Below are 116454 nucleotides of genomic sequence, written 5' to 3'. Positions count from 1 at the left end.
ACCTACCAAATCCAGGAACGTGCTATGGGATCCATTTTGGTTGGGAGGTATGATATTGGGGGGGGCGGGGTGTAGTAACTGGCTGGTTTTACATTTACAAAAACACTATGCTGAATGGGTCACATATAAGCCACTGGTGTACCACTAATTTCTGCAGGCCACGCTGTTATTATGCAACCTGTGAAAAGCAGTCCCATGCTGAACAGCCATGTCTCCTGCCTGGCATCTGCCCACTTTTCCAGACATTTGCCGTATATGTGGAAGAAATCAGTAGGATACGTTTAAAGCGGGCTGACGTGCTGAACCCAATCTATATGTGACGAATACAGGCTGTTTTACACAGCAGACACCTGCTGATAATGGTTGGGACTGAGTTAGCGGTTTAAACCCTTAGGTACTGGGGTGAATACTGACCGTAGCATCTAAGCAGTTAGACGGCTGGCCCTCTAACCCCATTTGGACACCGCGATTCATTTGCAGAAACCAATGGTCATTTGAAGGCGTGTGGGAAATCTGAATTTGGAACTTATTGTGCCTCTATGTACGCCCCCGATGTTGGTCTACATTGTCTTATAATGGGGTCTAAAGGCTGCTTTACACGCAGCGAGATCGCTTGCGATGTCACTCGTGAAAGCACCCGCCCCCGTCGTTTGTGCGTCACGGGCAAATCGCTGCCCGTGGCGAACAAAATTGATAGGAACCGTCACACGGACTTACCTTCCTAGCGACATTGCTGTGGCCGGCGAACAAACTCTTTTCTAAGGGGGCGGTTCGTGCGGCGTCACAGCAGCGTCACACAGCGGGCCACCAATAGAAGCGAAGGGGCGGAGAGCAGCCGCATGAAAGTCACGCTCACCTCGTTGCCAGAGGACGCAGGTAAGGTGTTGTTCGTCGTTCCCGGGGTGTCACACGTAGCGATGTGTGCTGCCTCAGGAACGACGAACAACCTGCGACCAGCACCAACAACGATTTTTTGAAAATGAACGACGTGTCAACGATCAACGATTAGGTGAATATTTTTGATCGTTAACGGTCGCTCGTACGTGTCACACGCAACGACACCGCTAACTACGCCGGATGTGCGTCACGAAGTCTGTGACCCCGACAACATATCGTTAGCGATATCGTTGCGTGTAAAGCCCCCTTAACTATAATTCGTTGACTAGATGGCAAGAATATTAATGTGCAGCCTCCATTAGCGGTGTGAACAAGAGTGCCACCTAGCTTTTCCAGACTCAGGATTTACATCCCTATTTAACTATAGAAGGAAACCTTACCTCCTCCTGTGATTCAGGCCTCCATGAAAGCTGGGTGCCAACCACTAGAAGACATATCATAGTACATGGAGGTCATAATGATCGTCACCCAGCTTTTCCACAACCACGATATACATCCCTGCCTTGTTATAGAGGGGAATCTTCCCTGCTCCTGTGATTCAGGTCTCCAGGAAAGCTGGGTGATAACCACTAGAAGTCATCATACTACATGGAAGTCATAATAATTGTCACCCAGCTTTTCCAGACTCAGGATATGTATCCCTACCTAGTTATAGTGGGGAACCTTCTCTGCTCCTGTGATTCAGGTCTCCAGGAAAGCTGGGTGGCAACCACTAGAAGTCGTGTAATAGTACATGGAGGTCATAATGGTCGTTTTATATATATATATATATATATATATATATATATATATAAAAATATATATATACATATATATATATATATATTATATATATACATATATATATACACACTTTTATTTATATATATATATATATATATATATATATACACACACACACACACACACTTATATACATACACACGCCCATACACACACAATATATACACACTCATATATATATATATATATATAAATATGCACGTACACATACATATACAGACTCTCTCATGTAAACATGCTCATATGCACTGGTTATGCACTGACACTGCAGTCAGGCTGACAGGTCTCCCCTCCCTTGTAGGCCGCAGCGCCGCGGTTGCCTAGTAACAGACAGCACCGGAAGTGAGCGCGGCGGGGACTTCCGGACACGTTTTGTTGATGGTTGCATCAGATTCTGAGCGGAGCTCGGGATGGCGGCGGCAGTCGGGGATCAGGGTGAGTGTGGGGGGCTGTCACCCGGGAATATGGGGGTGCGGGCGTACTGGGGTATGGAATGGCGGCTATACATGTGTATAGTATGTGACAGCTGAGCGCCCCTACACTGTACCGGCTGTAGGGGGCGCCACTAGCGCAGCAGGCTGTATATAGTATATTGCTGCAGTGCTTTATTTTATAAATACCCCCCAGTCATACTTTTCCATACTTTACCTACCAGCTGCTCTCACTGTTGTTATGAATGGCTGAGCAGATGACAGCAGCCACAATGTATCAGAGCCCTGCTGCCTGCACCAGATATCTGAGGGGTGTGATCTGCCACAAGCTGCTTACTGATGGGGTCCGGCTGCTCCAGGGTTTATATTGGGTGGGAGAGGCCCAGGGGGTTGGTTTCTTTTTCTCCCCCACATTACAGTCGTCTACAACCTGTGGGGAACCATAACTCCCAGCAGACAAGGGTTCATCATGCAGTGTGGTGTCTAGTGATTTTGGGGTTCTGCTGGTAAGATATAGGGTGCTATTAGCCGCCCTGCAGCAATGTGAGCAGCGGTTACTTTCATTTTCCTTTTTAGTATAGGAGATTGTACAGGGATTGGAGCTTTCTGTGCAAACTCTGTGCCAGACGGTGACACCAGGACAGATCTGTGTCCTATTCTGATGGTTTGTTACAATGTATCAGTGCAGGGACATCCCGCAGTCCGGGCTAGTAATCCCACAAACCGTTATAGGGAATGAATACAATGTAACAGGACTTGAGCTGTTTACCTGTCAAATCTACTATAGTGAAACATTCACCACCTACAGGGTCCACAGCGGTGCCCAGCGCTGATCCATTAGTGCATATAGATTTTCTAATAGTTTCCATTTACTGACAGCAAGCGGAGATTGTGAAAAAAAACACGAAAAGTTGTAGATCGCACATTACAAGTTTTTAACTATAGACGACTCCGGCAGATGTGTACGGGGCTCCCTAAATCTAGTTATTTGTTCTCTACTGCATTAGGGGATGTCCACGTCTATTTCAGGTGTGTCCGCTCTGAGACCTGCCTGAAAAAGTGCCCTGATAACAAGAAAAGAATAAAAATCTAAATTTCTATGTATAAAAATAAATAAAATAACTCGCTGGTCACATGTTCAGTCTTTTCAGCAATTTTTAACCACTTCCAAGGACGCCAAGGAATTAAAAAAAAAAAAAAGTGACGGATCCATTCTTCAGGTGTTTTCTGCTTTGAAAGTGTTCCATTCTTTACAATAGAAGGAGATTTGAAAGGCGAAAAAGACGACCAGGAATCTAATTCAGCGTTCTGTCAGTTTTTTGTTTTTTATTTTTAAAAAACCAATTGCGCACACGTCGGTGACTTTTCACTGACCGTGTCTCCGTGCGGCGTACACGCGTGTCCGTGATTGCACACGAAGACAAGTCCGTTTTTTTTCTGGCATCACTGATGTCCCATGGACCACACTATGGTGTGATCCATGGAACACGTGCTAGAAAAACATGGACATTTAAAATAAAAAGAATTTTATACTCACCCAGCTCCAGCGACGCTCTGTGCAGCCTCTGTTAGCAGCTGCTTCTGAGCAGGTTCATTACTATCGCGCATATTCATGACTACACGACACAGCTGACCCGGAAGTAGCTGCAGCGGGGGTCAGTGCCGGCCGGTTGCTGCACAGCGGGACTCTTCAGCACCACGGACAGCAAGAGCGAGCACAGGTGAGTTGATCGCTATGTGCAATCACGGAGAACGGAGCCCGGATTGCACATAGACAACCCACGTGTGCCGTGAATCACGGCACACGGAGGGACATGGGCGTATTTTACACGTCAGTGAAGAACGTCTGTGTTTTTCACTGACGTGTGAAACAGGCCTTAAAGGGAACCTGTCAGGTGCAATATGCACCCAGAGCCACGAGCAGTTTTGAGTACATATTGTTAATCCCTGCCTAACCGTCCCTGTATACACTAGCATAGATAGAGATCTATAGAAAACCTTTTTCTAAAGATCTTTAATGATATGCTAATGAGCGCAGGGACTAGTCGCATGGGCGTTAAGCGGGCTTTACACTCAAGCGATCTCGTTGGGGTTACGGAATTTGTGACGCACATCCGGCCTCTTTAGCGATGTTGTTGCGTGTGACACCTATGAGCGATTTTTCAATCGTCGCAAAAACGGTCAAAATCGCTCATCGGTGACATGCCCCCCTATACTCGACTATCGCTGCTGCTCGGTGTACGAAGTTGTTCATCGCTCCTGCAGCACCACACATCGCTGTGTGTGACACCGCTGGAACGAGGAACCTCACCTTACCTTCGGCCGTCCGCAATGAGGAAGGAAGGAGGTGGGCGGGATGTTACATCCCGCTCATCTTCGCCCCTCCGCTTCTATTGGGCGGCCGCTTAGTGACGTCGCTGTGACGCCGAACGAATCCCCCCCCCTTAGAAAGGAGGCGGTTCGCCGATGACAGCGACGTCGCTAGGCAGGTAAGTAGTGTGACGGGTCTGGGCGATGTTGTGCGCCACGGGCAGCGATTTGCCCATGTCGCACAACCGATGGGGGCGGGAACGCACGCTAGCGATATCGGTACCGATATCACAGTGTGTAAAGCGGCCTTTAGTCTCATCAGAGTTTTCTCCAAGTGACATCAGTTTCCTTTCTAACAGTCCATGATTATCAGATCGCATTCTGTCATCAGAGTTCGGTCCGATTTTTTTTTTTTTTTTTTTTTTTAACCCGCCCATAGACTTGCATTGTTGATTGTGATCCGACACTTGGATCAAAGTCGAACGTGTCATTACAATTTTGCACGGACGTCTTGGGTCATGTGACTGCCCCTATTCACTATTATAGGTATGAGCATTATCCGTGAAAAGCACTCGTACGCCAAAAACGCACGTCTGAACGAGGACTAAGGCACGGAGCAGCAGCCGTCAGTTCTCCCATATAAAATAACGTATTACACCGCAGGATTCCCCGGGCATTGATGGTCACTGGCAGCTGCTCACAGGCAATGGCACGGAGCGGCATCGCCGCCAGCTCATAATGTATAGAACGGTTTTTGGATGTGGCTTCTATGGCTTTCTCCTCCAAGGACTCCGGGTTTTCTTTGCTTGCAGTGCAATATCTTGAGAATATTGCACCATACCCGGCGTGCCTTGTTTATTATCTTAGTGATAATGATAAGGGTGGAGGTTTCGCACACTGGAGAATTGAAACGTATGTTTCCATGTAAGGCTGCTTTCACACATCCGGTTTTTCCTGTGCGGCACAATCCGGCGCTTTGCAATAAAAACGCAACCGGGTTTTTTTGCCGTCGGTTGCGTTTTTTTGCATAGACTTACATTAGTGCCGTATTGTGCCGCATGGGCTTGTGTTCCGTCCGTTTTTTGCCGCATGCGGCAGATTTAGCCGATGCGTCAGCCGGATGGAAAGTTGCCTGGCACGTTTTTTTGTCCGGCAAAAAAAAAAAAGCATCGCGACGCATCCGGCCGATGCGGCGCGATTTGCAATGCATGCCTATGGACGCCGCATGCGTTTTTTTTCCACTGCGCATGCTCAGTAGCCTGCCGCAAGCGGAAAAAAACGGACGGGCCGCATGTAAATAAAGTTATGCAAAGGATGCGGCCCGATGAAACGTTGAAGTGAACGTTTTTGTGTCTGGCAAAAGAAACGATCCGGCGCCGTACGGCATGTTTTATAATGGAAGCCTATTGACGGCGTAATGCGGCAAAAACTGGATCTGGCTGCCAAATCCGTTTTTTGAACTGAGCATGCTCAGTGGTACACCGGATCTGTCAAAAAACTGAAGGAACTGATGGAAAAAACTGATGCAACTGATCCGTTTTTTTGCCGGATAGTGCCTGATGGCAAAAAACTGATGTGTGAACATAGCCTAAGGGGAAAAAAAAAGCAGGCAATGTCATCAGATCTGACCTCGTCCAGTCCGGCAGATACAATGTGCACCTGCCCCCTCTCCCCACCCTGAAAGATAATGGGGAAATGACTGTAAAATCAGCTTCTCCTCTCTTCAGGGTTAGTGTCCCTTTAAAATGACGTTAGTTCCTCCACTGGTATCGCATGGATGGTGTATATATGGGGCACTAATAGCCTGGCCGTGCTGCAATGTCCTCCGCACTGATAAGGCCGGGATCCTTGCAGGAGTTTATGGCTCTCGGTTGGTTAGACTTGTGATCGGCGTCTTGGGTAAGAGCATTGGTGTAGGAGGCAGTGAAGTATCTGCCATGGATACCGCCCGGGAGCCGCACTATTGATCGGTCGCTGTTTGCAGATGGCCGGAGTCCTACAGATGATGGGAATTCCCTGGGAGAACATGTTCCATCAGAGCGATAGAATCTGTCTGCAAATCCCTATACAGACATCCCGATAATCCAGAAAGGCTGATAATCTGACACTGTTCCAGTATGATATAATGTAAATCAGAAGATTTGGACATTTTTCTGAAAGCGCTAGACGCTTTTCTGTGACTATCGTGTAATCTGGCTCCCGTCGTGCCCCTTGGATGCACTTCAGTGGTGCTGAGCTGCAATACCAGACACCACCTATAGACAGGGGTGGTGCTGTTTCTGGAAAAAGCAGCCATGTCTTTGTAAACCTTCTTGTTCCGCTTTTGTCTGAATGTTGTCTTGGTATTAATCTTGGGTTACAAGTTGTATTATGCTCCAGTTACATTTAATTTCGAACTGTCATTTCTTACCTCTACAGTTGCGCCCCCTACTGGTTCACAGTTTGTTGTATCTTAAAAAGTAGGGTACAAACATTATGCCAGCGGCCGGTGTGCAGCCTCATCAGCTCCGTCCTGGCCAGGAGAATTCTCAGTGCTGCTTTTAATATGACTGGAGGGCAATAAATTAGCTTAAGGGGAAACGATCATCAGAAAATAACCTGTTTTAGGCTATGTGCGCACGTGTGCGTAATTCATGCAGTTACGCTGCGCTTTGTAGCGCAGCGTAACTGCATGCGTCCTGCGTCCCCTGCACAGTCTATGGAGATTGTGCAGGGGCCGTGCGCACGTGGCATATTAGAACGCAGCGCTTCGGCTGCTGCCCGAATCGCTGCGTTCTAAGAAGTGACATGTCGCTTTGCCGGCAGCTCCTGCTCTGTCGCGCACCTTTTTGGTGTGGTGCAGAGCGCACACGTGCGCACATAGCCTTAATTAGGTTTTTGTATTACATATATTGATAAATAATTTGCTCATATCGGGATCTTTATTTAAAGTAAAAAAAAAAAAAAGCAAAATTATAAACCTTGCATATGTTGATCACTGGTGCAATTTTTACTCTCATACATCCTGTTCTTTCAGGAAGAGTTTTCAGCAGTCTCAATATAATCAGAGACAGGATTATGATGACAGATAGCAGCTCTATACACAGCTGATAACTCAGGATCCAGTGATCACAATAAGTGATGTCACAGATCGCCTCCTCCTCCTCCTGTGCGATGGCTGATAACACCTCTATAGAGTAGATGACATAGGATCCACTGATCACAATAGGTGATGTCACAGATCACCTATTTTACAATGACAGATAACCTCTATACACAGCTGATAACAGGATACACCGATCACAATAGGTGATGTCACAGCTCACCACCTCCTCCTATACAATGACTGATAACACCTATATACAGTAGATAACACAGGATCCATGGATCACAATAGGTGATGTCACAGCTCACCACCTCCTCCTATACAATGACTGATAACACCTATATACAGTAGATAACACAAGATCCATCTATCACAATAGGTGATCTCACAGCTCACCACCTCCTCTTGTACAATGCCAACCTCTATACATACACAGCTGATAACAGGATCCACCGATCACAATATGTGATGTCACAGCTCACCTCCTCCTCCTTTACAATCGCTGATAACACCTCTTGATATAGTACCGTGTTTTTCCAAAAATAAGACACTGTCTTATATTTTCTTTGTCGCTCCATTGGGAGACCCAGACAATTGGGTGTATAGCTTCTGCCTCTGGAGGCCACACAAAGTATTACACTTTAAAAAGTGTAACCCCTCCCCTCTGCCTATACACCCTCCCGTGGACCACGGGCTCCTCAGTTTTATGCTTTGTGTGGAAGGAGGCACACATCCACTCATAAAAAAAAAAAAAAAGATTTCTCATACATAGTATGACGGATGGAAGAAAAGTGGTCCCCTATGGGGTCCCCGGCATGCTCCCTTCTCACCCCACTATGTCGGCGGTGTTGTTAAGGTTGAGGTACCCATGGCGGGTACAAAGGCTGGAGCCACATGCCGTCTCCTTCACCATCCCTGATGCGGCTCTGGGAGAAGTGGGAGTCTCACCGGTCATTCACCTGCTGAGACCGTGCTCCATCCGCAGCCCCTGGTGGAACCTGCTGGACCGGAGCGTTTTCATCCCCAGGGACCGGGCCCTGCAACCTTGAAGGTACTCTGTGTCCCCAGATGGGGATGGTACGGGGAAGAGAGGCGCCTTATCCACAGTAGCGCCGTCCGTTGTTTTTTCATCGGACTTCCGCGCCGACCGTGCCTGCTTGTCGGGCACGGCCTTAAATTTAGTCCCCGGCTTCATCGCGGCCTAGTCGCGAAAAATCCCGCCCCCGGGCCTGCCTGTCAGGGGTAAGGGCGGGATTACCGACAGAGGGCTGGAGCATCTTTGCATGTTTCCCATCCCCTCACATGGACCACTATGGGGCCTCCAGATTCCCGCCTTTTACCGGCGCTGCCCATGGCTTCACTCCCCCCTTGAGAGCTCCGGCGGCCATGTTTGGCATTCTGCCGGTGTATGCTGCAGCTGCACATCTCTACAGCTCCGGGGGACCCACGACAGGGAATCTGGAGGACACCAGCGGTTGGTAAGCCACATGAGCAGGCTACAGGGACAGAGTCACAGTCATTGGCCTCTTTCGCTGAGAAACTCTCCCAGTCGCTGTCTCAATCCTTTGCACAGTCTATGGACAAATGGTCATCTAAGCTCCTTGAGGCATTGCAGTCCAGACCGGGCTCTTCACAGGCCCCGGCCCCTGTTAGCTTGTCTCCTCCAGGGCCTTCTCGGTCCGTGCCGCAGCGCGCTCCCAATAGCCCCTAGGTCCCAGGCGGAGGACTCCTGCCCGGATCGCAGTCCCAGACCGGCTAAGCGGCCTCGCTGTGACTCTTCCCCGGCCTCCTCATGCTGCTCTGGATCTCAGCTTGAGGACTCTCAGGATGACTAGGCGGACGTGGGAGCTCAGGGCTCTGACCCTGACTTCGCCCTCAACCTTGATACCCCTGAGGGGGACGCCTTGGTAAATGATCTTATCTCGTCCATCAACCAGGTGTTGGATCTCTCTCCCCCGCCTCCACCTGTAGAAGAGTCGGCTTCTCAGCAGGAGAAACACCAATTTCGATTTCCCCAAACGTACGCGCAATACGTTTTTTGATCACTCTAACTTCAGGGACGCTGTCCAGAAGCCCAGAGCGGTCCCGGACAAGCGCTTTGCTAAAAGGCACTCTGACACACGTTATCCCTTTCCACCTGAAGTCGTTAAGGGCTGGGCTCACTCACCCAAGGTGGATCCGCCAGTCTCTAAATTGGCTGCTAGGTCCGTTGTGTCTGTTGCCGATGGCTCATCCCTGAAGGATGCCACTGACAGACAGATAGAGCTCTTGGTGAAGTCTATTTATGAGGCCACGGGCGCATCTTTCGCCCCGGCCTTTGCGGCCGTGTGGGCACTCCTAGCAATCTCGGCATGTCTGACTGAGATTAATGCTGTCACGTGGAATTCTGCTCCGCATGTTTCTTCCTTGACCTCTCAGGCATCAGCATTTTCGTCCTACGCCATGAACGCCATCCTGGACTCCGCTAGCCGTACGGCCGTGGCATCCGCTAACTCCGTGGCTGTCCGCAGGGCCATGTGGCTGCGCGAATGGAAAGCAGACTCTACTTCCAAAAGGTTCTTAACTGGTTTGCCTTTTTCTGGCGAGCGTTTATTTGGCGAACGGCTGGATGAGATTATTAAGGAATCCTCGGGAAAGGACTCCTCCTTACCCTAGTCCAAACCTAAGAGACCTCAGCAGAGGAAAATCCAATCGAGGTTTCGGTCCTTTCGTCCCTCCGCTAAGCCCCAAACCTCTTCGTCCAACCGGCCGGAGAAAGGCCAGAGGAACTCCTATGCGTGGCGGTCCAAGTCACGCCCCCAAAAGGCCGCAGGAGGCACTGCCTCCAAGACGGCCTCCTCATGACTCTCGGCCTCACCTACCCACATCCTCGGTCGGTGGCAGGCTCTCCCGCTTTGGCGACGCCTGTTGGCCACACGTTCAAGACCGTTGGGTGAGAGACATTCTGTCTCATGGTTACAGGATAGAGTTCAGCTCTCGACCTGCGGCTCGTTTCTTCAGAACCTCCCCACCCCCTGCACAGGCCGACGCACTTTTTCAGGCAGTGGACGCTCTGAAGATGGAAGGAGTTGTGATTCCCGTCCCCTTTCAGGAACGTGGTCGCGGATTTTACTCCAACTTGTTCGTGGTGCCAAAAAAGGACGGGTCATTCCGTCCCGTTCTGGACCTCAAGCTGCTCAACAGACATGTGAGAACCAGACGGTTTCGGATGGAATCTCTCCGCTCAGTCATCGCTTCAATGTCACAAGGAGACTTCCTAGCATCGATCGACATCAAGGATGCTTATCTCCATGTGCCGATCGCACCCGAACATCAACGTTTCCTGCGGTTCGCCATAGGGGACGAACACCTCCAGTTCGTCGCATTGCCCTTCGGCCTGGCGACAGCCCCACGGGTTTTCACCAAAGTCATGGCATCCGTCGTGGCGGTCCTGCACTCTCAGGGCCACTCTGTGATCCCCTACTTGGACGATCTCCTAGTCAGGGCCCCTTCTTGGGTGGCGTGTCAACAAAGTCTTACCGTCACTCTGGCGACTCTCCAGCAGTTCGGGTGGATCATCAATTTCCCGAAATCCAAGTGGACGCCGACCCAATCACTGACTTATCTCGGGATGGAGTTTCATACCAGCAAGCGTTAGTCAAGCTGCCGCGCGACAAACAGCTTTCTCTGCAGGCGGGGGTGCAATCACTTCTTCGGAGTCAGTCACACCCCTTACGGCGCCTCATGCACTTCCTGGGGAAGATGGTTGCAGCTATGGAGGCAGTGCCGTTCGCGCAATTCCATCTACGGCCACTCCAATGGGACTTTCTTCGCAAATGGGACAAGAGTGCGGCTTCCCTCGACAAGAACATCTCTCTTTCCCTTGCAACCAAAACATCACTTCAGTGGTGGCTCCTTCCCAATTCTCTATCGCAGGGAAAATCCTTCCTACCCCCAACCTGGGCTGTGGTCACCACGGACGCGAGCCTGTCAGGTTGGGGAGCGGTTTTTCTCCACCACAGGGCTCAAGGAACCTGGACTCCGATAGAATCGTCCCTTCAGATCAATATCCTGGAGATAAGGGCAGTATATCTAGCCCTATTGGCTTTCCATCGGTGGCTGGAGGGCAGGCAGATCCGAATCCAGTCGGACAACGCCACTGCCGTCGCCTACATCAACCACCAAGGCGGCACTCGCAGTCGTCAAGCCTTCCAGGAAGTCAGGCGGATTCTGCAGTGGGTGGATGCCACAGCCTCCACCATCTCCGCAGTTCACATCCCGGGCGTAGAAAACTGGGAAGCAGATTTTCTCAGTCGTCAGGGCATGGACGTGGGGAAATGGTCTCTGCACCCAGACGTGTTTCGAGAGATCTGTCGCCGCTGGGGAACGCCGGACGTCGATCTCATGGCGTCACGACACAACAACAAGGTCCCGGCCTTCATGGCACGGTCTCAGGATCACAGAGCTCTGGCAGCGGACGCTTTAGTCCAGGATTGGTCGCAGTTTCGACTGCCTTATGTGTTTCCCCCTCTGGCGATGCTGCCCAGGGTACTACGCAAGATCAGGTCCGACTGCCGTCGCGCCATTCTCGTCGCTCCAGACTGGCCGAGGCGGTCGTGGTATCCGGATCTGTGGCATCTCACGGTGGGTCAACCGTGGGCACTTCCAGACCGCCCAGACTTGCTGTCACAAGGCCCGTTTTTCCATCTGAATTCTGTGGCCCTCAACCTGACTGTGTGGCCATTGAGTCCTGGCTCCTAGCGTCTTCAGGGTTATCTCAGGATGTCATTGCCACCATGAGTCAAGCCAGGAAGCCAACGTCCGCCAAGATCTATTACAGGTCTTGGCAAATCTTCCTATCCTGGTGCGCTGATAACGGTTTTCCTCCATGGCCATTTGCCTTACCCACATTCCTTTCATTCCTACAATCTGGAATGGACAAGGGTTTGTCCCTCGGCTCTCTCAAGGGCCAAGTATTGGCACTCTCCGTATTTTTTCAAAAGCGTCTAGCCACGCTTCCGCAGGTCCGCACGTTCCTGCAGGGGGTCTGTCACATGGTCCCACCTTACAAACGTCCGTTGGAACCTTGGGATCTTAACAGGGTCCTGACGGCTCTTCAAAAGCCGCATTTTGAGTCGCTGCGGGATGTCTCTCTCTCCCGTCTTTCGCAGAAGGTGGCCTTCCTGGTGGCAGTCACATCACTTCGGAGAGTGTCTGAGCTTGCAGCGCTGTCATGCAAAGCCCCCTTCCTGGTTTTTCACCAGGATAAGGTGGTTCTGCGTCCTGTCCCGGAATTTCTCCCTAAGGTGGTATCCCCTTTTCATCTTAATCAGGATATCTCCTTGCCTTCCTTTTGCCCTAATCCAATTCACCAGTGTGAAAAGGATTTGCACTCTTTGGATCTAGTGAGAGCACTCCGGTTCTACGTCTCTCGCACGGCGCCCCTGCGCCGTTCAGATGCGCTCTTTGTCCTTGTCGCTGGCCAGCGTAAGGGCTCTCAGGCCTCCAGGTCAACCTTGGCTCGGTGGATCAAGGAACCGATTCTCGAGGCCTACCGTTCTTCTGGGCTTCCGCTCCCTTCAGGGCTGAAAGCCCATTCTACCAGAGCCGTGGGTGCGTCCTGGGCATTGCGGCACCGGGCTACGGCTCAGCAGGTGTGTCAGGCAGCTACCTGGTCTAGTCTGCACACTTTCACGAAACACTATCAAGTGCATGCCTATGCTTCGGCAGACGCCAGTTTAGGTAGGCGAGTCCTTCAGGCGGCTGTTGCCCACCCGTAAGAGGGGGCAGTTTTCGGCTCTTTTTATTGAGGTATTCTTTTACCCACCCAGGGACTGCTTTTGGACGTCCCAATTGTCTGGGTCTCCCAATGGAGCGACAAAGAAGAAGGGAATTTTGTTTACTTACCGTAAATTCCTTTTCTTCTAGCTCCTATTGGGAGACCCAGCACCCGCCCCTGTTCCCTTCGGGCTGGTTGTTCTTTTGTGTACACATGTTGTTGAATTGTTCTTTTGGTTCTTGGTCTTCAGTTCTCCGAACATCCTTCGGATTGAATTTACCCTAGACCAATTTATAAGTTTTCTCCTTCCTGCTTTTGCACCAAAACTGAGGAGCCCGTGGTCCACGGGAGGGTGTATAGCAGAGGGGAGGGGTTACACTTTTTAAAGTGTAATACTTTGTGTGGCCTCTAGAGGCAGAAGCTATACACCCAATTGTCTGGGTCTCCCAATAGGAGCTAGAAGAAAAGGAATTTACGGTAAGTAAACAAAATTCCCTTTTTTTTTGCCCCCCAAAAAAGCACTAGGGCTTATTTTTGGAGGAGGTCTTATTCTTGGAGAAACACGGTTGGGGGTAAGTTTACCCCCCCAAAAAAGCAGACCCCCCCCCCACTTCCCGGGGGACTCATACTCACCAGACCAGGACGTCTGCGTGGTTCCCAGGTTCTCCTGTGATCTCCGGTCGGTGCTGCACGCCGTCCTACCCTGCTGCTAGCTGACACACACAGCAGATCGCAGGCACACACAGCAGATCCCACACACAGCAGATCCCACACACAGCAGATCGCAGGCACACACAGCAGATCGCAGGCACACACAGCAGATCGCAGGCACATACAGCAGATCGCAGGCACATACAGCAGATCGCAGGCACATACAGCAGATCGCAGGCACATACAGCAGATCGCAGGCACATACAGCAGATCGCAGGCACATACAGCAGATCGCAGGCACATACAGCAGATCGCAGGCACATACAGCAGATCGCACACACAGCAGATCCCACACACAGCAGATCCCACACACAGCAGATCGCAGGCACACACAGCAGATCGCAGGCACACACAGCCGATCGCAGGCACACACAGCCGATCGCAGGCACACACAGCCGATCGCAGGCACACACAGCCGATCGCAGGCACACACAGCCGATCGCAGGCACACACAGCAGATCGCAGGCACACACAGCAGATCGCAGGCACACACAGCAGATCGCAGGCACACACAGCAGATCGCAGGCACACACAGCAGATCGCAGGCACACACAGCAACACACAGCAGATCGCAGGCACACACAGCAGATCGCAGGCACACACACGCACAGCCGATCGCAGGCACACACACGCACAGCCGATCGCAGGCACACACACGCACAGCCGATCGCAGGCACACACGCACAGCCGATCGCAGGCACACACACACACACAGCCGATCGCAGGCACACACACACACACAGCCGATCGCAGGCACACACACACACACACAGCCGATCGCAGGCACACACAGCCGATCGCAGGCACACACAGCCGATCGCAGGCACACACAGCCGATCGCAGGCACACACAGCCGATCGCAGGCACACACAGCCGATCGCAGGCACACACACAGCCGTTCGCGCGCAGGCACACACACAGCCGTTCGCGCGCACGCACACACACAGCCGTTCGCGCGCACGCACACACACAGCCGTTCGCGCGCACGCACACACACAGCCGTTCGCGCGCACGCACACACACAGCCGTTCGCGCGCACGCACACACACAGCCGTTCGCGCGCACGCACACACACAGCCGTTCGCGCGCACGCACACACACAGCCGTTCGCGCGCACGCACACACACAGCCGTTCGCGCGCACGCACACACACAGCCGTTCGCGCGCACGCACACACACAGCCGTTCGCGCGCACGCACACACACAGCCGTTCGCGCGCACGCACACACACAGCCGTTCGCGCGCACGCACACACACAGCCGTTCGCGCGCACGCACACACACAGCCGTTCGCGCGCACGCACACACACAGCCGTTCGCGCGCACGCACACACACAGCCGTTCGCGCGCACGCACACACACAGCCGTTCGCGCGCACGCACACACACAGCCGTTCGCGCGCACGCACACACACAGCCGTTCGCGCGCACGCACACACACAGCCGTTCGCGCGCACGCACACACACAGCCGTTCGCGCGCACGCACACACACAGCCGTTCGCGCGCACGCACACTCACAGCCGTTCGCGCGCACGCACACTCACAGCCGTTCGCGCGCACGCACACTCACAGCCGTTCGCGCGCACGCACACTCACAGCCGTTCGCGCGCACGCACACACACAGCCGTTCGCGCGCACGCACACACACAGCCGTTCGCGCGCACGCACACACACAGCAGATCCCACGCACGCACGCACACACACAGCAGATCCCACGCACGCACGCACACACAGCAGATCCCACGCACGCACGCACGCACACACAGCAGATCCCACGCACGCACGCACACACAGCAGATCCCACGCACGCACGCACACACAGCAGATCCCACGCACGCACGCACACACAGCAGATCCCACGCACGCACGCACACACAGCAGATCGCACGCACACACAGCAGATCGCGCGCACGCACACACAGCAGATCCCACGCACGCACGCACACACAGCAGATCCCACGCACGCACGCACACACAGCAGATCCCACGCACGCACGCACACACAGCAGATCCCACGCACGCACGCACACACAGCAGATCCCACGCACGCACGCACACACAGCAGATCGCACGCACGCACGCACACACAGCAGATCGCACGCACACACAGCAGATCGCGCGCACGCACACACAGCAGATCGCACACACACTCACATCACATCACATCCAGCACTTATGGCAGCAGGGAATGAAGCAAGTCACGTGTCCGGCCGCAGGTCCTGTTCGTCGCGCTGCACCGCACTGCCTCTCCCGGCGAGAAGAGATCGGTGTTACTGGATGAGGTGAGTGTGTGTGCGATCCGATGTTTGTGTGTGAGATCTGGTGTGTATGTGAGATCTGATTGTGTGGGGGTGCGATCACTGCAGGACCTGCTGCTCGGCATCTAGTGAGTGTAATTGCCGGGTGCCGCTGTGTATAATGAAGTGTCCTGCAGTATCTGTATCCTTTTAAGTTGCACGGACACTTCATTATTACACGGACTAGGGCTTATTTTCGGGGGAGGGCTTATATTTAAGCCTTTCTCCAAAAATGCTGAAAATCCCTGCTAGGGCTTATTTATGGGGGAGGTCTTATTTTTGGAAAAACACGGTAGATAACAGAATTCACCATTCACAATAGCACAATAGGCAATGTCACAGCTCTCCTCCTGCACAGACAGATAACACCTCTATACACAGCTGATAACGCAGGATCCGCCAATCTCAATAGGTTATGTCACAGCTTACCTCCTCTCCCTCTCTTCACAATGACCGCTGCACACGCTCATTAGATGCTCCAATGCAAAAGAGTCAGCTTTTGTTCATTGTGGCTAATGTACATGTGAATTTGCTGAAAACAACAACAATTTGTCTATAAAAGCTGCAGTGACCTGTGAGAAAATGAATGTAATATGTAAAAAAATTAATTTTCAAATTATCTCAAAAAAATTAACACAAAAAACGGATGTAAACACTGGGTTATTTTCTGCTGGCACAATCCAATTAGGATAAATAAAATAGAGAGTCTGCACAGTTCTTCAACCTTTGATGTAATTGGGATCTGTGAGCGGGTTATTGTTGCCTCAGCCGGACCCCATTCATCCCTGTAGCGGGTGGTGGTAGGTTGTGGTCTGGCGCTCCCTGTCTCCCCCCGCTGCATGCCCGCGCCGCACCTCTCGCCCGTCTGACCCCTGTGTGTGATCCTCTCTTGCAGCGGAGAGCTACCTGTCTGTGCTGAGCATTAGTGATGACAAGGCCCGGCTGTCCGCCTTACACGACTTCCTCAGCTCTCGGAGTTACATCCAGGGCTACGCGTTTTCTCAGGCCGATGTTGAGGTGTACAGGCAGCTGGCGGCGCCCCCTCCTGACCATTACTTCCATGTGGTGCGGTGGTACCGGCACATAACGGCAATATCATCAGACCCTGCAATGCAAAGCAGCTCACATACCGCGCAGCCATGTGAGTAGTCCTCTGGGAACGTGCCTGGAAATGCTGTGGTTTTATATTTTTTTTTTTTTTGCATGAAATGCATCCATTGTTTAATGCACAAGTGACATCATCCACATCCACAACACATCACTGCTTGTATTGTACTCCACAGCTGCATTCACATTCCTGCAGGCTTCAGAGCTGAAATCTCCCAGCATCCCCTGCTTGTTCATCATCATCTGGTGATTTGAATTGAGGCGTGAAGTCTTTACGCCCCCATATTGCAAAGTTTGGCTCTACAGCCCTGGCATAGGTCACTGTGCCATCATATTGCTCTATATATTAGGCTGTTTCATTAAGGTCCTGAATGTGGCCAATCAGAGGAAAACCCTGATTAGTGACCTCATGGAGGGTCCTGTGTGATGTCAAAGGTGTGCCCCTAACTATTGCATTGAAAGCATATAGATAAAATAAAATAAATAAATCTTTATTTTTATATAGCGCTAACATATTCCACAGCGCTTTACATACATTGCCAACACTGTCCCCATTGGGGCTCACAATCTAGAGTCCCTATCTGTATGTCTTTGGAGTGTGGGAGGAAACCGGAGAACACGGAGGAAACCCACGCAAACACGGGGAGGACATACAAACTACTTGCAGATGGTGTCCTTCGTGGGATTTGAACCCAGGACCCCAGCGCTGCAAGACTGCATTGCTAACCACTGAGCCACAAGACTGCATTGCTAACCACTGAGCCACAAGACTGCATTGCTAGCCATTGAGCCAGAAGACTTCACTGCTAGCCACTGAGCCAGAAGACTTCATTGCTAGCCACTGAGCCACAAGACTCCATTGCTAGCCACTGAGCCACAAGACTCCAGTGCTAGCCACTGAGCCGCCACAATACTCCAGTGCTAGCCACTGAGCCGCCACAAGACTCCAGTGCTAGCCACTGAGCCGCCACAAGACTCCAGTGCTAGCCACTGAGCCGCCACAAGACTCCAGTGCTAGCCACTGAGCCGCCACAAGACTCCAGTGCTAGCCACTGAGCCGCCACAAGACTCCAGTGCTAGCCACTGAGCCGCCACAAGACTCCAGTGCTAGCCACTGAGCCGCCACAAGACTCCAGTGCTAGCCACTGAGCCACCATGCCGCCTAGGATATTCCATTACTGCATGGTCAGTGAGACCCACACAGTGTTGAAGACTAAAGGGGGCAATCACTGGGATCCCACAAATCCTGAGAATGAAGAGTTTACGTTATGATGAATTCAGCTGTGCAGCCCCCTAGACAGTCGCATGACCCCGGGGGCTGCTGTGCATGGAAAGACACTGAATGAATCAATTAACAGGACCTGGTCTGGTGGCCATATCCGTGAACAGTAGACGTCGGACGAGAGCCCTCCTATATGTCGGCATCGACAGGCGCCTCTTCAGACTTTTCAGCCCGGCCTGAGATCATTCGATCCTGTGAGATAACATGGCACCGTCCTACAGATTAGAAGAAACGCCCGAGACCTTGACAGCTTGTTAAAAGGGCAGCGCCATGTCCACAACATGTGGTCGCTGTGGTCAGTCACTGACCTCAGGGATGCATCGTGCCATAACTGCTCCAGCCAACGATCGGCTGCAGCGGGAACAGTCACATAATTGGAGGTCCCTCGGGGAAGATCCCTGACCCTTCATTCTGCTCATTGTTAGGTCTCGGGGATCAGACCCCCCCCTCCATTGTTTAGGCTTTCAAGTAAAGACCTGGAAAAACTTTTTAAAACTTTTGTTCCATGCATGTTACTTCTGTAGTTGATGTAATCTCCCAATCTTCTAACTATTAATATCTTTCTTTATCACCAGGTAAGGGGAAACGCACGCAACCTCTATGGACGCCCCCGGAAGCAACAGAACAACCCCAACTGCGGCTGTACAACAGTCTGACGCGCAACAAGGTGACGGCAAAAGAGGCGGCAAACAAAACAAAGCGCCCCCCCCCTTTTAAATTATTTTCTTTTATCTTATTATTGTCTTCTCTTATCTTGACCTTTCACTCTTCATTTGCTTGGATGTAACGTAACATCTCGGCCATCTCCATCTGTTCCATACAGAATGAAGGGAGGGTGCATAGTGACTGAAGTGATGGGTGGGGGTCTCAGTGGTCAGACCCTCACTAAATTAGTGTTATCCCCTATCCTGTGGAAAGGTTATACCGTTTTTTTCGGTTTATAAGACGCGCCGGATTATAAGACGCACCCCAAATTTAGAGAAAATAAACAAATGGGGTCCGTCTTACAATCTGGTGGTCTCTTACCGGGGGAGGCTGCGGTGGTGGAACGGGGTCACAGGAGGAAGGGGCGGTGGTAGAGCAGGTCGATGGTGCGGGCGGCGGGTCTCCCAGATGCTGTGAGGTTGGCAACTTCCAGAAACTCAGCGGTGCGGGCTCCAAAGAAATGGTGCCCTGAGGTGGCGCTTGCGCAGCTGAGATCTTGGCTTGTCATTGAGCCGATAGCTCAGTCTGTGCACACACCGACTCCGGGCGCCATCGGCTCAATGACAAGCCGAGAACTCATCTGTGCATGCGCCACCCCCGGGCACCATTTCTTTGAAGCCCGCACCGCTGAGTTTCTGGAAGTTGCCATTTTTCTTAAGTCCGCTGCTGGAAGATCAATGGGCTGGAGGCGGCACCTGTGCAAATGAGATCTTGAGCCTGCGCACGTGCTGTGTCCGGGCGCCATTATTTGAACCCCATACCACCGACATTTTCAGGATGCCCTTGCCACCCAGGCCCCAGCCCGGCAGCCCGCCGTCCAGGCCCCAGCACCGCAGTACAACCCACCTCACAGGTCCCAGCAGAGCGCCTGACTCCTGCAACCCCCTCTCCACTACCTCCCGGTAAGGTGCATTTGGATTATAAGACGCACCCATCATTTCCCTCCCAATTTTTGGGGGCGAAAAGTGCGTCTTATATTCCGAAAAATACAATAACTTTTTCTTGTCAAAACTTTTTTTTTTTTTTTTTAAGGTATCTAAAGGTAATAAATATTCTGAACTCTGTTATATTCACTCTGGTTAAATCCTTTATCATTTGCAATATGTCTGCTTGCTTTCATTGGATGGAAACGAGTCCATGTGCACTTCATCCTATATTCACAGCTGAACATGTGTGTAAAAAAAAAAAAAGAAAAAAAGTCACCGAGAAAAGAACAATCAGCCTGTTTGATTTGTCAGGTTTAGGCCACATATGGCGGAATGTTTTTACCAGTGACTTTGGCACTAAGTCGTTAAGTCGTTTGTTAGGCGTTATCCGCTTTTGTCGTATGAGTTTTTTTTTCCTGTGTGTATCTTAGATGTGTACTGTGAGCCTTTTTTTTTTTTCTGAGTGGAGAGGGGGCATGGATGGTCAAGACGTACACAGAGGCAAAAAATGAATGAAAATTAGATCCGGTGCACGGAGAATGATCCTTTTCTTCGGCGCTCCATTGGGAGACCCAGACGATTGGGTGTATAGCTACTGCCTCCGGAGGCCACACAAAGCATTACACTAAAAAGTGTAAGGCCCCTCCCCTTCTGGCTATACACCCCCCGTGGGATCACGGGCTGCTCAGTTTTCAAGCTTTGTGCGAAGGAGGTCAGACATCCACGCATAGCTCCACTGTTTAGTCAGCAGTAGCTGCTGACTATGTCGGATGGAAGAAAAGAGGGCCCATACTAGGGCCCCCAGCATGCTCCCTTCTCACCCCACTCTTGTCGGGTGTTTGTTAAGGTTGAGGTACCCATTGCGGGTACGGAGGCTGGAGCCCACATGCTGCTTTCCTTCCCCATCCCCCTGAAGGGCTCTGGTGAAGTGGGATCTTACCGGCCTCCAGACTCTGAGGCCGGGCTCCATCCACAGACCCGGAGATCCTGCTGGATACGGAGCTGGGTACCATCAGGGACACGGCCCTGCAACATTCAGGTACTCTGTGTCCCCTACAGACAGGCACAGAACACGCCAGAGTTGCTGGGTGTTCTAGTGCGCCGGGGACAGTAGCGCTGTGCGCTGGGGTTATATGCACTACAGCTTTGCTGAGTGGCATTATTGTGGGGAACTACCGCGCCGACTGCCACTGAAAGCTGCGGCGTGGCTGAGACCTGTGGTGCGCCGGGGACTTCGCGCCGGCCGTGCTTTTACGACGGCAGCGCTCATAAATCTAGTCCCCGGCTTTTGCGGCCTAGTTACGGTTCGTTCCCGCCCCCAACCCTGTCATTCAGGGAAGGGGAGAGACGCGATCCAATGATCAGCGCCGAGGGCTGGAGTCTTATTTACATACTCCAGCCCTCTCACTGGGCACAGTGGGACGCCAGTTTCCCGCTCTTGGTCTGAACACGCCCACGGGCCGTCCCTCTTCACAGGACGCCGGCGGCCATTCCTGCAAGCAGTCTGGCTGGAGAACGGACATAGCCCTGGGAGACCCAGACAGGGGATTCTGGCGACCACACAACCGCTCTTAAGCGGGCGGTAAGCAGCACATATGTGCTGACCCCACTAGTGCCACAGTGTTATTTTGTGTACTTTTTGGAGGTACCTATATATATATATATATATATATTGCACTGTAGGTCGCTTCTTGGCTTTATACCCTAGATTGCTCTGAGGAGACAACAGCATGTCATCCGCAAAAAGCAAGGGTGCCAAGGCACGGGCTTCATATGCTGCCTGTACCGCATGTGGGGCTGATCTACCGACAGGCTCCACTGACCCCCATTGTGTGCAATGTTCGGTCCCTGTGGCACTTCGTCAGCCGGAGTCTATGCTAGTAGTGGCCCAGGCAGAGACGCCTGTGATCCCTGCCCCGGTGACGGGGACAGAGTTTGCTGTTTTTGCTGATAAGATGTCTGTGACTATGACAAAAATTCTGGAATCTTTGCAGTCCAGGCCGGTCACTCAGACCATGGGCACTGTTGATTCATTGGCCCTTGGTCCCCCTCACTTGGAACTTATCCGTGCTTCAAGGGGGTCCCCGACATCACAGGCTGAAGGCTCTGACTCGGACGACAGTCCCAGGCAGCCTAAGCGAGCTCGCTGGGAGAGACCCTCGGCGTCATCACGCTGGTCAGGGTCTCAGCGAGAAGATTCTCTGTATGATGAGACAGAGGCAGGTAATCAGGAGTCTAGCCCTGAGACCGCTTTCAATCCGGATACCCCTGATGGTGACGCCATGGTAAATGACCTTATAGCGGCCATCAACAAACTGTTGGATATTTCTCCCCCGGCTCCTCCAGCGGAGGAGGCAGCTGCAGAGCAGGAGAAATTCCATTTCAGGTATCCTAAGCGTAAATTGAGCACTTTTCTGGACCACTCTGACTTCAGAGAAGCAGTCCAGAAACACAATGCTTATCCAGATAAGCGCTTCTCCAAACGTCTTAAGGATACACGTTATCCCTTTCCCCCTGACGTGGTCAAACGCTGGACCCAGTGTCCAAAGGTGGATCCCCCAATCTCCAAGCTTGCGGCTAGATCCATAGTTGCGGTGGAAGATGGGGCTTCACTTAAAGATGCCAATGACAGGCAGATGGACCTTTGGTTGAAATCTGTCTACGAAGCTATCGGCGCGTCGTTTGCTCCAGCATTCGCAGCCGTGTGGGCGCTCCAAGCTATTTCAGCTGGTCTGGCGCAGGTGGACTCTGTCATACGTCCATCAGTGCCGCAAGTGGCGTCCTTAACTTCACAGATGTCTGCATTTGCAACTTATGCTATCAATGCTGTCCTGGACTCTGCGAGCCGTACATCTATGGCGTCTGCCAACTCTGTGGTGTTACGCAGAGCCTTGTGGCTAAAGGAATGGAAAGCAGATTCTGCTTCCAAAAAATGCTTAACCAGTTTACCATTATCTGGAGACAGACTGTTTGGTGAGCAATTGGCTGAAATCATTAAACAGTCCAAAGGTAAGGATTCCTCCTTACCTCAGCCCAGATCAAACAAGCCTCAACAGAGGAGGGGACAGTCGAGGTTTCGATCCTTTCGAGGCTCGGGCAGGGGCCAATTCTCCTCGTCCAAAGGGACTCAGAAGGAGCAGAGGAACTCAGATTCCTGGCGGGCTCTCTCACGCCCAAAGAAAGCAGCCGGAGGTACCGCTTCCAAAGCGGCGACCTCATGACTTTCGGCCTCCTCCCTCCGCATCCTCGGTCGGTGGCAGGCTCTCCCGCTTTTGCGACATTTGGCTGCCACAGGTCAAAGACCGGTGGGTAACAGACATTTTGTCCCACGGGTACAAGATAGAGTTCTGTTCTCGTCCTCTGTCGCGGTTCTTCAGAACTGTTCCACATCCCGACCGAGCCGATGCTCTTCTGCAGGCGGTGGGCTCTCTAAGGGCAGAAGGAGTGGTGATCCCTGTTCCCCTTCAGGAACAAGGTCAAGGTTTTTACTCCAATCTCTTTGTGGTACCAAAAAAGGACGGCTCTTTCCGTCCTGTTCTGGACCTAAAACTGCTCAACAAGCACGTGAAAACCAGACGGTTCCGGATGGAATCCCTCCGCTCCGTCATTGCCTCAATGTCTCAAGGAGATTTCTTGGCATCAATAGACATCAAAGATGCCTATCTCCACGTGCCGATTGCGCCAGAACACCAGCGTTTTCTACGCTTCGTGATAGAAGACGAACATTTTCAGTTCGTAGCCCTGCCATTCGGTCTGGCGACAGCCCCACGGGTTTTCACCAAGGTCACGGCAGCAGTGGTAGCAGTCCTACACTCGCAGGGACACTCGGTGATCCCTTACCTGGACGATCTACTTGTCAAGGCACCCTCTCAGGAGGCATGCCAACACAGCCTGAACGTTGCGCTGGAGACTCTCCAGACTTTCGGGTGGATCATCAACTTTTCGAAGTCAAATCTGTCACCGACACAATCACTAACGTATCTTGGCATGGAGTTTCATACTCTCTCAGCGATAGTGAAGCTTCCGATGGACAAACAGCGTTCACTACAGACGGGGGTGCATTCTCTCCTTCAAGGCCAGTCGCACCCCTTAAGACGCCTCATGCACTTCCTAGGGAAGATGGTGGCAGCAATGGAGGCAGTCCCGTTTGCGCAGTTTCATCTGCGCCCGCTTCAATGGGACATTCTCCGCCAATGGGACGGGAAGTCGACGTCCTTAGACAAGAAAGTCTCCCTTTCCCAGACGGCCAAGGACTCTCTTCAGTGGTGGCTTCTTCCCACCTCTTTATCACAGGGGAGGTCCTTCCTACCCCCATCCTGGGAGGTGGTCACGACAGATGCGAGTCTGTCAGGGTGGGGAGCAGTTTTTCTCCACCACAGGGCTCAGGGTACCTGGACTCAGCAGGAGTCCACCCTTCAGATCAATGTTCTGGAAATCAGGGCAGTGTATCTAGCCCTATTAGCCTTCCAGCAGTGGCTGGAAGGCAAGCAGATCCGAGTTCAGTCGGACAACTCCACAGCGGTGGCATACATCAACCACCAAGGCGGGACACGCAGCCGGCAAGCCTTCCAGGAAGTCCGGCGGATTCTGATGTGGGTGGAAGCCACGGCCTCCACCATATCCGCAGTTCACATCCCGGGCGTAGACAATTGGGAAGCAGACTTCCTCAGTCGCCAGGGCATGGACGCAGGGGAATGGTCCCTTCACCCGGACGTGTTTCAGGAGATCTGTCGCCGCTGGGGAATGCCGGACGTAGACCTAATGGCGTCTCGGCACAACAACAAGGTCCCAACCTTCATGGCGCGGTCTCGCGATCAAAGAGCTCTGGCGGCAGACGCCTTAGTGCAAGATTGGTCGCAGTTCCAGCTACCCTATGTGTTCCCCCCTCTGGCACTCTTGCCCAGAGTGCTACGCAAGATCAGATCCGATTGCCGCCGCGCCATCCTCGTCGCCCCAGACTGGCTGAGGAGGTCGTGGTACCCGGACCTGTGGCATCTCACGGTCGGCGAACCGTGGGCGCTACCAGACCGGCCAGACTTACTGTCACAAGGGCCGTTTTTCCACCTGAATTCTGCAGCCCTGAACCTGACTGTGTGGCCATTGAGTCCTGGATCCTAGCGTCTTCAGGATTGTCTCAAGGGGTCGTTGCCACCATGAGACAAGCTAGGAAACCCACGTCTGCTAAGATCTATCACAGGACGTGGAAGATTTTCTTATCCTGGTGCTCGGCTCAGGGAGTGTCCCCCTGGCCATTTGCATTGCCTACCTTTCTTTCCTTTCTGCAATCTGGTTTGGAAAAAGGCTTATCGCTCGGCTCCCTTAAAGGGCAAGTCTCAGCGCTATCGGTATTCTTTCAGAAGCGCCTAGCACGACTTCCTCAGGTACGCACGTTCCTGCAGGGGGTTTGTCACATTGTCCCGCCGTACAAACGGCCGTTAGATCCATGGGATCTGAACAGGGTTCTCATAGCTCTACAGAAGCCGCCCTTCGAGCCTCTGAAGGATGTTTCACTTTCTCGACTCTCACAGAAAGTGGCCTTTCTAGTAGCGGTTACGTCTCTTCGGAGGGTGTCCGAACTGGCAGCGCTGTCGTCCAAAGCTCCCTTCCTGGTGTTTCACCAGGACAAGGTGGTGCTGCGCCCGATTCAGGAGTTTCTCCCTAAGGTGGTATCCTCCTTTCACCTCAATCAGGATATCTCCTTACCTTCCTTTTGTCCTCATCCGGTTCATCGGTATGAGAAGGATTTGCATTTGTTAGATCTGGTGAGAGCACTCAGAATCTACATTTCCCGCACGGCGCCACTGCGCCGCTCAGATGCACTCTTTGTCCTTGTCGCTGGAAAGCGCAAAGGGTCGCAGGCTTCCAAATCCACCCTGGCTCGATGGATCAAGGAGCCAATTCTTGAAGCCTACCGTTCTGCTGGGCTTCCGGTTCCATCAGGGCTGAAGGCCCATTCTACCAGAGCCGTGGGTGCGTCCTGGGCGTTACGACACCAGGCTACGGCTCAACAGGTGTGCCAGGCAGCTACCTGGTCGAGTCTGCACACTTTCACCAAACATTATCAGGTGCATACCTACGCGGCGGCGGACGCCAGCCTAGGTAGAAGAGTCCTGCAGGCGGCAGTTGCCTCCTCGTAGAGGAGGGCTGTTTTGCAGCGGTATCTTGAGGTATTAATTTACCCACCCAGGGACTGCTTTTGGACGTCCCAATCGTCTGGGTCTCCCAATGGAGCGCCGAAGAAGAAGGGAATTTTGTTACTTACCGTAAATTCCTTTTCTTCTAGCTCCAATTGGGAGACCCAGCACCCGCCCTGTTTCCTTCGGGATTTTTGTTTTTTTCGGGTATACATGTTGTTCATGTTGAACGGTTTCAGTTCTCCGATGTTCCTTCGGATTGAATTTGTTTAAACCAGTTATTGGCTTTCCTCCTTCTTGCTTTAGCACTAAAACTGAGCAGGCCGTGATCCCACGGGGGGTGTATAGCCAGAAGGGGAGGGGCCTTACACTTTTTAGTGTAATGCTTTGTGTGGCCTCCGGAGGCAGTAGCTATACACCCAATCGTCTGGGTCTCCCAATAGGAGCTAGAAGAAAAGGAATTTACGGTAAGTAACAAAATTCCCTTCTTTTCTCAAATGCACAATGGACATGTAAACGAGGCCTAGCACATTTCTCTGTTTTTGTGAGCAGGATTTTCTATTTGTAAACACTGATTCCATTCAGCAGCAGCAAGCAGAGACCTTGAAAGGGCGCGGATTTAAAGCCCCACACATTACAAAGTTACTGAGCTTTTCATCGTGCATCTGCCATCTTTTAGCCAAACTGGACAAGATTTTTCATTTGCTGCCACCTGAAAAATTAACTTTACGTGAACAGATGTTTCTTTTCGTCTCCCTTCTTTTTAGGAAGTGTTTGTGCCGCAGAATGGTAAGAAAGTCACGTGGTATTGCTGCGGACCGACTGTATACGATGCATCGCACATGGGACACGCCAGGTGTGTATGGGGCACCAAGGGTGAATTAAAAGCCAAATTCTTCCCATTTCCTTCTCACATTTCTCACTTTACCCTTCCCTTTGTTTTTCCCCAGGTCATATATATCCTTTGATATCCTCAGAAGAGTCTTAAAGGACTATTTTAATTATGACGTCTTTTACTGCATGAACATCACAGACATTGATGACAAGGTGCGCGGCCGCTGCCTTTCCTGTATTTTGTGTTATTTCTTCACATAAGTCATTGTTGTTTTCTCACCTTTTCCCCAGATCATAAAGCGGGCCAGACAGAACTATTTGTTTCAGCAATACAAAGACCGCAAACCTGAGGCCACCGCTGTGCTGGACGATGTGAAGACCGCACTGACGGTATGTCCAGCACAGGCGACGGGTGTTACGTGGGTGTAAGGCAGACCTATTAGGGCATTCACTAACTATATAAGCCAGTCCTATAGTCAATCATTCATCAATTACATGTACAGGAAATGTAACCTCAATACCGCAGAGCACTCATCATGTACTGATCCGGAGTTACATCCTGTATTATACTCCAGAGCTGCACTCACTATTCTGCTGGTGCAGTCACTGTGTACATACATTACATGACTGATCCTGTACTGATCCTGAGTTACATGCTGTATTATACCCCAGAGCTACACTCACTATTCTGCTGGTGCAGTCACTGTGTACATACATTACATTACTGATCCTGAGTTACACCCTTTTTTATACCCCAGAGCTGCACTCACTATTCTGCTGGTGCAGTCACTGTGTACATACATTACATTACTGATCCTGAGTTACACCCTGTATTATACTCCAGAGCTGCACTCACTATTCTGCTGGTGCAGTCACTGTGTACATACATTACATTACTGATCTGGAGTTACATCCTGTATTATACTCCGGAGCTGCACTCACTATTCTGCTGGTGCAGTCACTGTGTACATACATTACTGATCCTGAGTTACATCCTGTATTATACTCCAGAGCTGCACTCACTACTCTGCTGGTGCAGTCACTGTGTACATACATTACATTACTTATCCTGTACTGCTCCTGAGTTACATCCTGTATTATACTCCAGAGCTGCACTCACTACTCTGCTGGTGCAGTCACTGTGTACATACATTACATTACTGATCCTGAGTTACCTCCTGTATTATACTCCAGAGCTGCACTCACTATTGTGCTGGTGCAGTCACTGTGTACATACATTACATTACTGATCCTGAGTTACATCATGTATGATACTCCAGAGCTGCACTCACTATTCTGCTGGTGCAGTCACTGTGTACATACATTACTGTACTAAGGATGAGTTACAGAGCTGAATTCAGAATTCTGCAAGCCTCAGAGTGAAAATTCTCCTGTCTTCCCCTTTGTTTGCCGTCATAAATACACTATAGTGACTTGCATTGATTTTACGCCATGAATGGTGCAGACGTCTGATGAAGAATAGCCTGAGCGCCCCTCTGTGTTACATGAGCTCGGCCAAGCAGACATCGGCCAGGCATTCTTCTGATAGGCTACATCACTGCCATGTTTTTTTATTTATTTATTTTCTTCATCGTTCCTTATGGGAGACACAGACCATGGGTGTATAGCTTCTGCCTCCGGAGGACACACAAAGTACTACACTAAAAAGTGTAGCTCCTCCCTCCGAGCATATACACCCCCTGGATGACAATCTAACCAGTTCAATGCTTTGTGTTCAGGAGGTCACACACACACATGCATTCTCTGATTTTTGATTTTTGATTTTTTGATTTCAAAGATATGGAAGAAAAGCGGGTCCAATCTGGACCCCCGGCATGTCCCTTCTCACCCCACTGTGTCGGCAGTGCTGTTAAGGTTGACTTTATAAGGCTGGAGCCTTCACATGCCGCGCTCCTTCACCATCCCCTGGGGCTCTGGCTTGAAGTGGGAGCCATCTCGGTCCTCTCTGCTTTGCAGAAGACCGGTCTCCATCCGCAGCCCTGCAGGTTCCTGCCGGACGGAGCGCTTACCCCTCTCCCAGGGACATGGCCCTGCGTCTCAAAAGCTAAGTATTGAGACGCTTTTCAGGGGTCCCAGGTACATTTATTGTGGGGAGAGTGTGTTTTGTCACTTTGTTGTGATTTCCGGCCGGTTCTCTGGATTTTTCCTGAGAACCGCGCCGAGGGTGCCTGCTCGTCGGCCGCATGTAAAAATCTAGGCCCCGGCTTCAGATGCGGCCTAGTTTTGGTTTCAGCTTCCCCTGCATGTCAGTCATGCAAAGGAACAGTGTGGCGCCGCCCACCGGCCGTTCAGCAGAGGGGAGGACACTCCTCTCTGAGGAGATGTTTCCCTCCCCTGTATATCTCCTTGGCCCTCCGGTTTCCCGCTCTTGGGCTAATCCCCGCCCCCCCTTCTCACTCCAGAGCCATTTTATCAGCGTTCTCTGATCGGCGCTGGCTGCTGCAGCTCTGCATCCTGGAAAGCAGAAGCTTCACTGGGGGTCCGAGCTGTGGAATCTGGATGGCACACACGGTCTGGTAAGCCACAACCTCTGGTTGTGGGCTTTATTATACACTCTTAGGGGGTCATTCTACAGGAGTGTATTCTTTACTGCAGAGTCTCCACCTCAGCAGCATGTCTGTCACTAGGAGCAAGTCTGCTAAGCTGTACGCTATATGCACTGCATGTAAGCTCATTTTGCCAGAACCGAGCACTTATCCACACTGTGATGCCTGCTCTAACATGGTGGTGCCTCAGCCTGGAGCCTCTTCAGGGGTCCCTCCGGCTGCTCCGGCCCCGGTGGCTGAACCCCCGGCTTGGGTAGCATCTTTTTCCAGAGCTATTTCCCAGTCTTTTGCCGACTCCATGGGACAGCTGTCCCGGACTCTGCTGACCATGCATCAGCCCCCTTCTCGGGGCGCCTCTGCTGCTCCGAGCTCTGCAGAGCTCTCAGAGCATGTTTTAGGACCCCGTCCTCCTAAAAGGAGACGCAGGGACCCTTCTCCTTCCTTGTCCCACGGCTCTGATTCACAAGCTGAATTGCAGGGCGAGGAGGATACTTTTACTGTGGGCTCGGACGCTACCTCTATGTACCCCATTGACTTATCTGAGAGTGATGCGGATGTTAGTGACTTGATTGCATCCATTAACTCCGTACTGAACCTCAATCCCCCAGTGTCAGAGGAGCAAGCCTCTCGGGTAGAAATACACCAGTTTACCTCTCCTAAGAGAGCTAGGAGTACGTTTTTTAACCACTCCAGTTTTCAGGCCACTGTTACCAAGCCCAGGACCTGTCCTGACAAACGCTTCCCAAAGCGTAGTTCTGATGACCGTTTTCCCTTTCCACCAGAGGTGGTTAAGGAGTGGGCTCAGTCCCCAAAGGTAGACCCTCCGGTGTCTAGAATCTCAGCCCGGACAGTCGTATCTGTGGCCGATGGCACCTCTCTTAAGGATCCCACTGACCGCCAGGTTGACCTTCTGGCCAAATCTGTATATGAGGCGGCAGGAGCCTCGTTCTCCCCGTCTTTTGCAGCAGTGTGGGCTCTTAAGGCAGTCTCTGCCTCTCTGGCGGAGATACATTCCCTCGCCAGGGACTCTATACCCGAGATGGTTGCCTTAACTTCCCAGGCTTCGGCTTTTTCATCCTACGCCATGTCTGCCATTCTGGAGGCTTCTCACCGCACGGCGGTGGCTTCCGCTAATTCCCTCGCGATCCGCAGGATCTTGTGGCTTAGAGAGTGGAAGGCAGACGCTTCTTCTAAGAAGTACCTTGCTGGGCTCCCCTTTGCTGGGTCCCGGCTGTTCGGTGAACAACTGGATGAAATTATTAAGGAAGCTACTGGCGGGAAGAGTACTTCCATGCCACAAACCAAAACCAGGAAACCTGTCCCCTGTCCAGGACAGGAACCAGTCGAGGTTTCGTTCCTTTCGTTCCTCTAACTGGTCATCCTCTAAGCCCTCAGCCTCGTCCACTAACTCAGCCAAGGATCGTAAACCCAACTGGCGCGCGAAGCCGCGTCCTCAGAAGAACGGAGGAGCAACTGCCACTAAGGCAGCCTCCTCTTGACTATCTGGCTGCGCCAGCAACGTCCTTGGTCGGTGGCAGGCTCTCCCACTTTGGCGACGTGTGGTTTCAGCACGTCTCCGATCAGTGGGTGCGGGATATCATCTCCCACGGCTACAGGATAGAATTTTCTTCCAGCCCGCCAAACAGATTTTTTTCTGTCCATTCCCCCCTGCTCCAAAGCCGCCGCCCTCTCACAGGCCGTGGCATCCTTGCAGGCCAACGGTGTAATTGTTCCGGTTCCCGCCCGGGAACGGTTCAGAGGTTTTTACTCAAACCTCTTCCTAGTCCCCAAGAAGGACGGTTCCTTCCGGCCCATCCTGGATCTCAAGCTTCTCAACAAGCATGTTCAGGTGCGGCGCTTTCGCATGGAATCTCTGAGATCGGTCATTGCCTCAATGACCCAAGGAGATTTCCTGGCATCCATCGACATCAGAGATGCCTATCTGCATGTGCCTATTGCGGTTTCCCACCAATGTTGGCTACGCTTTGCAGTCGGAGAGGAACATTTCCAATTCGTGGCTCTCCCCTTCGGGTTAGCCACGGCCCCTCGTGTTTTCACCAAGGTCATGGCAGCAGTGGTTGCGGTCCTGCATCTCCAGGGGTTGGCAGTAATCCCTTACCTGGACGACCTTCTAGTCAAGGCCTCATCCAGTGCAGACTGCCAGCGGAGCGTCTCGCTCACTCTCGCCACGCTTGTCCAATTCGGGTGGCTTGTCAATCTGCCCAAGTCCACTTTGTCCCCGACCCAGGAACTTACGTACCTAGGGATGAAATTCGAGACCCTGCCGGCACTTGTGAAGCTGCCCTTAGTCAAACAGCAGTCCCTTCATCTGGCGGTGCGCTCTCTGTTGAAGCCCCGCCGTCATTCCATCAGGCACCTAATGCAGGTGCTGGGTCAGATGGTGGCGTCAATGGAAGCGGTTCCCTTTGCCCAGTTCCATCTGCGTTCCCTGCAGTCTCCGCTGTTGGGAAAAGCGGACCTCTTCCTTGCACAGGCTAGTGGCTCTGTCGCCGCAGACCAGGAGCTCTCTTCAGTGGTGGCTTCAGCCCCTCTCTCTGTCTCAGGGACGCTCCTTCCTGACTCCGTCCTGGGTGATCCTCACCACGGATGCCAGCCTCTCCGGCTGGGGAGCAGTATTTCTCCACCACCGAGCACAGGGCACTTGGACTCCGTCCGAATCAGCCCTCTCGATCAATGTGCTGGAAATCAGGGCTGTTCTTCTAGCTCTAGTAGCTTTTCACCACCTGTTGGCGGGCAAGCACATTCGAGTCCAGTCGGACAACGCGACGGCGGTTGCCTACATCAATCACCAGGGCGGAACTCGCAGCCGCCTGGCGATGTTGGAGGTTCAACGAATCCTTCAGTGGACGGAGGACTCAAAGTCCACCATATCCGCAGTCCACATCCCAGGCGTAGAAAACTGGGAGGCCGATTATCTCAGCCGTCAAACCGTGGACAGCGGCGAGTGGGCCCTGCATCCGGCAGTGTTCAAGTCAATCTGCCGCAGGTGGGGCACTCCGGAAGTGGATCTGATGGCATCCCGGCACAACAACAAAGTTCCGGTTTCCGTGGCTCGCTCCCACGATCCTCAGGCCTTCGCAGCGGACGCGCTGGTTCAAGATTGGTCCCAGTTCCGTCTGGCCTATGTATTTCCACCTCTAGCGCTCTTGCCCAGGGTTCTGCGCAAGATCAGAATGGAGGGCCGTCGGGTCATAATCATTGCTCCAGACTGGCCCAGGCGAGCTTGGTACCCAGACCTGCTCCGTCTGTCCGTAGAAATGCCGTGGCATCTCCCGGACCGCCCAGACCTTCTCTCTCAAGGTCCGTTTTTCCGCCAGAATTCTGCGGCTCTCAGATTGACGGCGTGGCTCTTGAGTCCTGGATCCTGACGGCTTCAGGCATTCCTTCTGAGGTCATCTCCACTATGACTCAGGCTCGTAAGTCTTCCTCGGCCAAGATTTACCACAGGACTTGGAAGATTTTCCTGTCCTGGTGTCGCTCTTCCGGCCATGCTCCTTGGCCGTTCTCCTTGCCGACCATCCTGTCCTTTCTACAGTCCGGTCTGCAGCTAGGACTGTCCCTCAATTCCCTCAAGGGACAGGTGTCGGCTCTGTCGGTATTATTCCAGCGGCGTATCGCCCGACTGGCTCAAGTGCGCACCTTCATGCAAGGCGCATCTCACATCATTCCACCTTACCGGCGGCCTTTGGATCCCTGGGACCTTAATCTGGTCCTCACGGCCTTACAGAAACCCCCCTTTGAGCCTCTTAGGGAGGTTCCCTTGTTTAGACTTTCACAGAAAGTGGTTTTTCTAGTAGCCATAACTTCTCTCAGGAGAGTCTCTGATTTGGCTGCGCTGTCTTCGGAGTCGCCTTTTTTGGTGTTTCACCAAGACAAGGTGGTTCTCCGTCCGACTCCGGATTTTCTCCCTAAGGTGGTGTCTTCTTTCCACCTTAACCAGGACATTTCGCTGCCTTCCCTTTGTCCGGCCCCTGTGCATCGCTTTGAGAAGGCGTTGCATACCTTGGATTTGGTGCGGGCGCTCCGAATCTATGTGTCACGCACCGCCGCTTTTAGGCGGTGCACCTCACTTTTTGTGCTAACCACGGGTCAGCGCAAGGGTCTCTCGGCTTCTAAACCGACCCTAGCTCGTTGGATTAGGTCGGCCATCTCCGATGCCTACCAGTGTTCTCAGGTGCCCCCTCCGCCAGGGATTAAGGCGCACTCGACCAGAGCTGTCGGTGCCTCCTGGGCTTTCAGGCACCAGGCTACGGCTCAGCAGGTTTGTCAGGCTGCCACTTGGTCTAGTCTGCACACCTTTTCGAAGCACTACCAAGTGCATGCTCATGCTTCGGCAGATGCGAGCTTGGGCAGACGCATCCTTCAGGCGGCTGTCGCCCATTTGTGAAGTTAGGTTTTGCCTACTTCTCAGTTTGGTTTATTTCCCACCCATGGACTGCTTTGAGACGTCCCATGGTCTGGGTCTCCCATAAGGAACGATGAAGAAAAAGAGAATTTTGTTTACTTACCGTAAATTCTTTTTCTTATAGTTCCGACATGGGAGACCCAGCACCCTCCCTGTTGCCTGTTGGCAGTTCTTGTTCCGTGAGTTTTCACCGGCTGTTGTTGTAGACAGAGGTTCCGGTTATTACGGGTTTTACTCTATCTCTACTTGTGGGTGGATGTCCTCCTTCAGCTTTTGCACTGAACTGGTTAGATTGTCATCCAGGGGGTGTATATAGCCCGGAGGGAGGAGCTACACGTTTGAGTGTAATACTTTGTGTGTCCTCCGGAGGCAGAAGCTATACACCCATGGTCTGGGTCTCCCATGTCGGAACTATAAGAAAAAGAATTTACGGTAAGTAACAAAATTCTCTTTTTTACAGCCATTTTTAATCAAGGTCAGCGAGACAACGGATCCGGATAAGAAGCAGATGCTTCAAAAACTCCAGTCCGCTGTGACGGCCGCCGTCCAGCCCCTCGAAGAATCGATCAATAAGTCTGCAGATGCTGAGGAAGTTGAGCGGCTCGCACAGGTAGGACTAGTCCCGTACCCGTCAGATGATTGCCTTCTATGATACATCGGGGCACGGTGATAATATGAGGTCTTGGCTTTGTCTAGACGTTACTGCAGGAATCTGCGGATCTGCTCTCAGACTGGCTGGACACGAAGAAGGGGGCAGAGGTGACGGACAACTCCATCTTCTCACAGCTGCCCAAATATTGGGAAGGAGAGTATCACAAAGACATGGACGCCCTGAATGTAAGTCATCGTGTTCTCACCTATGGAAGGATCCGGCAGGAGCATGTCTTCTTCATCTGTCACACATGGAGCGCGGGCTTATGAGTAGGAGCATTGCATTGTCAATTCTTCTGCTGGACCCAGAGATGACACGGGGCATCTGCCCAACATAGAGCTGATTGGTCCTAGCAGACCCAGATAAGCTCTGCCATTTTTTTTCCTTTCTCATTGTATTGGGCTTTTTTTTGTCTTTAAATGGGGCTCCTATAGAAAAACCAGTTACAGTGGAAAAAATTGCACAATAAAGGGGGGGAAAAAAATGTTTTCAAGATCATTTCATTCTCTTGGGCACAAATTATGTTAATAAATAAATGGACATCAGGAAAAGTAACAAGGGTCTTTGGACTGCAAAGAAATAGAAATAAACTAAAATTACTGAGTGGTCATGACGTTTTGGCAAACCCCAGTCCCGCTGTGTATAGTTTGTTTTAAAAAAAAAAAAGAACTTACTTTGTCCTCCTCAGGTCCAGCGCTGAGACTCTGCTGCCGCTTCTGGTGTCTTAAGAGGGCTTTACACGCTACGATATTCCTAGCGATATCGAGCGTGAAAGCACCTGCCCCCGTCGTGCATGCGATATCGTGTGATCGCTGCCGCAGCGAACATTATCGTTACGGCAGCGTCACACGCACTTACCTGGTCGTCGCTGGCCAATCAAAGCAGAGGGGCGGAGATGAGCGGGACGTAACATCCCGCCCACCTCCTTCCTTCCGCATTGCCGGTGGACGCAGGTAAGTAGACGGTCCTCGCTCCTGCGGTGTCACACACAGCGATGTGCGCTGCCGCAGGAACGACGAACCACCTCGATAATAAACCATGAACGATTTTTGGTTTTGGGACTACCTCTCCATGGTGAACGATTTTCACCACTTTTGACGTCGGTTAAGGTCGCTGGTCAGTGTCACACGCTGCGATATCGTTAATAACGCCGGATGTGCGTCACTAACAACGTGACCCCGACGATAAAACATTAACGATATCGTAGCGTGTAAAGCCCCCTTTAGTGTCTGCAGCGCTGACGTCATCTCGCCAGCACTGCAGCCAATCAGTGAGCTCAGCGGCTGTACCGTCTATATTGAGCCGAACCACGGAGCTAAGTTATTGGCTGCAGCTCTGTAGACGTGACCGACATCAGGAGCAATAGTGGAAACTGAGCCCTAGACAAGCAAGGGGTGAGTAAAGAGCATTTAGGTTATTTTTTAAAAGCCAGAAAAATCCCTTTAATTGGTGCCTGTTACTAGGTTTTCTTTGTCGCTCCATTGGGAGACCCAGACAATTGGGTGTATAGCTTCTGCCTCCGGAGGCCACACAAAGTATTACACTTTAAAAGTGTAACCCCTCCCCTCTGCCTATACACCCTCCAGTGCATCACGGGCTCCTCAGTTTTATGCTTTGTGTGGAAGGAGGCACACATCCACTCATGCATTCTCAACTTAGTTATGTCGGTTGGAAGAAAAGAGGGCCCCCACGGGGCCCCCGGCATGTTCCCTTCTCACCCCACTATGTCGGCGGTGCTGTTAAGGTTGAGGTACCCATTGCGGGTACAAAGGCCGCAGCCTCATGCCGTTTTCCTTCACTATCCCTTAGTGGCTCTGGGAGAAGTGGGATCCTGACCGGTCATCCATTCACTGGGACCGGGCTCCCTCCGCAGCCCCTGTGGGAATCTGCTGGACAGGAGTCTATTCATCCTCAGGGACCGGGCCCTGCATCTATAAGGTACTCTGTGTCCCCATGGGGATTGTGCATGGAGCGCCTTCTTCCCGGACGCTGCAGCAGCTGCTGATTTGTGAAGACCGGCGGACTTCCGCGCCGACCGCGCCTGCTTGTCGGCCGCGGTCTTAAATTTAGTCCCCGGCTTCATCGCGGCCTAGTAGCAAAAATCCCGCCCCCAGGCCTGCCTGTCGGGGGTAAGGGCGGGACGGCCGGCCTGAAGTCGGCTGTGAGGGCCGGAGCATCCTGTATGTTTCCTCCCCCCTCACTGATCACTGTGGGGACCCCAGATTCCCGCACTTATGCGTGGCGGTCTAAGTCACGCCCCCAAAAGGCCGCCGGAGGCGCTGCCTCCAAGGCGGCCTCCTCATGACTCTCGGCATCCCCGAACCGCATCCTCGGTCGGTGGCAGGCTCTCCCGCTTTTGCGACGCCTGGTGGCCACATGTTCAAGACCGATGGGTGAGAGACATTCTGTCTCACGGTTACAGGATAGAGTTCAGCTCTCGTCCTCAGACTCGTTTCTTCAGAACCTCTCCGCCCCCCGCTCGGGCCGACGCACTTTTTCAGGCAGTGGTCACTCTGAAGACAGAGGGAGTTGTGGTCCCTGTTCCCCCTCAGGAACATGGTCGCGGCTTTTACTCCAACTTCTTCGTGGTGCCAAAGAAGGACGGATCATTCCGTCCCGTTCTGGACCTCAAACTGCTCAACAGACATGTGAGCACCAGACGGTTTCGGATGGAATCTCTCTGCTCGGTCATCGCCTCGATGTCACAAGGAGACTTCCTAGCATAGATCGACATCAAGGATGCTTATCTCCATGTGCCGATCGCACCCGAACATCAACGCTTCTTGCGTTTCGCCATCGGGGACGAACACCTTCAGTTCGTGGCATTGCCTTTCGGCCTGGCGACAGCCCCACGGATGTTCACCAAAGTCATGGCATCCGTTGTGGCGGTCCTACACTCTCAGGGCCACTCGGTGATTCCCTACTTAGACGATCTCCTAGTCAGGGCACCTTCTCGGGTGGCGTGTCAACACAGCCTTACAGTCACTCTGGCGACTCTCCAGCAGTTCGGGTGGATAATCAACTTCCCAAAATCCCAGTTGACACCGACCCAATCACTGACTTACCTCGGGATGGAGTTTCATACACAGTCAGCGGTAGTCAAGCTACCGCTGGACAAACAGCTTTCCCTGCAGGCAGGGGTGCAATCTCTTCTTCGGGGTCAGTCATACCCCTTGAGGCGCCTCATGTACTTCCTGGGGAAGATGGTGGCAGCGATGGAGGCAGTGCCGTTCGCGCAATTCCATCTGCGGCCACTCCAATGGGACATTCTCTGCAAATGGGACAGGAGGTCGACTTCCCTCGACAGGAACGTCTCTCTGTCCCTTGCAACCAAGACGTCACTTCAGTGGTGGCTCCTTCCCAATTCTCTATCGCAAGGGAGATCCTTCCTACCCCCAACCTGGGCTGTGGTCACCACGGACGCGAGCCTGTCAGGGTGGGGAGCGGTTTTCCTCCACCACAGGGCTCAGGGAACCTGGACTCCGGTAGAGTCCTCCCTTCAGATCAATGTTCTGGAGATAAGGGCAGTGTATCTAGCCCTATTGGCCTTCCATCGGTGGCTGGAGGGCAGACAGATCCGTATACAGTCGGACAACGCCACTGCCGTCGCATACATCAACCATCAGGGCGGCACGCGCAGTCGTCAGGCCTTCCAGGAAGTCAGGCGGATTCTGCAGATGGTGGAAGCCACAGCCTCCACGATCTCCGCAGTTTACATCCCGGGCGTAGAAAACTGGGAAGCAGATTTTCTCAGTCGTCAGGGCATGGACGCGGGGGAATGGTCTCTGCACCCAGACGTGTTTCGAGAGATCTGTCGCCGCTGGGGAACGCCGGACGTCGATCTCATGGCGTCACGACACAACAACAAGGTCCCGGCCTTCATGGCACGGTCTCAGGATCACAGAGCTCTGGCGGCGGACGCATTAGTTCAGGATTGGTCGCAGTTTCGACTGCCTTATGTATTTCCTCCTCTGGCGATGCTGCCCAGAGTGTTACGCAAGATCAGGTCCGACTGTCGTCGCGCCATTCTCGTCGCTCCAGATTGGCCGAGGCGATCGTGGTACCCGGATCTGTGGCATCTCACGGTGGGTCAACCGTGGGCGCTTCCAGACCGCCCAGACTTGCTGTCACAAGGGCCGTTTTTCCATCTGAATTCTGTGGCCCTCAACCTGACTGTGTGGCCATTGAGTCCTGGCTCCTAGCGTCTTCAGGATTACATCACTCCGAAGAGTGTCGGAGCTTGCAGTGCGGTCATGCAAAGCCCCCTTCCTGGTTTTTTCACCAGGATAAGGTGGTTCTGCGTCCTGTCCCGGAATTTCTCCCTAAGGTGGTATCCCCTTTTCATCTCAATCAGGATATCTCCTTACCTTCATTTTGCCCTAATCCAATTCACCAATGTGAAAAGGATTTGCACTCGTTAGATCTGGTGAGAGCACTCCGGCTCTACGTGTCTCGCACGGCGCCCCTGCGTCGTTCAGATGCGCTCTTTGTCCTTGTCGCTGGCCAGCGTAAGAGTTCGCAGGCTTCCAAGTCAACCTTGGCTCGGTGGATCAAGGAACCGATTCTTGAAGCCTACCGTTCTTCTGGGCTTCCGCTTCCTTTGGGGCTGAAAGCCCATTCTACCAGAGCCGTGGGTGCGTCCTGGGCATTGCGGCACCAGGCTACGGCTCAGCAGGTGTGTCAGGCAGCTACCTGGTCTAGTCTGCACACTTTCACGAAACACTATCAGGTGCATACTTATGCTTCGGCAGACGCCAGTCTAGGTAGGCGAGTCCTTCAGGCGGCGGTTGCCCACCTGTAAGAGGGGGCCGTTTTGGCTCTTTTTATCGAGGTATTCTTTTACCCACCCAGGGACTGCTTTTGGACGTCCCAATTGTCTGGGTCTCCCAATGGAGCGACAAAGAAGGGAATTTTGTTTACTTACCGTAAATTCCTTTTCTTCTAGCTCCTATTGGGAGACCCAGCACCCGCCCCTGTTCCCTTCGGGCTGTTGTTCTTTTGTGTACACATGTTGTTCATGTTGAATTGTTCTTTTGGTTCATGGTTCAGTTCTCCGAACATCCTTCGGATTGAATTTACCTTAGACCAATTTATAAGTTTTTCCTCCTTCCTGCTTTTGCACCAAAACTGAGGAGCCCGTGATGCACGGGAGGGTGTATAGGCAGAGGGGAGGGGTTACACTTTTAAAGTGTAATACTTTGTGTGGCCTCCGGAGGCAGAAGCTATACACCCAATTGTCTGGGTCTCCCAATAGGAGCTAGAAGAAAAGGAATTTACGGTAAGTAAACAAAATTCCCTTCTTTCACTTTTGAATTGCAGCCACCGCCAGTGAGCTCTTATATACAGCATTCCAGAATATTGTACATAAGACCCCAGGCTGCTCTGTAGAATGCAAAAATCACTTTATAATACTCACCTAGAGGGCGGTCCGGTCCCATGGGTGTCGCTGCTCCCAGGTCCAGCACCCCCACTCTTCTGTGATTGCCGTCCTCTTCTACCCCCCCCCCAGCATGCATGACGCATCCTACGTCATCCACACAGCATTGCAGTCCTGCACAGGTGCACTTTGATCTGTCCGATAAGGGCAGAACAAAGTACTATAATGCGCAGGCGTGGCGAAAGGTCAAAGACCGCCCGCACATGCGCACTACAATACTTTCATCTGCCCGTAGCTGACAGATCAAAATGTGCAGGTGCGCAATGCCAGCCTGTGTGGATGACATAGGACATGTCATCTATGCTGAGCTTGGAAGAAGGAGGATGGCGATCGCACAAGATGGAGGAGGCTCAGGACCAGCGACAGCCATTGGACTGGACCGCTCACTAGCTAAGTATTATAAAGGTGTTTTTTCTTCAGCGCTCTATTGGAAGACCCAGACGATTGGGTGTATAGCACTGCCTCCGGAGGCCACACAAAGCAATTACACTAAAAAGTGTAAGGCCCCTCCCCTTCTGGCTATACACCCCCAGTGGGATCACTGGCTCACCAGTTTTCTGCTTTGTGCGAAGGAGGTCAGACATCCACGCATAGCTCCACTGTTTGTAGTCAGCAGTAGCTGCTGGCTATATCGGATGGAAGAAAAGAGGGCCCATATGGGGCCCCCAGCATGCTCCCTTCTCACCCGCGGTGGTGCTTGTAAGGTTGAGGTACCTATTGCTGGTACAGAGGCTGGAGCCCACATGCTGTTTTCCTTCCACATCCCCTGGTGGGCTCTGTGGAAGTGGGATCTTGCCGGCCCCCAAGCCCTGAGGCCGGGCTCCATCCACAGACCCAGAGAACCTGCTGGATTTGGAGCGGGAGTGCCGTTCAGGGACAAGGCCCTGCAACTTTCAGGTACTCTGTGTCCCCGGCAGGCACGGACACTCTCAAGGCTTGCTGAGCGTTATAGTGCGCCGGGGACAGTAGCGCTGTGCGCTGGGGTTAGGTCACTGCAGCTTTGCTGAGTGACGTTACATGTTGGGAACTACTGCGCCGACCGCTACAGGAGCGGCGGCGCAGCTGCGACTTGTGGTGCGCCGGGGACTTTGCGCCGACCGCGCTTTTACGGCGGCGGCGCTTCTAACTTTAGCCCCCGGCTTCTGCGGCCTAGCGCCGCTTCGTTCCCGCCCCCACCCTGTCAATCAGGGTAGGGGAGAGACGCTGCTCAATTGGCAGCGCCGAGGGCTGGAGCTCTATTTACATGCTCCAGCCCTCTCACTAGGCACAGTGGGAAGCAGGCTTCCCGCTCTTCGTCTGTATACGCCCAGGGCCCGCCCCCCCTCTCCACAAGGACGCCGGCAGCCATTACACATGCGGTCTGGCTGGGGAAAGGCAGCAGGCTCTGGGAGACCCAGACTAAAGGGATTTCGGCGACCACACACCCGCTCCTAAGCGGGCGGTAAGCTGCACTTTAGTGCTGGCCCCACTAGTGCCTCAGTGTTATATTAGTGTACTTTTTTCTTAGTACCATATATATATATATATAGTTGCACTGTAAGGTCGCTTCTTGGCTGGACACCCTGTACTGCTCTGAGGAGGCAGCAACATGTCATCCGCAAAACGCAAGGGTGCCAAGGCACAGGCTGTGTACACTGTTTGTACTGCATGTGGGGCTGATCTACCGGCAGGCTCCAAAGACTCACATTGTATGCAATGTTCAGTCCCAGTGGCACTCCGTCAGCCAGAGCCTATGGTGGTAGTGGCCCAGGCAGAGACGCCTGTGAACCCTGCCCCGGTGACGGGGACAGACTTTGCAGTTTTTGCTGATAAAATGTCTGTGACTATGTCAAAAATCCTGGAGACCTTGCAGTCCAGGCCAGTTACTCAGACCATGGACACTGCTGTGTCTATGCTCTCCGGTCCCCCTCAGTTGGAACTAATCCGTACTTCAAGGGGGTCTCAAGCATCACAGGCTGAAGTCTCTGACTCAGATGACAGTCCCAGGCAGCCTAAGCGAGCTCGCTGGGAAAGACCCTCCACGTCATCACACTGCTCAGGGTCTCAGCGAGAAGAGTCTCTCTGTGATGAGACTGAGGATGGTGATCAGGATTCTAATCCTGAGGCCCCTCTCAATCTGGATGCCCCTGATGGTGACGCCATGGTTAATGACCTTATATCGGCAATTAATAGACTGTTGGATATTTCTCCCCCAGCCCCTTCTGCAGAGGAGGCAGCTGCACAGCAGGAGAAGTTCCATTTCCTGTATCCCAAGCGTAAATTAAGTGCTTTTTTGGACCACTCTGACTTCAGAGAATCGATCCAGAAACACGACGCTCATCCAGACAAGCGTTTCTCTAAACGTTCTAAGGATACCCGTTATCCTTTTCCCTCTGAGGTGGCCAAACGCTGGACCCAGTGTCCAAAGGTGGATCCCCCAATTTCCAAGCTTGCGGCTAGATCCATAGTCGCAGTAGAGGATGGCGCTTCACTTAAAGATGCCAACGACAGACAGATGGACCTTTGGTTGAAATCTGTCTATGAAGCTATCGGCGCGTCGTTTGCTCCAGCATTCGCGGCCGTGTGGGCACTCCAAGCTATTTCAGCTGGTTTAGCACAGGTGGATGCTATCATACATCCAGCAGTGCCGCAAGTGGCGTCCCTAACTTCGCAAATGTCTGCGTTTGCGACCTATGCTATCAATGCGGTCCTAGAATCTACGAGCCGTACCGCTATGGCGTCCGCCAATTCTGTGGTTTTGCGCAGAGCCTTGTGGTTAAAGGACTGGAAGGCAGATGCTGGTTCCAAAAAATGCTTAACCAGCTTGCCATTATCTAGAGACAGACTGTTTGGTGAGCCATTGGCTGAAATCATAAAACAGTCCAAGGGTAAGGACTCTTCCTTACCACAGCCCAGAGCAAGTAAACCTCAACAGAAAAAGTGGCAGTCGAGGTTTCGGTCCTTTCGAGGCTCGGGCAAGGCCCAATTCTCCTCGTCCAAAAGGACTCAGAAAGAACAAGGGAGCTCAGATTCCTGGCGGGCTCACTCACGCCCCAGGAAAGCAAATGGAGGATCCGCTTCCAAAGCGGCTACCTCATGACTTTCGGCCTCCTCCCTCCGCATCCTCGGTCGGTGGCAGGCTCTCCCGCTTTTGCGACATTTGGCTGTCACAGGTCAAAGACCGGTGGGTAACAGACATTTTGTCTCGCGGGTACAGAATCGAGTTCAGTTCTCGGCCTCCACTTCGGTTCTTCAGAACCTCCCCACACCCCAACCGAGCAGATGCCATGCGGCAGGCGGTGGACTCTCTAAGAGCAGAAGGAGTCGTGATCCCTGTCCCCCCTCAGGAACGGGGGCGAGGATTTTACTCCAATCTCTTTGTGGTTCCAAAAAAGGACGGCTCCTTCCGTCCTGTTCTGGACCTAAAACTGCTCAACAAGCATGTGAACGCCAGGCGGTTCCGGATGGAATCCCTCCGCTCAGTCATTGCCTCAATGTCTCAAGGAGATTTCCTAGCATCAATAGACATCAAAGATGCTTATCTCCACGTGCCGATTGCTACAGAGCACCAACGCTTTCTACGCTTCGTGATAGGAGACGACCATCTTCAGTTCGTAGCTCTGCCATTTGGTCTGGCGACAGCCCCTCGGGTGTTCACCAAGATCATGGCGGCAGTGGTAGCAGTCTTGCACTCTCACGGACACTCTGTGATCCCTTACTTGGACGATCTACTGGTCAAGGCACCCTCTCAAGAGGCATGCCAACTCAGCCTAAATGTTGCACTGGAGACTCTCCAGGCGTTCGGGTGGATCATCAACTTCCCAAAGTCAAATCTGTCACCGACCCAATCACTAACGTATCTTGGCATGGAGTTTCATACTCTCTCAGCGATAGTGAAGCTTCCGCTGGACAAGCAGCGGTCTCTACAGACTGGGGTGCAGGCTCTCCTTCAAAGTCAGTCGCACTCCTTAAGACGCCTCATGCACTTCCTCGGGAAGATGGTGGCGGCAATAGAGGCGGTTCCGTTTGCGCAGTTTCATCTGCGTCCACTTCAATGGGACATTCTCCGCCAATGGGACGGGAAGTCAACATCCCTGGACAGGAAAGTCTCCCTTTCCCAGACGGCCAAGGACTCTCTGCAGTGGTGGCTTCTTCCCACCTCATTATCACAGGGAAGATCCTTCCTACCACCGTCTTGGGCGGTGGTCACGACAGACGCGAGTCTGTCAGGGTGGGGAGCAGTCTTTCTCCACCACAGGGCTCAGGGTACGTGGACTCGGCAGGAGTCCACCCTTCAGATCAATGTTCTGGAAATCAGAGCAGTGTATCTTGCCCTACTAGCCTTCCAGCAGTGGCTGGAAGGAAGGCAGATCCGAATTCAGTCGGACAACTCCACAGCGGTGGCATACATCAACCACCAAGGGGGGACACGCAGTCGGCAAGCCTTCCAGGAAGTCCGGCGGATTCTGATGTGGGTGGAAGCCACAGCCTCCACCATATCCGCAGTTCACATCCCCGGCGTAGAAAACTGGGAAGCAGACTTCCTCAGTCGCCAGGGCATGGACGCAGGGGAATGGTCCCTTCACCCAGACGTGTTTCAGGAAATCTGTCGCCGCTGGGGGGTGCCGGACGTCGACCTAATGGCGTCACGGCACAACAACAAGGTCCCAACCTTCATGGCACGGTCTCGCGATCAAAGAGCGCTGGCGGCAGACGCCCTAGTGCAAGATTGGTCGCAGTTCCGGCTCCCTTATGTGTTTCCACCTCTGGCACTCTTGCCCAGAGTGCTACGCAAGATCAGATCCGATTGCAGCCGCGTCATACTTGTCGCCCCAGACTGGCCGAGGAGGGCGTGGTATCCGGATCTGTGGCAGCTCACGGTCGGCCAACCGTGGGCACTCCCAGACCGACCAGACTTACTGTCCCAAGGGCCGTTTTTCCATCGGAATTCTGCGGCCCTGAACCTGACTGTGTGGCCATTGAGTCCTGGATCCTAGCGTCTTCAGGATTGTCCCAAGGGGTCGTTGCCACCATGAGACAGGCTAGGAAGCCCACGTCCGCTAAGATCTACCACAGAACGTGGAGGATATTCTTATCCTGGTCTTCTGCTCAGGGAGTGTCTCCCTGGCCATTTGCATTGCCTACCTTTCTTTCTTTCCTGCAATCTGGGTTAGAAAAAGGTTTGTCGCTCGGCTCCCTTAAAGGTCAGGTCTCGGCGCTATCCGTCTTTTTTCAGAGGCGTTTGGCACGCCTTCCTAAGGTGCGCACGTTCCTACAGGGGGTTTGCCATATCGTACCCCCGTACAAGCGGCCGTTAGATCCATGGGATCTGAACAGGGTACTAGTTGCCCTCCAGAAGCCGCCCTTCGAGCCTCTGAGGGAGGTTTCACTTTCTAGACTATCACAGAAAGTGGCTTTTCTGGTAGCGATCACATCTCTTCGGAGAGTGTCTGAGCTGGCAGCACTATCATCCAAGGCTCCCTTCCTGGTCTTCCACCAGGACAAGGTTGTGCTGCGCCCCATTCAGGAGTTTCTCCCGAAGGTGGTATCCTCTTTTCATCTTAATCAGGATATCTCTTTGCCTTCGTTTTGTCCTCATGCAGTTCATCGGTATGAGAAAGATTTACATTTGTTAGATCTGGTGAGAGCACTCAGAATCTACATTTCCCGCACGGCGCCCTTGCGCCGTTCGGATGCACTCTTTGTCCTTGTCGCTGGTAAACGCAAAGGGTCGCAGGCTTCTAAGGCCACCCTGGCTCGATGGATCAAAGAACCAATTCTTGAAGCCTACCGTTCTGCTGGGCTTCCGGTTCCATCAGGGCTGAAGGCCCATTCTACCAGAGCCGTGGGTGCATCCTGGGCATTACGACACCAGGCTACGGCTCAACAGGTGTGCCAGGCAGCTACCTGGTCGAGTCTGCACACTTTCACCAAACATTATCAGGTGCATACCTATGCTTCGGCGGACGCCAGCCTAGGTAGAAGAGTCCTGCAGGCGGCAGTTGCCTCCCCGTAGGGGAGGGCTGTCTTGCAGCTCTAACATGAGGTATTTCTTTACCCACCCAGGGACAGCTTTTGGACGTCCCAATCTTCTGGGTCTCCCAATAGAGCGCTGAAGAAGAAGGGAATTTTGTTACTTACCGTAAATTCCTTTTCTTCTAGCTCTTATTGGGAGACCCAGCACCCGCCCTGTTGTCCTTCGGGATTATTGGTTTGTTTGCGGGTACACATGTTGTTCATGTTGAACGGTTTTCAGTTCTCCGATGTTACTCGGAGAGAATTTGTTTAAACCAGTTATTGGCTTTCCTCCTTCTTGCTTTTGCACTAAAACTGGTGAGCCAGTGATCCCACTGGGGGTGTATAGCCAGAAGGGGAGGGGCCTTACACTTTTTAGTGTAATTGCTTTGTGTGGCCTCCGGAGGCAGTGCTATACACCCAATCGTCTGGGTCTCCCAATAAGAGCTAGAAGAAAAGGAATTTACGGTAAGTAACAAAATTCCCTTCTTTTTTATGTTCCACACGGCGGCCTGGGCTCTTATATACAGTATTCTATAATCTTGTATATAAGAGCTCTGCAGCTTATAAAGTAAAAATCTGGTGATAGGTTCCCTTTAAATTATTAAAGGAGCACTTCAGACATAAGGTGACCGATGCTGAGCATCAGATCATAATACAGCACTGCTCTGTATGATCTTTGTATTATCCCCCCAGCCTTGTCTGTGCGGGGTTTTGAGCTATAATCTGAGGATTATGCCCCACACACAGTGAAGTATTTTTGCTCGTTCCGCCAGTCGCCACATCTCGCACATAGGTATTGGATCTTTTCTGCACCATTGATCGTAATCATTCCTTGCTCAGTGGACACTTCTCATCGGCAGGTTCTACCTCCAGATGTCCTCACCCGGGTCAGCGAATACGTACCCGAAATCGTAGAGTTTGTGCAGAGGATTGTGGGTAATGGATACGGGTGAGTGCATGTGCTGAATTCGGGTGCTGGCTGCTGCAGTCCCTCCCTCATCTAAATGACCTGGTGAGGTTTTTTTTTTTATGTATTTTTTTTTTTTTTTTTTTGCAGTTATGTGTCCAATGGGTCGGTTTACTTTAACACCGCAAAGTTTCATGCCAATGATAGACATTACTATGCAAAGCTCGTGCCGGAGGCCGTGGGAGATCAAAAAGCTCTGCAGGAAGGAGAAGGTGAGCGGCGCCATCTTGTGTGCATCGCCATTGTCTGACCGGGCCTGTTGGGAGCTGTAACTGTCCTAACACAGTGTTCTGCTATGTGGCTGTGATACTCGGACATTGCTGTTCTTTACCGTGGAGGCTTTTATATCGACCTCCTCTATACAGGTGACCTGAGCATCTCCGCAGATCGGTTAAGTGAAAAGCAGTCCCCCAATGATTTTGCTTTGTGGAAAGCATCTAAGCCTGGAGAGCCATCGTGGGACTCGCCCTGGGGAAAGGTAGGTCTACGCTGTCATAAAAGGTTTGGACATTTTCTTGATAAATTTTTGAAGTCCCCTAAAGTTTTATGTACAGACCATGGTGTGTTTCAAGGGCGTCTGCTGCCTATAGATGTAAGGCGGCAGCCTTTATGACAATGGTGGTCGCATGGGTAATCACATGACCTCTGCCCGCCTCCGGCCTCTTCTCTGCCCGCCTCTGGGCCCCGTCCCTGGCCCGCCTCTGGGCCCCGTCCCTGGCCCGGCTCCGACCTCGCAGGGACGAGCAGCAGAATGTCCTATATTTATGCCTTTTTTCTTTATCGTTCCTTTGGGAGACCCAGACCATGGGTGTTTAGCTTCTGCCTCCGGAGGACACACAAAGTACTACACTTAAAAGTGTAGCTCCTCCCTCTGAGCTTATATACCCCCTGGTGAGCAGACCCAGCCAGTTTATCGCTTTGTGTTCAGGAGGTCATACATCCACACATGCATTCTCATCTGATTGTTTGACTTTTGGAAAGAGTTTGAAGAAAAGCGGGTCCATGTCTTCGATTTCTCTGAGGGTGACTCAGATCTTAGTGATTTGATTGCTTCTATTAATTCTGTGCTGGATCTCAATCCGCCAGTGTCAGAGGAGCAACTCTCTTTGGCAGAAAAACATCAGTTTACCTCGCCTAAGAGAGTGAAGAGTGTGTTCTTTAACCACTCCAGTTTTCAGGCCGCTGTGACCAAACCCAGGGCCTGCCCTGACAAACGCTTTCCAAAGCGCGGTTCTGATGACCGGTTTCCATTTCCACCTGAGGTGGTCAAGGAGTGGTCTCACTCCCCAAAGGTAGACCCTCCGGTGTCTAGGCTATCAGCCCGGACCGTTGTGTCGGTGGCTGATGGCACCTCACTTAAGGATTCCACTGACCGTCAGATTGACCTTCTGGCCAAATCTGTGTATGAAGCTGCGGGGGCCGCGTTTTCCCCGACTTTTGCATCAGTGTGGGCTCTCGAAGCCATCTCTGCTTCTCTAGAGGAGATGCATTCCCTCACCAAGGAATCTATGCCTGAGATGGTTGCCTTAATTTCCCAAGCTTCAGCCTTTTCATCTTATGCCATGTCTGCCATGCTAGAGGCTGCTCACCGCACTGCGGTGGCTTCGGCTAATTCTCTTGTTATCCGCAGGATTTTGTGGCTTCGAGAGTGGAAGGCAGATGCTTCGTCCAAGAAGTTTCTTGCTGGGCTCATTTTGCTGGGCCCCGGCTGTTCAGTGAACAACTGGATGAAATCATTAAAGAAGCTACTGGCGGGAAGAGTACTTCCATGCCACAAACCAAGACCAGGAAACCCGCCCAGGGTAGGAATCAATCGAGGTTTCGTTCCTTTCGTTCCTCCAACTGGTCGTCCTCTAAGGCTATGTGCGCACTGGGAAATGGAATTTTCTTGAGAAAATTCCGCATGCTCTCAAAGATTACCGCACCCACGGTAAAAAACCGCGGGAAACCGCACCCGAAAACCGCATGCGGTTTGCTGCGGTTTTACCGCGGTAATGTTCGCGGTATTGCCGCGGTTTTGCCGCGTGCGGGTTGGGATGTGCTTTATTGCATTCAATGCAATAAAGCACATTGAAGGAAAAAAAAAAAAGTCATTTAATTCTGAGATAGTAGATAGATAGACAGAAGAATAGATAGAGGGATAGATAGATAGATAGACAGATAGAGGGATAGATAGAGGACAGATCGCTGCATTTCCCACGGTCGGCAGTGAGTTCACATTATCGGCCGTGGGAAATGACCGGTAATTACCTCTGCTGTCTGCTGCTTTCATTCAGCGCTGTGTCTGTGACAGTCGCGGCTGGATGTAAGCAGCGCAGGACCTGTGGATTACGCCGGAGCGGTGGATGACGCCGGAGCTTTGGTGCGGGAGGGGTTAATAAAATGGTGAACGAGGCTTGTTTGTTTTATTTAAAATAAAGGATTTTTCTGTGTGTGTTTTATTCACTTTACTTACGGGTTGATCATGTCAGCTGTCACATAGACGCTGCCATGATCAAGCCTGGAGTTAATGGCGGTGATCCACCACCATTAACTCCTTGTATTACCTTGCTGCCACTGCTACACGGCAGCAAGAAGAGCCGGGGACACGCCGGTGCTGCCGCATAATGCATGCGACAGTCCCGGGGCAGCTGCGGCTGATATTCTCGGCTGCGGGAGGGGGAGTGAGGCAGGGGACATTATCCCTGCCCCTCTCCCTCCCCAGCCTGAGAATACCGGGCCGCCGCTGTGTGCTTACCTCGGCTGGAAGGTAAATATGCAGCGGAGCCCACGTTCTTTGTTTTCTATATTTCCGTTTTCTTTCTATGTGTGTTCTATGTGTCTGTGATGTCTATCTGTGTCTGTGATCTGTGTGTGTTTACTCTCTGCTCCGCTTCCTCTTCCTGTAATGACATCACTTCCCTGCAAACCGCAGACAAGCGATGTACATTACCGGAGGTAAACCGTGAAATACCGCAGGGAATAACGCAGGAAAACGCAGTGAACCGCACAGAATTTGCTGCCTGCGTTATTCCCTGCGGGATTTCATGATTAACATTGGAGTCAATGGAGTGAAATCCCGCAGCGATGTGCGGAAAAGAAGTGACATGCACTTGTTTTTGCTGCGGGATTCCCGCTGCAAAACATGCAGCTGTCAAATTCCGCCTAGTGCGCACAGGATTTTTTTTCTCCATAGGATTTCCTGGTGATTCACTGCAGAGATGTTATGAACATTTTCTGCAGCGAAACATGCAGCAAATCCGCGGCAAAATCCGGTAAGTGCGCACATAGCCTAAGCCTTCTGCCTCGTCCGCTAACTCAGCCAAGGATCAGAAATCCAACTGGCGCCCAAAAGCGCGTCCGCAGAAGACCGCAGGAGGTTCTGCCACTAAGGCAGCCTCCTCGTGACTATCTGCCCGCTCCAGCCACGTCCTTAGTCGGTAGCAGGCTCTCCCACTTTGGCGACGCTTGGTTAAAGCAGGTCTCCGATCAGTGGGTGAGAGACATCATATCTCACGGCTACAGGATAGAATTCTCTTCCAGCCCTCCAAACAGATTTTTTTCTCTCTACTCCCCCTTGCTCCAAGGCCGCCACCTTCTCGCAGGCCGTGGCGTCCTTGCAGGCAAACGGAGGGATTGTCCCAGTTCCCGCTCAGGAACGGTTCAGAGGTTTTTACTCAAATCTCTTCCTAGTTCCAAAAAAGGACGGTACCTTCCGGCCCATCCTGGATCTCAAGCTTCTCAACAAGCATGTCTGGGTGCGGCATTTTCGCATGGAGTCTCTGCGATCAGTCATTGCCTCTATGACCCAAGGGGAGTTCCTGGCGTCCATCGACATCAGAGATGCCTATCTACATGTGCCAATCGCAGTGTCACATCAGCGTTGGTTACGTTTTGCGATAGGAGAGGATCATTTCCAATTCGTGGCTCTCCCCTTCGGGTTAGCCACGGCCCCTCGGGTATTCACCAAGGTCATGGCGGCAGTGATTGCGGTCCTACACCTCCAGGGGTTGGCAGTGCTCCCTTACCTGGACGACCTTCTGGTCAAGGGTCCATCCAGCGCAGACTGTCAGCGGAGTGTTTCGCTCACTCTCGCCACCCTAGCCCAATTCGGGTGGATTGTCAATCTTCCCAAATCCACTCTGACTCCGACTCAGAGTCTCACGTACCTAGGGATGCAGTTCGAGACTTTGCCGGCACTTGTGAAGTTGCCCTTAATCAAACAGCAGTCACTCCAGCTAGCGGTGCGCTCTCTGCTGAGGCCCCGCCGTTATACCCTCAGGCGTCTGATGCAGGTGCTGGGTCAAATGGTGGCGTCCATGGAGGCGGTTCCCTTTGCCCAGTTCCATCTGCGTCCTCTGCAGCTGGACATTCTCCGCTGTTGGGACAAGCGGCCTTCCTCCTTACAGAGGTTAGTAGCTCTGTCGCCACGGACCAGGACCTCTCTTCAGTGGTGGCTTCGACCCCTCTCCCTGTCCCAAGGGCGCTCCTTCCTGGCCCCGTCCTGGGTGATTCTCACCACGGATGCCAGTCTATCCGGCTGGGGAGCGGTACATCTCCACCACAGAGCTCAGGGCACTTATACTCTGTCCTAGTCAGCCCTTTCAATCAATGTGCTGGAAACCAGAGCTGTGCTTCTAGCTCTCCTAGCCTTTCACCACCTGTTGGCGGGCAGGCACATTCGAGTCCAGTCAGACAACGCGACAGCGGTTGCCTACATCAATCACCAAGGCGGGACACGCAGCCGCCTGGCAATGTTGGAGGTCCAACACATTCTTCAATGGACGGAGGACTCCAAGTCCACCATATCCGCAGTCCACATCCCTGGCGTAGAAAACTGGGAGGCAGATTATCTCAGCCGTCAATCCGTGGACGGTGGCGAGTGGTCTCTGCACCCGGCAGTGTTTCAGTCAATCTGCCGCAAGTGGGGCACTCCGGACGTGGACCTAATGGCATCCCGTCACAACAACAAGGTTCCGGTTTACGTGGCTCGCTCCCACGATCCTCAGGCCTTCGCCGCGGACGCTCTGGTTCAAGACTGGTCCCAGTTTCGTCTGTCCTATGTGTTTCCCCTTCTAGCTCTCTTGCCCAGAGTCCTGCGCAAGATCAGAATGGAGGGCCGTCGAGTCATCCTCATTGCACCGGACTGGCCCAGGCGAGCTTGGTATCCGGACCTGCTCCAACTGTCCGTGGAGATGCCGTGGCATCTTCCGGACCGTCCAGACCTGCTCTCGCAAGGTCCGTTCTTCCGCCCGAATTCTGCGGCACTCAAATTTACGGCGTGGCTCTTGAGTCCTGGATTTTGACGGCTTCTGGTATTCCTCCTGAAGTCATCTCCACTATGACTCGGGCCCGTAAGTCTTCCTCCGTCAAGATCTATCAGAGGACTTGGAAAATGTTCCTGTCCTGGTGTCGCTCTTCCGGCCATTCTCCTTGGCCATTTTCGTTGCCGACCCTTCTGTCTTTTTTACAGTCCGGTCTGCAGCTAGGTCTGTCCCTCAACTCTCTCAAGGGACAAGTCTCAGCTCTGTCAGTCCTGTTCCAGCGACGTCTCGCTCAGCTGGCTCAGATCCGCACCTTCATGCAAGGTGCGTCTCACATCATTCCGCCTTATCGGCGGCCCTTGGATCCCTGGGACCTTAACTTGGTCCTCACGGTATTGCAGAAACCCCCCTTTGAGCCTCTTAGGGAGGTTTCTTTGTAACGTCTTTCTCAAAAGGTGGCCTTTCTGGTGGCCATAACTTCCCTCAGGAGAGTCTCTGATTTGGCTGCGCTCTCCTCGGATTCACCTTTTTTGTTTTTTCACCAAAACAAGGTAGTTCTCTGTCCGACCCCGGACTTTCTTCCTAAGGTGGTCTCTCCCTTCCACCTTAACCAGGACATTACCTTACCTTCCTTCTGTCCGGCCCCTGTTCATCGCTTTGAAAAAGCGCTGCATACTTTGGATCTGGTGCGTGCTCTCCGGATTTATGTGGCTCGCACCGCTGCGCTTAGGCGGTGCACCTCTCTTTTTGTGCTAACCACAGGGCGGCGCAAGGGTCTCTCTGCTTCTAAGCCGACCTTGGCCCGTTGGATTAGATCGACCATTTCGGACGCCTACCAGAGTACTCAGGTGCCTCCCCCGCCGGGGATCAAAGCACACTCGACCAGAGCTGTCGGTGCCTCTTGGGCTTTTAGGCACCAGGCTACGGCTCAACAAGTCTGTCAGGCTGCCACTTGGACTAGCCTGCATACCTTTTCGAAGCACTACCAGGTGCATGCTCATGCTTCGGCAGATGCGAGCTTGGGCAGACGCATCCTTCAGGCGGCTGTCGCCCATTTGTGAAGTTAGGCTCCGCCTACGTCTTAGTTTTTTCTGTTTATTCCCACCCAGGGACAGCTTTGGAACGTCCCATGGTCTGGGTCTCCCAAAGGAACGATAAAGAAAAAGAGAATTTTGTTACTTACCGTAAATTCTTTTTCTTATAGTTCCGTATTGGGAGACCCAGCACCCTCCCTGTTGCCTGTTGGCAATTTTCTTGTTCCGTGTGTTATCACCGGCTGTTGTCGTGGACAGAGTCTCCGGTTGTTCCGGTTCTTACTCAGTTCTACTTGTGGGTGGCTATTCTCCTTCAGCTTTTGCACTAAACTGGCTAGGACTGGTTACCAGGGGGTGTATAAGCTCAGGGGGAGGAGCTACACTTTTAAGTGTAGTAGTTTGTGTGTCCTCCGGAGGCAGAAGCTAAACACCCATGGTCTGGGTCTCCCAATACGGAACTATAAGAAAAAGAATTTACGGTAAGTAACAAAATTCTCTTTTTCTTTTTTGACAGCGGACTAGGAATTAAAGCTACTGTCTCCCATCCTTCTTGATCTAGCCATGCAGCAGTGTAAAGCATGGTGGTGTTGATGGTCTTATGAGGTCCACTGCCAGCCTTAAATCATATTGTCTCTGACCCCCAATACACAATACAAGCTACAATCTGTGATTATAGCTGTAAGTTAAAGGGGTTTTCTTACAAAGTTAATGTTAATCCTTTGATCTTGGAATAATAATATAATAATTATCTTTTTAAACTCATCCATTCGTGGAAATTATTATTATTATTATTCCAAGACATATTGATTAAAATCAACTTTAAAATTCGCTTTGTTCGTGGGTAAACCCCTTTTCTTCAGCGCTCTATTGGGAGACCCAGACGATTGGGGTATAGCTACTGCCCTCTGGAGGCCACACAAAGCACTACATTAAAAGTGCAAGGCCCCTCCCCCTCTGGCTATACCCCCCCGTGGTATCACGGGTTCTCCAGTTTTAGCTTTGTGTGCGAAGGAGGTCAGACATTCCATGCATAGCTCCACAGATTTTAGTCAGCAGTAGCTGCTGACTGTTTCGGATGGAAGAAAAGAGGACACATATAGTGTCCCCAGCATGCTCCCTTCTCACCCCTGGATGGTGTTGTAAGGTTGAGGTACCTATTGCTGGTACAGGGCTGGAGCCTGACATGCTGTTTTCCTTCCACATCCCCTTGTAGGGCTCTGTGGAAGTGGGATCCTGCCGGCCTCTCAGCTCTGACGCCGGGCTCCATCCACAGACCCATTAGAACCTGATGGAGACGGAGCAGGAGTACGATCAGGGACAGGCCCTGCATCATACAGGTACTCTGTGTCCCCGGCAGGCACAGACACACTCCGGGCTGGCTGGGTGTTGTAGTGCGCCGGGGACCGCAACGTGGAGTTGGTGTCCCTACAGATTACTGGGGGATTGTTTGTGTTTGGGAACGCAGCGCCGACCCCCTCTGGACCGGGCGGCGCTGCTGTGACTTGTGGTGCGCCGGGGATCCGCCGTCCGCGCTTTTACGGCGGCGGCGGTTATAAATTTAGTCCCCGGCTTTTTGGGCCTAGGACGCCGGCAGCTCCGTTTCGTTCCCGCCCCCACCCTGTCATTCAGGGTAGGGGAGAGACGCTGTTCGCTAGCAGCGACGAGGGCTGGAGCCTGATTTACATGCTCCAGCCCTCTCACTTGGCACAGAGGGAAGCAGGCTTCCCGCTCTTGGCCAGGAACGCCCAGGGCCCGCCCCCCTTCCTCTCTCGAGACGCCGGCAGCCATTACATGCATGCCTGGCTGGAGGAAGGACGCAAGGCTCTGGGAGACCTGGACTAGGGGCTATCTGGCGACCACACACCCGCTTTTTAAGCGGGCGGTAAGCGATTTTTCTGTGCTGGTCCCTCTAGTGCCTCACTGTGTATCAGTGTACTGGGTACAGATATATAGTTATTGTATTACTTGCACTGTGAGGTGCGCTTCTGGCTGCATATCCCAGATCGCTCTGTGGAAGCAGCAACATGTCATCCTCAAAACGCAAGGCGGCCAAGGCAAAAAGGGCTGTGTATACTGCGTGTGCTGCATGTGGGGCTAATCTACCAGCAGGCTCCGATGACCCCCATTGTGTGCAATGCTCCGACCCGGTGCTGCTTCGCCAGCCGGAGTCAGGAGAGGTAGCGACCCAGGCTGAGACGCTTGTAAGTTCTGCCCCGGTGACAGGGACAGACTTTGCAGTTTTTGCAGATAATATGTCGGTATCTATGGCAAAAATTCTTGAGACCTTGCAATCTATGCATGGGGCTCAGTCTCTGGGCACGGCGAGGCCTCTGTCCTCAGGTCCCCCTTACTTGGAATGTATCCAGCCCACAGGGGGGTCCCCGGCTTCACAGGCCGAGGATTATGACTCAGATGATGGCCCCAGCCACCCTAAGCGAGCTCGCTGGGAAAGACCCTCGACGTCTTCACACTGCTCAGGGTCTCAGCGCAATCAGTCTCCCTGTGATGTGTCTGATGAGAGTGATCAGGAATCCACTCCTGGAACCCCTCTCAACCTGGATACCCCGGATGGGGATGCCATGGTAAACGACCTTATCTCAGCCATCAATAGGCTGTTGGATATTTCTCCCCCAGCCCCTTCAGCAGAAGAGGCGGCTGCGGAGCAGGAAAAGTTTCGTTTCCTTTATCCCAAGCGTAAATTGAGTGCTTTGTTAGATCACTCTGACTTCAGAGAATCAATCCAGAAGCACGACGCTCACCCAGAAAGGCGTTTCTCTAAACGATCTAAAGATACGCGTTTCCCTTTCCCCCCTGAGGTGGTCAAGCGCTGGACACAGTGTCCAAAGGTAGACCCCCCGATTTCCAAACTTGCAGCTAGATCCATAGTTGCAGTGGAGGATGGCGCTTCACTTAAAGATGCCAATGACAGACAGATGGACCTTTGGTTAAAATCTGTCTATGAAGCTATAGGCGCGTCGTTTGCTCCGGCATTCGCAGCCGTATGGGCACTCCAGGCTATTTCAGCTGGCTTAGCAAAAGTGGATGCTATCATGCATCCAGCAGTGCCGCAAGTGGCGCACCTTACCACGCAGATGTCGGCGTTTGCGTCTTACGCTATCAATGCGGTCCTAGAATCTACCAGTCGCACCTCAATGGCGTCCGCCAATTCGGTAGTTTTGCGCAGAGCCTTGTGGTTAAAGGACTGGAAAGCAGATGCTGGTTCCAAAAAATGTTTAACCAGTTTGCCTTTGTCTAGAGATAGACTGTTTGGCGAGCCATTGGCTGACATCATTAAGCAGTCCAAGGGTAAAGACTCCTCTTTACCACAACCCAGAACATCCAAACCTCAGCAGAAAAAGTGGCAGCAGAGGTTTCAGTCCTTTCGAGGTTCGGGCAAGACACCATTTACCTCGTCCAAAGGGACTCAGAGGACGCAAAGAAACTCAGATTCGTGGCGGACTCACACACGCCCCAAGAAAGCAAATGGAGGTACCGCTTCCAAAGCGGCTACCTCATGACTTCCAGCCCCCCCCCTCCGCATCGCCGGTCGGGGGCAGGCTCTCCCGCTTTTCCGGCATTTGGACGTCACAGGTCAAAGACCGGTGGGTGACGGACATTTTGTCTCGCGGGTACAGAATCGAGTTCAATTCTCGTCCTCCAGCTCGGTTCTTCAGAACCTCCCCACATCCAGACCGAGCAGATGCTCTGCTGCAGGCGGTGGATTCCCTAAAAGCGGAAGGAGTGGTTATCCCAGTCCCTCCTCAGGAACAAGGGCAAGGGTTTTACTCCAATCTCTTTGTGGTTCCAAAAAAGGACGGCTCGTTCCGTCCTGTTCTGGACCTAAAACGGCTCAACAAACATGTGCACGCCAGGAGGTTCCGGATGGAAACCCTCCGCTCTGTCATTGCCTCAATGTCCAGAGGAGACTTCCTTGCCTCAATAGACATCAAAGATGCTTATCTCCACGTGCCAATTGCTACAGAACATCAACGTTTTCTACGTTTTGTGATAGGAGACGACCATTTTCAGTTCGTAGCTCTTCCATTTGGTCTGGCGACAGCCCCACGGGTCTTCACCAAGGTCATGGCGGCGGTGGTAGCAGTCTTGCACTCTCAGGGACACTCGGTGATCCCTTACCTAGACGACTTATTGGTCAAAGCTCCCTCTCAGGAGGCATGTCAGCTCAGCCTGAATGCTACGCTGGAGACTCTACAGTCTTTCGGGTGGATCATCAACTTTCCAAAGTCGATCCTATCACCGACTCAGTCACTAACGTATCTTGGCATGGAGTTTCATACTCTAGCAGCGATAGTGAAGCTTCCGCTGGACAAGCAGCGGTCACTACAGACAGGGGTGCAATCTCTTCTGCAGGGCCAGTTGCATCCCTTGCGGCGCCTCATGCATTTCCTAGGGAAGATGGTGGCAGCCATGGAAGCAGTTCCCTTTGCGCAGTTTCATCTGCGTCCACTTCAATGGGACATTCTCCGCCAATGGGACGGGAAGTCAACGTCCCTGGACAGGAAAGTCTCGCTTTCCCAGACGGCCAAGGACTCTCTACAATGGTGGCTCCTTCCCACCTCATTATCTCAGGGAAGATCCTTCCTGCCCCCATCCTGGGCAGTAGTTACGACAGATGCGAGTCTGTCGGGGTGGGGAGCAGTGTTTCTCCACCACAGGGCTCAGGGGACGTGGACTCCGCAGGAGTCCACCCTTCAGATCAATGTTCTGGAAATCAGAGCAGTGTATCTTGCCCTACTGGCCTTCCAGCAGTGGCTGGAAGGAAAGCAGATCCGAATCCAATCGGACAACTCCACAGCGGTGGCATACATCAACCACCAAGGAGGGACGCGCAGTCGGCAAGCCTTCCAAGAAGTCCGGCGCATTCTAATGTGGGTGGAGGACAGAGCATCCACCATATCCGCGGTTCACATCCCAGGCGTAGAAAACTGGGAAGCAGACTTCCTCAGTCGCCAGGGCATGGACGCAGGGGAATGGTCCCTTCACCCGGACGTGTTTCAGGAAATCTGTCGCCGCTGGGGAGTGCCGGACGTCGACCTAATGGCATCCCGGCACAACAACAAGGTCCCGGCATTCATGGCGAGGTCGCGCGATCAAAGAGCTCTGGCGGCAGACGCCTTGGTTCAAGATTGGTCGCAGTTTCAGCTCCCTTACGTGTTTCCGCCTCTGGCGCTCTTGCCCAGAGTGCTACGCAAGATCAGATCCGAGTGCAGCCGCATCATACTCGTCGCTCCAAACTGGCCGAGGAGGTCGTGGTATCCGGATCTGTGGCATCTCACGATCGGTCGACCGTGGTCACTGCCAGACCGACCAGACTTACTGTCCCAAGGGCCGTTTTTCCATCAGAATTCTGCGGCCCTGAACCTGACTGTGTGGCCATTGAGTCCTGGATCCTAGCATCTGCAGGATTATCTCAAGGAGTGATTGCCACAATGAGACAAGCTAGAAAGTCGAACTCTGCTAAGATCTACCACAGAACGTGGAAGATTTTCTTGTCCTGGTGCTCGGCCCAGGGAGTGTCTCCCTGGCCATTTGCATTACCCAAGTTTCTTTCTTTCCTGCAATCGGGGTTAGAAAAGGGCTTGTCGCTCAGCTCCCTTAAAGGGCAAGTTTCGGCACTATCCGTGTTTTTTCAGAAGCGTCTAGCACGTCTTCCTAAGGTGCGCACGTTCCTGCAGGGGGTCTGTCATATTGTGCCCCCGTACAAGCGACCGTTAGATCCATGGGATCTGAACAGGGTACTAGTTGCTCTCCAGAAGCCGCCCTTCGAGCCTCTGAAGGAAGTTTCCTTTTCTCGGCTGTCGCAGAAAGTGGCGTTTCTTGTTGCCATCACATCGCTTCGGCGAGTGTCTGAGCTGGCAGCTCTGTCATCCAAGGCTCCCTTCCTGGTGTTTCACCAGGACAAGGTTGTGCTGCGCCCCATTCCGGATTTTCTTCCTAAGGTCGTATCCTCTTTTCATCTTAATCAGGATATTTCCTTGCCTTCTTTTTGCCCTCATCCGGTTCACCGGTATGAAAAGGACTTACGTTTGCTAGATCTGGTGAGAGCACTCAGAATCTACATTTCCCGCACGGCGCCCATACGCCGTTCCGATGCACTTTTTGTCCTTGTCGCTGGTCCGCGCAAGGGGTTGCAGGCTTCTAAAGCCACCCTGGCTCGATGGATCAAAGAACCAATTCTTGAAGCCTACCGTTCTGCGGGGCTTCCGGTTCCTTCAGGGCTAAAAGCCCACTCAACCAGAGCCGTGGGTGCGTCCTGGGCATTACGTCACCAGGCTTCGGCTCAACAGGTGTGCCAGGCAGCTACCTGGTCCAGTCTGCACACTTTTCACCAAGCATTATCAGGTGCATACCTATGCTTCGGCGGATGCCAGCTTAGGTAGAAGAGTCCTGCAGGCGGCAGTGACACCCCCATAGGGGAGGGCTGTTTTGCAGCTCTAACATGAGGTATTTATTTACCCACCCAGGGACAGCTTTTGGACGTCCCAATCGTCTGGGTCTCCCAATAGAGCGCTGAAGAAGAAGGGAATTTTGTTACTTACCGTAAATTCCTTTTCTTCTAGCTCTTATTGGGAGACCCAGCACCCGCCCTGTTGTCCTTCGGGATGTTTTTTTGTTGTTTGCGGGTACACATGTTGTTCATGTTGAACGGTTTTTCAGTTCTCCGATGTTATTCGGAGTTAATTTGTTTAAACCAGTTATTGGCTTCCTCCTTCTTGCTTTGGCACTAAAACTGGAGAACCCGTGATACCACGGGGGGGTATAGCCAGAGGGGGAGGGGCCTTGCACTTTTAATGTAGTGCTTTGTGTGGCCTCCAGAGGGCAGTAGCTATACCCCAATCGTCTGGGTCTCCCAATAAGAGCTAGAAGAAAAGGAATTTACGGTAAGTAACAAAATTCCCTTCTTATGGAGCAATGAATATTTAGAGATTTGCTAAGTTGCCGGCTCAGAGCCAATTGTTCACCGTATATTGTTTGTGTCGTACCTTTGTGCAGATTGTGACCCCAATTGTATAATTTGGCTCTGTTTTCAGGGTCGCCCCGGATGGCACATTGAGTGTTCAGCGATGGCCGGCTCCATCCTGGGAGAATCCATGGACATCCACGGAGGGGGATTCGATCTGCGGTTTCCCCATCATGATAATGAGCTGGCTCAGTCTGAGGTACGTGGGGACTCCCACCCCCCCCTCTCCGCACCCTCCATTTTTAGTCTTGCTTGTATTGAACCTGCACAATTGTAACCTATCCCTCCATATTTTAGGCTTTCTTTGACAATGACCACTGGGTGCGCTATTTTTTGCACACCGGTCACCTGACCATCGCCGGCTGCAAGATGTCCAAATCCCTGAAGAACTTTATCACGATTAAAGACGCACTGGAGAGAAATACAGGTACGTGAGCCAGCGGGGCTGAGATCACACAAGCAGGTGTTACTGGAGAGATCCTGTCACAAGGAGGGTTTTCCAAACATCGCCGACTGTCATGGCGGCGTCAGAGTCTGTAGAGACTACGGGTTCTGGTACACTGCCTGGTAACTTCTCTGTCTGCGTCACCCCACAGATTTGGTAGTTCATAGGCAGGCTAGCAAGAGTTAATGTCTGCTGTGCTGCTTGTTAGTCTCCTTTGATAACATGCTGTGGGGGAGCCAATCAAATTCACTCTCCTCCTATATATGCTGGCTGGACCCTTCCTTTAATGCCAGCTATAGTTTACCTATACTGTTCTGGTGAGGCATTGTGATCCAGACTTACTGGTGATTGTTGCGCATTATTGCTGTCAGCGGTTGTGGTTTTAACCCTTGTTGTCTTTTTGTTGCTGCCTTCCTGCTCTTACTTTTTTCCTTAGACTTTTACTTTTTATTTCTGTGAGTTTGCTGTGTGTCTGAGTTTTGTTTTTCCCATGTCTGTCTTAATCAGTCTTTCCATTACTCTCCTGCCCTTTCCTTCCCTGAAAATGGTAACAAATTAGATCTGGTCAGGAGATTAGTAAGGACCGAGACTCCGGCATCTCTACCTTCAAGTGTAATCCTGAGGTCAGGGATAGCCTAGGGTCCCCTAGCGTGAGGGACAGTATAGAAGAACCCCTGTCCCTTAAGTTAAGGTAAGTTTATCTATACTGGTCTGGCGATGTGTTGTGCCTGGTTACGCCTGATGTCTGCGTCACTCCACAGATTGGTAATTCATAGGCAGTCTAGCAAGAATTAATCTCTGCAGAGCTGCTTTATAGCCTCCTTTGATCACATGCTGTGGAGGAGCCAGTCACATTTGCTTTCCTCCTATTTATGCTGGCTGGACTTTTCCTTTAATGCCAGCTATAGCTTTTCTATACTGGTCTGGCGAGGTGTTGTGATCCAGATTTACTGGCTGTTGTTGCACTTTATTGCTGTTTGGGTTTTAAAGGGTTATTCCCATCTGTAAGATGATATCCCAACATTTAGTAGGTGCCATAATGATATTTGCTAATAAATCCCAGTAGAAATGTAGTATAGTTCTCCTGATATAGCCATGTCTCTTACATCATGTGCAGGCATTTAGCTGCATTATGACCACAAGCAACTAACTAATTATTACTATATGAGTAGACGTATGGATATCTAAGCTGCAATGCCCTGCACATGAGGTAAGAGACAGGACTATATTAGGAGAACTATACTACATTTCTAATTGAAGGTATTTTTTTTTATTATTATTATTATTATTATTACATATTGGGATACGCTCTTGGACATGGGAATAACCCTTTTCTTTATCGTTCCTTTGGGAGACCCAGACCATGGGTGTTTAGCGTCTGCCTCCGGAGGACACACAAAGTACTACACTTAAAAGTGTAGCTCCTCCCTCTGAGCTTATACACCCCCTGGTAGCCAGTCCTAGCCAGTTTATTGCTTTGTGTCAGGAGGCATACATCCACACATGCATTCTCATCTGATTGTTTGTTTGACTTTTGGAAAGAGTTTGAAGAAAAGCGTGTCCATGTCTGGACCCCCGGCATGTCCCTTCTCACCCCACTGTGTCGGCGGTGTTGTTAAGGTTGATTTACAAGGCTGCAGCCTTACATGCCGCGCTCCTTCACCATCCCTTCTGGGCTCTGGCTTGAAGTGGGAGCCAGCACGGTGTCCATGCCTGGCAGGAGTCCGGTCTCCATCCACAGCCCCTTGAGGGTTCTGTTGGACCGGAGCACTCATCCCCAGGGACATGGCCCTGCGTCTCAGTAGCTAAGTACCTGAGACGTTTATGTTGGGGGTCCCGGTTCTTTATTGTAAGGGGAGAGTATGCTGTATGTGATTGGTTTTAACTTTTACGGCGGGTTCTCCAGCTTTTGCCAGAGAACCGCGCCGATGGTGCCTGCTTGTCGGCCTCGCCGATTAAATTTGGGCCCCGGCTTCGCCGGAGGCCTAGTTTCTGTTTCACTGCCCTCGCATGTCACTCATGCAGAGGGACAGGTTCGGCTCCTCCCGGCGGCCGTTCTACACAGGGGAGGGACACTCCCCACTGCTGGGGCGTCCCTCCTTCCCTGCAGGTCTCTATAGCCCTCCAGTTCCCGCTCTTTTATAGGAACGCCCCATTTCTCAGGCAGAGTTCACTCTGCTCTGGGACATCCTGCATTCTGCATCTCTGCTGAGGTGCTGTGCACTGGGGGACCGGGCTTCGGGATCTGGAGGGCACACAACACCGCGCTCAGCGGTCTGGTAAGCCACAGCCGGTCTCCGGTTGTGGACCTCTGTATATTCTCCCTGGGGTTCATTCTCTGCAAAGCCCCCACTCCAGCAGCATGTCTCACACAAGGAGCAAGGCTCCAAAGCTTGATTCTGCATGCACTGCATGTAAGCTCCTGCTGCCTGAGCCGAGCATTTATCCACACTGTGATGGTTGCTCTAACCTGGCGGTGCCACAGCCTGGAGTCTCACCCCCAGTGGTCTCTCAGGCTGCTGCTGCACCTGTGACTGAACCCCCGGCCTGGGTAGAGTCCTTTTCTAGGTCCATATCCCAGTCATTTGCTGAGTCCATGGGACTTTTGTCCAGGACTTTGATGAATATGCATCAACCCCCCTCACAGGGTGCCTCTAATACTCTTGACAGAGGACTCCTATCCTCTGACCTCCGTCCATCGGAGCTCACGGAGGATTCATCATCTGATCCCAGACCCCGTCCTTCTAAGAGAAGGCGCAGGGTTTCATCCCCCTCCCCATCCCACGGCTCTGCCTCAAGAGCTGACTCTCAAGATGAGGAGGATGCCCTCACTGGGGGCTCAGAGGCTATGTATCCCATCGATTTCTCTGAGGGTGACTCAGATCTTAGTGATTTGATTGCTTCTATTAATTCTGTACTGGACCTCAATCCGCCAGTATCAGAGGAACAACCCTCTCTGGCAGAAAAGCACCAGTTTACCTCGCCTAAGAGAGTGAAGAGTGTGTTTTTTAACCACTCCAGTTTTCAGACCGCTGTGACCAAACCCAGGGCCTGCCCTGATAAACGCGTTCCAAAGCGTGGTTCTGATGACCGGTTTCCATTTCCACCTGAGGTGGTCAAGGAGTGGTCTCACTCCCCAAAGGTAGACCCTCCGGTGTCTAGGCTATCAGCCCGGACCATTGTGTCGGTGGCTGACGGCACATCACTTAAGGATTCCACTGACCGTCAGATTGACCTTCTGGCCAAATCCGTGTATGAAGCTGCGGGGGCCGCGTTTTCCACGACTTTTGCAGCAGTGTGGGCTCTCAAAGCCATCTCTGCTTCTCTAGAGGAGATGCATTCCCTCACCAAGGAATCTATGCCTGAGATGGTTACCTTAACTGCTCAGGCTTCAGCTTTTTCATCTTATACCATGTCTGCCATGCTAGAGGCTGCTCACCGCACTGCGGTGGCTTCGGCTAATTCCCTCGTTATCCGCAGGATTTTGTGGCTTCGAGAGTGGAAGGCAGATGCTTCTTCCAAGAAGTTTCTTGCTGGGCTCCCTTTTGCTGGTTCACTGCTGTTCGGTGAACAGCTGGATGAAATCATTAAAGAAGCTACTGGCGGGAAGAGTACTTCCATGCCACAAACCAAGACCAGGAAACCCGCCCAGGGTAGGAATCAATCGAGGTTTCGTTCCTTTCGTTCCTCCAACTGGTCATTCTCTAAGCCCTCCGCCTCGTCCGCTAACTCAGCCAAGGATCAGAAATCCAACTGGCGCCCAAAAGCGCGTCCGCAGAAGACCGCAGGAGGTTCTGCCACTAAGGCAGCTTCCTCATGAGTCTCGGCCCGCTCCAACCACGTCCTTAGTCGGTGGCAGGCTCTCCCACTTTGGCGACGCTTGGTTAAAGCAAGTCTCCGATCAGTGGGTGAGAGACATCATATCTCACGGCTACAGGATAGAATTCTCTTCCAGCCCTCCAAACAGATTTTTTTCTCTCAACTCACCCCTGCTCCAAGGCCGCCGCCTTCTCGCAGGCCGTGGCGTCCTTGCAGGCAAACGGAGTGATTGTCCCAGTTCCCGCTCAGGAACGGTTCAGAGGTTTTTACTCAAATCTCTTCCTAGTTCCAAAAAAGGATGGTACCTTCCGGCCCATCCTGGGTCTCAAGCTTCTCAACAAGCATGTTCGTGTGCGGCATTTTCGCATGGAGTCCCTGCGATCAGTCATTGCCTCTATGACCCAAGGGGAGTTCCTGGCGTCCATCGACATCAGAGATGCCTATCTACATGTGCCAATCGCAGTGTCACATCAGCGTTGGTTACATTTTGCGATAGGAGAGGATCATTTCCAATTCGTGGCTCTCCCCTTCGGGTTAGCCACGGCCCCTCGGGTATTCACCAAGGTCATGGCGGCAGTGATTGCGGTCCTGCACCTCCAGGGGTTAGCAGTGCTTCCTTATCTGGACGACCTTCTGGTCAAGGGTCCATCCAGCACAGACTGTCAGCGGAGTGTTTCGCTCACTCTCGCCACCCTAGCCCAATTCGGGTGGATTGTCAATCTTCCCAAATCCACTCTGACTCCGACTCAGTCTCACGTACCTAGGGATGCAGTTCGAGACTTTGCCGGCACTTGTGAAGTTGCCCTTAATCAAACAGCAGTCTCTCCGGCTAGCGGTGCGTTCTCTCCTGAGGCCCCGCCGTTATTCCCTCAGGCGCCTGATGCAGGTGCTGGGTCAAATGGTGGCTTCCATGGAGGCGGTTCCCTTTGCCCAGTTCCATCTGCGTCCTCTGCAGCTGGACATCCTCCGCTGTTGGGACAAGCGGCCTTCCTCCTTACAGAGGTTAGTGGCTCTGTCGCCACGGACCAGGAGCTCTCTTCAGTGGTGGCTTCGGCCCCTCTCCCTGTCCCAGGGGCGCTCCTTCCTGGCCCCGTCCTGGGTGATTCTCACCACGGATGCCAGCCTATCCGGCTGGGGAGCGGTACATCTCCACCACAGAGCTCAGGGCACTTGGACTCCGTCCTAGTCAGCCCTTTCAATCAATGTGCTGGAAACCAGAGCTGTGCTTCTAGCTCTCCTAGCCTTTCACCACCTGTTGGCGGGCAGGCACATTCGAGTCCAGTCAGACAACGCGACAGCGGTTGCCTACATCAATCACCAAGGCGGGACACGCAGCCGCCTGGCAATTTTGGAGGTCCAACGCATCCTTCAATGGGCGGAGGACTCCAAGTCCACCATATCCGCAGTCCACATCCCTGGCGTAGAAAACTGGGAGGCAGATTATCTCAGCCGTCAATCCGTGGACGGTCGCGAGTGGTCCCTGCACCCGGCAGTGTTTCAGTCAATCTGCCGCAAGTGGGGCACTTCGGACGTGGACCTAATGGCATCCCGTCACAACAACAAGGTTCCGGTTTACGTGGCTCGCTCCCACGATCCTCAGGCCTTCGCCGCGGACGCTCTGGTTCAAGACTGGTCCCAGTTTCGTCTGTCCAACGTGTTTCCCCTTCTAGCTCTCTTGCCCAGAGTCCTGCGCAAGATCAGAATGGAGGGTTGTCGTGTCATCCTCATTGCACCGGACTGGCCCAGGCGAGCTTGGTATCCGGACCTGCTCCAACTGTCCGTGGAGATGCCGTGGCATCTTCTGGACCGTCCAGACCTGCTCTCGCAAGGTCCGTTTTTCCGCCTGAATTCTGCGGCACTCAAATTGACGGCGTGGCTCTTGAGTCCTGGATTTTGACGGCTTCTGGTATCCCTCCTGAAGTCATCTCCACTATGACTCGGGCCCGTAAGTCTTCCTCCGTCAAGATCTATCACAGGACTTGGAAAATTTTCCTGTCCTGGTGTCGCTCTTCCGGCCATTCTCCTTGGCCATTTTCTTTGTCGACCCTTCTGTCTTTTTTACAGTCCGGTCTGCAGCTTAGGTCTGTCCCTCAACTCTCTCAAGGGACAAGTCTCAGCTCTATCAGTGCTGTTCCAGCGACGTCTCGCCCGGCTGGCTCAGGTCCGCGCCTTCATGCAAGATGCGTCTCACATCATTCCGCCTTATCGGCGGCCCTTGGATCCCTGGGACCTTAACTTGGTCCTCACGGTATTGCAGAAACCCCCCTTTGAGCCTCTTAGGGAGGTTTCTTTGTATCGTCTTTCTCAAAAGGTGGCCTTTCTGGTGGCCATAACTTCCCTCAGGAGAGTCTCTGATTTGGCCGCGCTCTCCTCGGATTCACCTTTTTTGGTTTTTCACCAAGACAAGGTAGTTCTCCGTCCGACCCCGGACTTTCTTCCTAAGGTGGTCTCTCCCTTCCACCTTAACCAGGATATTTCCTTGCCTTCCTTCTGTCCGGCCCCTGTTCATCGCTTTGAGAAAGCGTTGCATACTCTGGATCTGGTGCGTGCTCTCCGGATCTATGTGTCTCGCACCGCTGCGCTTAGGCGGTGCACCTCTCTTTTTGTGCTAACCACAGGTCGGCGCAAGGGCCTCTCTGCTTCTAAGCCGACCTTGGCCCGTTGGATTAGATCGACCATTTCAGACGTCTACCAATGTTCTCAGGTGCCTCCCCCGCCGGGGATCAAGGCGCATTCGACCAGAGCTGTCGGTGCCTCTTGGGCTTTTAGGCACCAGGCTACGGCTCAACAAGTCTGTCAGGCTGCCACTTGGACTAGCCTGCATACCTTTTCGAAGCACTACCAAGTGCATGCTCATGCTTCGGCAGATGCGAGCTTGGGCAGACGCATCCTTCAGGCGGCTGTCGCCCATTTGTGAAGTTAGGCTCCGCCTACTTCTTAGTTTTTTCTGTTTATTCCCAGCCAGGGATAGCTTTGGAACGTCCCATGGTCTGGGTCTCCCAAAGGAACGATAAAGAAAAAGAGAATTTTGTTACTTACCATAAATTCTTTTTCTTATAGTTCCGTATTGGGAGACCCAACACCCTCCCTGTTGCCTGTTGGCAATTTTCTTGTTCCGTGTGTTATCACCGGCTGTTGTCGTGGACAGAGTCTCCGGTTGTTCCGGTTCTTACTCGGTTCTACTTGTGGGTGGCTATTCTCCTTCAGCTTTTGCACTAAACTGGCTAGGACTGGCTACCAGGGGGTGTATAAGCTCAGAGGGATGAGCTACACTTTTAAGTGTAGTACTTTGTGTGTCCTCTGGAGGCAGAAGCTAAACACCCATGGTCTGGGTCTCCCAATACGGAACTATAAGAAAAAGAATTTACGGTAAGTAACAAAATTCTCTTTTTTTGTTTTTTTGTTGCTGCCTTCCTGCTCTTGCTTTTCTCCGTAGTATCTTACTGTTTGTTCCTGTGAGTTTGCAGTGTGTCAGAGTTTTTTCTTTTCCTGTCTGTCTTTATCTGTGTTATCATCTCACTCTTGCCCCTTCCCCAGGGGGAAAAAAATTAGTTCTGGTCAGGGGAATAGTAAGGCACAGGACTCCGGCATCTCCACCATTAGGAGTAATTCAGAGGTTATGGCTAGCCTAGGGTCCGTAGCGTGAGAGACAGCATAGAGTTATGGCTAGCCTAGGGTCCGTAGCGTGAGAGACAGCATAGAGTTATGGCTAGCCTAGGGTCCGTAGCGTGAGAGACAGCATAGGAGCCCCCTGTCCCTCACTATCCTACATCTACAATGTGATCATATCCTTGATGATTTAATTCCTCATTATTCAAAGACCTCTGCTTGCTGTCAGTGAATAGAAAGCAATGTTTGAGCTGCTGATGTTGCTCAGAAATATACCAAATCCTCGTCTATGATAAATGCTAGGTGTAGTTACCTTTTCTGCCTCCAAATGGAAATTTGAAGGATCCCAGATCACCAAAACATGGAAAATGTTGAAGAATAGAAGCACAATTTATATTTATAAAGCTGCAGAACTTTCCTTTGTTTTCAGTGCCTTTTCTCTCTCTGCAGCGCGGCAGCTGCGTCTGGCTTTCCTCATGCACTCTTGGAAGGACACACTGGATTATTCCAACAACACCATGGAGTCGGCCGTCCAGTACGAGAAGTTCATGAATGTGAGCGGCCTGTACATTGTGGTGGATAGATAGCGCTGCCTCCATTGTTGTCTATGTATCTCATCATTAGGCTGTAGTTCCGGCGGATGCTGTACGTGTTTGTCATTGCGGATTGCACAATAGCTGCGATCAGAAGCGGGAGTACAGCGGTGACTAACCCATTCCTACCCTAATGGCCGAGATCAGAATAAGCTCTGATCCCTGCCGTTTAATCTTCAATCAATACTGAACCCTGTGCAAACTAAAGGAGGGGGGTGTACTTTATTATCTCTGTTAATATTGGCAATGCGATGGCAGGGGCTGACTGGGTAATCAATACCGTCCTGAGCCTAATAAGGTTCCCGTCGAAGTTTCTTTTACTGCGTTTTAGCCCAGACTCTATTCCCACATAATAAAAAAAAATCTTATTTTTCGTTTTATAAGACGCACTGGATTATAAGACGCACCCAAGGCTGCAGTGCTAACCACTGAGCCGCCACAAGGCTGCAGTGCTAACCACTGAGCCGCCACAAGGCTGCAGTGCTAACCACTGAGCCGCCACAAGGCTGCAGTGCTAACCACTGAGCCGCCACAAGGCTGCAGTGCTAACCACTGAGCCGCCACAAGGCTGCAGTGCTAACCACTGAGCCGCCACAAGGCTGCAGTGCTAACCACTGAGCCGCCACAAGGCTGCAGTGCTAACCACTGAGCCGCCACAAGGCTGCAGTGCTAACCACTGAGCCGCCACAAGGCTGCAGTGCTAACCACTGAGCCGCCACAAGGCTGCAGTGCTAACCACTGAGCCGCCACAAGGCTGCAGTGCTAACCACTGAGCCGCCACAAGGCTGCAGTGCTAACCACTGAGCCGCCACAAGGCTGCAGTGCTAACCACTGAGCCGCCACAAGGCTGCAGTGCTAACCACTGAGCCAACGTGCCGCTCTCAATGACTCATCTATATTAAAGCAAGGTCATAGGCTTTGTGCCCACGGGAGAAAGTAAACTCGGATTTTGCCGCGGAAAACCCGCGGATTTTCTAGATTTTCCAGATAAATCCGCAGCCGCACGTAACTGCTTGTCCATTATTCATGCGGAAATATCTGCGGAATTCCCGCCTTTCCACTATGGAGATACAGGACGGCAATTCCGCACGAAATCTGCACTGTTTCCGCAACAATTTTGCAGCAATGGATCGCTGCGGATTCCGGGGAGCCGCTGCGTGAACCTGCGGAAACACCTGCAGACAAGTCCGCGGGTGCGATCTCCCATGGGCACATAGCCTTAATGTCCTTAAATATTAAACTAACCAGTCGACACAATGAGAGGAGGCAAAAGTGAATGCCAAGCATGTTTTTTTGGTTTTTTTTACATTGGTTAATCAGATGACGCTTTGTTTCTTGCAGGAGTTCTTCCTAAATGTGAAGGATATTCTTAGGGCTCCCACCGACATCACCGGTCAGTATGTGAAGTGGGAATCTCCAGAGATCGAGCTCATCAGCAGGTAAAGCCCTGGCTTTGTCTGTCTTTTCCTTTGCTCTGGGGCCGCCATGCTGACTTGGTTCTAATGATTTCTGCTCTCCAGTTTCTACAACAAGAAGTCCTCGATACACGCCGCCCTGTGCGATAACATCGACACCCGGACCGTCATGGAGGAAATGCGGGCACTGGTCAGTCAGTGCAACTCGTACATTGCAGGCAAGAAGGCGGCTAAGCAGACCCCCAACCGGATGTTACTGGAGGGGATCAGCACCTACCTGACCAGCATGCTCCAGGTAAGCCATTTTGGTTTCCTGTGTACCTGACACTCCCAGTTCCAGGGCCGGGGGTTACTCATTACCAGGCTGGACTAGTCCAGTGATGTTGCGGAGGCGTGTCCTGGTTCCGTGACCCTGGCGGTGTCTTTCAATAGTAAAGGCATGATGATTATGATGATGGAAGTTATAGTTAAAAGTTGTGACGCCACCTGTGGCACTGCGGTTATGTGGGCCGCCGCTGCGCTGTGTATTCCCCGGGGCAGATGATGATGGTGCAGCTGAGGTGATCTTGCTCCCCACAGGTAGAGCTTGAGGCCCGGGGATCATGAGAGGGAGCGGGAAGGACGTAGACGACACTGGGGGGTTGCAGTCAGTCACTACTCACGGTACTGGTTCCACAGGTGTACAGTAAGCCGGCAATCACCCGCAGTATGCTGGGATCAACCGTGATGGGCTCCCGCCGATCCCGGGCAGCTCAAGGGTCAATACCGGTGCACCCCTCAGATGTGCCTTTCCTGGTGGTCTCTACTGCGCTGACTCTCACCCTCCTGTCTCGCGCCTCCGCAGGGGCCGCGGACCTTCAACGGGTTTTCTGCCTGCTTGGCCCCCTGATCCTCTGTGGCCCCCTTCCAGCGGATTCATGTGCTGATTTTCGGCCCTGGATGCTTGTAGCCACCCAGGCCCCCGGTGTTACTAAAGAGTATGTTAGTTTTCTTTTAGTCTAGGGACCGGGTCCCCGTTTTGCGGCCAGATCCTTCCACCCGGTGTTCTGTGGAGCAAGCCCACAGGTGCCTCCCACACTCCCGTGTCTAGGATCCCTTCTTCTGTGTCACCCTGGTCGAGCAGGACCCCCGGGTCTCTACGCTCTGGTGGCCTCCTCACCACCCCTCTCTTGACCGTTAACCTCTAACTGTCACTGTTGTCTGTCAACTAACGCCCCGCCTACTCACCTCAGGCACCTCACCCACTAAGCTGCACCCCCAGACTGGCTTCGGTCACGGTGCTAGCCACTATACAAGACCAGCTGTAGTAGGCCCTAACCACGGATTATTTGAGTGTTGTGATGACTGTGTGTCGTGTCGTGTGAACCGGTGGATTGACCACCCTCCTTACCCTGGGATGGGATACCACACCTCTGGATGAGGTGCAGTACCTCTGTGGTGACGGAAGCCTCAGGGGCACCACATACCCATCCCATTAAAGGGGTCGTCCAGTACTAGAAAACCCTGGCTTAATTGATTCAGGACCCAGGTAAAATAAAAACCGTGTCTATTCCCCTCCTTCATCAGTGATGTAGCTTCCGCTGTTCCTGGAGTGTGACTTGTCTAGTGCCGCTTAAGCAGCTGCAGCCTCCATTACTTCACAGTTTGGCTTCATCTGATGCAATAATGATGAGCTGCTTCCGGCACTTGACACAACAAGTCCCATCACTCTCCAGGAATTGCGACGCCGACATCACTTGATCGGCGCCGCTGCAGAAGGTGAGTGTACACACTTAAATGTGACCCTATATTTCAGTTCGGACACCATTTATGACCTTTGGTAAAACTGCTGCCCCCGGGAGGTCAGACTAAGCCAAGACCGCGTAATCTCATCCTACCAGATACACTCCCAACTATATGCAGCTAGGTTTATCATTGGAGATAATGGATGAAGAACACATTGGATATTCCATAAGTAACTGACGATTAACACAATATTTTACTTTCTAGATATTTGGGGCCATAGAAGGCGAGGAACCTATTGGATTCCCTGTTGGAGGAAACGCACAACATCTTAATGTAAGTTCCCCTCCTGCCTCTTCTATTACTGATCTACAAATACTATATTATAGAGATAAGCAAAAAGCTTTATGGTACCTGGTTCTAACTTCTGGTCCAGTCCTCTGTTGGACTTCACTCTTGCTGTCGGTATCCTCAGCCCAGCATCTCCTGGGCACCTCTGTTGTTTTCCGAGGCCCCGTGGCATCACGTGATGTCTCTTCCCTTGCCTTATGTGACATCATGGAGTTCATTGCGGTTGCTGCTTTGCAATATCATGGTGTTGTAGGGTCTTGGGGAAGGCAGAGGAACCGAGGAGATGCTGGGCTGAGGATACCGATCCCAAAAGTGAGGACTGGACCAGAAGTCAGAACTGGGAGCTGCAAATCTTAGTCCTCATTTCTAATCTTCTACAATTATGGTTCCTTTTGTGTTTCCTTTCATACTGATTGCTCTTGAGCACCCTTTTTTTGTTAATTTTAATGGACTGTTGTCTTGGTTTATTCTTGCAGTTGGAGTCCACAGTGATGCCTTACCTTCAGGTGCTCTCCCAGTTCAGGGAGGGAGTGCGGCAGATTGCCCGAGAGAACAAAGGTAAGACGAGCAAGGATCTCCTGAAACTCATTGATTTTTTTTATACCATACAAACGTATAACTATAATCCCCTAACACTACCCAGCCATATTACATGGTTGCATTATTGTATGATTTTTCCCCCATACGCTATAATCATATATACTGACGTTTCTTTAAAGGGCTGTCCTGCAATAGACCTTAATTGTCTGACTGCATCTCCATCTCTAGATTTAGGGCGGCTTTGCACACTACGACATCGCAGGTGCGATGTCGGTGGGGTCAAATCGAAAGTGACGCACATCCGGCATCACTTGCGATGTCGTAGTGTGTAAAGCCTAGATGATATGATGAACGAGCGCAAAAGCGTCGTTATCGTATCATCGGTGCAGGCTCCGACATTTCCATAATGCCGGTGCCGCAACAGGTACGATGTAGTTCCTCGTTCCTGCGGCAGCACACATTGCTGTGTATGAAGCCGCAGGAGTGAGGAACATCTCCTTACCTGCCGCCAGCGGCTATACGGAAGGAAGGAGGTGGGCGGGATGTTTACATCCTGCTCATCTCCGCCGCCATTGGCCGCCTGCCGTGTGACGTCGCTGTGACACCGCACGACCCGCCCCCTTAGGAAGGAGGTGGGTCGCCGGCCAGAGCGACAGTCGCAGGGCAGGTGAGTGCATGTGAAGCTGGCGTAGCGATAATTATCGCTACGCCAGCTATCACAAGATATTGCATCTGCGACGGGGGCGGGGACTATCGCGTGCGACATCGCAGCATCGGCTTGCGATGTCGCAACGTGCAAAGCCCACCTTAAGGGCCCTCAGCCCCAGATCTTCACTACCTGACCATGACGATGAGGAGTATGATTGGAGTAGATGACAAACCTTCTCCATGCTGGTCCATTTATTGATTATGGGACTGACCAAAACAGCCAATTCTGTATTTTGCTAATCATGCTGTGACATTGAATGGATCAGCACCGCTGCGCTAATCATACTCTTCACACGCTAAGGGTTGTGGGCATGAATAAAACCATTTGTTTGCTTCTTCTTCGCAGTACTGGGAGTTTTGCAGCTGTGCGACTCTCTTCGGGACGATGTTCTTCCAGAGCTCGGCGTCCGGCTGGAAGACCATGAAGGTAATGGGCTGGTGTGGTTAATGCCGCGTGTCTATGGTCAAAAAAAATCAAAATCAAATCTTTATTTTTATATAGCGCTAACATATATTCCGTAGCGCTTTACATAGATCAGGAATACTGTCCCCATTGGGGCTCACAATCTAGACTCCCTAACTGTATGTCTTTGGAGTGTGGGAGGAAACCGGAGGAAACCCACGCAAACACGGGGAGAACATACAAACTCCTTGCAGATAGTGTCCTTGGTAGGATTTGAACCCAGGACCCGAGCGCTGCAAGACTACAGTGCTAACCACTGAGCCACCGTGACTGAAATCTTCCTGTGGCAGTTTGTTTATATTGTGTAACCATGGAGACACATGGATCGTATGGGGAGCTGTGTGCACTAAGAAGTATAAGATATTTATTAAATAGCCTTGATTTCTATTTGTAATGTTTTATTTTGGATGCATTGAAATGAAAAGTTACTTTGCAGCCCCTTCACATTGATAAATTAAAGGGAACCTGTCAGGTCCAATATGCACCCAGAACCACGAGCAGTCCTGGGTGTATATTGCTAATCCCTGCCTAACCGTCCCTGTATACACTAGCATAGATAAAGGGATCTATAGGAAAAGTTTCTAAAGATCTTTTACTGTATGCTAATGAGCTCGGGGACTAGTCCCCTGGGCGTTTTAGTTCCCCTGGCTAGTCAGCCCGATTAGCACGCTAGTACTAGAGTCCCTATCTGTATGTCTTTGCAGATGGTCTCCTTGGTGGGGTTTGAACCCAGGACCCCAGCACTGCAAGACTGCAGTGCTAACCACTGAGCCACCACAAGACTGCAGTGCTAACCACTGAGCCACAACAAGACTGCAGTGCTAACCACTGAGCCACCACAAGACTGCAGTGCTAACCACTGAGCCACCGTGCCGTCTATGGTATAAAAAGATTAAAATCTAAATAGGTCATGGATTTTACATTTATTTAATTTTAATCAAATCTGGTCCAAGAGGATGAACTAGATTGAACGATCTAAATACGTTTGGGGGAAGTGTTTATAGTTCATGTTATTTTCTTCAGCGCTCTATTGGGAGACCCAGACGATTGGGGTATAGCTACTGCCCTCTGGAGGCCACACAAAGCACTACATTAAAAGTGCAAGGCCCCTCCCCCTCTGGCTATACCCCCCCCGTGGTATCACGGGTTCTCCAGTTTTAGCTTTGTGTGCGAAGGAGGTCAGACATTCCATGCATGGCTCCACAGATTTTAGTCAGCAGTAGCTGCTGACTATTTCGGATGGAAGAAAAGAGGACACATATAGTGTCCCCAGCATGCTCCCTTCTCACCCCTGGATGGTGTTGTAAGGTTGAGGTACCTATTGCTGGTACAGGGCTGGAGCCTGACATGCTGTTTTCCTTCCACATCCCCTGGTAGGGCTCTGTGGAAGTGGGATCCTGCCGGCCTCTCAGCTCTGACGCCGGGCTCCATCCACAGACCCATTAGAACCTGATGGAGACGGAGCAGGAGTACGATCAGGGACAGGCCCTGCATCATACAGGTACTCTGTGTCCCCGGCAGGCACAGACACACTCCGGGCTGGCTGGGTGTTGTAGTGCGCCGGGGACCGCAACGTTGGAGCTAGTGTCCCTACAGATTACTGGGGGATTGTTTGTGTATGGGAACGCAGCGCCGACCCCCTCTGGACCGGGCGGCGCTGCTGTGACTTGTGGTGCGCCGGGGATCCGCCGTCCGCGCTTTTACGGCGGCGGCGGTTATAAATTGAGTCCCCGGCTTTTTGGGCCTAGGACGCCGGCAGCTCCGATTCGTTCCCGCCCCCACCCTGTCATTCAGGGTAGGGGAGAGACGCTGTTCGCTAGCAGCGACGAGGGCTGGAGCCTGATTTACATGCTCCAGCCCTCACACTAGGCACAGAGGGAAGCAGGCTTCCCGCTCTTAGCCAGGAACGCCCAGGGCCCGCCCCCCTTCTCTCTCAGGGACGCCGGCAGCCATTACATGCAGTCTGGCTGGAGGAAGGACGCAAGGCTCTGGGAGACCTGGACTAGGGGCTATCTGGCGACCACACACCCGCTTTTTAAGCGGGCGGTAAGCGATTTTTCTGTGCTGGTCCCTCTAGTGCCTCACGGTGTATTGGTGTACTGTGTAGGATATAGAGATATTGTATTTCTTGCACTGTAAGGTCGCTTCTGGCTGCATCTCCCAGATCACTCTGTGGAAGCAACAACATGCCATCCTCAAAACGCAAGGCTGCCAAGGCTAGGGCTGTGTATACTGCGTGTGCTGCATGTGGGGCTAATCTACCAGCAGGCTCCGATGACCCCCATTGTGTGCAATGCTCAGATCCGGTGCTGCTTCGCCAGCCGGAGTCAGGAGAGGTAGTGACCCAGGCTGAGACGCCTGTAAGTCCTGCCCCGGTGACAGGGACAGACTTTGCAGTTTTTGCTGATAATATGTCTGTCTCTATGGCAAAAATACTTGAAACCTTGCAATCTATGCATGGGGCTCAGTCTTTGGGCACGGCGAGGCCTCTGTCCTCAGGTCCCCCTCACTTGGAATTAATCCAGCCCACAGGGGAGTCCCCGGCTTCACAGGCCGAGGATTATGACTCAGATGATAGCCCCAGCCACCCTAAGCGAGCTCGCTGGGAAAGACCCTCGACGTCATCACACTGCTCAGGGTCTCAGCGCAATCAGTCTCCCTGTGATGTGTCTGATGAGAGTGATCAGGAATCCATTCCTGGAACCCCTCTCAACCTGGATACCCCTGATGGGGATGCCATGGTAAACGACCTTATCTCAGCCATCAATAGGCTGTTGGATATTTCTCCCCCAGCCCCTTCAGCAGAAGAGGCGGCTGCGGAGCAGGAGAAGTTTCGTTTCCTTTATCCCAAGCGTAAATTGAGTGCTTTGTTGGATCACGCTGACTTCAGAGAATCAATCCAGAAGCACGACGCTCACCCAGAAAGGCGTTTCTCTAAACGATCTAAAGATACGCGTTTCCCTTTCCCCCCTGAGGTGGTCAAGCGCTGGACACAGTGTCCAAAGGTAGACCCCCCGATTTCCAAACTCGCAGCTAGGTCCATAGTTGCAGTGGAGGATGGCGCTTCACTTAAAGATGCCAATGACAGACAGATGGACCTTTGGTTAAAATCTGTCTATGAAGCTATCGGCGCGTCGTTTGCTCCGGCATTCGCAGCCGTATGGGCACTCCAGGCTATTTCAGCTGGCTTAGCAAAAGTGGATGCTATCATACATCCAGCAGTGCCGCAAGTGGCGCACCTTACCACGCAGATGTCGGCGTTTGCGTCTTACGCTATCAATGCGGTCCTAGAATCTACCAGTCGCACCTCAATGGCGTCCGCCAATTCGGTAGTTTTGCGCAGAGCCTTGTGGTTAAAGGACTGGAAAGCAGATGCTGGTTCCAAAAAATGTTTAACCAGTTTGCCTTTATCTAGAGATAGACTGTTTGGCGAGCCATTGGCTGATATCATTAAGCAGTCTAAGGGTAAAGACTCCTCTTTACCACAACCCAGAACAACCAAACCTCAGCAGAAAAAGTGGCAGCAGAGGTTTCAGTCCTTTCGAGGTTCGGGCAAGACAACATTTACCTCGTCCAAAGGGACTCAGAGGACGCAAAGAAACTCAGATTCGTGGCGGGCTCACACGCGCCCCAAGAAAGCAAATGGAGGTACCGCTTCCAAAGCGGCTACCTCATGACTTCCAGCCCCCTCCCTCCGCATCGCCGGTCGGGGGCAGGCTCTCCCGCTTTTCCGGCATTTGGATGTCACAGGTCAAAGACCGGTGGGTGACGGACATTTTGTCTCGCGGGTACAGAATCGAGTTCAATTCTCGTCCTCCAGCTCGGTTCTTCAGAACCTCCCCACATCCAGACCGAGCAGATGCTCTGCTGCAGGCGGTGGGCTCCCTAAGAGCGGAAGGAGTGGTGATCCCAGTCCCTCCTCAGGAACAAGGGCAAGGGTTTTACTCCAATCTCTTTGTGGTTCCAAAAAAGGACGGCTCGTTCCGTCCTGTTCTGGACCTAAAACGGCTCAACAAACATGTGCACGCCAGGAAGTTCCGGATGGAAACCCTGCGTTCTGTCATTGCCTCAATGTCCAGAGGAGACTTCCTTGCCTCAATAGACATCAAAGATGCTTATCTCCACGTGCCAATTGCTACAGAACATCAACGTTTTCTACGTTTTGTGATAGGAGACGACCATTTTCAGTTCGTAGCTCTGCCATTTGGTCTGGCAACAGCCCCACGGGTCTTCACCAAGGTCATGGCGGCGGTGGTAGCAGTCTTGCACTCTCAGGGACACTCGGTGATCCCTTACCTAGACGATTTATTGGTCAAAGCTCCCTCTCAAGAGGCATGTCAGCACAGCCTGAATGCTACGCTGGAGACCCTACAGTCTTTCGGATGGATCATCAACTTTCCAAAGTCGATCCTATCACCGACTCAATCACTAACGTATCTTGGCATGGAGTTTCATACTCTAGCAGCGATAGTGAAGCTTCCGCTAAACAAGCAGCGGTCACTACAGACAGGGGTGCAATCTCTTCTGCAGGGCCAGTTGCATCCCTTGCGGCGCCTCATGCATTTCCTAGGGAAGATGGTGGCAGCCATGGAAGCAGTTCCCTTTGCGCAGTTTCATCTGCGCCCACTTCAATGGGACATTCTCCGCCAATGGGACGGGAAGTCAACGTCCCTGGACAGGAAAGTCTCGCTTTCCCAGACGGCCAAGGACTCCCTACAATGGTGGCTCCTTCCCACCTCATTGTCTCAGGGAAGATCCTTCCTGCCCCCATCCTGGGCAGTAGTCACGACAGATGCGAGTCTGTCAGGGTGGGGAGCAGTATTTCTCCACCACAGGGCTCAGGGGACGTGGACTCCGCAGGAGTCCACCCTTCAGATCAATGTTCTGGAGATCAGAGCAGTGTATCTTGCTCTACTGGCCTTCCAACAGTGGCTGGAAGGAAAGCAGATCCGAATCCAATCGGACAACTCCACAGCGGTGGCATACATCAACCACCAAGGAGGGACGCGCAGTCGGCAAGCCTTCCAAGAAGTCCGGCGCATTCTAATGTGGGTGGAGGACAGAGCATCCACCATATCCGCGGTTCACATCCCAGGCGTAGAAAACTGGGAAGCAGACTTCCTCAGTCGCCAGGGCATGGACGCAGGGGAATGGTCCCTTCACCCGGACGTGTTTCAGGAAATCTGTCGCCGCTGGGGAGTGCCGGACGTCGACCTAATGGCATCCCGGCACAACAACAAGGTCCCGGCATTCATGGCGAGGTCGCGCGATCAAAGAGCTCTGGCGGCAGACGCCTTGGTTCAAGATTGGTCGCAGTTTCAGCTCCCATACGTGTTTCCGCCTCTGGCGCTCTTGCCCAGAGTGCTACGCAAGATCAGATCCGAGTGCAGCCGCATCATACTCGTCGCTCCCGACTGGCCGAGGAGGTCGTGGTATCCGGATCTGTGGCATCTCACGATCGGTCGACCGTGGTCACTGCCAGACCGACCAGACTTACTGTCCCAAGGGCCGTTTTTCCATCAGAATTCTGCGGCCCTGAACCTGACTGTGTGGCCATTGAGTCCTGGATCCTAGCATCTGCAGGATTATCTCAAGGAGTCGTTGCCACAATGAGACAAGCTAGAAAGTCGAATTCGGCTAAGATCTACCACAGAACGTGGAAGATTTTCTTATCCTGGTGCTCTGCTCAGGGAGTGTCTCCCTGGCCATTTGCATTGCCCAAGTTTCTTTCCTTCCTGCAATCGGGGTTAGAAAAGGGCTTGTCGCTCAGCTCCCTTAAAGGGCAAGTTTCGGCACTATCCGTGTTTTTTCAGAAGCGTCTAGCACGTCTTTCTAAGGTGCGCACGTTCCTGCAGGGGGTCTGTCATATTGTGCCCCCGTACAAGCGGCCGTTAGATCCATGGGATCTGAACAGGGTACTAGTTGCTCTCCAGAAGCCGCCCTTCGAGCCTCTGAAGGAAGTTTCCTTTTCTCGGCTGTCACAGAAAGTGGCGTTTCTTGTTGCGATCACATCGCTTCGGGCGAGTGTCTGAGCTGGCAGCTCTGTCATCCAAGGCTCCCTTCCTGGTGTTCCACCAGGGACAAGGTAGTGCTGCGCCCTATTCCGGAGTTTCTCCCTAAAGTCGTATCCTCTTTTCATCTTAATCAGGATATATCCTTGCCTTCGTTTTGTCCTCATCCGGTTCACCGGTATGAAAAGGACTTACGTTTGCTAGATCTGGTGAGAGCACTCAGAATCTACATTTCCCGCACGGCGCCCATGCGCCGTGCCGATGCACTTTTGTCCTTGTCGCTGGTCCGCGCAAGGGGTTGCAGGCTTCTAAAGCCACCCTGGCTCGATGGATCAAAGAACCAATTCTAGAGGCCTACCGTTCTGCGGGGCTTCCGGTTCCTTCAGGGCTAAAAGCCCACTCAACCAGAGCCGTGGGTGCGTCCTGGGCATTACGTCACCAGGCTTCGGATCAACAGGTGTGCCAGGCAGCTACCTGGTCCAGTCTGCACACTTTCACCAAGCATTATCAGGTGCATACCTATGCTTCGGCGGATGCCAGCTTAGGTAGAAGAGTCCTGCAGGCGGCAGTGACACCCCCGTAGGGGAGGGCTGTTTTGCAGCTCTAACATGAGGTATTTCTTTACCCACCCAGGGACAGCTTTTGGACGTCCCAATCGTCTGGGTCTCCCAATAGAGCGCTGAAGAAGAAGGGAATTTTGTTACTTACCGTAAATTCCTTTTCTTCTAGCTCTTATTGGGAGACCCAGCACCCGCCCTGTTGTCCTTCGGGATTTTTTTTGTTGTTTGCGGGTACACATGTTGTTCATGTTGAACGGTTTTTCAGTTCTCCGATGTTATTCGGAGTTAATTTGTTTAAACCAGTTATTGGCTTCCTCCTTCTTGCTTTGGCACTAAAACTGGAGAACCCGTGATACCACGGGGGGGGTATAGCCAGAGGGGGAGGGGCCTTGCACTTTAATGTAGTGCTTTGTGTGGCCTCCAGAGGGCAGTAGCTATACCCCAATCGTCTGGGTCTCCCAATAAGAGCTAGAAGAAAAGGAATTTACGGTAAGTAACAAAATTCCCTTCTTTGCCTCAAAGGCCTTTTGCAGTAGAATCTTATTATTCTAGATTGTCTTCTGCAGCCTCTATATAGGACAATGCATACATTTCACTGGTAAGGCTAGCTTCACACTTCCGTTGGGCAAAATCCGCTGGGTCCGTTGCTGCGTCGTCTTGACGCATCCATTACTTTTGTGGTGCCAACGGATCCGTTATTTCACAGGAATCCGTTAGCTGATTCCTGTGAAATAACACACCCGTTGCATCTGTTTGGCGTCCGTCTAACGCAGGGGTGGGGAACCTTTTTAATGCCGAGGGCCATTTGGAATTTTCTACCAACCTTCGGGGGCCGCACAAAACTATCAACTTAAAATTACCCTGCTATACTTAGTCAAACAATTAACTCATCGTGGCGGCTGAAGCTTCTTGTTTTTGGTGCGGCTATATTATTCAATATTGATCTTATTGCTTCTCACAACTGCTTTTCCACGTTTGTGTCAGCTGGGACTGCTGTAAATACATCACAGGAGATGCTGAGGGTATATACATCACAGGAGATGCTGAGGGCACTTACATCACAGGAGATGCTGAGGGCACTTACATCACAGGAGATGCTGATGGCACTTACATCACAGGAGATGCTGAGGGCACTTACATCACAGGAGATGCTGAGGGCACTTACATCACAGGAGATGCTGAGGGCACTTACATCACAGGAGATGCTGAGGGCACTTACATCACAGGAGATGCTGAGGGCACTTACATCACAGGAGATGCTGAGGGCACTTACATCACAGGAGATGCTGAGGGCATATACATCACAGGAGATGCTGAGGGCATATACATCACAGGAGATGCTGAGGGCATATACATCACAGGAGATGCTGAGGGCATATACATCACAGGAGATGCTGAGGGCATATACATCACAGGAGATACTGAGGGCATCACTGGGGAGGGCTGGGTGCACTAGACATCACTGGGGAGGGCTGGGAGGACTAGACATCACTGGGGAGGGCTGGGAGGACTAGACATCACTGTGGAGGGCTGGGAGGACTAGACATCACTGTGGAGGGCTGGGAGGACTAGACATCACTGTGGAGGGCTGGGAGGACTAGACATCACTGGGGAGGGCTGGGAGGACTAGACATCACTGGGGAGGGCTGGGAGGACTAGACATCACTGGGGAGGGCTGGGAGGACTAGACATCACTGGGGAGGGCTGGGAGGACTAGACATCATTGGGGAGGGCTGGGAGGACTAGACGTCACTGGGGAGGGCTGGGAGCACTAGGCATCACTGGGGAGGGCTGGGAGCACTAGACATCACTAGGGAGGATTATATATCACTTGGGAGGGCTGGGAGAAATATAAGGACATTGCTAGGGGTTCTGACATACCAGGGGGGCACAGGCAGCAGTGTGGAGGCCGCAGGGGCATAGGCAGCAGTGTGGAGGCCGCAGGGGCATAGGCAGCAGTGTGGAGGCCGCAGGGGCATAGGCAGCAGTGTGGAGGCCGCAGGGGCACAGGCTGCCGTGGGGAGGCCGCAGGGGCACAGGCTGCCGTGGGGAGGCCACAGGGGCACAGGCTGCCGTGGGGAGGCCACAGGGGCACAGGCTGCCGTGGGGAGGCCACAGGGGCACAGGCTGCCGTGGGGAGGCCACAGGGGCACAGGCTGCCGTGGGGAGGCCACAGGGGCACAGGCTGCCGTGGGGGAGGCCACAGGGGCACAGGCTGCCGTGGGGAGGCCACAGGGGCACAGGCTGCCGTGGGGAGGCCACAGGGGCACAGGCTGCCGTGGGGAGGCCACAGGGGCACAGGCTGCCGTGGGGAGGCCACAGGGGCACAGGCTGCCGTGGGGGAGGCCACAGGGGCACAGGCTGCCGTGGGGGGAGAGTGAGGAGCACAGGCTGCCGTGGGGGAGAGTGAGGAGCACAGGCTGCCGTGGGGGAGAGTGAGGAGCACAGGCTGCCGTGGGGGAGAGTGAGGAGCACAGGCTGCCGTGGGGGAGAGTGAGGAGCACAGGCTGCCGTGGGGGAGAGTGAGGAGCACAGGCTGCCGTGGGGGAGAGTGAGGAGCACAGGCTGCCGTGGGGGAGAGTGAGGAGCACAGGCTGCCGTGGGGGAGAGTGAGGAGCACAGGCTGCCGTGGGGGAGAGTGAGGAGCACAGGCTGCCGTGGGGGAGAGTGAGGAGCACAGGCTGCCGTGGGGGAGAGTGAGGAGCACAGGCTGCCGTGGGGGAGAGTGAGGAGCACAGGCTGCCGTGGGGGAGAGTGAGGAGCACAGGCTGCCGTGGGGGAGAGTGAGGAGCACAGGCTGCCGTGGGGGAGAGTGAGGAGCACGGGCTGCCGTGGGGGAGAGTGAGGAGCACGGGCTGCCGTGGGGGAGAGTGAGGAGCACGGGCTGCCGTGGGGGAGAGTGAGGAGCACGGGCTGCCGTGGGGGAGAGTGAGGAGCACGGGCTGCCGTGGGGGAGAGTGAGGAGCACGGGCTGCCGTGGGGGAGAGTGAGGAGCACGGGCTGCCGTGGGGGAGAGTGAGGAGCACGGGCTGCCGTGGGGGAGAGTGAGGAGCACGGGCTGCCGTGGGGGAGAGTGAGGAGCACGGGCTGCCGTGGGGGAGAGTGAGGAGCACGGGCTGCCGTGGGGGAGAGTGAGGAGCACGGGCTGCCGTGGGGGAGAGTGAGGAGCACGGGCTGCCGTGGGGGAGAGTGAGGAGCACGGGCTGCCGTGGGGGAGAGTGAGGAGCACGGGCTGCCGTGGGGGAGAGTGAGGAGCACGGGCTGCCGTGGGGGAGAGTGAGGAGCACGGGCTGCCGTGGGGGAGAGTGAGGAGCACGGGCTGCCGTGGGGGAGAGTGAGGAGCACGGGCTGCCGTGGGGGAGAGTGAGGAGCACGGGCTGCCGTGGGGGAGAGTGAGGAGCACGGGCTGCCGTGGGGGAGAGTGAGGAGCACGGGCTGCCGTGGGGGAGAGTGAGGAGCACGGGCTGCCGTGGGGGAGAGTGAGGAGCACGGGCTGCCGTGGGGGAGAGTGAGGAGCACGGGCTGCCGTGGGGGGGAGTGAGGAGCACGGGCTGCCGTGGGGGGGAGTGAGGAGCACGGGCTGCCGTGGGGGGGAGTGAGGAGCACGGGCTGCCGTGGGGGGGAGTGAGGAGCACGGGCTGCCGTGGGGGGGGAGTGAGGAGCACGGGCTGCCGTGGGGGGGGAGTGAGGAGCACGGGCTGCCGTGGGGGGGGAGTGAGGAGCACGGGCTGCCGTGGGGGGGGAGTGAGGAGCACGGGCTGCCGTGGGGGGGAGTGAGGAGCACGGGCTGCCGTGGGGGGGAGTGAGGAGCACGGGCTGCCGTGGGGGGGAGTGAGGAGCACGGGCTGCCGTGGGGGGGAGTGAGGAGCACGGGCTGCCGTGGGGGGGAGTGAGGAGCACGGGCTGCCGTGGGGGGGAGTGAGGAGCACGGGCTGCCGTGGGGGGGAGTGAGGAGCACGGGCTGCCGTGGGGGGGAGTGAGGAGCACGGGCTGCCGTGGGGGGGAGTGAGGAGCACGGGCTGCCGTGGGGGGGAGTGAGGAGCACGGGCTGCCGTGGGGGGGAGTGAGGAGCACGGGCTGCCGTGGGGGGGAGTGAGGAGCACGGGCTGCCGTGGGGGGGAGTGAGGAGCACGGGCTGCCGTGGGGGGGAGTGAGGAGCACGGGCTGCCGTGGGGGGGAGTGAGGAGCACGGGCTGCCGTGGGGGGGAGTGAGGAGCACGGGCCGCCGTGGGGGGGAGTGAGGAGCACGGGCCGCCGTGGGGGGGAGTGAGGAGCACGGGCCGCCGTGGGGGGAGAGTGAGGAGCACGGGCCGCCGCACGGAGCACAGGCTGCCGTGGGGATGCGCGAGGAGGACGGGACGCCGCACGGAGCACAGGCTGCCGTGGGGATGCGCGAGGAGGACGGGACGCCGCACGGAGCACAGGCTGCCGCGGGGATGCGCGAGGAGGACGGGACGCCGCACGGAGCACAGGCTGCCGCGGGGATGCGCGAGGAGGACGGGACGCCGCACGGAGCACAGGCTGCCGCGGGGATGCGCGAGGAGGACGGGACGCCGCACGGAGCACAGGCTGCAGCGGGGATGCGCGAGGAGGACGGGACGCCGCACGGAGCACAGGCTGCAGCGGGGATGCGCGAGGAGGACGGGACGCCGCACGGAGAACAGGCTGCAGCGGGGATGCGCGAGGAGGACGGGACGCCGCACGGAGAACAGGCTGCAGCGGGAATGCACGAGGAGGACGGGACGCTGCAGTGGGGATGCGCAAGGTGGATGGGACGCTGCACGGAGCACAGGCTGCAGTGGGGATGTGCAGGGGCACACACAGGCATGGGAGCACAAACACACCTGTCGGACGCTGAGGTAGTAGCTTCTCTTCTGTGGAAAAAGAGCAAGTTGAGCGCTTACTCCACCCACAAAGTACGTCCTCACGCTAGCATGAGGACGTAAGCCATACAGGGTTTAATGGGCCAGCAGCATGCAAGACGCTGCTGCCTCCCGAGCTCTGTGGAATGTGCCCGGGGGCCGCAGAAAAGGTCATGGCGGGCCGCATACGGCCCGCGGGCCGGAGGTTCCCCATCCCTGGTCTAACGGAATGCATCAGCTCTGGGGTTTTTTTTTCTTTCATTTTTTTCATTCTGGGCATGCTCAGTAGAAATTAGCGGATTCCAGCAGCGGATTCCGTTGTAAAGCACTTTGCAATGGAATCCGCTACCATAGGGAGCCATTATAAATTTTAATGGAAGCAACGGAATCCGCTGGTCGGCATCATTTTGACGCAAGCAAATAACGTTACATTCAGCGTTGCTTCTGCTCGGCGGAAGCAACGGAGCGTTGGCCAACGGAAGCAACGCAGGTACTTCTGGCACAATCCGTCATCAATGCAAGTCTATGGGAAACAGCGGAATCAACCGTTATGCAAATATCCTGTCATCACATTTTGTAACATTTCGTGTTTTTCCTGTTACTGGCTCAGATGCACATTTTCTTATTTTTTCTGTTATGTTCATGGTCCAACCCTGTAGTGGTGGGTACATGCCATATTTACAAAGGTTGAAGTTACCTGCTTACATTTATTATTCTCGATTTACTGCTAATCCCCAAAAGAAAGCGCACACTCCCTAAAAGAATCGCACTAACCAGACTCCAAACAATTAGAGTTGGCAAGTGAGTGGGCTCTCACATACAAATCTGCATCACTATCAGGACCCCCAATGTTATACAGCGGTTGGCTCCCCCAGGGGACTGGAAGCGGTATCACTCGCGTGGAGTGATACTGGTACGCGATCTGTGTGAGAGCTGCAGTGTAATGCAGCTGGAACAGCGAGCGACCTGACAGTGATGCCAATCTCTGTGTGAGAGCCCATCCACCATCTGTACTTTACCAAGTGTAATTGTGAGGGGTCTGGTGAGTGCGATTTATTTCTTTTTGAGGGGTGGGGAGTCTGCTTTCTTTTGGGGGCTTTGCTTTCTTTTGGTGATGTCTCCTTTATTTGATGGAGAGTCCTGCTTTATTCTTTAATTTTGCTGCTGGGACACTTCCATATGAAATCTCAACTAGGGCTTATATTTTAAGCATAATCCAAAAAATCCTACTAGGGCTTATTTTTTTTTATCGTTCCTTTTGGAGACCCAGACCTTGGGTGTTTAGCTTCTGCCTCCGGAGGACACACAAAGTACTACACCTAAAAGTGTAGCTCCTCCCTCTGAGCCTATACACCCCCTGGTGAGCCAGTCACAGCCAGTTATCGCTTTGTGTTCAGGAGGCATACATCCACACATATGATTTTTTTTTTCTTTTTCCTTTTTGGAAAAAGATTGAAGAAGTGCGGGTCCACGTCTGGACCCCCGGCATATCCCTTCTCACCCCACTGTGTCGGTGGTGTTGTAAGGTTGATTTCCAAGGCTGGAGCCTTACATGCCGTGCTCCTTCAACATCCCTCGGGCTCTGGCTTGAAGTGGGAGCCAGCGCGGTCTCCATGCCTGGCAGGAGTCCGGTCTCCGTCCACAGCCCCTTCAGGACCCTGCTGGACCGGAGCACTCATCCCCAGGGACCTGGCCCTGCGTCTCAGCAGCTAAGTACCTGAGACGTTCATATGTTGGGGGTCCCTGTCCTTTATTGTGTGGGGAGAGTGTGTTTGCTGTATTTGTTTTGGCATTTCCGGCGGGTCCTCTGGCTTTTCGCCCGAAAACCGCGCCGATGGTCCCTGCGCGTCGGCCTCGCTGCTCAAATTTAGGCCCCGGCTTCGCCGGAGGCCTAGTTTCTGTTACCTGCCCTCGCATGTCACTCATGCAGAGGGACAGGGACGGCTCCACCCGGTGGCCGTCCTGCACAGGGGAGGGACACTCCCCACTGCTTGTGCGTGACCCCCCCCTGCAGGTCTCTATGGCCCTCCAGATCCCGCTTTTTCTACAGGGACGCCCCCGTCCCGCCCCCTCTCTTCGCTCCGGCGGCCATTTTCTTGGACAGGGTTCACTCTGCGCTGGGCCATCCTGCACTCTGCATCCCTGCTGAGGTGCTGTGCATTGGGGGTCCGGGCTTTGGGATCTGGAGGGCACACAACACCACTTCCAGCGGTCTGGTAAGCCACAGCCGGTCTCTGGTTGTGGACCTCTGAATATACTCCCTGGGGTTCATTCTCTTGTAGAAGCTGTCCCACTCCAGCAGCATGTCTCACACGAGGAGCAAGGCTCCAAAGCTTTATACTACATGCTCTGCATGTAAGCTCCTGCTGCCTGAACCGAGCACCTATCCACATTGTGATGTCTGCTCTAACTTGGCGGTGCCACAGCCTGGAGCCTCACCCCCAGTGGTCCCTCAGGCTGCTGCTGCACCTGTGGCTGAACCCCCGGCCTGGGTAGAGTCCTTCTCTAGGTCCATATCCCAGTCATTTGCTGAGTCCATGGGACTTCTGTCCAGGACTTTGATGAATATGCATCAGCCCCCTTCACAGGGTGCATCTAATGCTCTTGCTAAGGGTCCTTTAGGTTCCCTATCCTCTGACCTCCGTCCACTGGAGCTCACAGAGGATTCATCATCAGGGCACAGACCCCGTCCTCCTAAGAGGCTCCGCAGGGTTTCCTCCCCCTCCTCATCCCGCGGCTCTGATTCAGGAGCTGACTCGCAGGATGAGGAGGATGCCTTTACAGGGGGCTCGGAGGCTAACTCCAAGTGCCCCATTGCTCTTTCTGAGGGTGACTCAGAACTTAGTGACTTGATTGCTTCCATTAATTCTGTACTGGATCTCAATCTGCCAGTATCAGAGGAGCAACCCTCTCTGGCAGAAAAGCACCAGTTTACCTCGCCTAAGAGAGTAAAGAGTGTTCTTTAACCACTCCAGTTTTCAGACCGCTGTGACCAAACCCAGGGCCTGTCCTGACAAACGCTTCCCAAAGCGTGGTTCTGATGACCGTTTTCCCTTTCTTTGTCGCTCCATTGGGAGACCCAGACAATTGGGTGTATAGGCTATGCCTCCAGAGGCCGCACAAAGTATTACACTTAAAAGTGTTAAGCCCCTCCCCTTCTGCCTATACACCCCCCGTGCTCCCGCACGCACAGCTCCACAGATTGGTCAGCAGCAGCTGCTGACTATATCGGATGGAAGAAAAGTGGGCCCATATAGGGCCCCCAGCATGCTCCCTTCTCACCCCACTCTTGTCGGCGGTGTAGTTAAGGTTGAGGTATCCATTGCGGGTACGGAGGCTGGAGCCCACATGCTGCTTTCCTTCCCCATCCCCCTCAGGGCTCTGGTGAAGTGGGATCCTATCGGTCTCCAGGCACTGAGACCGTGCTTCATCCACAACTCCTGTGGAGCCTGCTGGATAGGAGCCGGGTATCGTTCAGGGACATGGCCCTGCTACTTGGAGGTACTCTGTGTCCCCGTGGGGACCGCGCACAGCAACACTCCAGCATTGCTGGGTCTGCTAGTGCACCGGGGACCGCGGCGCTGACCGGGTTAATATGTGCCATTACACACTCAGCGCTGCTGAGTGTGTTTATGTATAGGGACTGCCGCACTAACCGCCGCTGCCAGGGAAACACTGCGGCGCGGCTGGGACTTGTAGTGCGCCGGGGACTTTCGCGCCGGCCGCGCTTTTACGGCGGCCGCGTTTATTACTAGAGTCCCCGGCTTTTTGCGGCCTAGTTTCCTTTCCTCCCGCCCACAGCCCTGACAGGCAGGGGAAGGGCGGGACGCTGCACAGAACGAGCAGCACTGAGGGCTGGAGCATGCTTTGCATACTCCACTCCCCTCACTGTGCACAGTGCAGGCACCAGCTCCCGCACTTTCTGAGCCACGCCCACGGCTCCCACCTCTCCTCAGGACGCCGGCAGCCATTCCTGTCAGCTCCTTGGACGCTACAGAGGGGGACAAAGTCTGGGAGACTCAGGCAGGGACTCTGGTGGCCTCACAACCGCTTTAAGCGGGTGGTAAGCAGCACCTGTGGTGCTAGCCCCATTGTGCAGTAGTGTAACATTATATGTTTTATGGTATACATATTTTACACTGTATGGTGCACAGTTGATTTCTGGCTATATACCCTATTGTGTTACTCAGGGAAGATAATAGCATGGCGCCCACGAAAGGCAGGGGTGCCAAAACACAGGCTTATTATGCTGCCTGCGCCGCATGTATGACCCCGCTACCGGCAGGTTCCACTGACCCTCATTGTGAGCACTGTTCGGCCCCTGTGGCACTTACTCAGCTAGAGCCTCTGCTAAGGGGGGCCCAGGGGGAGCCACCTGCTAACACTGTTCAGGTGACGGGGACGGAGTTTGCAGTCTTTACGGATAAACTCTCTGAGACTATGGCTAAGATACTAGAAGCCTTGCAGTCCAGGCCGGTATCTCAGCACAGGGACTCTGTTGAATCTTTGTCCCCTGGCCCACCTCAGTTGGACCAACAATGTCCTCCTGGGGTGTCTCATGGATCCCAGGCTGAGGGTTCTGACACAGACCCCGGCCCCAGACCGACTAAGCGAGCTCGCTTGACAATTCCCTTGACATCCTCATATTGTTCAGGGTCTCAGCGGGGGGAATCTCTAGTTGATGATGCGGACACAGCTGATCAGGATTCTGATCCTGAGGCCGCTCTCAATCTTGATACTCCGGACGGGGACGCCATAGTGAACGACCTTATTGCGTCCATCAATCGTATGTTGGATATTTCTCCCTCAGCTCCTCCGGTGGAGGAGTCAGCTTCACAGCAGGAGAAATTCCGTTTCAGGTTTCCCAAGCGTACACAGAGTATGTTTCTGGACCACTCTGATTTCAGAGAGGCAGTCCAGAATCACCATGCTTGTCCAGATAAGCGTTTTTCTAAGCGCCTTAAGGATACACGTTATCCCTTTCCCCCTGACGTGGTCAAACGTTGGGCTCAGTGTCCCAAAGTGGATCCTCCAATCTCCAGACTGGCAGCTAGATCCATACTTGCAGTGGAAGACTGGGCTTCACTCAAAGATGCCACTGACAGGCAGATGGAGCTCTGGTTGAAATCCATCTATGAAGCTATCGGCGCTTCTTTTGCCCCAGCATTCGCAGCCGTATGGGCGCTGCAAGCTATCTCAGCAGGTCAAGCGCAAATCGACGCAGCCACACGCACGTCCGCGCCACAGGTGGCGTCCATAACCACACAGACTTCGGCATTTGCGTCTTACGCTATTAATGCTGTTCTGGACTCTGCGAGCCGTACGGCGGTTGCAGCCGCCAATTCGGTGGTACTCCGCAGGGCCTTGTGGCTACGGGAATGGAAGGCAGATTCTGTTTCCAAAAAGCGCTTAACCAGTTTGCCAATTTCTGCCAACCGATTGTTTGGCGAGCGTTTGGATGAAATCATCAAACAATCCAAGGGAAAGGATACATCCTTACCCCAGCCCAAACCGAAAATACCCCAACAAAGGAGGGGGCAGTCGAGTTTTCGGTCCTTTCGGGGCGCGGGCAGGTCCCAATACTCCTCGTCCACAAGGCCTCAGAAAGATCAAAGGAACTCTGATGCATGGCGGTCTAAGTCACGTCCTAAAAAGGCCACCGGAGGTGCCGCTACCAAAGCGGCTTCCTCATGACTTTCGGCCTCTCCACTCCGCATCTTCGGTCGGTGGCAGGCTCTCCCGCTTTTGCGACACCTGGTTGCCACGGGTAAAAGACTGTTGGGTGAGAGACATTCTGTCTCACGGTTACAAGATAGAGTTCACCTCTCGTCCCCCGACTCGATTCTTCAGGTCATCCCCGCCTCCCGAGCGAGCCGAGGCTCTTCTGCAGGCGCTGGGCACTCTGAAGGCAGAAGGAGTGGTGGTCCCTGTTCCTATTCAGCAACAGGGTCACGGTTTTTACTCCAACTTGTTTGTGGTCCCAAAGAAGGACGGGTCTTTCCGTCCTGTCCTGGACCTGAAACTTCTCAACAAACACGTAAAGACCAGGCGGTTCCGGATGGAATCCCTCCGCTCCGTCATCGCCTCAATGTCCCAAGGAGATTTCCTTGCATCGATCGATATCAAGGATGCATATCTCCACGTACCGATTGCTCCAGAGCACCAGCGCTTCTTGCGCTTCGCCATAGAAAACGAACACCTGCAGTTCGTGGCACTGCCGTTCGGCCTGGCAACAGCCCCACGGGTTTTCACCAAGGTTATGGCTACTGTAGTAGCGGTCCTCCACTCTCAGGGTCACTCGGTGATCCCTTACTTGGACGATCTCCTGATCAAGGCACCCTCTCAAGAGGCATGCCAACACAGCCTCGACGCTACCCTGGAGTCTCTCCAGAGTTTCGGGTGGATCAACAATTTTCCAAAGTCAAATCTGACACCGGCCCAATCGCTCAAATACCTTGGCATGGAGTTTCATACCCTCTCAGCGATAGTGAAGCTTCCGCTGATCAAGCAGCGGTCACTACAGACAGGGGTACAATCTCTCCTTCAAGGCCAGTCACACCCCTTGAGGCGCCTCATGCACTTCCTGGGGAAGATGGTGGCAGCAATGGAGGCAGTTCCTTTCGCGCAGTTTCACCTGCGTCCTCTTCAATGGGACATCCTACGCAAATGGGACAGGAAGCCGACGTCCCTCGACAGGAACGTCTCCCTCTCTCAGGCGACCAAAGCTTCCCTTCGGTGGTGGCTTCTTCCCACTTCATTATCGAAGGGGAAATCCTTCCTACCCCCATCCTGGGAGGTGGTCACGACGGACACGAGTCTGTCAGGGTGGGGAGCGGTTTTTCTCCACCACAGGGCTCAGGGTACGTGGACCCAGCAAGAGTCCTCGCTTCAGATCAATGTTCTGGAAATACGGGCAGTGTATCTTGCCCTGAAAGCGTTCCAGCAGTGGCTGGAAGGCAAGCAGATCAGAATTCAGTCGGACAATTCCACAGCGGTGGCATACATCAACCACCAAGGCGGCACACGCAGTCGGCAAGCCTTCCAGGAAGTCCGGCGGATTTTGATGTGGGTGGAAGCCACGGCCTCCACCATCTCTGCAGTTCACATTCCAGGCGTGGAAAACTGGGAAGCAGATTATCTCAGTCGCCAGGGCATGGACGCAGGGGAATGGTCCCTTCACCCGGACGTGTTTCAGGAGATCTGTTGCCGCTGGGGGGTGCCGGACGTCGACCTCATGGCGTCCCGGCACAACAACAAGGTACCGACGTTCATGGCACGGTCTCAAGATCCCAGAGCTCTGGCGGCAGACGCCTTAGTTCAGGATTGGTCGCAGTTTCAGCTTCCTTATGTGTTTCCTCCGCTGGCACTGTTGCCCAGAGTGTTACGCAAGATCAGGGCCGACTGCCGCCGCGTCATCCTCGTCGCTCCAGACTGGCCGAGGCGGTCGTGGTACCCGGATCTGTGGCATCTCACGGTCGGCCAACCGTGGGCACTACCAGACCGACCAGACTTGCTATCTCAAGGGCCGTTTTTCCATCTGAATTCTGCGGCCCTCAACCTGACTGTGTGGCCATTGAGTCCTGGATCCTAGCGTCTTCAGGGTTATCTCAAGACGTCATTGCCACTATGAGACAGGCTAGGAAACCAACGTCCGCCAAGATCTACCACAGGACGTGGAAAATTTTCCTGTCGTGGTGCTCTGCTCAGGGTTTTTCTCCCTGGCCTTTTGCCTTGCCCACTTTTCTGTCCTTCCTTCAATCTGGACTGGAAAAGGGTTTGTCGCTCGGCTCCCTTAAGGGACAAGTCTCAGCGCTCTGTGTTTTTCCAGAAGCGCCTAGCCAGACTTCCACAGGTACGCACGTTCCTGCAGGGGGTTTGTCACATCGTTCCTCCTTACAAGCGGCCGTTAGAACCCTGGGATCTGAACAGGGTGCTGCTGGTTCTTCAGAAACCACCATTCGAGCCAATGAGAGATATTTCTCTCTCACGCCTTTCGCAGAAAGTGGTTTTCTTTTTCGCTCCTAATTGGGAGACCCAGACAATTGGGTGTATAGCTACTGCCTCCGGAGGCCGCACAAAGTACTACACTTAAAAGTGTAAGGCCCCTCCCCTTCTGGCTATACACCCCCCCGTGGGAGCACGGGTCCCTCAGTTTTTGCTTTGTGCGAAGGAGGTCAGACACGCACGCATAGCTCCACTGTTTAGTCAGCAGCAGCTGCTGACTATGTCGGATGGAAGAAAAGAGGGCCCATACAGGGCCCCCAGCATGCTCCCTTCTCACCCCACTTTCTGTCGGTGGTGCTTGTTAAGGTTGAGGTACCCATTGCGGGTACGGAGGCTGGAGCCCACATGCTGATTCCTTCCCCATCCCCATTAGGGCTCTGGGCGAAGTGGGATTTTACCGGTCTCCAGGCACTGAGACCGTGCTCCATCCGCAGCCCCTGGAGAAGCCGCTGGATATGGAGCTGAGTATCGTCAGGGACATGGCCCTGCTCCGTCAAGGTACTCTGTGTCCCCGTGCATACGCGCGCACACCGCAGCATTGCTGGGTGTGTTAGTGCGCCGGGGACAACAGCGCTGCTGCGCTTGTGCCATTTCCTCACTTCAGCTTAGCTGAGTGGGTAGACTCAGGGAGAACGGTCGCGCCGGCCGCTGGGACTGCGACGCGGCTGGGACTTGGGGTGCGCCGGGGACTTCCGCGCTGACCGTGCATATATCACGGCCGCGCTTATTACTACAGTCCCCGGCTTTTGCGGCCTAGTTCGTTCGTTCCCGCCTCCGCACCTGCCAGTCAGGAGGAGGGCGGGACGCTGTACAGAGCATCAGCGCTGAGGGTTGGAGTCTCTTTTACATACTCCAGCCCTCACACCAGGCACAGTAGGACGCAGTTTCCCGCTCTTTGTTTGTGGCACGCCCACGGTCCGCCCCTCTTCACAGAACGCCGGCAGCCATTCCTGCCTGCACGCTGAGCTGCAGAGGGGAGACGGGGAGACCCAGACACGGGATTCTACGGCCTCATACCCGCTGTTCAGCGGGCGGTAAGCAGCCTCAAGGGCTCACCCCCACTTGTGCCGTTTGTATACTGAGTATTTTGTGGTTGCAAATACTTTGTACTGTACGGTCGCTGGTGATTCTCGGCTATATACCCTCCTAGATTACAAGGAGGCAACAGCATGTCGTCCGCAAAACGCAAGGGTGCCAAGGCACAGACATTATATGCTGCCTGTACCGCATGTGGGGCTGCTCTACCGGCAGGTTCCACTGACCCCCATTGTGTGCAGTGTTCGGCCCCTGTGCAACTTGCACAGCCGGGGCCTCTGCTGGACGTGACCCAGGGTGTACCACCTGTGAATGCTGTCCAGGTGACAGGAACGGAGTTTGCAGCTTTTGCTGACAGATTGTCTATGACCATGTCAAAGATTCTTGAAACATTGCAGTCTAGACCAGTAACTCAGACCATGGACACTGTGGCATCATTGCTCCCTGGTCCCCCTCAGCTGGAACACTTCCAAGCTCCGGGGGTGTCACATGCACCCCAGGGTGACGATTCTGACTCGGACGACAGTCCCAGACAACCTAAGCGGGCTCGTTATGAGGGGCCCTCAACTTCGTCTCACTGGTCAGGATCCCAGCGGGACGAATCTATGGGTGATGAGGCGGATGTAACTGATCAAGATTCTGATCCTGGGACCGCTCTCAATCTGGATACACCGGATGGTGACGCCATAGTGAATGATCTTATAGCGTCCATCAATAGGATGTTAGATATTTCTCCGCCAGCTCCTCCTGCGGAGGAGGCAGCTTCACAGCAGGAGAAATTCCATTTCAGGTATCCCAAGCGTAAATTAAGCACTTTTCTGGACCACTCTGACTTTAGAGATGCAATCCAGAAACACCACGCTTATCCTGAGAAGCGGTTTTCTAAACGGCTTAAAGATACACGCTATCCTTTTCCCCCTGACGTGGTCAAGGGTTGGACCCAGTGTCCCAAGGTGGACCCTCCAATCTCCAGGCTTGCAGCTAGATCTTTAGTTGCAGTAGAAGATGGAGCGGCACTTAAAGATGCCACTGACAGGCAGATGGAGCTCTGGCTGAAATCCATCTATGAAGCTATTGGAGCGTCGTTGGCGCCAGCTTTCGCAGCCGTATGGGCACTCCAAGCTATTTCAGCTGGGCTTATACAAGTCGACTCGGTCACACGTACATCTGCCCCGCAGGTGGCACCATTGACCTCTCAAATGTCTGCATTCGCGTCTTACGCGATTAATGCTGTCCTGGACTCTACGAGCCGTACGGCGGTGGCGTCAGCCAACTCCGTGGTTTTGCGCAGAGCCCTGTGGTTGAGAGAATGGAAGGCAGATTCTGCTTCCAAGAAGTGCTTAACCAGTTTGCCTTTTTCTCGTGACCGATTGTTTGGGGAGCGTTTGGATGAAATCATTAAACGCTCCAAGGGTAAGGACTCATCCTTACCTCAACACAGACAAAACAAGCCCCAACAAAGGAGGGGTCAGTCTGGTTTTCGGTCCTTTCGAGGCTCAGGCAGGTCCCAATTCTCCTCGTCCAAAAGGACTCAAAAGGATCAGAGAGGCTCAGATTCTTGGCGGACTCAGTCACGCCCAAAAAAGGACAGCAGGAAGAACCGTTACCAAGACGGCTTCCTCATGACTTTCAGCCTCCTCTCTCCGCATCCTCGGTCGGTGGCAGGCTCTCCCGCTTTGGCGACATTTGGCTGTCACAGGTCAAAGACCGTTGGGTGAGGGACATTCTGTCTCACGGGTACAGGATAGAGTTCAGCTCTCGTCCTCCAACTCGTTTCTTCAGAACTTCCCCACCGCCCGACCGAGCCGATGCTCTGCTGCAGGCGGTGGCCGCTCTAAAGGCGGAAGGAGTGGTGACTTCCGTTCCTCTTCAGGAACAAGGTCACGGTTTTTACTCCAATCTGTTTGTGGTGCCAAAGAAGGACGGGTCCTTTCGGCCCGTCCTGGATCTAAAGTTGCTCAACAAACACGTAAAAACCAGGAGGTTCCGGATGGAATCTCTACGCTCCGTCATAGCCTCCATGTCTCAAGGAGATTTCTTAGCATCAATAGACATCAAAGATGCTTATCTTCACGTGCCGATTGCGCCAGAGCATCAGCGTTTTCTACGCTTCGTTATAGAAAGCGAACACCTGCAGTTCGTAGCGTTACCTTTCGGGCTGGCAACAGCCCCTCGGGTCTTCACCAAGGTCATGGCAGCAGTAGTAGCTGTCCTGCACTCGCAGGGTCACTCCGTGATCCCGTATTTGGACGATCTACTTATAAAGGCACCCTCTCAAGAGGCATGCCAACACAGTCTGAACGTGGCACTGAAGACTCTCCAGAGTTTCGGGTGGATTATCAACTTTTCAAAGTCAAATCTAACCCCGACCCAATCACTAACATATCTTGGCATGGAGTTTCATACTCTCTCAGCGATAGTGAAGCTTCCACTGGACAAGCAGTGCTCTCTGCAGACAGGGGTGCAATCTCTCCTGCAGAACCAGTCCCACTCCTTGAGGCGCCTCATGCATTTCCTAGGGAAGATGGTGGCAGCAATGGAAGCAGTCCCTTTCGCGCAGTTTCATCTGCGCCCTCTACAATGGGACATTCTCCGCCAATGGGACGGGAAGTCGACGTCCCTCGACAGGGATGTCTCCCTCTCTCAGGCAGCCAAGGACTCTCTCCGATGGTGGCTTCTTCCCACCTCATTGTCAAAAGGAAAGTCGTTCCTACCCCCATCCTGGGCGGTGGTCATGACAGATGCGAGCCTATCAGGGTGGGGAGCAGTGTTTCTTCACCACAGGGCTCAGGGTACGTGGACTCAGAGAGAGTCCACCCTTCAGATCAATGTTCTGGAAATCAGAGCAGTCTATCTTGCTCTGCGAGCCTTCTAACAGTGGCTGGAGGGCAAGCAGATCCGGATTCAGTCGGACAATTCCACAGCGGTGGCGTACATCAACCACCAAGGGGGAACACGCAGTCGGCAAGCCTTTCAAGAAGTCCGGCGGATTCTGACGTGGGTGGAAAACACAGCATCCACCATATCCGCAGTTCACATCCCAGGCGTGGAAAACTGGGAAGCAGACTTTCTCAGTCGCCAGGGCATGGACGCAGGGGAATGGTCCCTTCACCCGGACGTGTTTCAGGAGATCTGTCGCCGCTGGGGGATGCCGGACGTCGACCTGATGGCGTCACGGCACAACAACAAGGTCCCGGTTTTCATGGCACGGTCTCACGATCACCGAGCTCTGGCGGCAGACGCCTTAGTTCAGGATTGGTCGCAGTTCCGACTACCTTATGTGTTCCCACCTCTGGCATTGTTGCCCAGAGTGCTCCGCAAAATCAGGTCCGACTGCCGTTGCGCCATTCTCGTCGCTCCAGACTGGCCAAGGAGGTCGTGGTACCCGGATCTGTGGCATCTCACGGTAGGACAACCGTGGGCGCTACCAGGCCGTCCAGACTTGCTGTCTCAAGGGCCGTTTTTCCATCTGAATTCTGCGGCCCTGAACCTGACTGTGTGGCCATTGAGTCCTGGATCCTAGGGACCTCAGGTTTATCTCATGATGTTGTTGCCACCATGAGACAGGCTAGGAAACCATCCTCCGCCAAGATCTACCACAGAACGTGGAAGATATTCTTATCTTGGTGCTCTGCTCAGGGAGTTTCTCCCTGGCCATTTGCATTGCCTATTTTTCTTTCCTTCCTGCAGTCTGGGTTGGAAAAAGGTTTGTCGCTTAGCTCCCTTAAAGGACAAGTCTCTGCGCTATCCGTATTCTTTCAGAAGCGCCTGGCGCGACTTCCTAAGGTACGCACGTTCCTGCAAGGGGTTTGTCATATCGTTCCCCCTTACAAGCGGCCATTGGAACCCTGGGATCTGAACAAGGTTCTAATTGCTCTCCAGAAGCCACCTTTCGAGCCTATGAAGGAGATTTCCTTTTCTCGGCTTTCACAGAAAGTGGCTTTTCTGGTGGCGGTCACGTCTCTTCGGAGAGTGTCCGAGCTGGCGGCGTTATCTTGCAAATCTCCCTTTCTGGTGTTTCACCAAGACAAGGTAGTACTGCGTCCAATTCCAGAGTTTCTTCCCAAGGTGGTATCTTCCTTTCATCTCAATCAGGATATCACTTTACCATCTTTGTGTCCGCATCCAGTTCACCAATTTGAAAAGGGTTTGCATCTGTTGAACCTGGTGAGAGCACTCAGGATCTACATTTCCCGCACGGCGCCTCTGCGCCGTTCGGATGCACTCTTTATCCTGGTCGCTGGTCAGCATAAAGGGTCGCAAGCTTCCAAATCCACCCTTGCGAGGTGGATCAAGGAACCAATTCTTCACGCCTACCGTTCTGCTGGGCTTCCGACTCCTTCTGGACTGAAGGCCCATTCTACCAGAGCCGTGGGTGCGTCCTGGGCATTACGGCATCAGGCTACGGCTCAGCAGGTGTGCCAGGCGGCTACCTGGTCGAGTCTGCACACTTTTACCAAGCATTATCAGGTGCATACCTACGCTTCGGCGGATGCCAGCCTAGGTAGACAAGTCCTGCAGGCGGCGGTGGCCCACCTGTAAGAAAGGGCTGCCTGACAGCCCGATCACGAGGTATTCTTTTACCCACCCAGGGACTGCTTTTGGACGTCCCAATTGTCTGGGTCTCCCAATTAGGAGCGAAAAAGAAGAAGGGAATTTTGTTTACTTACCGTAAATTCCTTTTCTTCTAGCTCCAATTGGGAGACCCAGCACCCGCCCTGTTTTCTTCGGCGCTCTATTGGGAGACCCAGACGATTGGGTGTATAGCTACTGCCTCCGGAGGCCACACAAAGCATTACACTAAAAAGTGTAAGGCCCCTCCCCTTCTGGCTATACACCCCCCGTGGGATCACGGGCTGCTCAGTTTTCAAGCTTTGTGCGAAGGAGGCACACATCCATGCATAAGCTCCACTGTTTAGTCAGCAGTAGCTGCTGACTATATCGGATGGAAGAAAAGAGGGCCCATACTAGGGCCCCCAGCATGCTCCCTTCTCACCCCACTTGCGGTTTGTAAGGTTGAGGTACCTATTGCTGGTACGGAGGCTGGAGCCCACATGCTGTTTTCCTTCCCCATCCCCCTGAGGGGCTCTGAGGAAGTGGGATCTTTCCGGCCACCAAGCCCTGAGGCCGGGCTCCATCCACAGACCCATAGAACCTGCTGGATGTGGAGCGGGAGTGCCGTTCAGGGACAAGGCCCTGCAACTTTCAGGTACTCTGTGTCCCCGTATGGCAGGCCACGCACACTCCAGGCTTGCTGGGTGTGCTAGTGCGCCGGGGACTGTAGCGCTGTGCGCTGGGCTTATAGTCCCTGCAGATTACTGGGGGACTTTACGTGTGGGGACCGCCGCGCCGACCGCCCCTGGAGCGGCGGCGCAGCTGCGACTTGTAGTGCGCCGGGGACGCGCCGACCGCGCTTTTACGGCGGCGGCGCTTCTAACTTTAGTCCCCGGCTTTTTGCGGCCTAGCGCCGCTTCGTTCCCGCCCCCACCCTGTCACTCAGGGTAAGGGAGAGACGCTGTTCTATAGCAGCGTCGAGGGCTGGAGCCTTATTTGCATTCTCCAGCCCCCTTCACTAGACACAGTGGGCGCCGGGTTCCCGCTCTTGTCTCGGGCACGCCCTCGGCCCGCCCCTCTCCTCTGGACGCCGGCAGCCATTCCGGCACGCAGAGCGGGAAAACTGAGACAAGCGCTGAGCTACCAGCACAGGATTCCGGCGCCACACACCCGCTTTTGTGCGGGCGGTAAGCGGCAACTAAAGTGCTGACCCACTAATGCCGAAGTGTCCTGTTGTACTTTTGTACGGTCGCTATTCAGGATGCAGACCTAGAAACAGCAGCAAAAGATCTGGGGTGCTAAAGCACAGACTCTATATGCTGCTTGTCTTGCATGTGCTGCAGTGTCATGTGTCCTTTATGCTTGTATGCCTTACATTGCACTGTAAGGGCTATTCTTGGCTGTCTACCCGCCTAGATGGCTAGACAGCGGCAGCAAACAGCAATGGTGCTAAGGCACAAGCTTTCAATGCTGCTGGGATTGCATGTACTGCAGAGTTTATTTTCATGCTTGTACATTCACTGCATGTCGCTATTCTTGGCTAATGCTCCTTGATGACTAGACAACAGCAGCAGAAAAGCAAGGGTGCTAAGGCACAAGCTTTCAATGCTGCTTGGATTGCATGTACTGCAGAGTTTATTTTCATGCTTGTACATTCACTGCATGTCGCTATTCTTGGTTAATGCTCCTTGATGACTAGACAACAGCAGCAGAAAAGCAAGGGTGCTAAGGCACAAGCTTTCAATGCTGCTTGGATTGCATGTGCTGCAGTGGTTATTTTCATGCTTGTATGCTATACATTCACTGTATGTCGCTTTTCTTGGCTAATGCTCCTGAATAACTAGACAACGGCAGCAGAAAAGCAAAGGTGCCAAGGCACAGGCTTTCTATGCTCCTTGTACTGCATGTGCTGAAGTGTTTATTGTACTTCATGCTTGTATGCTATACATTGCACTGTACGGTCGCTATTCTTGGCTAATGCTCCTAGATGGCTAGACAGCAACAGCAAAAAAAAAGCATGGGTGCCAAGGCACAGGCTTTCTATGCTGCTTGTACTGCATGCGATACTGTTCCAGGACCCCCAGTGTGTGCAATTACTCAACGGGGTCTCTGCTACAGGTGGCCAAAAGAACCACCTGTGATCCCTGTCCAGGGACAGGGACGGAATTGCAGTTTCCGCTGATATATTGTCTGTGACTATGACTAACATCTTACAGACTTTGCAGTCCAGACAGACCTTGGGCCATGTTGATTCAATGCCCCTGGCCACCCTGATTTCGAAACAAATCATGGCTCCAGGAGGGTCCCATGCATCCCAGGGTGCAGGCTCTGACACGGACGACAGTCCCAGACGGCCTAAGCGAGCTCCCTAAGAACGGCCCTCGACTTCATCACAGTACTCTCTGTATGATGATGCAGACGTAGCTGTTCAGGACTCTGATCCTGAGACCGCTCTCAATCCGGATACACCGGATGGTGACGCTATAGTGCATAATCTTATAGCGTCCATCAATGGAAGGTTGGGTATTTCTCCCTCAACTCCTCCAGTGGAGGGGTCAGCTTCACAGCAGAAGAAATCCCTATTTCGGTATCTCAAGCGTATATTGAGTACTTTTCTGGTCACTCTGACTCCAGAGAAGCAGTCCAGGAACACCACGCTTATCTCGATAAGCGTTTCTCCAACCGTATTGAGGATACGCGTTGTCTCTTCCCCCCTGACGTGCTCAAGCGCTCCAAGGGTGGATCCCCCAATCTCCAGGCTTGCGGCTAGATCTATAGTTGCAGTGGAAGATGGGACTTCACTTAAAGATGCCATTGACAGACAGATAGCCCTCTGGTTGCAATCTGTCTATGAAGCTATCGGCGGGTCGGTTGCCCCGGCATTCGCAGCCATAGAGGCACTCCAAGCTATTTCAGCTAGTATTGCGCAGAGGGACGCGGTCACATGTACATCTTGGCCGCAGTAGCGTCCTTCACCTCGCAATGTCGGCATTGCGACTCAAGCTATTTATGCTGTCCTGGACTCTACGAGCCGTACGTCAGTGGCGTCCGCCAACTCCGTGTTGTTACGCTCCTAGTGTTAAGGGATTGGAGCAGATGCTGCTTCCACAAAAGTGCTTAACCAGATTGCCTTTATCTGGTGACAGACTGTTTCGTGAGCGGTTGGATTAAATCATTCAACTGTCCAAGGGTACGGATTCTTCCTTACCCCAGCTATCAAACAAGACCCATCAGGAGAAGGGACAGTCGAGGTTTCGGTCCTTCCCAGGCTCGGGCACGTCCCAATTGCCCTCGTCCAACAGGACTCAAAAGGCTCAGAGGGGCGCAGGTTCCTGGCGGGCTCAATCACGCCCGGAGAAGGCAGCCGGAGGAACCGCTACCAAGGCGGTTTCCTCATGACTTTCAGCCCTCTCTCTCCGCGTCCGCGGTCGGTGGCAGACTCCCCCGCTTTAGCGACATTTAACTGCCACAGGTCAATGGCCGGTGGGTGAGAGACAGTTTGTCGCAAAAACTTCCTCACCGGCCGAGCCGAGGCTCTTCTGCAGGCAGTAGGAGTCGTAATCCCGGTTCCTCCTCAGGAACCAGAGACACTTTTTACTCCGATCTGGTCGGGGTGACAAAATAGGACGACTCCTTCCGTTCCGTTCTGGACCTTAAACTGCTCAACAAGCACGTGAAAACCAGGCGGTTCCGGATGGAATCCCTCCGCTCCGTCATTGCCTCAATGTCTCAAGGAGATTTCCTAGCATCAATAGACATCAGGATGCTTATCTCCACGTGCCGATTGCTCCAGAGCACCGGCGTTTGCTACGATTCGTTATTGAAGACGAGCATCTTCGGTTCGTAGCCCTACCCTTCGGTCTGGCGACAGCCCCACGGGTTTTCACCAAGTTCATGGCAGCAGTGGGACCACTCCCGCGCTCTCAGGGTCACCCTGTGATCCCTTACTTAGACCATCTACTTGTCAAGGCACTCTTTTAAGAGGCATGCCAACACAGCCTGAACATGGCGCTGGAGACTTCCCAGAGTTTCGGGTGGGTCCTCAACTTTTCAAAGTTAAACCCAATCGCTGGCATATCTTAGCTTGGGGTTTCACACTCTCTCAGCGATGGTGAAGCTTCCACTGGACAAACAGCGGTCACTACAGACGGGGGTGCAGTCTCTCCTTCAAGGAGACACCTCATCCAGAGGCAGTCCCTTTCACGCAGTTTCATCTGCGTCCACTTCAATAGAACATTCTTCGCTAATGGGAGGGGAAGTCGATGTCCCTACACAGGAACGTCCCCCTTTCTCAGACGATCAAGGACTCTCTTCAGAGGAGTCCACTCTTCAGATCAATTGTCTGGAGCTCTGGGCAGTGTATATTGCCCTGCAAGACTTCCTGCAGTGGCTGGAAGGCAAACGGATCCGAATTCAGTCGGACAATCCACAGCGGTGGCATACATCAACCACCAAGGCGGACTACGCAGTCGGCGAGCCTCCCAGGAAGTCCGCCGGATTCTGCTAGGGGTGGAAGACAGAGCATACACCATATCCGCAGTTCACATCCCGGGCGTAGAAAACTGGGAAGCAGACTTCCTCAGTCACCAGGGCGTGGACGCAGGAGAATGGTCTCTGCACCCGGACGGGTTTCACGAATCGGCACAACAGCAAGGTCCCGGTTTTCATGACGATCAAAGAGCTCTGGCGACAGGCATCTCACGGTCGGTCAACCGTGGGCACTACCAGACCGGCCAGACTTACTGTCCCAAGGGCCGTTTTTCCATCTGAATTCTACGGCCCTGAACCTACTGTGTGGCCATTGCGTCCTAGATCCTAGTGTCCTCAGGATTATCCCAAGGGGTCGTTGCCACCATGAGACAGGCTATGAAGCCCACGTCTGCTAAGATCTACCACGGAAGTGGAAGATTTTCTTTTACTGGTGCTCTGTACAAGGAGTGTCCCCCTGGCCATTGGCATTGCCTACTTTTCTTTCCTTCCTGCAATCTGGGTTGGAAAAGGGCTTGTCGCTCGGCTCCCTTAAAGGGCAAGTCTCGGCGCTATTGGTGTTTTTTCAGATGCGTCTAGCACGACGTCCGCAGGTACGCACGTTCCTGCAGGGGGTTTGTCATATCGTCCCCCCGTACGAGCGGCCGTTAGATCCATGGGATCTGAACAGGGTACTAGTTGCTCTCCAGAAGCCGCCTTTCGAGCCTCTGAGGGATGTTTCACTCTCTCGACTATCACAGAAAGTGGCCTTTCTGGTAGCGATCACGTCTCTTCGGAGAGTGTCTGAGCTAGCAGCGCTGTCATCCAAGGCTCCCTTCCTGGTGGTCCACCAGGACAAGGTAGTGCTGCGCCCCATTCAGGAGTTTCTCCCTAAGGTAGTATCCTCGTTTCATATTAATCAGGATATCTCCTTACCTTCCTTTTGTCCTCATCCGGTTCACCGGTATGAAAAGGATTTACATTTGTTAGATCTGGTGAGAGCACTCAGAATCTACATTTCCCGCACGGCGCCCCTGCGCCGCTCTGATGCACTCTTTGTCCTTGTCGCTGGCCAGCGCAAGGGGTCGCAGGCTTCTAAAGCCACCCTGGCTCAATGGATCAAAGAACCAATTCTGGAAGCCTACCGTTCTGCGGGGCTTCCGGTTCCTTCAGGGCTGAAGGCCCATTCAACCAGAGCCGTGGGTGCGTCCTGGGCATTACGACACCAGGCTTCGGCTCAACAAGTGTGCCAGGCAGCTACCTGGTCAAGTTTGCACACTTTCACCAAACATTATCAGGTGCATACCTATGCTTCGGCGGACGCCAGCCTAGGTAGAAGAGTCCTGCAGGCGGCAGTGGCCTCCTCGTAGAGGAGGGCTGTCTTGCAGCTCTAACTTGAGGTATTTTGTTACCCACCCAGGGACTGCTTTTGGACGTCCCAATCGTCTGGGTCTCCCAATAGAGCGCCGAAGAAGAAGGGAATTTTGTTACTTACCGTAAATTCCTTTTCTTCTAGCTCTTATTGGGAGACCCAGCACCCGCCCTGTTGTCCTTCGGGATTTTTGGTTTGTTTGCGGGTACACATGTTGTTCATGTTGAACGGTTTTCAGTTCTCCGATGTTACTCGGAGTGAATTTGTTTAAACCAGTTATTGGCTTTCCTCCTTCTTGCTTTAGCACTAAAACTGAGCAGCCCGTGATCCCACGGGGGGTGTATAGCCAGAAGGGGAGGGGCCTTACACTTTTTAGTGTAATGCTTTGTGTGGCCTCCGGAGGCAGTAGCTATACACCCAATCGTCTGGGTCTCCCAATAAGAGCTAGAAGAAAAGGAATTTACGGTAAGTAACAAAATTCCCTTCTTTTCTTAGGGTATTTGTTTTTCGGGTGCACATGTTGTTCATGTTGATAAGTTACGTTCTCCGATATTGTTTATCGGATTGAATTTGTTTTTGAAACAGTTATTGGCTTTCCTCCTTCTTGCTTTTGCACTAAAACTGAGGGACCCGTGCTCCCACGGGGGGGTGTATAGCCAGAAGGGGAGGGGCCTTACACTTTTAAGTGTAGTACTTTGTGCGGCCTCCGGAGGCAGTAGCTATTCACCCAATTGTCTGGGTCTCCCAATTGGAGCTAGAAGAAAAGGAATTTACGGTAAGTAAACAAAATTCCCTTCTTTCTAGTAGCAGTCACTTCACTTCGGAGAGTGTCTGAGCTAGCAGCGCTGTCATGCAAAGCCCCTTTCCTGGTTTTTCACCAGGACAAGGTGGTTCTGCGTCCGGTTCCGGAATTTCTCCCTAAGGTGGTATCCCCCTTTCATCTTAATCAGGATATCTCCTTACCTTCTTTTTGTCCTCATCCAGTTCACCAATGTGAAAAGGATTTGCACTTGTTAGATCTGGTGAGAGCACTCAGACTCTACATTTCTCGTACGGCGCCCCTGCGCCGCTCGGATGCACTCTTTGTCCTTGTCGCTGGCCAGCGTAAAGGGTCACAGGCTTCCAAATCAACCTTGGCTCGGTGGATCAAGGAGCCAATTCTCGAAGCCTACCGTTCGGCTGGGCTTCCGGTTCCCTCAGGGCTGAAGGCCCATTCTACCAGAGCCGTGGGCGCGTCCTGGGCTTTGAGGCACCAGGCTACGGCTCAGCAGGTGTGTCAGGCGGCTACCTGGTCGAGCCTGCACACTTTCACGAAACACTATCAGGTGCATACCTATGCTTCGGCTGATGCCAGCCTAGGTAGGCGAGTCCTTCAGGCGGCGGTTGCCCACCTGTTGGAAGAGGCCGTTTTACGGCTCTCTTACGAGGTATTATTTTACCCACCCAGGGACTGCTTTTGGACGTCCCAATTGTCTGGGTCTCCCAATGGAGCGACAAAGAAGAAGGGAATTTTGTTTACTTACCGTAAATTCCTTTTCTTCTAGCTCCAATTGGGAGACCCAGCACCCGCCCCTGTTTTTTTGTGTACACATGTTGTTCATGTTGAATGGTTTCAGTTCTCTGATATTCCTTCGGATTGAAGTTACTTTAAACCAGTTTATAATTCTTTTTCCTCCTTCTTGCTTTTGCACCAAAACTGAGGAGCCCGTGGGAGCACGGGGGGTGTATAGGCAGAAGGGGAGGGGCTTAACACTTTTAAGTGTAATACTTTGTGCGGCCTCCGGAGGCATAGCCTATACACCCAATTGTCTGGGTCTCCCAATTGGAGCTAGAAGAAAAGGAATTTACGGTAAGTAAACAAAATTCCCTTCTTTCACCTGAGGTGGTCAAGGAGTGGGCTCACTCCCCAAAGGTAGACCCTCCGGTGTCTAGGCTCTCAGCCTGGACCGTTGTGTCGGTGGCTGATGGCACTTCCCTTAGGGATGCCACTGACCGTCAGATTGACCTTCTGGCCAAATCCGTGTATGAAGCGGCGGGGGCCGTGTTTTCCCCAACTTTTGCAGCAGTGTGGGCCCTCAAAGCCATCTCTGCTTCTCTAGAGGAGATGCATTCCATCACCAGGGAATCTCTGCCCGAGATGGTTGCCTTAACTTCTCAAGCTTCAGCTTTTTCTTCTTATGCCATGTCTGCCATGCTAGAGGCTTCTCACCGCACTGCAGTGGCTTCGGCTAATTCCCTCGTTATCCGCAGGATCTTGTGGCTTCGAGAGTGGAAGGCAGATGCTTCTTCAAAGAAGTACCTTGCTGGGCTCCCTTTTGCTGGGTCCCGGCTGTTCGGTGAACAACTGGATGAAATTATTAAAGAGGCTACTGGCGGGAAGAGTACTTCCATGCCACAAACCAAGACCAGGAAACCTGCCCAGGGTAGGATTCAGTCGAGGTTTCGCTCCTTTCGTTCCTCCAACTGGTCGTCCTCTAAGCCCTCTGCCTCGTCCGCTAACTCAGCTAAGGGCCAGAAATCCCACTGGCGCTCAAGAGCGCGTCCACAGAAGACCGCAGGAGGTCCTGCCACTAAGGCAGCCTCCTCGTGACTCTCTGCCCGCTCCAGCAACGTCCTTAATCGGTGGCAGGCTCTCCCACTTTGGCGATGCTTGGTTTCAACAAATTTCCGATCAGTGGGTGAGAGATATCATCTCTCACGGCTACAGGATAGAATTCTCTTCCAGCCCGCCAAACAGATTTTTTCTGTCGACTCCCCCCTGCTCCAAGGCCACCGCCTTCTCACAGGCCGTGGCAGACTTGCAGGCCAACGGAGTAATTGTACCAGTTCCCGCCCGGGAACGGTTCAGAGGTTTTTACTCAAACCTCTTCCTAGTTCCCAAAAAGGACGGTACCTTCCGGCCCATCCTGGATCTCAAGCTTCTCAACAAGCATGTTCAGGTGCGGCACTTTCGCATGGAGTCTCTGCGATCAGTCATTGCCTCAATGACCCAAGGGGATTTCCTGGCGTCCATCGACATCAGAGATGCCTATCTACATGTGCCAATTGCAGTTTCACACCAGCGTTGGCTACGCTTTGCAATAGGAGAGGATCATTTCCAATTCGTGGCTCTCCCCTTCGGGTTAGCCACGGCCCCTCGGGTATTCACCAAGGTCATGGCAGCAGTGATTTGAGGTTCTGCACCTCCAGGGGTTGGCAGTGCTCTCTTACCTGGACGACCTTCTAGTCAAGGCTCCATCCAGCGCAGACTGTCAGCGGAGTGTCTCGCTCACTCTCGCCACTCTAGCCCAATTCGGGTGGCTTGTCAATCTTTCCAAATCCACTCTGACTCCGACCCAGAGTCTCACGTACCTAGGGATGCAGTTCGAGACTTTGCCGGCACTTGTGAAGTTGCCCTTAGACAAACAGCTGTCACTCCAGTTGGCGGTGCGCTCTCTGCTGAGGCCCCGCTGTTATTCCCTCAGGCGCCTGATGCAGGTGCTGGGTCAAATGGTGGCGTCAATGGAGGCTGTTCCCTTTGCCCAGTTCCAGAGCCGTGCTTCTAGCTCTCCTAGCATTTCACCATCTGCTGGCGGGCAGGCACATTCGAGTCCAGTCAGACAACGCGACAGCGGTTGCCTACATCAATCACCAAGGCGGGACACGCAGCCGCCTGGCAATGACGGAGGTACAACGCATTATTCAATGGGCGGAGGACTCCAGGTCCACCATATCCGCAGTCCTCATCCCAGGCGTAGAAAACTGGGAGGCAGATTATCTCAGCCGTCAAACCGTGGACGGTGGCGAGTGGTCCCTGCACCCGGCAGTGTTTCAGTCGATCTGCCGCAAGTGGGGCACTCCGGACGTGGATCTAATGGCATCCCGTCACAATAACAAGGTTCCGGTTTACGTGGCTCGCTCCCACGATCCTCAGGCCTTCGCCGCGGACGCTCTGGTTCAGGACTGGTCCCAGTTTCGTCTGTCCTACGTGTTTCCTCCTCTAGCTGTCTTGCCCAGAGTCCTGCGCAAGATCAGAATGGAGGGTCGTCGAGTCATCCTCATTGCACCGGACTGGCCCAGGCGAGCTTGGTATCCGGACCTGCTCCAACTGTCTGTAGAGATGCCGTGGCATCTCCCGGACCGTCCAGACCTACTCTCGCAAGGTCCGTTTTTCCGCCCGAATTCTGCGGCCCTCAAATTGACGGCGTGGCTCTTGAGTCCTGGATTTTGACGGCTTCTGGTATTCCCCCTGAAGTCATCTCCACTATGACTCGGGCCCGTAAGTCTTCCTCCGCTAAGATCTATCACAGGACTTGGAAAATTTTCCTGTCCTGGTGTCGCTCTTCCGGCCATCCTCCTTGGCCATTCTCCTTGCCGACCCTTCTGTCTTTTCTACAGTCCGGTCTGCAGCTAGGACTGTCCCTCAACTCTCTCAAGGGACAAGTTTCGGCTCTGTCAGTTCTGTTCCAGCGGCGTCTCGCTCGGCTGGCTCAGGTCCGCACCTTCATGCAGGGCGCGTCTCACATCATTCCGCCTTACCGGCGGCCCTTGGACCCCTGGGACCTTAACTTGGTTCTCACGGTCTTGCAGAAACCCCCCTTTGAGCCTCTTAGGGAGGTTTCTTTGTACCGTCTTTCACAGAAAGTGGCCCTTCTGGTTGCCATAACTTTACTCAGGAGAGTCTCTGATTTGGCTGCGCTCTCCTCTGAGTCACCTTTTTTAGTTTTTCATCAAGACAAGGTGGTTCTCCGTCCGACTCCGGACTTTCTTCCTAAGGTGGTCTCTCCCTTCCACCTAAACCAGGACATTACCTTACCTTCCTTCTGTCCGGCCCCTGTTCATCGCTTTGAAAAAGCTCTACATACTCTAGATCTGGTGCGTGCTCTCCGGATCTATGTGTCTCGCACTGCTGCACTTAGGCGGTGCACCTCTCTTTTTGTGCTAACCACAGGGCGGCGCAAGGGCCTCCCTGCTTCTAAGCCGACTTTAGCCCGTTGGATTAGGTCGACCATTTCGGACGCCTACCAGAGTACGCAGGCGTCTCCCCCGCCGGGGATCAAGGCACACTCGACCAGAGCTGTCGGTGCCTCTTGGGCTTTTAGGCACCAGGCTACGGCTCAGCAAGTCTGTCAGGCTGCCACTTGGGCTAGCCTGCATACCTTCTCGAAGCACTACCAAGTGCATGCTCATGCTTCGGCAGATGCGAGCTTTGGCAGACGCATCCTTCAGGCGGCTGTCGCCCATTTGTGAAGTTAGGTTCTGCCTACTTAGTTTTTCTGTTTATTTCCCACCCAGGGACTGCTTTGGAACGTCCCAAGGTCTGGGTCTCCCAAAGGAACGATAAAGAAAAAGAGAATTTTGTTTACTTACCGTAAATTCTTTTTCTTATAGTTCCGTCTTGGGAGACCCAGCACCCTCCCTGTTGCCTGTTGGCAATTTCCTTGTTCCGCGTGTTATCACCGGCTGTTGTCGTGGACAGAGTCTCCGGTCGTTCCGGCTCTTGCTCTGTTCTACTTGTGGGTGGCTATTCTCCTTCAGCTTTTGCACTAAACTGGCTGGGTCTGCTCACCAGGGGGTGTATAAGCTCAGAGGGAGGAGCTACACTTTTAGGTGTAGTACTTTGTGTGTCCTCCGGAGGCAGAAGCTAAACACCCAAGGTCTGGGTCTCCCAAGACGGAACTATAAGAAAAAGAATTTACGGTAAGTAAACAAAATTCTCTTTTTCGGGATAGGTCTTAGTTTAGGGGAAATAGGGTATGTACTATGACACATAGAGGCTGTGGAAGCCCATCAGAGACCCTGACCTGTAGATTTCCCTTTTTGTCCGGGGTTCAGCAGGTACATTTACTGTGCCGCATGTTGTCAGAGCTGAGGGTGAAGGGTATCGGCTCCTTGTAGCAGCTCAGCCAGCCCCCTTCTCTGCCTGTGAAACCTAATTAGCAGACCCACTAATGGAAACCTTCCCTTGTGTCCAGCACAAGCACATAAATGATGGTACAGACTGGTTTCTACTTATGGATCGTGATGTTCTCCAGTACCAGGTGTTACTTTTCCACTGAGCGTACAACTGAAAAACCCAGCCCCCCCATTTCCAGCTGCAACGTAACAAGCGTTGTGGCTTCTCTAAACCCCGATGCGCAGTAGGATCCATTGTCTTCTGTACCGAAGAGACAACCTCCCACCAAACTCCATTCTTTTTGTAGGACTTCCCACTGTGGTGAAACTCGTGGATAGGGAGACGCTGCTGAAAGAGAAGGAGGAAAAGAAAAAGGTAAAATCCACGTGTTTCATAGTCCACATGGTCTTTTTGGATATTTGGGGGGTCCGCCGCTCGGCCCCACCTCTGAGCCGGAACCGCACGCGTGCATTACATGGACGGCCGTTCAGCTGAGTGGCCACTTCTTTTTGGCAGCAGCCAGATGCTAATGTCCACCCTGATTGTTCCCCCCCACCCTCCAGCTAAGCAGAAAAACATATCTTGTACTGCATAGTATAATAAAAGGACATCTCTTGTGTATTTCCAGGCTGAGGAGGAGAAGAAAAGGAAAAAAGAAGAAGCTGCTAGGAAAAAACTGGAGCAGGAGGTAAATTGCCCCGGACTCCCTGGTAATCTGCTAACTATTTCCCTAAACCTTTCCAGGATGATTAATGGCTGACGATATACACCGGATTCCTGCAGCTACATAGTCTGAACAGCGTGATATTTACTAGAAAGGATGGAAGAAACTGAATAATGCAGGTTAAAATATCAACCTGTCCAATGTAATGTATGTACACAGTGACTGCACCAGCAGAATAGTGAGTGCAGCTCTGGAGTATAATACAGGATGTAACTCAGGATCAGTACAGGGGAAATAATGTAATGTATGTACACAGTGACTGCACCAGCAGAATAGTGAGTGCAGCTCTGGAGTATAATACAGGATTTAACTCTGGATCAGTAATGTAATGTATGTACACAGTGACTGCACCAGCAGAATAGTGAGTGCAGCTCTGGAGTATAATACAGGATTTAACTCTGGATCAGTAATGTAATGTATGTACACAGTGACTGCACCAGCAGAATAGTGAATGCAGCTCTGGAGTATAATGCAGGATGTAATTCAGGATAGGCCTGATATTATGTATGAAGAAATCTGTGTATCTCATTAGTAGTGTAGGGGGACAATAGGAGGATGTCCTGTTTCCTTTTCCTATTGTCACAGTCAGTAACCTCATAAATGTGCGGCTGCTTGAAGGAATTATCTGTGCCCAGGGGGGAGCTGCGGCTTTTCCCCTATGTAGTGTGTCTATATATAGATAGATAGATATATAGATATATACTAATATATCTATCTATCTGTGTGTGTGTGTGTGTGTATATATATCGGTATATAATAAAGTTCTGCATTGTTTGCGTTACAGAAGCCTGACAACCTGTAAGTTCCGATTTTAGCTTTAATTCCAGTTTGTTTTCTCTTATTTTTCTCGCAGGCGGCAAAACTCGGAAAAATGAAGATCTGTCCAAGTGAAATGTTCAAGACCGAAATCGACAAGTACTCAAAGTTTGATGAAAACGTGAGCCGATGGCAGATTATCAGATGCCGGATGAATGGAATTCTTTATTTATATGACGTGTTTATTGTCTTCGTTTTTCTAGGGATTCCCAACACATGACACTGAAGGGAAGGAGCTGAGCAAAGGTCAGACCAAAAAACTCAGGAAATTATACGAAGCCCAAGAGAAACTCTACAAAGAATATCTGCAGATGGCTCCGAACAGCAACGTGTAACGGATAATCCGGCGACTGGAGTGCGAGAACAAACTGTTTATTCCTGCGCGTTCCCCAGCGGCGGGCGTATTGTAACGCCACCAGTGCGGCTCATAGCGGTCCATGGGTGATACTAGCCATGGGACATAGGGGGTCCTGGCTCTGTACGGCGACCAGCCCGCCTGATATCACTGTACAATCAGCAGCAGCTTGGACTACACCACTAGTTCAATACTGACAAATTCTATACTAAACTGCCCATGTCTTGTTTTTTTATCGATGATTAAAACATTTTTTCCCATCAAGAACATCAGTGTCTGATTAACTTTGTCTATAATGTCGCTTCTCCAAATGTTGAGGCACTATAAATCCCAGCATGCTCTAAATTTGTCAATTCCATTATGTCTTTTTTAAACCATAACATTTTTATTAACAAAATGTGTCAAATATTACATCATATTGACATTAAATAAATCAACACATTATTAAGAGGGTTATGGAGGGGAGGGGGAGATGGTGACCTTACATTAATTTTCCAATCACATTCTATATATAGAGAGAGAGAGAGAGAGAATGTGATTAGAAAATTAATATATATATATAAATCTACGGAGTCATTTAATAACAGTATTTAAACAAGAAGACAACCAATTGTTCCATTGTTTATGAAATTGCGATATTAGATGAAGCATTTATTGTCTGATAACAATTAAGTTGTGAAGGTCTTGCGACAGCTCACTGGTTTTACCTATTATGAGATGTTTCTTGTGTGGCACCTTTGTAATCAGACACCTTTTTATAGACAATAATAATATTTTCTTTGTCGCTCCATTGGGAGACCCAGACAATTGGGTGTATAGCTTCTGCCTCCGGAGGCCACACAAAGTATTACACTTAAAAGTGTAAAGCCCCTCCCCTTCTGCCTATACACCCCCCGTGTATCACGGGTTCCTCAGTTTTCATGCTTTGTGCGAAGGAGGCAGACATCCACGCATAGCTCCACAGCTTAGTCAGCAGCAGCTGCTAACTATGTCGGATGGAAGAAAAGAGGGCCCATAACAGGGCCCCCAGCATGCTCCCTTCTCACCCCACTCTTGTCGGCGGTGTTGTTAAGGTTGAGGTATCCATTGCGGGTACGGAGGCTGGAGCCCACATGCTGTTTTCCTTCCCCATCCCTTTAGGGCTCTGGGTGAAGTGGGATCCTTATCGGTCTCCAGGCACTGAGACCGTGCTCCATCCACAGCCCCTGGGGACTCTGCTGGACAAGGAGCCGAGTATCGTCAGGGACAAGGCCCTGCTACTTTGAGGTACTCTGTGTCCCCGTGGGGACCGCACACAGAAACACTCCAGCATTGCTGGGTGTGTTAGTGCGCCGGGGACCGCAGCACTGACCGCGCTTGTGCCATCACACACTGCAGCGTGGCTGGGTGTGTTAGTTTACTGGGGACTACCGCGCTGACCGCGCGCTGCCATTTCACACTGCAGCGCGGCTGGGAGTGTTAGTACGCCGGGGACTACCGCGCTGACCGCGCTTATAACTTTAGTCCCCGGCTTTTGCGGCCTAGTCTCACTTTTTTCCCGCCCCCAGGCCTGCCAGTCAGGGGAAGGGCGGGACGCTGTACAGGATGCCAGCGCTGAGGGCTGGAACATGCTTTGCATACTTCACCCCCCTCACTGTGCACAGTGGGGCACCAGATTCCCGCACTTTCCAGGGCACGCCCACGGCCCCCTCCTCTCCTCAGGACGCCGGCAGCCATTCCTGTCAGCTCTTCTGACGCTGGAGAGGGGAGACAAGCTCTGGGAGACCCAGGCAGGGATTCTGGTGATCACACAACCGCTTTGAGCGGGCGGTAAGCAGCACCTGAGGTGCTGGCCCCACTAGTGCAGAAGTGTACATATAGATTATATGCTTATAGGCTATACTTTACACTGTATGGTGCACGGTTGATTTTTGGCTATATACCCTCCTGGATTGCTCAGAGGAGACAACAGCATGTCGTCCGCAAAAAGCAAGGGTGCCAAGCACAGGCTTACTATGCTGCCTGCGCCGCATGTACGGCTATACTACCGGCAGGTTCCACTGACCCTGATTGTGTGCAATGCTCGGCCCCTGTGGCACTTACTCAGCCGGAGCCTCTGCTAAGGGTGGCCCAGGGGGAACCACCTGCTAACACTGTCCAGGTGACGGGGACGGAGTTTGCAGTTTTTACTGATAGACTTTCTGAGACTATGGCTAAGATACTAGAAGCCTTGCAGTCCAGACCGGTGTCTCAGACCATGGGCACTGTGGAATCATTGCACCCTGGTCCCCCTCAGTTGGAACAACAATGTCCTCCCGGGGTGTCTCATAGATCCCAGGGTGAGGTCTCTGACACGGACCGCAGCCCCAGACCGCCTAAGCGAGCTCGCTGGGAAATTCCCTCGACATCATCACATTGTTCAGGGTCTCAGCGGGAGGACTCTCTCTGTATGATGAAGCGGAGGTAGCTGATCAGGATTCTGATCCTGAGGCAGCTCTCAACCTTAATACTCCTGATGGGGACGCCATAGTGAATGATCTTATCGCGTCCATCAATCAAATGTTGGATATTTCTCCCTCAGCTCCTCCAGTGGAGGAGTCAGCTTCTCAGCAGGAGAAATTCCGTTTCAGGTTTCCCAAGCGTACAACGAGTATGTTTCTGGACCACTCTGACTTCAGAGAGGCAGTCCAGAAACACCGAGCTTGTCCAGATAAGCGTTTTTCCAAGCGCCTTAAGGATACACGTTATCCCTTCCCCCCTGACGTGGTCAAGGGCTGGACTCAGTGTCCCAAGGTGGATCCTCCAATCTCCAGGCTGGCGGCTAGATCCATAGTTGCAGTGGAAGATGGGGCTTCACTCAAGGATGCCACTGACAGACAGATGGAGCTCTGGTTGAAATCCATCTATGAAGCCATCGGCGCGTCTTTTGCTCCAGCATTCGCAGCCGTATGGGCACTCCAAGCTATCTCAGCGGGTCAAGCGCAAATTGACGCAATCACACGTACATCTGCGTCGCAAGTGGCGTCCATAACCTCTCAGACGTCGGCATTTGCGTCCTACGCTATTAATGCTGTCCTGGACTCTGCGAGCCGTACGGCGGTTGCATCCGACAATTCGGTGGCAATACGCAGGGCCTTGTGGCTACGGGAATGGAAGGCAGATTCGGCTTCCAAAAAGTGCTTAACCAGTTTGCCATTTTCTGGCGACCGTTTGTTTGGTGAGCGATTGGATGAAATCATCAAACAATCCAAGGGAAAGGATACATCCTTACCCCAGGCCAAACCAAACATACCCCAACAGAGGAGGGGACAGTCGAGGTTTCGGTCCTTTCGGGGCGCGGGCAGGTCCCAATTATCCTCGTCCAGAAGGCCTCAGAAGGATCAGAGGAACTCCGATTCATGGCGGTCTAAGTCACGTCCTAAAAAGACCGCCGGAGGTGCCGCTACCAAGGCGGCTTCCTCATGACTTTCGGCCTCCTCACACCGCATCCTCGGTCGGTGGCAGGCTCTCCCGCTTTTGCGACACCTGGCTGCCACAGGTAAAAGACCGTTGGGTGAGAGACATTCTGTCTCATGGTTACAAGATAGAGTTCAGCTCTCGTCCTCCGACTC

At 53.0% G+C, this 116454-nt stretch overlaps 1 protein-coding gene across 2 annotated transcripts; it reads left to right on the top strand.

Annotated features, from left to right (window-relative positions):
- The first annotated feature begins 2032 nt into the window (after positions 1 to 2032).
- CARS1 (cysteinyl-tRNA synthetase 1) lies at positions 2033 to 113131 on the top strand. Of its 2 annotated transcripts, XM_075326950.1 has the most exons (23): positions 2033 to 2115; positions 17167 to 17412; positions 19236 to 19327; positions 27193 to 27281; positions 27376 to 27472; positions 27551 to 27649; positions 34713 to 34862; positions 34949 to 35089; positions 47199 to 47287; positions 47396 to 47517; positions 47671 to 47783; positions 60635 to 60763; positions 60862 to 60991; positions 68888 to 68991; positions 70372 to 70469; positions 70551 to 70740; positions 72435 to 72503; positions 72995 to 73076; positions 74113 to 74193; positions 111277 to 111344; positions 111598 to 111657; positions 112547 to 112630; positions 112713 to 113131. In XM_075326950.1, exons 1-23 carry the CDS (start codon positions 2091 to 2093, stop codon positions 112842 to 112844), a joined length of 2490 nt encoding a protein of 829 aa, XP_075183065.1. In that variant the 5' UTR covers positions 2033 to 2090; the 3' UTR covers positions 112845 to 113131. The 2 variants fall into 2 exon arrangements, with proteins under 2 accessions (XP_075183065.1, XP_075183066.1); XM_075326951.1 differs by lacking the exon at positions 17167 to 17412.
- Positions 113132 to 116454: the final 3323 nt, after the last annotated feature.

This window comes from Anomaloglossus baeobatrachus, chromosome 10 (genome assembly GCF_048569485.1).
Source record: "Anomaloglossus baeobatrachus isolate aAnoBae1 chromosome 10, aAnoBae1.hap1, whole genome shotgun sequence".
Taxonomy (NCBI): Eukaryota; Metazoa; Chordata; class Amphibia; order Anura; family Aromobatidae; genus Anomaloglossus; species Anomaloglossus baeobatrachus.
The sequence above is the reverse complement of the archived record's forward strand: the minus strand, read 5'-3'. Positions and strand labels throughout refer to the sequence as shown.

What these genes read in the sequence shown, in the direction of transcription:
- CARS1 (XM_075326950.1), top strand. Translation starts at nt 2,091, where the DNA reads ATGGCGGCGGCAGTCGGGGATCAGG. An exon ending in GGCGGCAGTCGGGGATCAGG is followed by an intron (nt 2,116 to 17,166) that starts GTGAGTGTGGGG and finishes CCTCTCTTGCAG; the next exon opens with CGGAGAGCTACCTGTCTGTG. An exon ending in GAGATCGAGCTCATCAGCAG is followed by an intron (nt 70,470 to 70,550) that starts GTAAAGCCCTGG and finishes TCTGCTCTCCAG; the next exon opens with TTTCTACAACAAGAAGTCCT.